This window comes from Solea solea, chromosome 6 (assembly GCF_958295425.1).
Source record: "Solea solea chromosome 6, fSolSol10.1, whole genome shotgun sequence".
Taxonomy (NCBI): Eukaryota; Metazoa; Chordata; class Actinopteri; order Pleuronectiformes; family Soleidae; genus Solea; species Solea solea.
In genome coordinates, this window is record NC_081139.1 from 19,062,320 (window position 1) to 19,165,450 (window position 103,131).

At 40.1% G+C, this 103,131-nt stretch overlaps 4 protein-coding genes and 1 non-coding gene across 14 annotated transcripts; 4 read left to right on the forward strand and 1 right to left on the reverse strand.

Moving 5' to 3' along the window:
• The first annotated feature begins 3,620 nt into the window (after positions 1-3,620).
• Positions 3,621-7,187, forward strand: LOC131460782 (keratin, type I cytoskeletal 18-like). Of its 2 annotated transcripts, none has more exons than XR_009240412.1 (7): positions 3,621-4,137; positions 5,381-5,463; positions 5,761-5,917; positions 6,019-6,183; positions 6,265-6,390; positions 6,522-6,808; positions 6,959-7,187. XR_009240412.1 is itself a non-coding variant. In XM_058631564.1 (7 exons), the coding sequence occupies exons 1-7, from the start codon at positions 3,706-3,708 to the stop codon at positions 6,996-6,998; spliced, it is 1,224 nt and encodes a 407-aa protein (XP_058487547.1). In that variant the 5' UTR covers positions 3,621-3,705; the 3' UTR covers positions 6,999-7,187. The 2 variants fall into 2 exon arrangements, 1 of the variants encoding a protein (XP_058487547.1); XM_058631564.1 differs by having other exon boundaries at positions 6,522-6,742.
• A 3,658-nt stretch (positions 7,188-10,845) lies between these two features.
• eif4ba (eukaryotic translation initiation factor 4Ba) lies at positions 10,846-25,819 on the forward strand. 4 transcript variants are annotated; one of them, XM_058631703.1, is made up of 16 exons: positions 10,846-10,918; positions 15,170-15,313; positions 16,235-16,440; positions 17,053-17,169; positions 18,309-18,363; positions 18,493-18,636; positions 18,745-18,888; positions 19,748-19,945; positions 20,105-20,191; positions 20,246-20,453; positions 20,571-20,659; positions 20,908-21,169; positions 21,458-21,495; positions 23,133-23,262; positions 23,710-23,782; positions 24,736-25,819. In XM_058631703.1, exons 1-16 carry the CDS (start codon positions 10,861-10,863, stop codon positions 24,811-24,813), a joined length of 2,031 nt encoding a protein of 676 aa, XP_058487686.1. In that variant the 5' UTR covers positions 10,846-10,860; the 3' UTR covers positions 24,814-25,819. The 4 variants fall into 4 exon arrangements, with proteins under 4 accessions (XP_058487686.1, XP_058487687.1, XP_058487689.1 ...); XM_058631704.1 differs by having other exon boundaries at positions 20,249-20,453; XM_058631705.1 differs by lacking the exon at positions 10,846-10,918 and adding an exon at positions 12,455-12,549.
• A 3,781-nt stretch (positions 25,820-29,600) lies between these two features.
• Positions 29,601-65,410, forward strand: LOC131460960 (tensin-2-like). 4 transcript variants are annotated; one of them, XM_058631898.1, is made up of 27 exons: positions 29,601-30,224; positions 37,368-37,473; positions 37,547-37,584; positions 49,061-49,093; positions 49,615-49,664; positions 49,774-49,957; positions 50,665-50,715; positions 50,854-50,976; positions 51,342-51,406; positions 51,801-51,884; positions 51,978-52,090; positions 52,541-52,601; positions 52,846-52,921; positions 53,164-53,293; positions 54,059-54,124; positions 54,823-54,939; positions 55,475-56,848; positions 57,389-57,539; positions 57,739-58,604; positions 58,705-58,836; positions 59,816-59,908; positions 60,593-60,670; positions 60,892-60,969; positions 61,165-61,333; positions 62,175-62,243; positions 62,581-62,610; positions 63,781-65,410. In XM_058631898.1, the coding sequence occupies exons 1-27, from the start codon at positions 30,102-30,104 to the stop codon at positions 63,923-63,925; spliced, it is 4,605 nt and encodes a 1,534-aa protein (XP_058487881.1). In that variant the 5' UTR covers positions 29,601-30,101; the 3' UTR covers positions 63,926-65,410. The 4 variants fall into 4 exon arrangements, with proteins under 4 accessions (XP_058487881.1, XP_058487882.1, XP_058487883.1 ...); XM_058631899.1 differs by having other exon boundaries at positions 59,819-59,908; XM_058631900.1 differs by lacking the exon at positions 62,581-62,610.
• A 932-nt stretch (positions 65,411-66,342) lies between these two features.
• trnaq-uug (transfer RNA glutamine (anticodon UUG)) lies at positions 66,343-66,414 on the reverse strand. The gene has a single exon. It is a non-coding gene; the product is annotated as a tRNA-Gln (tRNA).
• Positions 66,415-73,551: 7,137 nt separating this feature from the next.
• Positions 73,552-100,558, forward strand: LOC131460682 (vitamin D3 receptor B). 3 transcript variants are annotated; one of them, XM_058631367.1, is made up of 10 exons: positions 73,552-73,626; positions 74,366-74,444; positions 85,886-86,033; positions 87,002-87,132; positions 88,415-88,611; positions 89,337-89,436; positions 90,209-90,389; positions 92,348-92,499; positions 93,596-93,712; positions 94,863-100,558. In XM_058631367.1, exons 3-10 carry the CDS (start codon positions 85,888-85,890, stop codon positions 95,114-95,116), a joined length of 1,278 nt encoding a protein of 425 aa, XP_058487350.1. In that variant the 5' UTR covers positions 73,552-73,626; positions 74,366-74,444; positions 85,886-85,887; the 3' UTR covers positions 95,117-100,558. The 3 variants fall into 3 exon arrangements, with proteins under 3 accessions (XP_058487350.1, XP_058487351.1, XP_058487349.1); XM_058631368.1 differs by having other exon boundaries at positions 73,564-73,630; XM_058631366.1 differs by lacking the exon at positions 73,552-73,626 and adding an exon at positions 73,638-74,080.
• The last annotated feature ends 2,573 nt before the right edge of the window (positions 100,559-103,131 follow it).

Consider the following 103,131-nt stretch of genomic DNA (forward strand, 5'->3'; position numbering starts at 1 on the left):
CATGGAAAAACATGAGCAGCATGGCTGCAGGTAAGATCATCTCTACCACATTAGTCAAGAGTGAAATATCTCTGTTGGGTGGATTATCAAGAAATCATGGTCATGGTCGTAACATCTTCAGCAATGTCTGACTCTTGAGCCCCTGAATAAAAATGTTTTACCCTCTGCTAACATACTTATAGAGCCAAAACCATTCTTGGGCAATAAAAAAAAAAAGGAATTTAAATTGTTTGTCATACCACAGACTAATGCATTGTTGCCAAAGTTGATAGCTGTGGCTACCACTACGGCTGACTCAGCAAGATTTTTTATTTTTTTTTTCAATCTGTTGAGAGATATTTCCAGAACAGGAAGACTGCATTTGTTTCTGGCTATGGGTGGAAAAAAGTGGTTTAAGTCAAACAAAACTGTGATGCAGTCAAAGACAGGGCCATAAAAATGACAAAGTGACTGTGCTTAAGAGAACTCTGATGGAAATTATACCCCTCCTATAGTGAGTTTATAATTTATAAAGTGTCAAGCTAACAGTACACAGGATAGTTGGCTTATATAGTAGATTATGGTTCCTGCTTTTACTGTAAATAAATGATTGACCTCGGACTTAACCATCTTTGTTTTGAATGAAAAACTTTGGCACCTATTGGATTTGTTTGAAATTTACCACACAAGTTCAAGGTCTCCAGAGGATAAATCCTCAAGAATGTGTTGTTCAGTGAAACAGACATGTTTAAAAAGAGAGGAATTTCACGTTTAAAAATGTCAGAGTTTCTATTTTGAGGAGGGATTTTACCTCCTGATATGAAATTAATCTTGTCTCCCCCATGAGAAACCACAGCACAGGTGACTGTCCACTGTCACAGTTCTAACTCAGTTGTGCTCTGTCCTGTGAAATGTCTTCACGCTAAAATTGGACATGACATCCCACAGAGAAAATGTCTCAGTCGACACATTTCGCTGTGTGACTCTTACTCCTTTCCAACTGTCCCCGCCATAAAACTGGAATGTGGATCCACACAAAAAGTTTGTGTGTCTACATTTTAAACAACATGCCTAAAATGTTTTGATTAAATTATTTAATGTATATATTTATTGGAAAGAAAAAATTGGCAGAAAAAACAGTCAAAGGCGTAATATTTGCTCTTGTCATGGTTTATATTGTGAATTGGAGAGTGGTCCAGAGTGGGTCCATTTATAAAGTTAAAGAAAAGTTTGGGGAAACCGCTTTAAAAGATCTTCAGTGGTTTGATGATTCAGAGCGGAAGGGAGGATGTAGGGGAATTAGTGTGTCTGTTGAGGAGTGTGTCACACTCACATACACATCCACATTCCTTCCTGTATTTCTCAAGGTCATAAAGAAACATGAATATGCATTTATGCAAATACATGCATTTAGCTTTGTGCTTAAGAGTGGGAAAGTGAAAAGGAACCTGGAGAAAGAGAGGAGGGGAGTGAAATTCATTCAAGGCCACAGCAGGCTGTGAGCAGTGATAATCAGTAATCCAAGATTTGTGAGGCACTTAGACTCTTGTTGTAGTTTCCAAATTCCTGCTGTGTGTTACCATGACTCACAGACTCCAGCTTCGCCTTCTGCTTTTTTTTATTCCTTGTCTTATCATGAAAAGAGATATCAGAGAGTTGTCATTCTGAAAAGATAAATCTTCAAATGCTCACATGAGGTGAAATAAAGGTTATTTTTGATAAAAACCAGATGTGTCTACTGTAAATATTAATGTTAATTCAATGTTCCTGTAAATTGTTTCTTTTTGTGGAGGTCACCGGAGAGGCCCGCACGTTGCCAACACAACATTCAAACAAACAACACCGTCATGAGGCCTGACTTGTGCTGACTTAATTCACTGTTCCTCTTTTTATCTGTCTGTGTAAACCACGGGTCAGACTGGTGTGTTTTTTTTGCTTTTTCTTTGCCTTTTTTTCTCTCGCTTTGAGAATAAAAAACTGGAGATCAGGAAAGCAAATGCACAACGAGGGGTTGAAACCTGATCAACCGTGAAGGTGACGTGAACACAGCACTGACAAAACCAGACTGTATCTGAGCTCAGGAGGGTGTTGGAGCCTTTGCCATTTTATCTCCGGGGGCTTGTTTTTGTTATCCACTTCTCTGGCAGCCAGTGGGAAAACCCTGAGCTTCATGTCTAGGGTCAGAACACTGCTGCTACTGCAGACAATCACTTTCTCTCTCACACATAGTTTTAAAGCAATAGTGCAAGTTTTTTTGTTATTGTTGTTGTTATTATTCTGGCTCTGTTTGTGAACAGAAGCGATGTAACATTGTTCGTGTGCTGCGTCCTTCGTCTGAAAACAGGCTCCGTCAAGCAAAACTATCAGACCTGACCGAGGGAGCGTTTGTGTGTGTACAGCAGCAGCACAGGGGCGGGTGGGCACAATTAGCATTTATCCCATCAACTACCAGGGTTTTGAGCATAGAATTCACTTCTGAAGCCTGCTTATTGTCTCGCTTTACTAGAGCAATGTTGCTGCTGCCTCCGTCTGTTCTAAAGATCTGACAAGAGAGTTGTGTGGAGCTGCTGGACCAAATAGTGGTTTAAATGTTACAGTTGTTTATATTTGAAAGTTACACACTTCAGTTTTTAGGGGATTAAAAAGTAGTTCATCCACGATTGTATTAGTGGTAAATATTTTTCTAGGGGTTCACTCAGGGTCACAGGGCAAATTTTCCATACCGAGATATCATACCTATTTCTCATGGCTATCATGGCTTAAAAGGTAATTGTTAAAAGTCTCAATACTACTGATGTTCTGATAGTTGTCTTTAGTATGACCAGTGAATGAGGGCATCTTTTCTTGCCTTGTGATTGTATTCCGAGCTCAGTATCCGCTAACAATGTAGCCCTTGGGTATATTTTTGTAGCTGGGGTGTAGTTAAGTTTCTTTTGAAGCCCGGCAGGTTTCATTGTACACTTTGTTCACCCGGTGACCTTGTTGAAATGGGATCACAGTCACTCTGATAAACAATTTTTCAGAATATAAACGAGTGACATTTTTTTTATTTGAACAATACAATTAAAAGAGTCTTTGTTGTGGTTGTTGTATCTGGCTCTCAGTTCAGTCTAGATATGAGGGAAGAAAAAATCTGTTTTTTTGGAGCATGGCTGACCACAAACTTAGAAAGTATGCAGTAAATATAGACAGGATGCCTTTTATGGGCAAACCTAGGAATTTTATTGCTTCCACATGAACTAAGCCTGACTTTGCAAACAATATTCTACCCTTTAATGTCCCAGCGTCCTTCTCTGTTAAAGTATGCACTGTTTTGCTGAACAACGTCCCTGCTAGTGATTTCTTTCAGTGGTTTTGTAGTTTGCGTGATCTCTAAAGTTCAGGCAATAAAACTGATTTGCTCTGGTTGTTCCGTTGTGAAAGATTCAATACAAATGCCTCAAACATTTCCTTGGAGATGGAAAATACACAGAGTGATATAAAGAAAGGGAACATGTGAGTGAATGGGAGCAGAAGAAGAAAGCAGGGAGGGGGAGCAGGAAAAAAAAAGGCAGACAGGGACTATGCTGCAGTGGGCAGGGTCTGAGAGGCCAGCTGTGATTGAGGGAGAAGCAGGAGTATAAGTTCCCCTCTTCCTGTTGCCAGCGTCACTTTCTAGTCAGCCTGCGTCGAGCTTGAACATCCTACTTTTCACTTCATTTTCTGTCGTGTCTGAACTTCGTCAACATGAACTCACACTATCAACGCATCTCATCAGCCCGCTCTACACCCCAGTACAGTTCCAGCATTTATGGGGGTGCTGGTGGATATGGAAGCCGCATCTCTTCTGCCTCCAGATCTTCCCTGCACTCAGCTGGCCCAATGTCATCTTCTTCCTCTGCCTTCAAGCTGAGCAGTGGAATGGGTGGTGGTATGAGTGCAGGTTATGGTGGAGCTGGTGCATCCATGGCATCCAGCGGTGGTGGGATCATGGGCAATGAGAGGGGAGCCATGCAAAACCTCAACGATCGCCTGGCCAACTACCTGGAGACAGTGAGGAACCTGGAACAGGCCAACAAGGAGCTGGAGATCAAGATCAGGGATGCACTGGAGAAGGGAGGTCCCGACATGAGAGACTACACCAAGTATGAACCCATTATTGGTGACCTGCGTCAACAGGTGAGCAGGAAAATGATTAAAAAAGATTAAATTGGTCTTTGATACAAGAGCGAGGGAGAGCTAAAATCAATGATCATCACAGACAATGTCTCAAAAATGGACCTGCTTGTTGCAGTAAAGTGTATGAGTGTGTATGTGTTGAAATGTCGAAAAACCAAGATTGAGTTCACACAAAGAATGGCAGTATTTCTTTGGTTAGTTATCAAATTTCTCTGTGAGAGAATGAAGGGTGTGGTTGCTAAACTGGTGCCACCCCCACCCCCATAAAAACTCATCTGTGCCACAAACTGGTCAGAACTTCCTCTGATGAATCACAACCACGAGGTACCATCATGAGGGACAGACTGAGACGCCCTCAAATTGGCCTCACCAGGCAAAAGCATTTCCAAATGCTCCAACTTGTAAATAGTGATTTTGCATGCATGCTCTGGTGTCGGAGGGCCTCAATGTGAAACAGATGTGTGGTAATGATACACACACTCACACAAAGGATCTTGGACTGCCAGTGGGAGTGTGTGTGTGTGTGTGTGTGTGTGTGCGCACACATGCATGTGTGCGAGTCCACTGGTTGTACAACAATCAGCCCCAGTCAATGGAGTCAAATGTCACATTCCTCTACACACCCCACTTTTTCAGTGTCACATAAAGTAACACATTGATGGTGGCACAAAGTCTCTGACACATAAAGGGACTTTTTTGTCTTCCCTCTGAGACAGGATACCATGAAAAATGTTAAAAAGTACAAACACCCTCATGCACGAAGAATTCTGCAGCCGCTGTACATGCAAACACGCGGAATGATCTGTGTACAGAGACAATGAAAGACGGGGCAGCTGGGTGAAATTGGAGAGATGAAGAGTTCTCTGTATGAATTTCTCAGGCAGGAAACACTTTTTTCAACAAAGCTAACACAAACCAGATTTAGTTTTGGCTCGGGAACTCCCTCACTTCCTGTTCTTCCATTTGTAGATCCTCTTTTTTGATTTATGTTACGACGGATTCAGCCACGTTGTGGCCCTGAATCTGCAGCTGCTATTGTTACGTAACGGAAATACTGAGTGAAATCATGTGTTCAACAACACATAATGATTTGAGCAGACCTTTCAGTGATGTATTGAGTTAGAGGGTGTTCCTCTCAACCAATAATACTAGGAATAAACAACGCAGTTTTATTTTTGCACAAATGGCTAAAGATTGTCAACTAATGAGGGTTATTTTGTCATAACTTTTCTTTCTTCCCCAGATCTTTGATAAAATAGTGGAAAATGCTCGCTACGTGCTCCAGATTGACAATGCCCGACTTGCTGCCGACGACTTCAAAGTGAAGTAGGTTGTTTGGTATTTAATTTTAATGTGATTTACGTTCATTTACACAGCATACACGAGCAATATGCATGAGGCAAATCTAACCTCACTATCCTCTTACTAGACAAACACAGCAGCTGTCTTTGTAAAAAGAGGTCCATACAGAAATTGACCAGTTCTTGTATATCAGTATTATGTATTATGTGATTTCTGCAGCAGAAGGACTGTGTCTGTAGAGTTTCTTTGGAAGTCAAGCTGTGCCTTCTTGTGACGTTCCAATACATAACAGTAATAGTTTTTGTCTGCTCACTTTAACAGGTTCGACAATGAGATGGCAATCCGCCAGTCTGTGGAGGCTGACATCGCTGGCCTGAAGAAAGTCATTGATGACACCAACATGAGCAGGATGAACATCGAGAGTGAGATTGAAGCTGTGAGGGAGGAGCTCGCCTTCCTAAAGAAGAACCATGAGAATGTGAGCAAACACCACATTCTCACGCTTAATTATTATATCATATCTAGCGGAATCAAACGTCTTTAAACAAGCTCTTACTGTTTACATGCTCTGTCCTATAGGAGGTGATGGAGCTGAGGAGTCAGATCTCTCATTCGGGCGTACAAGTAGACGTAGACGCCCCTAAAGGTCAGGACATAGCCCAGATCATGGAGGACATGAGGTCAAATTATGAAAAGATTGCTGTGAAGAATGCAGAGGACCTCAAACGGTGGCATGAAAATCAGGTAATGAAGTGCTCAAACAGTGTGATCATAAAGAAATGCACTGGTGAATTCTTAAGTCTAATTTTTCCATCTGTTTGTCAGATTGCAGATGTGCAGGTGGAGGTATCACAGAACACAGAAGCTCTGCAGGGGGCCCACGCGGAGAAGAGCGACTTAGCCAGACAGATACAGACCCTGGAAATTGAACTTGCCTCCCAACAGAGCTTAGTAAGCATGTATTTCACAAAAAAATGTTGACTCTTTTATTTAATCCACAAATGGGAAATAGTTGAATCACATTTATGAGTGTAAATACCATAACTAAATGACTAGATAACACCTTTTTAATCCTTTATCAGAAAGCGTCATTAGAAGAAACACTACGCAACACAGAGCACCGAAACAACATGGAAATGGAGAAGTACAACTCCATCATTGTTCGCCTGGAGGAGGAGCTGACCAACTTGCGTGCAAACATCCAGCAACAGACGCAAGAGTATGAGGTGCTCCTAAACATGAAGATGAAGCTGGAAGCAGAGATCGCCACTTACAAGAGTCTGCTGGATGGTGGAGACTTCAAGTAAGAGTTATAAAGAGGTGGAGCAGAAAAAAAACTGGTCGAGGCAAGGTGGTGATGGTGGTGGAGGTGAATACCAGAGTAACTTGTTATTGTAGTTTGCATGGTCAAGAATAACATCATTTTCGCAGCATAATGACAAGCAGCGCTTTCAGCTGACGGACGTCACGTGACCAGTTCACCGTTGGTAAATCAAAGTTTCCTCTGTGTTTTGTACAGGCTCCAGGATGCACTCGATGAGCTGGTGGCCTCAAGTTAATTTGAAACAGTCGACGACAAAATAAGCCACCTTAACTATCAGTTGTGGAGAAAATGTGTCACTGGCCCAAACAACTGCAGCCATGTTTTTGAACCAACACCACGCACTGTTCAAGGCTGTTTCACGAGCAACCACCACCTGCCACTGAGCAGCAACATAAAAGTGAATAAAACAACTTGTTGAACCACAGCCATGACTCTTGTGCTTTGTTACATAAGAAATATGCATTTTTTTTGTGATTAGTTGTTGTAGATGAATTATCATGATTTGTTTTGTCAGTTTACGTAAGACTTCTGTGGACAGAACCTCTCCTAAAAAAGTAAATGACAAATTACATAATGTCAGCACCTTCAGGATGTTTGAATGTGCTGTAATTTATGCTTAGTGCCAAGAGGCAGAAACACTTAAAAACAACCCACAATCCTGAAATAATAAACCTTTTACAATTCCACATGTGTTATGTGGTAGAATTTTAGCAAATCAAGTCAATGTGGTCAAAGGTGCAATATTACACATGCAGGATTTTGTTAGATCTGTTAACTGGTATTAACATCTGCCTCAGGTGAGCTGATCCTACTGCTAACCAACTCTCCCAACTAGTTTCTTTTTGACTGACTTCAGAGTTCAGAACAGCCACCAGGGGTCACTGGAGTATTATTTTCTGATGCTGTGGACAAGTCATAGGTCAAATGTGAAGTTTGGCTGTTGAATCCTGTGATAATATCTCGTCAATGAGCAATATTGTTGTTATTGTTATTATTCAGGGTGTTTCTTTGAGTGAAACTCTGAACTTGCGGTGTTTTAAAATACATATTTATGTTTAAATATGAGCAGATCACCTGAGGCACATGTCAGTCTCATTTTTATTCTAAATTATTGTTTTGATTAATAATTCAATTGCATGTCCTTAACCACTGTGCTTTGTAAATATAACAATATACACACACCAGCCACTATATTAGGTACATATAACTCACAATAAAGCAGCAGACTGGCACCTGGGGTGTTCTTCTGCCTTGGGTTTCTTCATCCACCATCCTTTTATAATTTATTGTTTTAATTGTTATTATTATTATTATTATTATTATTATTATTATTAGCATTATTATTAGCATTATTAGTAGTATTGTCATTATTATTGTTAGGATGAGGAATCACATCAGCATGATTCTACATTTAAAATGTTAGAAAAGTCTGTCAATCACATGACTCAAAAATGGCAGAAATCAACATACAGAGAGATATGTAATTCATTCATTTTAATATATTATCATGTCATTACTTACATGTTCAGGTGGTTATGGGGTAGGAGGGGGATGAAGGGTATAAGTTCATAGGAGAGCATGTTCTGTTTCTCTCCCCCTTCAACAATTGAAGCTCTTTTTGGAGATCAATAATCAGTTTGTCTGCAGTTCTCCAGTCTTTCACCCAACTCTGCCACCTCTCATTGTCTCTGTTTCCCCTGCTCCAACTGTTCTCACCCCTTCTCCATGCTGGCATTCAATGTTCTCCTCCACCTGGCCTCTACAGTCTCAAGCGCTGTGGTCTTCTTCGCAAGGATGGACTGTGATTTTCCTTCCTTTTTGTCTCCCTTTTATAAGCCAGGAGCTGATTGTGGAGTTGGCAAGCCTTGTTGTTTGCCCGTGTTTCTGCCAGGCGCAACTCTTTCTCACACTCTTGCCACCTCTCTTTGTTTGCGTGCATCTCTGTCTTGAGCTTTTCCACCTTTCTCCTCCAGATGTTCACCCTTGATGCCATGCTTTTCTTCATGTTCATGCCCATCTCTCTGGCCCTGGCACGAGCCCGTCTCTTTTTCACCTTTCTTTTGAGGTTCATCTGGAGCTGTCTCTTAGATTCCTGCAGCCGAGCAAGTTGCTCCTTCAGAGCAGCGTTCTCCTCTCTCACTCTCTGACTGTCATCCAGTCCGTTGAGGAGGGTAGAGGTTTCATGATCTCTGTGCTCCATTTCTGCTCAAGAGACTTGTTGAAGGCGTCTTTACAGTGAGGCTGTTTTCTGCTTTGTTGATGTGGTTGTCAGGTGCCTGGATGGATGCAGATTTGAGCCAAGTGCCAGCACTGGTGTTATATAGTCCCAGTCACTTACGTATAAAAGGACATGATGACGTATCAAAGGACACCTCCTATTGTCACCTCATCACTGCCATATTTAGCCATATGTTTCTATTTAAACATGTAGCTGATCGCTAATAATTTGTTTATCATTTATAATTAAAGGTTGATGTACTAGTTATAAGGTTTCTTAAATAGTACACATTTTATTCAAACTTTTCTACATTTTTGATAATGCACATGTTAACAATGAAATACAGTATTTCCTCCAAGCAGCCTGCATATAGTGTATTGCTGTTGCTTGGCAACACAGTCAGCCTGTTACTGCTGCTGGTCTGCCTAGCATTTACCCCAATCAATCAGTTTAGTTTCAAAGCTCACTCTCACTGCATACATGGCTGCCAAAGAGGACAACTGGACAAACTGATTTAGCCACTAAACAAAAGGCTTACTTTATAAAAACTTTGGCTGCTCAAGTCATTGCTTTATCCTGTTGTCAGGTAATCTTTACAGGCTGGATAATGAAGTTTGTTTCACCCTTTAAACTGTTCACTCTTCCACACCAAGGTGTATAGAGAAAATCAGCTCTGTTTTTATTTTGTGAGTTTGCAGTTTGAAATCCCTTTGGATTGACATAAATTTACAAAACAAGGCAGCAGTAGACCCACCTGCTAACGATGCAGGTATAGACTGGTGCAGTAGCATGAGCAATGAGCTCTCTTTTAATTCAAGGAGTAATCTCTGTCTGTCTGTCCTTCTACCCGTTTGTTGGTTAATTGCATAACTCTCAACTCAACAGGCTTCAAACTTGGCAGCTGGCTTCATAAGAGCGCTAAAGTGTGCAGTGCCAACCTTGGTGGTTGTTGGACGACAAATGTGAGCGATATTGGTAGAAATGCAACAGATCCCTGTCTCACGTGGATAACTGAATGGAGACAAATTGCTGTCATAGATAAATTTTTTTTTTAGATTTTATAGTAGTGATACCATTCCACCCATCCAACCAGTGTTTACTGCTTTATCCTATCAAAATGAAATTACAGTTGTGTGAACAGTTTGTGTCATGGACATGAGACAGTGCATAAAAGCTGAGATTTGGATCCAAAGCCATCAAAGGAAAGAGTTTGACTTTGAACACAGAAAAGGTAGTAGTGAATAATTACTGATTCTGAAGGGATAGAAAGCAAGAGATTTAACTAAACTAGCTTCTTCCACATGCCAAAAGTGTTTAAAAGCTTCTGAGATTTGGATCTAAAGTCATTGACGGCAGAAATCCTTTCCCCGGCAGGTGTGTGCAGTGCCGACTGTGAAGTTGTGTGGATAAGAATTGCAAGACATATAGGTAGAAATGTGACAGATATATCACTAAACGAACATGCCTAAAGACCATTTGTGCCAAATAGAGAGAATATGTGTGGGTTCACATTTGATCAAAGCCTTATAAATTTGCAAAAAAATATTTTTTTCCTTGTTGGCAACTATGTTTACAGTTAAAGCAAGCCTCTGTGTCTCAGGTTCTTCTTGCAGTCGTTTGTTAGGCACAATGTGAATGTGAAATTGAATTTGCAAAAAAGTAACACAAACACTGTCATAAAATCCTCCTCAGCATTTTTGTTCTCGTTTCCTCAGATGTCCCTCCAGAGACTCCATCCATCAGTAGGGCAGCTCAAGTGCAGTACGAGGCGCCACAGACAGGAAGAGTTTAGAACAGTGTCCTCCCATTCTTGAGTAAATCTTTTAATAACCATCAACTTGGATTCAAAGAAGACCTGATTGGATTTTGGATTGCCACTATGTCAGTGATTTTACATCGCAGCACCCAGGAGTCGTTGATCCACTGCTGCTTCGTCAGTAAGTTCAAATGTGCATTTTGGGATTTGGTGTTTGAAATAACATCATTCTGATTTACTGAAGTGACACAAACTTACTAAACTAATTGGAAGTAACCCTAACCCATGTATCCATGTAATCTAAAAATGCTGATTTTCTCTAAAGACTTTGGTGCATGGAGTAGTTTACAAAGTCACACACATTTCAGCTTTTAGGAGTTATAGGCTGTTCAACACTGATATTAAATGGCAAACATATTCTGAAAATATTGTGAACTTATGCCACCATATTTTAAGAGCATTTTGTGTCTCAGGCTGGTTCTTGACATAGAGAACGTTATTCATATAATTTAATGAAATGAATTTACTTTACATTTACTTTTGTAAATGTATAAAACAATCTTAATCAATCCAAGTCAAAATTCAGTTCTGAGGTCATTGCTGCCTCCTTATGAAATAAAAATGTCTGTAAAATCAGCTCTCAGGTTCATAGTTAGACTCAGAGAAGCTTTCAATTCTTTTTGAATGACTTTAAGAGTCAGAGTTTATGACAGCCACAAGGGGGCACTGGAGTTGTTATTGTCAGTGTCACTTTACAGCAGTTAGTACATATATATATATATATATATATGCATATATACATAGAGCCTAGAGTGAGTCGCACTAGGACATGTAGTTAATGTCACTGATCATGCGTGCATTTCCACATAAGACAATAATGAATGTGTGTCCTTGTAACTTGAACTACATCTAAAATGTGATTTTGTAAAATGTGGTTGCCTTTTGTGTGTTTGTGATATTGACATGTCACCAGCTCACTACAAAAGATCTTTTATTTAACTATATTCAGTTATTTTCTTTTTCTTTTACACTAAACTTAATTTGATATGTGTATTTATTTCAATAAACGTAAATGATACTGTATCTGTATGTTCAGCCAACATGAAAATGGTAACTATTTTTAATGATTTGATTGATCAGTAGATATGGCCCGCCGTTTTAACATTCATTTAACATTCATTTAACTGATATCTGTAATTTTTTCTTCTCACACTATCCACAGCTGTCATTTTAGATGTCAACAGATATCTCATCATTCAATTTGAATGAATTCCTTCTTAGCAATTGTGATTATTTATGTTTCCATTTTGAAATGTATATAGTTAAATTCTTACCAGTCATAAATCCAGGGGAATTGTAGATACCTCAAAATGGAATTATGGATAGTCAAAATGTATTTTGTAAAATTAATGAAATATTTGTAATGACCAACCTAATACATATGAACCTAATACATATGATTTGAAAAGGTGTTTCCATTTGCCCTGGTCGAAAAAAAATAAGGTTTTGGAATGTGGGGAATGACAGTTGGTCGAGTGAAAATCTTAATGTCTGAAATTCATCGTTTTCACCAGGAAGAACAGAATTTTGCATAGCTTTTATATAGATATTACATATCTAGACCCGCTATTTAATGTTATAATTGCCTGCCATACTGTAGGTGTCGTCACTGTAGCAGAGCAGATGTGGGTCAGTAAACAAGGGAGGGGATCAGACAGTCACGTCGTTCACGATGCGCGCTCCCGATGATAAACCTCTGACGCTTACATCCGGGCACTACTAGGAACTCGCTCTTCAACATGGCGGCGTCAGGTGAGGTTTATGTGGGTGAGGGAGCTGGGTCGGTTGGGTGGTATTTTCAGTCATTTCTACGTCGATGTAGTGCAATACAGTCCGTTTAGGGATTAATAAGTTCTCCACGTATCGATTGGCGTCGCTGTCCTGCGCAAAGAAATGTGTTTGCTTGTTGTTTTGGCTCCGTAAATGTGGCTGCTGGAGAAAGGCGAATGAACGAGACGGTTAGCACACACGGGGCACATTTCAACCCACATGATACTTTGCTATTTAGTTCTTGTGAACATGCTACTGTCGTCATAATGTTGTCTGACTTTGGTTTCATGCGATAATAGTTTGATTTGGCTGTGTGCGACATGCTGTGGAACATTTGTAACTGCGTGCAGAGCTGGCACATTGTATGTCCATAGCGGAACTCGCCGTGGCGCTCAGAGCAGATCGGTAGCGCCGGGCGCAAGCGCGTTTCGTGGAGGAGGGGTTGAGCCGAGGAGTCCGGGCTGCCCGAGCAGGCTCCCCCACGTGTGCAGCTTGGCTCTCCGGTGGTGGCGTAAGATGAAATGTAGCAGCTGGGTCTTTTGGGTCGCATCCGAAACACTTTGTTTGCCAGATTCACAACTTCTAGTCTTCCCCTTCCACCGCCCCTGTCTCACTCTGGTTATGGCGCACTTGGATTCCGGCGCTGCGACTCGCACTAGGCCCTTAAACCTAGCCAGCTAAGCAGGGACACTTCCCTCCGTCAGCAGTCCTTTACGGACTGCAGCAAGACAAAAGCGACTTGCTTACACAACAAGCGAACTGTGTGATTTAGTCGAACAGTTGGCCATTCAGTTATTATTCAGAGTGGTCCAGATGGTTAAAACCAACTATACAAATGTCGTCAACGTCGCAATGTCATATTAGTCATGTTATGATTCCAGGGTCTGCTCAAGCTTTTATGGGGCCCTTAGCCGAATTTGATTTGGGGACCCTCCCCCCACCACCTCAGAATAGCTGGTGTTTGACTATTATTGATCCCAGTTTAACATTTTAATTGTAGTAATTATAGTTTTGTAATTTATGCCAAACCAGTGTCACTCCTATTTTTTTAACCAGTAGAATCTCTAAAGTGTCTTTGTATTCATTTGCACTTATGTATTCCAAGTGAAGCACTGAGTGTGGTGATACTGAACTTGGATCAAACAAGTAAACGGTTCAATGCCTTTGTTTTTTAAAACATGGAACAGATGTGCACTTAATATGCAAGCAGCAACTCCAAAATAAAACCAAATAACTATTTAGATGTCTAAAGATATCTAGATTTCTTTTTAAATATCCTCTACACTGTTGCAGCTGCTTGGTTCACTTATGCCTTGGGTTAACTCTGCATGTTTCAATGCAATACATACTTAAATGTGCAGCAACAACTGTCTGTAAACAGTTGTCTAAATGGAGTGATATTGTGTTTTTGTCATATTTAATACATTATTTTCCCCTGTCAAGTAAAAAAATAAACCTAACCATTTAATGTAAAGCGTTATGTACATTGGGAATTATATTAAGAAATTGTTTACATTTATTTCCCTTCCCATTACAGTTAAAAATATAAATTTGCAGATGGCATTGTATTGCACTGTTCCGATGAATTGCGCAAAATATAAAAAATTACAATGGAAAATGCATCAACACTGGCTGTAGCGGAACTACAGATAGTGTAAAATGTTAATCGAGTAGGGCACAAAACAGTTAAGTGGTTGGATAGACATTTTATTCAATGTACTGGACATGAGACAGATCTGCCTCTACCCTCTGTTCTCCCTTGAGCTTATGCAGAAGTTGGAAGCAATGACTTTGCATATGCTCATGAAGGGAGAGAAGGGAGGTGTTTGGTCTGTTTTCTGTGTGTGTACTTTTGTGAGAATGTGTGTTTATAAAAAAAAAAGAAGAAAAAGCCCTGACAGCTGGATTTTTCACAATAAAGCTTACAGCCTGCTTTGTCACTCCTGTTTTCTACCTCAGACCAAAACAAACTAGAGCCTCTATGAGCTGTGTTTGGAGCCCACAAACAACTGTTCAGTTCAGACAGGACCCGTTGAGGAATGTTCTGCACTCATTCTTCAGTGATTTTGAACTCCAGGGTACCGTCCTTGAAACATGGAGCTTTAAAGTCTGACTATATTAAAACTGACTCTTGAAGAGCCATTTCTAAGCACTCAGTGACAGTTGAGACAGACAGACAGACCACTCCTTGTGTTTACTTTCCAACAGAAAAATCCAAGTGTGTAATCACTCAAACAGTGTTGTCTTATCTGGCTTGGCTGGACATGTCACTCTGTGTACCCTTACACATTGTGGTGTATGGTCCTTGATGCAAAGTGGCCACATGTCTTTATTTTAAACTCAAACTGTCTTTGTGTTGGTATCTGAAATAATTAATCCTAGATTTATGCAGAGTTCCTGTCTTTAAGTCTAATATGTTGATGGGATTTTACTACAAACTGTTGTAAATGCTGTCTAATGCAGTATTTACATGCCTACAGTAACACCTGCATCTTTTGTTAAGCTTATGTGTCCTTTTATGTCTAGATAAATAAAATAAGTCATTGACACATAATGTAATGTTTCTTCCATGACTCACTATGTATTATATGTACACCTCCAGCTAAGAAGAAGAATAAGAAGGGGAAGACCCTCACCCTAACTGACTTTTTGGCAGAGGACAAAGGAAGCAGTGGTCCAGCTCCCCCCAGCTACCCAGCAAAGTCTACTAGCTGGGCTGATGAGACTGACGACCTGGATGGAGATGGTGAGTTTGCAATGAAATAAACTAATTATTTGTTTTCTGAACCATGTAGCAGCGACAGCTGAACACCCCTATTACATTTTAGATTTGTCAATCCTGGTGTTTATTTGTGTCCAGAGTCACTTTAGTTTGCTGTGAAGAGTCATACTTAAATTGGGAAGTTCATTAACTAATAATGTTGCTCTGCTTTATAATAATTTTGTGTACATCCTTTTCTGTCAGATTTACTTGTGACTTTGGGCCCACACTGGAGCTTCCTAGGTTTACATATAAACTGCTAACTCTGTGTGTTGAGAGGAATTGCCTAACCCTCTGGACAGGTTTGGGATGTAAATGACAGTTGGAGTTTTTAGATTGTCGCCCTAAGATATCCGTCATATTTATCAACCGTAGAATTGTGTTGTTTTTTTTTATTCATCAGATGTCCATAATGTTTTTGTCCTCTTGGACTGTGTGGATATATATATTATGTGTGTGTGTTTTCAGTCTATTACATAAAATGTAATAGAATGTCTTTGTTTTTCCCAAACCTCAAAGTGATGACACGCTCAAATATTTCCCAAATAAACTTAGATTACTGTTATAGAAAGAAAATGGTTAAAACCTGCAATTAAAAAGCTTTTAATACTTAAAAGCAAAAAAAAAGTTTATTTTGGTTCATTTGATTTGGTAATGGCCTAATAATTTATTCATTAATAGTTGTAGCTCTAAAATGTTAAGTTGTTTTTGCAATTTTTGATACACATTTTTGCAAACCTGACAAGACTTCAGTTTTGACTCTAGACCCTCTCGGCTGTGCTTGCTTTCACATTTCAGAAATTTTTGACATCTGTTCAGTGTGAAACTGTTGTCTGACTAACCAGTAATGAAAATAATTTAGTCATGCCTTATGTGTCATTTGTGTATCCATGTTTATCTCTCCAGTCTCAACTTCGTGGCACACGGAGGAGGACTCGTTCCGGGCGTCGGCCATTGACCGCTCCATCCTGCCCACAGCACCTCGCTCGGCCCGTGAGCCCAATGTTGACCGGTCTCGACTGCCCCGCAGTCCACCGTACACAGCCTTCCTTGGCAACCTGCCCTATGAAGTCTCTGAAGAATCTATCAAAGACTTCTTCCGCGGCTTGGCAGTAGGTTTACCAAGCACATTCAGTGTGGGGTGGTGGCAGAGCATCCAGTAAATTATGAGAGACTGTTTCATTTGTACTTCACAGGACGTGTCAACTCTTGAGTTTTTATCTAATTACAATTATAATTTAAATCATACTTTTCAACAATAAAGAACAGAACAACACAAGTCAAACTTCCTTCTGCTGTATCAATAGAACCGTCTTCAAGTAACGCCCTACTGTTGCTCAGCCTGTTTGTTGTATTTTACCTGTTTCCTCATATAGTCAGGAATGCTGGTGAACAGAAAAAAGCTTGTCAGTGTCCAGTTACAGCAGAGGTTTCATAGAATGTCAACATTGATGTTTACCATTTTTTTTTTTTAAATATCACTTTGTCATTTAAAATCCATTTTTGTTCCTACCTGTAGATCATCGGGCATAGCTGAGTAGTGTTCATTGCCTAAAGTGGTTGCAAGCACTCAAGACATGTTTAAACTGAATACTAGTGTCCTCATCATAATACCTTTTATTTAGGGTTAGATAAGAAATAGAACATTTAAATGTTTAAAAACCTCTTTGTCCAGGTTCTTTGTATCTCATGTGATTTTAATGTGGCATTGTCTTCATTTCCAGATCAGTGCAGTGCGTCTGCCTCGTGAGCCCAGTAACCCAGAGAGGCTGAAGGGCTTTGGCTATGCTGAATTTGACGATGTGGATTCTCTCTTAAGGGCCCTTAGTCTCAACGAGGAGGTGAGATGATGAAGAAAGAATTGGGTGTCATGTCTTTACTTCTCCCTTCGAGGAAGATTCGATGTGTATCTAGATATAAGGGCTATGATACGATTCAGGCCAGATGCTTTTTATTTTGTAACGATTTGATTCTATACAATTTTTTGTGTAAGAGATATTTATTTTGAATTGTCTTTCTATTAATGCATGGACGTCTGTCAGTAGTCTGTAGTTCTGTCTGTGTGCAACACTTGCCTGTCTAAGGCAGGAGTCCATTGTTGTCTGTCTATTTGTCCTGTTGTCTGTTCTGTCTTTCTGTTAACTGCATAAGCAAGGGCACTAGTATGTGCAGTGCAATAGAAATGATACAGATTTCTAAACGAACCACTTGCGCATATCAGAAGAAAGTCGTGCATATAGAGAAAGGATACGCAATGTTCCATGCATATAATGCTCAATCCATATAGCCTGATATGTGGGGAGTGCACTAGTTTCATTAGACTAGGTTATTGCAGGTTCACAGTTAAAGTGGAACTTTGCAAGTCTGGCTGTTTTTTGGACTACCGCTTTATCCTCGCTGATGTTAAAACTCACTGCTGACCCTCTCCTGGCCATGTGCAGTTGTTTTCAATAGAGCTGGCGAATGCAAGAGCGAATACACATAAATGCATAGAGAACAGAGAATTTATCCCAAAGATACTTAAAAGTGCGACAGCAAAAACGGCAGGTCGGCATCCATTTTGTATGCTTCTGTGTTTTTCAATCCTTGACGATCCGCTGTTGTGTGGCACCCTCACTCGGTCACACAGTTTTTACCTCTTCCTCCGACAACGGCTTTCTCTGCTTCTTTTTCGCCGGCACTGCTATGATTACCCGGCTGGGTGACGTGTGTGTAGTGCCGTAAAGCAATCCGTGTTTCTGGCAAGACCCTCTGAAAATACAACATTTGTTTGACACACCCATGCCAAGAATATTAAGTTAAAGCTGCTTTTCAGACATATTTGTTTTATTTCATAATGTCTTTAAGTGCTGAATAATTTCATTTAGAAAAAAAAGGGTAACATGACATAGGTTAAGCAAGGTTGAAGCAATGCAGCAAGGAAGTTGCCCATCAGGAGAGTCACTGACTAATTGTCCCCTTTCTCTTTTCATTCAAACAGAATCTTGGAAACCGAAGGATCCGAGTGGATATTGCAGACCAGTCTAATGATAAAGGTACACTGCTAACCTCTGTTTCGTGTGTCACTGCAAGGCTTCTCTTTGCTTTGAGTGTAATTAAGCAAAAGGAAAAGCACCCTCATTTTCTATACTTGAAAAAATGGTCTTTTATTCTTTATGCTTTAGAGAGAGACGGTGGAATGATGGGAGGCCGAGACAGGGGTGGACGGATGGCAGACATGGGTCCTGATAAGACAGACAGTGACTGGAGAGCTCGGCCAAGTGCAGACGATGATGGACCTCCCAAGAGAGATGATGGCTTTGGAGAGAGTGAGTCAGAACAGTTTTTTTTTGTACTGTAACCCTTAATTTTGCGTTAGCAGTTTTTGATTGTGTGCGTGGAACAACTTCTTTATGTTTTTTGTTGAATTCTTGCAGGATCACGGGATCGCTACGAGTCAGATCGTGGGCCACGGAGGGACGGAGATCGCTATGACGGAGGCAGAGACCGTTACCGGGATCGCTACGATGACCGCGACCGCAGAGACTTTGACCGCGACCGCAGAGATTATGACAAAGGGGGTGAGTGTTATGGCCATATTGTTGGTATGGCCTGAGGAAGCACTAGGTACCAAATAGTGCATATTTTACTATTAAAAATACTTAATGGTTAACAATTTATATCAGCCTCTTAAGTCAAAGACATTGACACAAAGGTTTATGGGACACACGGATATTACCCGGACAACCAAGCTAAAAGTGACGCCTTTGCTTTCCACCAGTACACGCAATTTACATCCAGTGTTTGATGCAGAGGTTTTTTTTTTATTATTATTTTCTATTGCTATTGGATTTATTTGAAAAGTAATGGTCCACAAGGAATAGCATCATGGCTGTCTCCACACTGTTCTCCACCCCAGTCACAGTGCTATGCCCTAGTGAAGGTGCAGCTCAAAGGCTGCTTCATCTCACCTCACAATTGGTTCTATGCACTTTTACTATGTCTTGTTATAGTTTTGTTTTTGGATGATGGGTTCCCTCTGCTGGTTGAGCATGCAGGGTGGAGAGAAATTGCGCACAAATGAAAGAAAACATTCACTAATAAATGAATAATTTTTGATCTGTTCAATTTCAACAAGTCGCCTGACCATCAGTAAAGTTCTACCGTTTGTTTGCCTTTGCCGCCTTGCTCAGTCTGTTTTGCTTTGTTTGTTGTCGAAGCACTTTGTAAACTTTGTTTTCAAAGTGCTATATAACTAAAAGTTCTACTTTTCCCTGAAGAAAAGAAAGATGTGCTTGTTTTTAACATTGCCATGCAAATCAGATCATTGTTCTCATGACCTTTAGCTACAGTTTTATTATCCATTTACAGCACATTTTTGTTTTTGGTTCTTTTTTTGTTGCTCACTAGTTTTCTTCCCTCTCCTCGTTTTCCTGCTAGGTTTTGATTCTCGTGGTGGTGGAGGTAGTCGTCGTGCCTTTGGCACTGGCTTCCGCCGCGATTATGATGACAGTCGGGGTAGTGGTGACCGCTATGGCGACAGGGATCGTTACGGCGACCGTGAGGACCGGTACGAGAGACGGGAGGAGAAGCGCGACGACGGAGGCGGAGGAGGCGGAGGAGGAGGCAGTGGTGGTGGTGAGTGTTCAGGATATAATTACTATTTTTTTGTTTGTATTACTTAATAATAAATGTCTTGTGTTTTTATTTGCATGTACAATTGTTAGTGCTTTATATTATATTTATAGATGAAAATGAAACATCCAATTTTAATATGATCCTTTCTTCACCTTTTAGCTCCTCAGCAGAGACCCAGGTTGAACCTAAAGCCTCGTAGTGTACCTAAGGAGGAGGAATCTGGTGGTGGTGGTGGCGGCGGTGGTGGTGGCGGCGGCAGCGGCGGAAGTAGTAGTGGTGGTGGCAGTGGTGGTGGAGGAGGAGGAGGAGGAGGAGGAGGAGGAACTTCTCCCGCTGCACCTCCAAGTTCCAGTGGCAGGGCCTCATCCATATTTGGTGGAGCCAAGCCTGTTGATACAGCAGCCAGGGAGAGGGAGGTAGAGGAAAGGCTGAAGAAGGAGGAGGAAAAACTGCAGAAGCAGCTGGAAGAGGACAAAGGCCGAGCACCTGACCGAAAGATGCGAGACAGGTCAGGGGGTTGACATAGATGGACATTTATTTTGTGTTATTTATTAAGTCAAAGAGCATTTTTTTTAAATGTATATCAGTTATGATTAAATATACATATTAATTTCTTTGTTTTCAGGGACCCAAGCTGGCGTAATGAGGAAACTTATACTGAGCGATCTCGCACAGGAAGCGAGTCCTCACAGCAAGGAAGCTCTTCTGGAAGAAGTGAGATATTTCAATATATATTTACATAGTTTTCTGTTGGAAATATGGCATCTACTACTACTAAAGCAAACACTGACTGCAGTATTTTGTGATAATTCTCTGGGTTCATCACCATCACTTTCACCAATAATTGAAGAAAAAATTGACAATGTCCTCATTGGAAATGTTTTTTTAATCCTGATGACCCGACCGCCGGTCCCTAAATACTCCACTTACTTTAACTTCATGTTCCATTTTTCTTCCTCCAGCGTCTCGGTGTCGAGATGGAGAGCGCTCTGGGGAGAATGAGGTTTTCAGTGGTAAAGAAGGTGAACCCGTCTCTCCTGTGTCATCCTCACGCCCCACCTCCACCAGCTCCTCCAAGGAGCCTCTGAAGGTGATGCCTGCCCCTCCTCCCAAGGAGAATGCCTGGGCCAAGAGAAGTGCGGTCAGCACAGGCTCTAGTGATGGTGATGGACGACTTCCAGTCTCTCCTGTCTCCCCTGGTGGTTCAGGTCCTCCCAAGCTTAGGTGAGAATATTGTCCATCTTATGAAGCGTTTTAGTAAATTTTGTACAGAAACAGTTTAAGAAAAAAAGCACTGTATGCACAGATCATTAAGCAAACCCACCTTTCAGAGCTAAAATGAGTTGTCACAGGCTCAAAGAGAAGTTCAACTCATGAGAATAGAATAGCCTTTATTTGTCATTATGCAGGGTAAAAAACAACTAAATTGGGGAGGCTTCTCTGCAGGTGTGTAACATGACATAAATATGTTTGCTGTGTACTTCTTTCTGAACATGTTTGCTTTCTCTTCAGCTCTTCAAGTTCTGCAGATGAGAGAGGATCTGGAAAGGGTAAGACAACTGATGATGAGTACTAGGCACAATGGAATTTCACCCTCACCAAATCCCACTGTAGACCACGAATACATTTGAACAACCAAGAGGCAGTAGTCATTAAAGGAGTCAACAAAAACAAAGGAAACTGACGAAGGAAGACATTCTATACATAAAACATACTTCCATTTATCTGCAAAAATATGGAGTCATGCAGACTTTGAAACTTGTGAAAAGGCCAAATTATGTTCATCAGAACAGCATATTCTCTGTACGGTGGCCATTCTTGGACATTTCAGGCTTGGCTCTCATTGGCCCTGCTTGTTTTTGGGGCCTGGCTGCATTTTGAGCTAAAAGCTAATATAAGCATATTAGCATGCATGTCCACAGCTAACAATGTTTGGTATGGTGACATTGTAAAAGAAAATAAATAAAAGCTTTTTAAAAATCAGGTTTGATCCCAAATTACAGCTGATGGTAATTCATTATTTGTAGCGATATATCCTATCATGATGATGTTTTGAATGGGTGGGAATATTCGACCAGTTATTTGGCATGGTGACAAATTACGGGATCAAAGTTTTGCGGATAAACAAGTCATTTGTTTATTGGCACCCAATCCAATATTTTTAAAGATATATGAATTTGGATCAAAGTGTTTTGACGCACGGAACTGGTACTGCTATATCTACATTTTACAATGCAAGCCTAAAAAGGTCTCTACTCAACCTGTGTAGATTGTATCTGAAAGTGTCTTTTTTTTTAAACATCTGACTGCCCATATATAAAATTGCTTTTGGGACTGTTGTCCACAATCTACACAGTGTCCTTGTTTCTTTTTTTTCTTGATTGTGGACTTGCTTCAGTGAAGTGTGGCTGCACGTGGTTGAATTTGCATCGTAGTATTACACTCGTATTAACACTTTTCATGGTCAATGACCAAGAAATGTTGGCATGAAAGATGGTCTCAAACACTTGCGGTCTCGAGCAGGTGACAGGAGAAATCTGGGGTTTTCAATCCATAAAAATGGGGAGAACTCCACACTGTAGACGGAAAGTTAAATAGGGAAGTTATTCCCTATTTAAAAAAAATTATTATTATTAAAATAATTGGCATTATTTCATCATAGAAATAGTGTTTTTCCATCAAGACTTTCACTCACATGATGAGAAGAGCTGTTATTTGCCAGTTGAGAAACAATATTTAAAACAAATGAACAGAACATGTCTAACTAGAGCAGGTCATGGGATCATCTTGCAGCTGAGTGTAAAAGGGGGAGAAAAATATCGTGCATTTGTCTTTTGAAGTTATAATCAAAGGAACATATGTGGTACTAAATAGGCACCATATGCAAATTCACAGTGATTCTGACTTAATCTGTATTGCTGTCTGAACTGGTCTTGCTTTTGATTGTTTTGGAAACATTTGGCAGAACTTGAAAAGCCAATATCAAATATGAGAGGTGTGTGTTTTTGTTTTGGCTTTAATTTATGCAGTTGTGCACCTTTTAGATTTGGCCCAACATCAGTGACTAACACGTTTTGAATCCAGCTCCGTGGCTTTTGATGCTGCAGTGTGTTGTGAGTGTAGTCTACTGTTTAAAAAAAGAGTCCATCACCCTCCCTTCACTCAACTGTCTGGCTTCTCCTTTAAGATGAGAACAAGGCTGACGGTGTCCGTCGGGACCGGGGGCCCCCACGGGCACGAGGGGGGCCTGCAGGGCCTGGAGCGGGGCGGGGCCGAGGAGAAGGGCCAAACAGAGACCGAAGAAAGGAGGCAGACAGGTCAGCCATCCAAAGCTAGCAGCTCCAGATTACTCAAGACAGACAGGAGGACAATCACTGGGCATCTGGACAGACATGGTCTATGCTCATTATTAAAGAGATGCCTGAATTTCCTGGTGTCCTGTTATTGAAAAAGACAATACGAGGACACGAGGAATTCTGGTGTGTTCATTATTTACCTTTTTATATCAAATGGTTCTATAACCCATTATGTAGTGTAGGAAAAAATCAGCAGTGCGACATTAACATCAGTAATGTTTTTTTGAATGTTTGGGAAAAAGTTGCGTGAGCACAATGTCAATTTTCAGAACATGGAAATTAGCATAATGTGCACTCCTTTGTTTGTCTCTTTTCTTGGTGCAGGTTTGAGGATTCACAGCAAGGGATACCTTTCCAGTGTTTAATCCTTTCAATAAATTTTGACCCTAGTGTTTATTCTGATTGTAGAAAGGACAGCAGAAGAGAGCGAGAGTCCAGACCACCTCCAGAGCCAAAGAAATACGAAGAATCCCCAACTCCTGTAAGTTTATAACTGGTTTTCTTCAGTTACAGAGATTGGAGAAAACATAACTACTTATTCAAATCCCTTATGATGTCTTGCTAAATTATCTTTTGGCCTGATGTGGTCACACCTTTGCCTTCTTCAACACTTCTTCATTTTGCAGTGGTGTAGTGACACACCACGTGTGTCAATGTAGCACTTTGATTTGAAAATTTTGTTAAATTTAAGTCCTTCATTGTTGACGGTAACAGTTAAGTGTATAGAGTTGAATTGTCCCTTTCAGTTACTTAAACTCTGCCAGGCTGCTGTACTGTGTTTATAAATCACATTAGAACAATGTGATGCAACAGCATTTAGATTTTCCTAATTAATGTAAGGAATTCAATTCGGTTAACTGTTTTAACTGTTCATTTAGCACAGATTCACTGTGTATTGTAGGGTGGGATGGCCTGAGCTAACGCACACAAGTCAGGGTTCCCACAGCCAAATTGCCTTTTACCAATTCCCCTCCCATCTTAAGCTCTGCTGGCACATTCTTGAATTTGAGGGAATCAGTCCAGGAAAGTCCTTGAAAAGTCCTTGAATTTCAAGTCACCCAAGGTGTGGGAACCCAAATAGTATATTTAGCCACTTTATTGACCATGTCGCTACAGACGATAAAGCTGTGAACAATTCCTCCAGGAGTAAGGTGAATAAGATACATTTTAAACCACACTGTCATGCAAAATGTCTATAGACCAGCTGAAGTAAAAGGTGTAGAACGATTCACTGTAGCTGCTACAATTTAATCAAATAATTGCAAATATTAATATGTGGATAGATGTGTATTCATAAATTCTGTTTGGTCATTCACTTTATTTGTGATGATATTTTGTGTTTATATTTGCTTTTACTTCATGCTCAAACTCTATGTATTTAATGACATATTTACTGAACGGGGCCCTGTTTTTGTTTTTTGTATTTTTTCCCAGAAGTTCAGCTCAGCCAGTAAGTACGCCGCTTTGCTAATGGACGGAGACCAAGGAGATGATGCTGAAGACCTTGAATAGAGAGAAAATAGCAAGATGTGGCCCCAGAAATGCAACAAGAGAAGAAAACAGCAAATGCAGACAAACAAAATTATTTCACCTAGATTATGTAAAATCTTCTCACATGGCAGAAGCTCCTGGGAGGAAATCACTCCCTCCCTCTTTTCCTCCAACAAACCTATCCTCTGCTTTCAAATATCCCGCCCACCCACACTCCCTCTCCCCTCCTGCGCCACCTTCAGGACCTTTCAGGTTCTAAAGAATGTCACATACTGGACTTGTTTTAAATGGGGGGAAAAAGGAATAGCTGACACATGGAAAAAATATGGATAACATTGAACTAATTGTAATAAATAAATGGAAAAAGTGGGGAAAGTGAATGCAGTTTGTATATTTGTGGATCACAGATGTGGTTGGAGATGATTGACGCACCATAACCACCATAACTAATCATCCTAAAGCCTTTTTATTCATTGCTTAGTTTGCTTTAATACAATTAATATCTTACTCCTGAAAATTAGTCAAGATAATCTCGTCTTCCAGAATTATCAGGCATGAATTTTGAGATGTTGCAAATAATTAAGAACACTTTTTTTTTTTCTTTTTTTTTAAAATCTACATCTTGTACGTTTTTGTGGTGAGGTCCGTATTGGGAGAGAAGACTTGTGTAACTAGTACATGCCTGTTCCACAGGACTTATTTTTATGTTTAAGATGGCAAAAAAAGCAGCTGCTTCATAATCCTCTCTCTGAGAATTGAGTGCCATTACTATAATCCCCAATTGTAGTACATATGTCTGTGTTTCAACACCTTCTGATGAAATAATCACATCCATTAAAAGCGCAGTACGGTCTCATTTCCAGCCGTCTTTACAGAATCCCTGCAGCTGTCTGAATCATCTTCCCACTGAAGTGACGAGTACAAATAATTGGGGTTAAGTCTGGCCTTGCTTGTGGCGGAATGTGAGTTTCAGTACAATTTTCATGAGAAGCCTTTCTTCCAAGCAACAATAAATTGGGAGTCTTAATGTGTGTTAAAATGGTATGTGGTCTTTACAGTGTCTTTTAAGTGTTCCAGGACTGTCGCAAACCAATAGATGAAATATTTGTAGGTATTCACATGACGGGACACCATTTTAGATGAACCATGTCTGTCACAACCAAATCCATCACTTTTACACCTGTTCAATTTGTGCTTGTTTCATAGGCAATCTCTTGCATTTCATATCCATTCAATGTCAAAGTTGACACTACACTTACTGGTGCTTTTAGTAAGTCACTAAAGTGAGCAGTTGGTCAGTCAACAGACAGACAATACGTTCATTTAGAGATATATATACAGTATTTGCAGCAACACAGTATGTTTTTCAGGCCAGTTCTCCTGGTGTGGTCTGAGAAGCACAACATTTCCAGTGTTTTTTACAGTCTTGGCTCCCTGCTGGGATCTGGGTGGCAGCTGGTCAGGATCCTGCTGACCCCCAGGTCACACACACACACACAGAGTAGGACACAATATGTCTGTAGACAGCAGGACACACTGACTTTAAAAGAACGTTGACCTGCAGCAGGTGTGTGTTCTCTGTCACCTAAATAACTCATTTTCCGTGTAATTTCATGATATCTACACTCACTGGCCATATTATTAGGCACAGAAGCAGGAGTGGGATGTGTCATGGTCTTATGCTGCTGTGGTTCATCTGCTTCAAAGCTGGAGGTGTTATGCTCTTCCACATACCTTCATAATTTACATACAGTCCAATGCTGTGGCTTTTCCATCAATTTAAACAGTCTGACCTGAAAAAGATTTTCTCTTTTTCAGGTCATTCTCCGTAAACCATGTAAATGGTAGACCTGCAGTTTCCCGACATGCACCAACAGCCATCACGTGTTCATCACCTTTCTTCCTTATTCTGATGTTGCGTTTGAACCTCAGCAGCATGCCTTGACCATGTCTTTATGCCTTAATGCATTGAGTTCGAATTGTGTTAATGAGCAGTTGAAAGGTTGTAACTAATGCAGTGGCTGGGAAGTGTATGTCATGCTTAGTCAATACATTAACTAAGTTCTGAAGAAGTTATTAATAAGAATGACAAAAGTGGAAAGATAATACACAGAGAAAACAAGTGGTTGGAGGTCTAGGTTTGATGTCAGTGCAATCTTCCATAAAAATAAATTAGAATAGAATTGTGCTGGCAGGATTTACGTAAGGTGCCCATTAAGATATTTTACCGTCATGTCTGACATGGAAGCACCTTTGAGAAGTTCCATCATCTCAATTAACTCAGCCCTGCTAGTTTAAATTAGTTGTTATTGTTTTTTTATTAGTGTATCGTGCACAGAAAATATACCCAGCCCAGACAGGCTTGCAATACACCATTATTTAGAGATTCAGACAAGCAAGCCAGAGTACAACATACAAATAATATTGAACAAATAACTGACTTGTTCCAGGTTTTAGACACAGGTAGCAAACCAATACACATCACTCTTAAACAATCAGTCTACCAGAAGATTTACGGATTTTGAAAAGACATTTCTTTCAGTATGTATGTTGTTAATTCATCATAATGAGTACAATACAGAAGAATGTTAGGGTGATTCTCACTTTTGCTGAAAAGTTCACACAATCTATTTTTGGATTCCTGTTCTTAGCTGAGCAACCCAAGAATTCTGACTTCTTGATTCGTTTGGTGTAACATAAGTTTCAGCACAGTAATTGTGCTCGGTTTGAATATAAGCAAAGTAATATAAAAGCTTAGTAATGATTACAGGGATTACACTCTGCTGTGAGGAGGATGTGACCTCTGACTATTGAAGTAGGAAGGACACAGTCCGTGTCTTGAGAACCGTGAATGTCTTCAGGGAACAAGTGGCCATGATATCTGAACCAAAGGCTGTAGAAACATACAGCATTGCCACCCCCATTCCTTCAGAGTCAGAGCATTCATATCATACATATAGTCTCTAGTTCTACATGACAGCTCATATTTAGAAGTTTCCTTCTCCATCACTTCAAAGCTGTAAACTCTCAGTAAAAAAAAAAAACAAAAAGGGGGAGAATCCTGGAGTTTTATTGTGTCATCCATCTTACCCCGGCCCTTCCCCACCCCTCTTAATGTGAATCAGCAGCTGAAGCACACAGGAGGGTCCATCTTCTTCAAGTCCCAGCCTGACAGTGAGTGTCTCCCACAGTGCATTCCGTGAAATAAACCATGATCATGCACTGATTATGGTCTGTTTTTGATAGCTACACTTGTCTGCTGATGTCTTTCCCCGGAGCTGTGCTAAAGAGGCATCTTTGAAAGCTGCAGAGAATCTTCACTTGCCAAATGCCTGATGGTTTGTCACCTAATTTAGCTCACAACTCACACAGTTTTCTGCCTCGTGTTTTTGACCAAAGACTGCTTTGTATAGCCCAACTGTGGGCTAAAAACATGCTTTCAGAAAGGGCTAATTGTTGGGAGATTTTTTTTTTCCCCTCACGGCCCTAAAACCCTCCAGCTTGAAGCAGTATTTTGTCCAGAAAAACCAGTGAGACGAAACAGTACAGTAGCCTTACTCAGAGAGAAATTCAACAGTGGCTGTAAGATTTAAACACAGAGCCGATCATTGTCTTCATTTGGGGGGGAGCACACAACTAAGAGGGTAAAGATGGGACATTAATGTTTGGTGTTATATGTCCTATCACGTATGACTGTGGAGTTCATTTCATATAAAAACCCCATTTCCAGAAAGGTTGCTCTACTGCATGTGACGCTTGCTTTAAATGCAACAAAAACAACGAAAATGTGTAATTGGTTGAATGACTTGAATAATTTAACAGATAGAATTTCAGTGTTTCCACTGACAAAACTGATTTTGCAAACGCATTAAACGGTTTCATAATCCGCAGGTTAACCAGGAACAGATGAGGGCACGGAAATTGGGAATAAGAGGAGAATCCATGGGTCGTGGTTCACCATTTTGTGCCAAACTTCATGGGAGAATAGAATGTTTCTCAATGCGAGTTTGCACAGAATTGAAGTCTTTCGCCATCTGCAGTTCATTATGTCATGAAAAGATTGAGGGAGTCGGGAGGAATCTCAGGACATAAAAGGCATAAATAAAGGGTTCAAATCGCTGCTGAATGTGCAGGAGAATGTTGGAGGGACGTCTCGGTTATTTCAACACGACAGCAGCAGGCCTCGTTCTGCACACAGCGTGCGTGTCCTTGACTGGTCCTGCCTGCAGTCCAGATCAGTCTCCTTTTGAAAATGAGGAAGATCGGGCAATGACGACCTCACACTGTTGAGCATCTGCAATTCCCATAGAATTAAAAAGTGAAATTAAAGGAAAAGGAGATGTGACCCGGTGTCCCAACACCTTTTGAGTCGGTGAAAACATTTGTTCTGTCCGTTCAATAAAGTTTCAAGTCAGTGTCCAAACTTTTCTGGGAATTGGGTTTGTATGACAAATGCAAGATCTCATCTGAAAGCCTGTTTGCTCCTTTCACCCCCTTCTGTCCCCCAATAAATACCCAAGCATGTGGTCAAATGTCGTCACTTTTACGCAACAAGCTGAGGAAACGGGGAGAAGTGGGATCAATGCATTCAAGCCTCTCCAGGATGTTCTTGTGTACAGAGTTACAGTCTGTGGGGATTCCTTGTGTGAAAGAAGCTCTATCTGATCACTCCCTTGTGTGGAAGAAGAGAGTGAGAGGGGCTGAAATGAAGCCAAAGGAAAAGGGGAAGGGCCTGACATCAGCAAGCCAAAACAGCTGCCCCCTTCTCCCCCATGGAGGGAGACAGCAAGAGGGGGACTGATGGAGTAAGAGAGAGAGAGAGTAGGGGAGACTGTAGGGTCTGTGAGTGAGGAGAAGTGAGTGGTGTATGTACAGTGGTGGTCTGTAGGGGCTGAAGTGAAGGGAAGAAGATATTGGCAAGTGGAAAAGGGGAGGAGGTGGTGAGTGTGTGTGTTTGCATGCTTTCACAGTGAGGAAAGCTAGAGACTAAGGGACACGGGAGAGTGTGAGTGGAGGGGGCAAGGAAAGAGGTGAAGGTCTCTGCTTGGTTTTTGGAGAGGAAGAAGAGAAGAAGGAGGGGGGGGGGGGGGTCATCTGGAGTGGATTTCAAGACAGGACAAGCTGTCAGCGAGAAGGGCCGGGGTGTGAGGAGTCACTTGGGAAGAAGGAACATGCTGGAGAAGGAGATGTTGAAAAAATAAGGAGGCCCTTCATCACATGAAGGGAAGAGGACTTCCCCAACTGAAGCACTTGTCTGAGAGGAGCGGTTGAGGAAGAGTTCGGGAAGAGAGAAGGTGTCTGCTGGAATTATGGGGTGCATTCACAGCACGGGCACTGGCAAGGTGAAGAAACATGGACCGGACACTGACACAGGGGAAATCCTTATAAAGACGGAACCGGAGGTGCATCCTGAAATCCTGCACCTTGCTGAGGTAAGCACTCTTATGGGATATGGTACGCATGCCTGCTGCACACTGAGCCAAATGTGCTGCTCATAATATCCTCAGTCCGTTGGTAGCACAGAAAAAATCCTGGACATTCCAAAAAGCATTCTGGATATTTGGACGTGTATGGTCACGTGGCAGCTCTTCCAAAAGGCTGAGGGTGTTTGTTTGTCTAATTTGACTTTAAAATAAAGACTGCAGTCCAAAGCAGTTCTGGCTCTTCTGTGAGTGTGTGTGTGTGTGTGTGTGTGTGTGTGTGTGTTTCTGTGGGCTAAATAGAACAGAAGTATCTCATGCCGCACATGCTCGCATACCCAAGGATAAATGTCTTGCTCCTATTTACACCTGCACCACACGCATGTTCAATATTTAACTGTTATTTTTCAAGAAACATGTCAAACGATGGAATCAACAGACATGCAAGACAGGGAGTTGTGGAGTTGGGAGTGTGTTGGTATCTTTGTGTGGATCAGAGGACTTATAAACCATATTGAGTGAGGACATTTTGGCTGGTCTTCACATTCGGTCTCCCCTTAAAAGCCCTTTTTTGATGGTTAAGATTTGATTTTAGGTTTTTAGGATTAGGTTAAGGGTAAGGTTAAGGGGCCACGGAATGCATTATGAGTGTCCTCACTACGAATGCTGCACAAGCATGTGTGTGTGTGTGTGTGTACTTGATAGCTGTTAATCATGTCCCTCGGGAGTCAAGGTTCAAAAGGAAGTGGTATAAGTTACTGTCCGGTTTTGACCTGCCGTCCGTCTGTCTGCTGCCTCTATTTAGGAACACGTATGGATTTAGGGGCAAGCCACACTGTCACACATGTAAAGCCTCTGGAGCTCTTGCATACAGTAGAGTTGAAAATAAAAGAAGAGAATGTGTACACTCTCACATGACCGACTGACTGAAGTGAATTGATAACAGGAGCAGTTGTTTCAAATTGGGTTAATTCACTTAGTCTACTGATGTCTTTATTTGAACATGGGCTTGTTTTGCTCAGAAATGCACAGTAACTACTGTGTATAATCACTGACCTTGTCAGGACCAGTAGTCCTCATGGAGACCAAAACATGGTCCTAATGAGGCAGAGCTGGTTAAGGTGGTTATGGTTAAGGTTAGAAATAATGCTTTGTTTTATGAATGGAAATCAATGATGTGTGTGCGTTAGAGAGAGAGAGTAAGTGTGTGTGTGTGTGCGTGTGTGTGTGTGCCAAATTATGATAATATAGTCCCAGCTGAAAGGGTGGACTCTGCAGTGGAGAGGAACAAAATGTGTCATACATGTGAGCTGTCCAGGAGTAATTCTTTAGGTTGTTTTTATTCTATTAACCCCCCCCCCCCCCATACACACACACTCTTGTTCCCGCACCTATTTTCAGTATTTCATGGCTGTTAGAGGTGACTGTCTCTACTCAAGCAGGTTAAAAATACCCTGCCAGAACTTGAGCATACCACTGGCTCGCCACCTGCTCCCGTCCCTTGATCATGTGTGTGTGTGTGTGTGTGTGTGCGCGTGTGTGTGCGTGTGCATGCCACCAAAACTCGAGGTTGCTCCTCCTGCTCTCCAGCATGTAATCAGTTGTGGGGTGTCACTGAAAAAAGCACTCACTCACACAGACTGTGTCACTGTCCATTTACATTTCATGATTAAGAAAATGGTTGTGAACGTGATGAATCACCGCTGTAATCGCACTCTTATTGTAATATTGGTGTAATTTTTTTTTGTTACACACTTTCAAATATAGGGCCACACGGTGGTGTAGTGGTTAGCACTCTCGCCTTGCAGCGAGAAGACCCAGGTTCGAGCCCCGGTTGGAACAAGGGCCTTTCTGTATGGAGTTTGCATGTTCTCCCCGTGTGTGCGTGGGTTCTCTCCGGGTTCTCCGGCTTCCTCCCACAGTCCAAAAACATGCAATGTGGGGATAGGTAAATTGGACACTCTAAATTGACCATAGGAGTGAGTGTGAGAGTGAATGGTTGTTTGTCTGTCTCTGTATGTGGCCCTGCGATGGACTGGCGAACTGTCCAGGGTGTACCCCGCCTATCGCCCGATGTAGCTGATATTGGCACAGCACCCCCCGCGACCCTCTGGTGGAGGATAAAGCGGTAGATGATGACTGACTGACTGACTTTCAAATATATAAATCAGTTAAACCTGGCTCACAGGATGTGATGAGGGAGGAAGGTCCCACGTTGCAGGACAAAACTTTTTTAGTGTGTTTAGTATCACTCACCGTTACTTAATATCAAGTTATAATGAGTTATGAGTTATAATGAGTTTTATTGTGGGCTATTTATCGTTCCATATGTCATCATAAATATTGTTATCTTATCTAGTCTAGTACTTTTTCTCAAAAGGTTGTTCATACTCGGTGGCCCCCAGGTCAATTTATAGAAGAGAAAATACGGAAACAAGTAATCCAGGAGCCGGCCATGTGGTAGCGTGTTGCTCAGTCAACACAGACAGCGGCCATTTCATAACCAAGTCAAGCAGTCAACTGGACAGAAACACACATGTTATAAGAAAATACCTCCAAAAAAAATCTAAATCGCAACACAACCAGGTGCAATATCCAAATCAGAAGAATCAGAAGAAATCTTGCTCATCAGATCAGATCTGTTCAAAATCTGTCAAAATAAACGCAATACGATTTTCTTTGCATCTGCAAATGCTTATATCACCCACTGTTGCGAGTTACTGTTGCCTGTTTATTCTTTCAAACCAGTGTGGTCATTCTCCTCTGACCCCTGGCATCAACGAGACATTTTCACCCAGAGAAGTGAAGAGCTTGAGGCTCTCTGCTGTGGTCATACATGCTTGGAGAATGACACAGACTTTGGCTGCAAAGATCTGAGAGGGGTGGGGTTCCTCAATACTGCAATTCAATACTGGAACTCTGCTGATAGTCACGAGTGCCTCTGGAGACTGAGCGTCCACATTTCCTCTCTGCTGGTACTGAACATCCAGGAAAGTTAGTGAGCACAATATCATGAGCAGCTGCCTTCTGATCCAAATTCAACTTTTTTTTCCGCCTTAACAATCAAATTAATCTTCAACTTTCACTATTTCCTTTTGCTCTTCCAGTATTCATTGATCTGTGACAAATGGCGGGGAAATAACTGGGTGTGTATCACAATTGGGTGATGTTCCCACATTGAGAGACACATGAGTCATTTCATCTGTGTCCACTCACAGGCCGTTTTATTAGGTACACAGGACACGACAACTAATAAAGTGACAGACACAGGATGTGGGCTGGTCATGAGATGATGTTCTGCATACCGGTCCGGTCACTCTCCTCTGACCGCTTGCATCAGCTTATTTTCTTCTAAAACAGCTGAACAGGTGTACCTAATAAAGTGGCCATTAAGTATAATGCCTTTATCTGACAGATGACTGCAACAAAATCTGCTAACTAAATGTAAGACACATATTTATACACATGCAAACTCTTCATAAGAAGCATTAAAGTAACAAATCATTTGAATCTTTTGCTGCCAGCCAGTGGTTTTAATCTGCTGAGCTGCACTGACACAATTTGACCACTACGAGGCGCCCTTGACTCATCCTGCTTTTCAGAGAAATTTAAGTGACACAATTTAAAAAAGTGATTTTCACTGAGGTTTCTGAAAGGAAACTGATGAAATATTTAGATATGGCATTTTATTTTTAGGATATTTTCTCGTAGTGTATTTTTAAGTTAAGAGAAGCCACTGCACTTTCCAAATGACCATGTATCTAATGTTGAATGTTTAGTATTGTTGTAGTATTGTCTCATATACTGTATGTACTATGTATGTATTCTGTGCCAATAAAAACAAAATTTTTATTTTAAAGCAGTTTAACACTTATTTTGGGTCGTATGCTAAATTTCTTAAATGTCACACACAAGATTAAAGTTAAAGTTAAGGTTGCAGATAAAGGGCATCCTGAGCAGAAAATAAATAACTATAATAGTCACACTGTTTTAGCTGCTGGTCTAGAACCACGTTCATTTCACTTATTTCCCTTTTTTATATATATTGTTCTGATTAACTACAGAAAGAATAATTGTTTTCTCTAGCTTAATTCACTAATAACTGTTTTTTTTTTGTTTTGTTTTTTTAATCCTGCCGGTGAATTCAAGTCAGGTTAATAAAGGGTCACCACCATTGTAGGTCATTACATAAGTCCATCAATTCCACACCCACGAGTTTCATGAGTTATGTAATAACATTTAAAATTTAAATGGAGAAATGTTGTGACGAATAACCTCTTTCCTTATGTGCCCCTTTTTTGTCTGATTCTGTCTGCTCAGAGTGGATGGCAGAGTTTACGGCAGTAGCCATTCATCATAACGCCAGACACCATGTCAATACTTAGCTGACGTGTTCTCTGCTGCTTTGATTTTAAGATCAATACCTACAACATAATGATAATGTGTTCAATCTGTTTCACTCAGTGACCAAAAATAAACAAAGCTTTTCAACCTGATTTTATTTGATGTTTTTAATTTGATGCAGCAATGATTACAACTATTTTAACACAACGTGTGACTTCTGGACACTTGTACTCTGCGTGGAGAAAAGTGATGCAGTGCAAAGATGCCCCTGCAACTTTGTTTCCTATCGGTGCCCTTCAAATCAAAAAGGGTGCCGTTAAAATGCCCCAAACTGTGTAAATTATAGTCAGTACTGTATAGAAAATGCCCATCTTGATAATAGAAAGTGATGCTGTGTTGTAAAGGATGTCCCTGTATAGTTTACACAGTTGTGTGAGAATGTGGGAAATTACGTACTAGTGGTGCCTGCTCATTAGGTGCCCATTTATTTTTCGCCCCTGCCCTTATAAATCTGTGCACACCACTGATGGCACATTGAAAGTTACAGATGAGCTTTTGGCAGCCAAATATTCAGATATTTCCAACTTTAGTTGAATTAGTACAGACTGGGAAAATAATTCCCAAAAGACATCGTACAGTGGACTTTTTTGCCAAAAACTCTGGTGAATTGAGTCAGTGTGGTTGTAGCTGAGTAAACATGCTATTATTTCTATTATTTATTGTGAAAACATTGAAAAACCTTTGACAAAAGCATTCTGTCAAAAGTTCCGGGTTACCTGTACCCGGAACCCTACCGGTGATTAATTAGCGACGCACACAACAGAGTGACGTAGGTGAAAAACTTGTAGTGATGCTTTTTATTCAGATTAAACCAGCATGTTCAAAGTGTTTTTCCTGCCGTAAAATCTAAGGATAATGACTCCCAGCATTTCTGTAAGTATTACTGAGGGTTTTTCAGTGTCATTTGTATATATCTAATGTACTTTTATTGATTCATGAGAGTAGTGGTTAGCACTGTTGCTGCAAGAAGACCCGGGTTCGAGACCCGGTCGGAGCAAGGGTCTTTCTGCACGAGGTTTGCATATTCTCCCCGTGTGTGCGTGCGGTTTCTCCGTGTTCTCAGAATTATGACTACTCAGAATGACGTTGTAGATATCTGCAACTGGAATAAGAGATACCTTCATTTATATCCATAACTGAGTTGTCGCTATCTATAATGACAAACACATGAATGGCAAACGTGACGTCATAGACTTTGTTGCTTAATGGCGTGCTATGCTAGTCTTTGTGGTATGTGTAGCTTCATTTTAACTGCACGAGTATTGCTGATTTATCTTTACGCAAAAAAATGTATTTCAAAAAATCTGTTAAATAATAAAAGATACGATAATCCCATTAGTCAACGTGCGTAAAAAAACACAAGGAAGTTAAGTGAGGTATACAAAGTGAATATTTACAACATGGACGTATGAGTGTTATGAGTTGTGATTGATTTGATTTATTTATTTATTTTAATGTAATTGTTTCTTTTCAAATGCATTAAAACATGAATAGAGATATTAGTGTAATGGAAAGATTATTTTGGTGAGTTTTGGGGAGTGAATCCAGGGATCTGCACAATATGTAACTGAACAAAGCTCAAGGTAAAGTCACATAAAACATGAGTTATACATTTCTATTCATGAAGAATGTAAGCTGCACACACGCCACAGAGGCACTGCTGTTTTATAATACATGTGCGTGTTTGCCTCTGCACTCACGATTCGAGATGATGGGCAAAGCGTTTGTGAAGGTATATCAGAGCTGGTGTACATGTGCGGTCACCTTCCAGAGTAAAATTCAATGCTGCTTCTGTTTAGGGAAAATCCAGGGAATGGAAAAAGAAAAAAAAGAAAAAGTGCCAGTGCTGAAGAATGTTTTTTTAAGGCCAGAAAATGCATCAAGACAGGAAAAGAAAACAGGAAAAGGTGGGCAGGTATGTTGTTAGTGGCCCTCCATCTTTCCCACTGACACACATAGCTCTCCTTTTAAGGCTCTCGTTGATTGTACAGCCTAAACTGTTATTCCTACCCTTAACCATAACAAGTTATTACTTAACGCTAACCGTAACCCCAGCCACAATTCAAATCTTAGCCCTAAACTTAACCATTTCCTCAGAAATCAGATTTTGCCTCATTGTCTCCATGACAACTACTGGTCCTGACAAGGTCAGTGTGTAGGCCAGAAAAAGGTCCTAAAGAGGGAAGAACTACACACACCCTCTCTGTCTAAGGAAAGATTGAATGGTTGAAGGTGCCTCTCAGAAGCTGTTACTCTGGGTGGGTACTACCACAACTGTTGAGCATTTGTTTATAAAAAGAAAAATCCATGGATTATGACTCATAGTATTACATTTATTTGCCTTTAGGAAGTAAACTCTCACTGGGAAAGTATGACTGTGTGCACACATAGACTGTAAGCACAGTTTATACATTATACTGAGGAGTTTAGGTGAAACAGTTATTCACTTCTTTACACACCTGCCAGTCTGGTATTACCTTACAGTGGTGAAAGAAAATATATGCTATACTATAATATACTGTATGTAGTATGAGTATCCTGGAGCAACCCCACCTTCTTCATCCAAAAATCCTGCCAAAATTGTAACTAATGTCTGGTTTGAAAATGCCAAGAAGTGGGCAGGGAGCAGTGAGTGAGTGAATGGGGTGGGAAAGGAGATGTGAGGGAGCACCGCAGGGGGTGTGATCATCTGCACAATGTAGAGGAGACACACAGCATGTGATCAGATTTTACTCTTGTGTGTGTCTGCAGCTCGCCAAAGCTGGGAGCCACACCTTCATGGAGAAGAGCTTCAAGAAGAGACGGATATGTGAAGTGTGCAAGCACAACATCATCAACCCCGGGGCTTTTTGCAAGGGTGAGTTCACGGGACAGAGCCTGAGACACAACTGGAGAGCGCTGATACAATAAACTCTCCCTTCTGTTTGCAGAATGCAAGGCTGCAGTTCACAAGTCCTGTGAAGCCAAGGTAAGACGACATGACTTATCCCTCTGTACTGAGCAAACTGTGCACCTGTGACACAGGTCATTGGGTAGTGTGAGGTTAATGTGATGTGGAGTAAGCCATGTGCACTGACCTAGATGTCTGCGTAAAGAAGGCCTCCCTCCTGAACAGCTACCAGGTTACAATGAGTAATTCAGTCATGTGGTAACATGACATAGCAGGAATTGTTGACAGTCGTCGCGCACACAGGTAGATTCTGCGTGTGTCATTTATTTTACATTAACCCCATTATTTGCAAACAAGGAAAGGAGATTTCATGAATTGTGTTCATCTTGCTGAAGACATTTTCATAGATTTAGGTCTTTTGAGGAATTTTTTTCAGAAATTGTTTTTTAGGAGACATATCAGGGGGTTCTTATGCACTACCTGCTTGTGAAATGAACAGCCATTCCAAATCTTTTGTCTGGGTGTCAGACTTTTCATTTCACTGTAGGTGTGTTTAATTATTTATATTTGTATTTAATTATACTGTTTTATAATGATTTTTATCAACTACTGGTACTTTCCAGTTTGATTTGAATGAAACTGAATATGGAAGTGAAAGTTCATTTGGACTCACAGGCCACTTTAATAGGTACACAGACAACTAATAAAGTGGCAGGAGTGGCACCCACCCAGTTTTCTGCTTCATGGTTAAATGAGTTGAGGGTTCAGTGAGTGGTTTCTGAGGTACTGTTGTATCATTTCAATCTAGTCTGACAGGCATGGTGTGATATGGGACTCTGGCATTGTTAAAACCTAAAATATATAAAATATCACAGTATCGCAATACTGCTATTACAGTTCTGAAATGAAATGAAATCCACCTCCTTTGACCACCATACACCGACCTGAAAGGGGAGGGGTCATGTTACTCAATGCCACACAACCTCAGATTTCTGCACTCTATTTTGACGAGTCATTAAAAAGAGGCGCTGTATGACAGATACATTTTTAATACCTTGACTTTTTAATACTGTGGTATACTTGAAAACTGGTTATCAGGTCATGCATAATCCTCTGCAAAGCTATTTTGTCCACATCAAGTTGCCCAGGAGAATATAGACTACAATGCCAAGTGACTGTGTTTTGTAATATCTGTGATATTTTGTACCAGAAGTGTTTTCTCGAACACTATCTGTCCCCAGCTTATGTCAAACAACTGGCAGTTGCTGCCTCTGCTCTCATGTGACCCAGCTCACTGTAGCTCCACATCACACAGCACTGACTGAGCTCATGACCTTGCTGTAACACTCTCTCATTTGCTCTCTGTCTGGCAGAGGACTCTATTACCTTTATTACTCAGCTCTCAGCTCAGCTCAAGTCCACATAATCTTGATTTAACCAGGGAAAACCAGCAGGTGCACGGCAAACACAATATATGTGAGTTTAAGCTATATGATAAAATATGAAAATATAAAAGTGGTGCAAATGAATTTAAAGAAGTGCAAAGTTTACATTTTTACATAAAAATACCATATATTATAAATCTATAACTAAATTAATTGTCAGCTATTTCAATAATCAATTATTTGGTTTTAATAATTATAACAAGTGTTCTGATTTGTCAGCTTCCTAAATGTGAATATTTTATGTTCCATTGCTCCATTTGACAAAGAAATCATTAAAACAGGAACATTTTGGTTTGTGGACAAAACAAGACATCTAAGGACATCATTATCTCGACATTCGGGAAACTCCAATCAACATTTTCAACATTTTCTGACACTTAACGGATCAAACGAATACGATTGTAAATTAACAGATTAATCGATTATGAAAATAATTGTTAGTTGCAAGAGGGTCCATGCTAATACAGGAGATATAAGATATCGCAATATAAAATATTCACAAAATATTAATGAGAGTGCTAAAACATCAACATATCTGCCATAAAATTTACGCATTCTATGATAAAAGAGGGCAAAATGTTCTTGAGAGTGAGTCGTGTCCATTGTTGCTGAGATTGATGAGTGATGTTCAAGCAAACCGGCAGTTTATTTTGAATAGAAGGCAGTGTTGTTGTAAGTGACAGCCATCCTACCTTCTAATAGAGGATACAAGGATGGGTCCTAAATTTATTGTGTGTGCACAATCATACTCACATACTCTAATGGTGTGTGATTGAACCGCCAGCTGTTACGCCCGAGCAGCACACATTAAACAGTGGATTATTATTTTTGTCATACTCGTCCCCCTGGTTGCCACAGCGATAACCCAAAACAACTCTTGATGGCTGCAGCAGAATCAGGCGCCTTACATGGGGGAGGGGGTTAATCATCATTATCATCATCACACAGGACTATGATCGTTCTGGACAGGAAGAAGTCTGAGCGGGTAAATATAGAAAATAACAAGAGTGCCGTAGATGCCTTCCAGAGAGAGATCGGTGAGAGGACACAAATAAGTGAGGAGCAGCAGCTGTGAAGGCAGACTGTGTGTTTGTGTGTGTGTGTAATCTGTCCATTAGGGGTATTCATAAATAAAGGGGCCAAGGCTGCGAGGTTTCATGTCATGCTATCTCTGTCCTGTCTCTCCTGTGTCATTCTCAAATGTCAACATATTGCTTGCTTTTGGATTTATTTCCTCTATCTTTGCATCTTTTGTGACACACCATCATGGGTGATTGGTGTGTCACTACAGGGAGTACGTAGCAATAAATGACTGCTGCTGCACTACGAGTGTAATGAGAATGGTGTGGGGTTTAACTTTCAGCATGTTTAATAAAAGAGTGAACACAGAGTGTGGCTCTACCACATGTGTTCATATGTGCGTCATCACTAAACTCCCGTGTTTAGCCTACAGCGGCTTGTTCCTTGAAATTATTTAATATCAATCGGCCGCTATACTCGGATTACCTTCACATCTGTTAGATTTCTTTTTTTTTGTTTTGATGCTTTGTAGAAACAGTTAAAGAGAAAAAAGTTGTACAACAGCCACATTTAGTGCTTGAAATGGTAACTGCAAGTCTAACACAAACATTAGAGAACCTTGTTTGCCTATGTTTCAGAAAACTTATACCCGGTATTATACTGTATTCACACTCATACACAACTACCCCACAATCTGATTTTATTTTATAAACATTGAACCTATTTGGTTCATTTGTATGTGTCAACAACAGGTGGAGAATTATCACATGATAAGAGGACAACAATAACAGACTGTAAAAACATGTTATATGTTAAATGTTCACCAACATCGCATATGTCTTCAACAGGGGTATTGTTGTTTTTGATGTTTTCGTAGTGATATGTGCTGCTTATTAGTTATTGGGTGGGAGTTGAAATAGGCCAAAACACTAACAAACAAAACATAAATAGAGTTTGCAGCCCACACATGAAAACTGTTTTCAAAACACTGTTATCAGTGAAGCCAGTATTTCAATTTTACCCCTGTTATTTTGTGACTATATCTTAGATATTATTACACATAGCCTCTTAAAAGCTTTCCTACTTCTCTGTGTGTGTGTAATATACCATCATCATACATCGACACCACTAACGCATCATCTCTCATGTTAACACCATCACCATCTAACTCTGCCTCTTTGTCCTGTTGCCACTTTTGCTCTGCCTGCTGTTACCTCTCTCTGAGCCCCGGGCCACTGAAAAGGTCACAGGACATCAGCAGCAGCGCTGCTCGGTGTCTGCTGCCTGCATGCAGTATTGATGTTTGTGTTATTAGTGCACATGCAAGGCAAAGCACATGCACAGTTGACATGGTCTAAAGCGTCCCTGTGTGTATGACACAGGCAGAGGGAGAGAGGGGCGAAAGTTATGTTGCATGTGCTGCTGCCTGGCACTGAGCATGTGAGTGTGTGTCATTTTGCAAGAAGGAGGGAGGTGAAGTGAGTTGGTGACGAGAGCAAGGATAGAGTTGGTAAAAGGGAGGGAGAGAGAGAGAGAGAGAGAACTGGTGTATCACACTCTTAGACAGGACTGCTAAAAGCAGAGGGAAGGACTGAAGCTGCTTGTTGAGAGGTAAATACACACTCTGCTCTGTTTTTTACTCATGAAATATTGCTTCACTTCATACTCAGCACTTGAGTTCTGACTCGTCATGTTTATTTGTATTCATTTTCTACCAACTTGCAATCTGATGTCCATAAGCGATGTCCACAGTGTTTGCTCTGTTAATGCAGCATGTGATTGTGCACGTTAGCTCATTAAAGCTGCAGCTGGGGAGCTCTTGATTTGCCAAGACTCAGGATTTAATTTAGTGTGATTGAGGCAAGTGCAGAGACTCTACTTGTGACCTACAAAACAAACCTCAGAGATTTAAATTTTTAAAATTGGAGAGTGAATTCATAAGATTTACTTATTTATGAGCTAGGTCTTACTATATTTGCAGGTTAGCAGTCAATCTAGCTCTATTTAATTACATTTTTGTATATTTATAGAGACCAGAGTAGGGATGGAGCTAATTTGCATCTTTTGTCCCTGGGTAGGTAAAGCAGAAAACTTCTTGGGCACAATAAATATTGCAAATCAATATATAACATTTAGTTTAAAATATAATGTATAATCATTCTGTATGACTAATGTTATATATTTTGTTAAGTAGTTAAGTATTTTTCTTACATGAGCCAAAACATTTTCATCACCCTTTAAATATAGTTTTTCTGTTCAAAATATGGATGGACTGCTTCATTCTAGTTGCCTTTTAATTCAGCTTTACAGTCTCTGCTATGACCTTTGGGTCAAACCCTGCATGAAATATAAGAATAATTGAAGGACATATTCTCTGCTGCTATTAAGCCAATTAGTTTTTTTTGGATCACAATTACTTATTGCCGTTTTGATGTGTGTTCCCAAAAAGCCGAACCAAACAAGACAACAATTCCCACGATCCCATGCTGCTTCCCAACATCATCAAACATCTGTTATTGTTTTGACTGAGAGACCCCTTGCAGCACAAATTACATACTGTGCATTTGAATTTGCATTTGAATGCAATGCTGTCATTGGTGGTGGCATTTCTATCTAGATTTTTAACCTGATCTTCAGATTTGTTTTGAACACTTGAGCTTCCTGAATCAGGTACATAATTTCACTTCATCCACTACTTTCACTAAATATGCAGGTTGCCCAAAGCTGTATATGCATAAATAAGTGAGATTAGAGATTAGAATATTGTATTAATCTCTGTCAGCGCTGTGTAAAGATGCCTTTGTGTATACATGTATGTTGTCATCTCTGAACAAAGGGGCACCTGACAGAGACTCTTTCCTATGGCGTCATGTGATGGATGCTAATGTTGTATAGTGAAAAACAGATGGTCACTGGTGTCTGCTCATACACGCCAGCTGTTCTGCTAATGTTTGGTGCTGACTTATGAATTGATATAGTGACTGGAACCCTATAAGGAGTAGTATAGTAGTAACAGTCATGTTGCTATCAGTGCCAGTGGGGCTGGAATGGATAAACATTCATGCAAGCCTCTTCTCTTTGTACAAATCCAGCAATGTCACATGTTGACCAGATGTGGTGTAGATCTGTGGCTTCGCTTCCATCAGGTGTTTTTAAGCAAGTCATGTTTTCGACCTTTTGTTTCTCTCCATGGGGAACTGAGTGGACATGTTGTCCTGTGTGGCTCACCATTACAGATCAATAGGATGGTAGAAACAACAAATTCGATGGAGAATGGGATCTTTAAAAAAAAATTACTCCGGGTTGTGTTTGAAGTAGATAAGGATGGAAAATCCTGCCAGATGAGTATCTGTGTAACATGATTAAGGTACATAGAGAGTTATTGCTGTCACGTTGTTGTTGCCATTTATAACCATCACTGGTATGATACTGTGTGCAGATAACTATCATAGTTAATTGAATTTTATTGCTTTATTGTACTTCATAATTATGAAATATTCCAAGAACGGTGCGCACACGCACAAACACAGCTTGTTTGTTCAATTAAGAATGACTATAAATGCATGCTACTTCTCTGTCGTCATGCTGCAGTGATGCTGATAATGTTGAATGGTGTTGCTGCGGGGAAGCCAAGTGGATTTGTGAGATGACTGACGGATGACAAATATACAGAAAGAGCTCTTGAGTGTTCTAAGAGTCATTTAGTCTAAAATAAGGAGCTTTATCAAAATAGCTCAGTGAAATCTCTCTGCTCTATGTCAGTGGTCAGGAGGCATGTTCAGCTGTTGACATCTCTCTCTTTCTCCCTCTCCCATCCAGCAACTCTCACTTTCCCTCTCTTTGCCTCTCCTCCTTCCTCTTCCTGGCTTTTTTTCAGAGCTCTGTCTATAGTTCTACTCCCTAGACAATTGATCTGTTGCTTTGAGGCCTTGTCCATGCTTCCCCTCATTCCCCCGCTTCTCCAGACCAGTTACACAGTGACTCGTCCTGGTTACAAGCTCTGCTTATACAAGGTGTTGTTTGTCATTTGATGTTGTTTATTCAGGGGGGAAGCAAATTCTTGTTTCTCATGGTAGGGATGATTATGGTTATCCTGTCTCCCCAGGCACTGACAGTAGAGAGGGGGAGGGTGTGAGGTGGCAGGAGAGGAGGAAGAAAGGGGGAGTGACAGGCAGTAGGGGGTAGGAAATAGTGAAATGAGGGATCAAAGATGAGGGGGAAAGGAAGAGAGTTTGAGCGATAATGAGCGAAAATGATAGAGCGATAATGAGACAGTAAGAGGAGAGGGGACTTCACCCTTTCATGTATGTCCTCCTCAGTAATAACCCCACCTACATTTGCCCTCTGTTGATTTGGGTAAAACTTTAAGCACATGCCAAAAAATGATGTCTATCTAAATGGTCCAGTGTGTAAAAGTTGGTTGAAATGATTTTCATTTGGCAGAAATGGAAGATAAAATGATTATAATTAATATTTAGTGTGCAATGACCCAGTGATATGAATTGTTGTTTTTTCTCTCTCCCAGAATGAACCTTTTATATTTATATTGGAAGCATATGTTTTGCCCACAATGAACAAACTAAAAATCTTTTGAGTTTTGATGCTAACTGAAGGCAAGATAGGTCTCCAACATGCTTGGAATGGTAGGGTGATGCGAGGGATGTTCAGCTGCAACATTTAATAAAACAGGTTTCACACACTGTACCTTTAATTATAGTGTGTAACTTTAAAATGTAAACAAAATATCCTCTACATTTAAACCATTGTCATATAAGTTCACACAGTGCTTATTAAGTCTATCAGCTCCACACGTATCTCTCTGTGTCTCTCTGTATAGCTGTGTTTAGATCTCATGACACCCAGTGACATTCCAGTGCTACACACAGAAAGTGATATACTATGACAAGACTGACAGATGCAAAAGCAACACTGCACCTTGAAGGCAAGACCGCTTCAAACAGGTTGAAGTACAACTGAAAACACAAAGAAGTGGAAAGAATGTGTCATTTAATTTTAATTTAAAAGTTTGATGGGATGGTGCTGCATACACACAAACACTACTTCAGCCAGGTCTGAAAGTATTGCTTGACAGAGCCTGTATTCAGATAAAGGACTTTCCATACAAATTATGTTACATCATTTCTGTTTATGTCGACCAAACAGTGACAAAATAATAACATCAACAACTAAAAGGTTACTCACTGTAGCTTTAAGTCTTACTTAGCTTTAAGTGGATTTTGGGCATTAGTGTCTTTTTGTGACCGTATGGAACTTGGAATAAGACATGTTTAATTTGCTTTTCCAGTTTGGAATGGGAAAGCTTACTCACGTATCCCTGTGCACAGTGTGATGTCAGCTTGGAACTGTCAGAGTGAAAGTCACTCCTCCTCAATGTGGCACAGCAAGGCCTGTGTCTTAGACTCTCACATTTATATTCTGCCTTCTTGGAACTGCGTCAGCTGCTCCATGCAGCACAACTCTGTGTTGGATTTCCTCTGCCTGGAAAAAGCAGTGACAATTCAAGGCAGTGAAATTATTTTCTGTGCCTGAGCTCATGTAGAAAACTAATGGAAGATGCACCCTAAAAATGCCTTTTCTACCAGTTTGAACTTGTGTGGCCATTCTCCTTTTTCCTCTTGCATCAATAAGGCATTTTTGTCTGCAACATACCAGATATGTTCTCGTTTTCTGACCATTCTCTATAATCCATAGAGATGGTTATTGGTAAAAATCCCAGTATCTCAGCAGTTTCTTAAAATGCTCAGACCAGCCTGACACCAACAACCATGCCACATTCAAAGTCTCTTAAATTGTCTTTCCTCTTCCATTCTGATGCTCGATTTGAACTTTAGCAGATTGTCTACTCTAGAACATGTGTTCATGGCAAAACACAGTGAGTGGCTTTCATGTCATTGGCTGTTATATTTGATATTTGCAATAAAATGCAGCTGACCAGGTGTACCTAATGAAGTGGCTGGTGCACGTAGTTGAACCCTTGAATACAGAGGCCACCATCTTGCACTGCCATGTTTCTACGAGAAAGAATGACATCCTTTTTGTTATATGAAGGCAACTGTATTTTCTGATGTGCTTGGGACAGGTTAGTCTTCTGTGTGTTACAATCTGCAGAATGAAAAGTGCACTCGATCAACAAGAAAAAGAATTGAGCCACTGTAGACACTGGGCCTCAGTAATAGTCAGTATACTCCCTGAGGGTGGGATTGAGTGTTGTCACTGGCACCTCAGTAAACGCTGCCTGATGAACAAGACAAACTGAACCAGATGGCTTTAGTTCACAGTGGCTCCAGCACTCACTTCACTTCACACACATTAATGAAGACCCTGAGGCTGGCAGAACTACCAAAAAGCACATGTATACACCCTGCATGTGTGTGTTTGTGTTAAGTTTGAACCAGTGTTGACCAGTGCTGACATCCTGTTGAAAATTGCATCCTGTTGACTCTGCTGTTTCCCCACCTCTGTCTTTATGTTGCGTATTGTTGCGCTCTGCTTCTAGCTTCAAATATGATGTTGTTTTGCGTGCACATTTGTGATTGTACATGGGTACATTGCACAAGTATGTTTGTGTCCTATGTAGGGATGGGACGATACCACTTTTTTGTGTCCGATACCAATATCACAAATTTGAGTATGTACAGATACCAATATTAGTCCGATACAGTCATTTTAGACCGTTTATGAACTATGAAGCTGTTAACAACACAGTTGTGCTAAGTTATTTCAAATACATAATTCTCCAACTGTGTAACAAATATTAGACCAGTACCCTGTGTGCGAAAGACATCACGGTCGCAAGTTCGACTCCACCCCTGGCTGATTGTACTCAATTCCATTGTAAGTCGCTATGGATAAAAGCGTCTGCTAAATGACATGTAATGTAATGTAAAAAATATTATTCTCCCAAAAAGAAGAAATAAAAAGACCAAACATGACCCTGTTAAAATGTTTTAACTGATTTTTATTTACATTTTTACAGTCTGTGCATAGTGAAACATGCGACATATAGGCTTCTCAGATTTTACTTTTTTATCTGTCCGATATCTGATCCAGTGATTTGACCAGTATGGGACCAATACCGATTCCCATCCCTAGTCCTATGGCTGCATTTTTTTGTGACATTAATAACACATTTGTCCTTTTGTAAAAAAATTGGTAAGGTAAGTAGCCTAATGTTTTTGTAATGCTGGTTACATGTTTTTAGAACATCACATAATTTTGGTAATTTAAGTGATGTTTTTCAAAGAATAGTTTTTGTAACATTTCAACATTTTGTAACCTATTTTTGTAAAATTAGTTTTTTGTAATATCACTATTACTCTATATAAAGTAGATTGTTAAAATGAAAAAATACATAAATAAACCATATAAGTGCAGCTGCACAATATAAAAAAAGACCCAGATCTGTTCAGCAGTAGCATATTTTGTGGTGCTGTTACCAATTACAGCATGTCCCTTCTCCTTCACTCCTCCTTGTACTCATTACTCTGTAGATCACATGGCTGTCAAAGTATTTTCTCTGTGACCCCTCTGTTATCTCCACTGTGTTTATATGCAATAGAGTTTTTAATTTAGCTTGTGAATTAAGAAAGCATCTTCTACACACATGATAAATCTTTGTCCAAGAAGATTAAAACTTGTGTCATAACCTGGTTCAAGGCCATAACAAAAAAGGAGGGAAATACAGCTTTAGTGCAAGTAAAAAAGTCATTTATTTTATGTCTTTTATATTAGTTTATTTTACGTTTTAAACAAAAAATAATGTAAAATCATAACCTTAAGTGAATACATGTGATACATCATCTGTAAGATGAGTGTGGATGAGTGGCATGTGTGAGAGGTGTTAATGGAAAAACCAAAAACCAAACCTGGGGTTGTTTCTGTTGTAATTCTCAGCCATTTGACTTGTTAACCTGCAGTTTGACACCTGTCAGCACTGGCCAGAGGGCGTCTCAGCTGTCAGTCATGGGGGTTCAAAGGTCAAAAGTTGATAGGGTGTCACCTGTCGATGTTTACACTGAGAGCCTCGACATGTAGCTATGCTCTGATACTGAATCTTTGATACCATTCCCTGGTTATTTCCTCAGTTTTCACCTATGTTTTCCAATTTCCATTACACATTTTATTATTGTTATTATTCAACGGCCACCATGTGGACTGTGAAGGTATTGCAGGTGGGCTGGGAGTGGTCATGAAGGGATTACAATTTTTCTGCTTCATAATCATATCACTTACCACCTATCTCCTCACCACCACAGGGCCAATTTACAGTATGTCCTCATGATAAACTGTCCAGAACAAAATAACCTGTTCAGGCTGTATAGTCTGTTTGCATGACCTCAACTTCCCACTCTCTCTTTTGTGTATACGTGTGTTTGTGGTTTTGGCAAATTACACTTGGCCCAAGAGCAGAGTAGAAGAGCTGCACGCCACATGTAGACTTTATCCATCTCTTCCAACTCGTGCTTCTTTACGAGGCACGAAGACAGACCAAATCACACGCAAACATTTTTCATTGAGTATCTTTCTCTACTCTCAGCTCTTTTGCTTATTTAACTGCATCAGTCCGTTGTTCCAGGAAGAAGTATTTGAAAAGTCACACACGCCAGCTTCACGTTCTTTACATTTGGTAGACATGCAGGCAGGAGTCTGCCAAATTTTGTTTCAGTTTGTGTATGTGTGCGTGTTCTTTGTGAGGACCAAAATTACGTAGAAATATGGAGTGAGGACATTTTGGCTGGTCCTCACATCTTTAAAGGTATTTTAGGATTAGGCATCTAGTTGTGATGATTAAGGTTAGGGATAATTCTTTGTTTAGGCTGTCCAAATAAATGGTAGTCAATGAGAGACCTTAATAGGATAGCTGTGTGTGCGTTTGTCTCTTCAGTAATATGTATTATTAGTCCATCATTTTGAAAGGCAGAATCTGTACTGACAGCCTTTTCTTCAAACCAGCTGCAGCTGATTGTTTTGTTTATTCCCAGTGTATTTGTATGTGTGCAAACACATTCTTGTGTAAATTTATGTGACTGCTGCAAAAATATAACCATGTGGTCCTTCTTTCCTGTCAGGTGACTTCCACCTGCACCTCAGCATCAGATCTGGTACGTTTGCATCTACAGTATGGTGATTTGCTAAAGTCTTAGGCCACCACTAGACCACCACTACATTATGTGATGTTTTACATATTGACTGGAAAGACGTGGCTGAAAGGTCGTATATGTTAGCAAGGTTCAAATCATAAAATAGCTCAATAAACACATCTTACCAAGGACATTAACTCAGGTTCCACTCTAGGTTTTACTGAACCATCTTTCTGGTAGGGCTGGCCAGAAAGTTATCATGATAAAAATAAGTTTCAAATCAGTCAATATTAAAATTAATATTTAATAGTAGCTAATTAAAGGTCAGCGAACCTCATTTATTTGGGCAGAAAACTTTATAGAACTTAGACCTGACCAACTGATGCAACCCCTCGATGGAAACACTGCCCCCACACACTCAACCAGCAGACAATAAGCAAAATATTAGAGTATGTGACTTTTTTTTGGCCAGGCAGTGTATTATATAATGCTGATCAATATCTTTTATTAATATAGAGTATATATATATATTTGTTTTTCAGAGAGGTTCCACAAAATCTTTATCACAAAGGAAGAGAGGCTCCTTACCAAGGTAAGACAAATAAGACATCAAGACAAAAGAAAATATTAAGTATGTAAAGGTTAGTTATCTTCATCACTTAATGGCACTGATATGATATTGGGTTCTCACATATGTCCAGGAGTAAAAGTGTGGAACAAGTAATGGAGCATGTGATGGAGAACCACTACGACTTTGACCTCACCTACATCACTGAGCGGATCATCTCTGTCTTCTTCCTGCCTGACCTGGAGGAGCAGCGGTACCGCCGAAATCTACAAGAAGTCGCCTCCATGCTGAAATCCAAGCACCAGGACAAGTTTCTGGTTTGTAATAAAACTTAAGTCGCACACTTATAAACTCCATGTTGTATGGGTTGCCTAAAAGGCCTTTTTGCACAGCAGCCATTAGCATAACAAACTCCCATTTTTAAGCCTCGAGATTAGCAATTTGGACACTGACATCACCTATTGAATGGTACAGGCTGTCAATCAGGGTATCCACTCATATGTGCGGCACTTATTGTCTATTTTACTCAGAACAGAAACATTATTAACAAAATCAACATCATGTTATATTGAAGAAAACCTGTAACTCAAAACTTGTGATGCAAAGTGGCTCATTCTACCTTTGTCTCCTATTCAAACTGACTTATTTTGCAAGTAGCAGTAATGGCTGTATCAATGTCTTTCCTTCCTTCTGGACACACTTTTTCAAAAATCAAGACTTTGTTCACTCATTGGTCAGAACAGTCTGAAAGTGCCCTGAAAGTGAGGAGGTTAAGGAACTCAGACGTCATTGTTTTGATTATTTAAATCTGATTTTCTCTACTGTGACAAAATAGCTGCTGTAAAAAGGGCCCATTAATGTAATAGCTGCTGTTTAAGGTTTCATTTTAGATAAATAAAAAAGCTTTGTTTATTTGTTGTGTCGCTGTTCATAATTGGTACTGGTTTTGGTCACTGATGAATAGGTCATTTTTAATGATCAGCGATTTTAGTGATGATATCTTACACTTTTGTACCATTTCCAGCTACTCAATCTGTCAGAGAAGAGACATGACATCACCAGGCTTAACCAAAAGGTAGGTGGATTGACATCTGTCTGACAACACAATAGAACACACATCGCTGTAGGAGAATGCAATACATTATCTGTACATGTGATCACTTTGGTATTGTCATGAAGTGATTTATTCAAAGTATTTTCCCATGTGATCTAGGTGGAGGACTATGGCTGGCCTGATCTTCATGCCCCGCCTTTGGACAGGATCTGTGCGATTTGTAAAGCCATGGAGACCTGGCTGAGTGCTGACCCCAGCAATGTTGTGGTTCTCCACTGCAAGGTTTATGCAGCATGAATTTGCATCTATTTACTTTACTGTTAAAAGTACAGTGTGTAACTGTAGGATTTATTGGCAGAAACTGAATATAATACTCATATTTTTATTGTTTGTTTATTGTAGCCTTAGAAAAGGCTTTGATATTTGCTTTATAGATGCCACCATCTTGCACCACCATGTTTCTATAATAGCCCACAACAGACAAACCAACCTTTCACATTTATTTACCATGCAAATAAAAAACAACTACAGTCTCACCATTAGATGTCACTCATTCTTACACACTGGACCTTTAAAAAAAATGAAACACAATGGCACAAAAAACCCAAAACAAAACGTCATAGTCACCTTGATTTGTGTCCTTACAGGGAAACAAAGGAAAGACGGGCGTCATCGTGGCAGCATACATGCACTACAGCAAGATTTCTGCTGGGTAATTTGACGTATTAATGTAACAAGCTACTCACTATATCAACATGTGTAAAGATTAATTCAGAATTTTCTCCTGCCATCAGAAATGCATTTCAACTCTTGCACCATTTAAAAAGGACTTTAAACATGTTTTTGTCACATTATGTCTTACCAAGTATATCTTAGTTTATTATGAGATCTTATTTCGCTGTGATATTGCCAGTGTTTAATATTTCTGCTTTTGATAATTTTTTCCTTTATTTAGACTTTTATCAATGCGTTTTAATATTTGAAAGTTAAAAAAATACATATCTCTGCAGAATGTATTAATAAACATAATCATTTTTAATTAATAAAGCACTGTATGAGATTTAGCACAAGGTTTCCAGATATTACACTGCTGGTTGTGTCCACAGTGCAGACCAGGCTCTCACCACACTCGCCATGAGGAAGTTCTGTGAAGACAAAGTCTCTTCTTCCCTACAGCCCTCTCACAACAGGTCAGATAATTATACCAGCTAGATTTCCGTTATCATGTATTTCCTCTTGCTCTCTGCTGTCGTCACATCTGTGCACCACTTCATTTTTTTCAGGTACATCTATTACTTTAGTGGCCTGCTGTCAGGTGCCATCAAAATGAACAGCAGTCCTATGTTCCTCCACCAGATCCTCATTCCCTCATTACCAAACTTCCAGGCTGGAGGAGGTAAGTTGTTGATTTTTGTTATTTTTTAACAAATTAATGTATACCGCTTATACAGGTAGACTAATTATATATATATATACAATATACAATCTAATTGTTTTATTATTGGTATAGTCATTCACAAATTCACAAAACAAAACTTCATTCAAAACAATATTGGACGTTTTTACCATAATATAAAGTTAATGTATTATTTTTATTTTAAATAGGTTATAGTTTTATAAAAAAAAAAAAAATAGACACATAATCAAATCATGGAGACAAATCATTAATTTTGTTCATTAAAAGTTTAAGTAAAGCGAACCTGTGTATTGTTCGTTTTTATTTAGCTCTTATATTTTATCAGATGAAGGTTTTTCCCCCGGATCTAAAGTTCAGCATTTGCCATAGAACAAACAATGTCACTTGATGTCTTATGACTAATATCCAAACATCTTTGTGTATTTACAGGTTTCTATCCCTTCCTGAAAATCTATCAGTCTCTACAGCTGGTTTACACGTCAGGCGTATAGTAAGTACACACTCATTTGTCCAGTTCAACCACTGAGCTTTTTTTTTCTTCACCTCCTGCGGGCAGACGTCTTTCCCGCCCCCTGTTACTTTGACAGATGTTGTCTATATAGGCCACTGACTGTGTTTAGGTATAGGCTGGTCTGTGTTTACATTGAAGTTACTGTTGTTTGCCAGTATTTTACTCAACTGAGACATGTTTTTTACTGGTTTTATGACCATTTTTATTCTGTGTGTGTGTCCAGTGATCCCCAGAGCTCCAGGTCGAGGAAGCTGTGTGTGACTATGGAGCCTGCATTGTTGCTAAAGGGGGACATTATGGTGAGGAACAAAAATGAACTGTTCCTCACTGGTTAGAAATGGCTGGAATCTTATTCATCGCCACACACTCTTTTGTGTCCCACTCACATTTTTAGTCACAAGCTATTACTTAGTGATTCCTATAGAAAGAACATTGTATTAGCACATCATTTACAAAGTAAATCTGCTTTTTTATCATCTGAGCAAATCAATTCAAACTCAACTACAATGACAAGATTTTCAGCTTGACTTTTTGTGCACAGGTGAAGTGCTATCACCGGCGGAGTCGAGCATCAGAGAGGGAGGTGGTCTTCAGAGTCCAGTTCCACACTTGCACTGTTCACGGAGCCCAGCTGTGGTTTGGAAAGACTGAACTGGACGTGGCCTGCACAGGTTAACAAACACAGGCTCATCAGTTGTTGAGCAGAGCAGAGCATATGATGACAGTGATTTTTAAGTTTTGGACAGTCATGAAGGAATCACATAGAATGTTCTGAGGGATTCAAAACGACTGTGTCACTGTCTCCCACACTCTTTGAAATGGGGCTTAATTTTTAAAGAGGTATGCACAATATTGTGCATTCCGCAACATTTTTGACAATTTTTTACTGCCATTTCTGTAATATCTTTCTTTCAAAAAAGGCAAATTTATTTGGTGACAGCAATATAATTCATCCTGACCCAGTCTCTGGGAATTAGACTATACTACACTGAACAAATGAGTGAACAAATGGTAGCGTGTATATAGAGTATATCTACTGTTTACAAGACTGCATAATTCAAGAGCTACTTATTCCTAAGTCAGTTTCTGTGTATTGTGAGACAAATAGCAAATGACAGTGTCACGTGTGATAAAACAGAGTTTCTTGTGCATGGCTCAGTAAGCAGTGAGTTCATGGCAGTTGCACAAAGTGCTGTATTTTATACACACACACACACAGGAAAATAAAAATAGATTTCTTTGAAGTCTTATGCTCTGTTTACTTGAGTCAGTTTGTTTAAATTTCCTAATTATTTCTATTATGAAAAGAGAGAGCAAATCTTTTTTGTTGTTTGTTGGTTTTTCTTCTTTACACTTTGTTTGCATGTGTTTTTCATCACTGTTTCTAGTTACAGTCAGGATATTTTAGTTTGCCTTTATGTTCATCTCTTCTGCAGATGACAGATTCCCCCCTGATGCTACTGTCGAGTTTATCTTCTCGAATGGGCCAGAAAAAATGAAAGGTGAATATTATCATTTGGTCTGTTTTGTCGCTCTGCTGCATCATGTGGTACATTTTACGCTCCAAATCCCTTTCACTATCACATCCAGATCTGGTAATAACATCCGTCTTGAGTTATCTGATCAGTGGCAGATCACACTATCAGTTTGACCGCTCCCTATTATCCTGAACACATCCTCAGATCTGATCACTGAAACCATATTTGGAGGTGGTCTAAAGAAAAATGTGGCCACATTCCTGAGCTACATGCATTTAATCTGTCCCTAGAGCACATTAGAGACCTCCTCCTCAGCCGACATAAGCACTAATATATAAATTTATTTTTAGTCACTACCAGGAGAGCAACACTTATTTTTGATTAATTTTTTCTAATGGTGAGAACATCCGCATGAATAGAGAGCTTTAATTCACTAAAGCTCCTCAAATCTCTTTTTCTCTCTCTTCTGTCAGTTGCACTCACACATACAGATGCACACGCACACTCAAACATGCTGACAGCAGACACGTCTGTAGTCAGACTTGTTAGAAACATAATTTTAAATGCCTTTTATTCATATCCAGATCTGATCACATGTGTTCAGAGGATGCATCCTGACTCATTTTAATTCCAGGTGTGAACAATCGTATTTAGTGCTAATACCAGATCTGAACAAGGCCTACTTTTCCAATTGCTTGACATTGTAATATCTGTTTTCCAAGGTCGGGAATATTGCAAGAATGATGCCTCTGTCAGAGTGGATTATAACACCTCAGACGCTGTGGTCAGATGGGATTCTTATGAGAACTTCAACCTACACCACCAAGACAGCATGGAGAGTAAGAACTATTTACAGACATAATATTAAAAAAAGTAAGCATTGCATTCATGTTGGATTCACACGTCACCACAATGCTTGACAGTGGGCAGGTCTGCTGTTCACTGCTAACAGGTAGCTAACAGACGTTAACAGAGCAGTTTGTCATTGCTGACTATGTAGCTAGAGTTGCTAATTTTGCGAAAGCAGTGGTTATGTGATGTCCGCCATTGTTGGGTGCACTTAAACCGACACAAACATCTGTAATGGGGAAAACAATCTTGTCCAAGAGCTCAGTTTGGGCTGTGTAGTGTTTGAGCTTGATGCTTAATGGGATTTGTTTGGCTGACACTTGTAAAGCTAAACATTTCTGCATGCAACTCGAGCAAAGAGTAGCAACGGACACACACTGCAGTTTGGCGACTCTTGATCCTGCTCCAGTTAAAGTGAAGGAGAAGTGTTTCAGTTGATGCCTCAAATGCATATGTGTAAATCGAGTGCAAGAGGGTACAATTAAACATAACATACATAACACACTTCCTTCTTATTTTTACCAGACATCTCTCATACGAAGGGCCCTCTGGATGGAAGTCTGTACGCACAGGTGAGGAAGCGACGTGGGCCAGGCTCCACCGCTTTGGCAGCATCTCCAAATGGATGCCTTACTCGCAGCCCAACAGTGAAACCCCAAACTCTGAGCCACCCGCAGCCTCCCACCTACACCAGTAATCCCAATCGCTCTTCACTCCCCCCTGATCCACTGCAAGATGCTATTTCACCAACAATCTGCCCCGAAAGAGGAAACACCGACTGTCAAGAAGCCAGAGCACGAGACAAGACTAGAGGGAAAGAAAAGGATAGGGAGACAGCAATTTTAGATGATGGAGACCGTCTAAGTTCAGGTGGCTTGAGGCGGGAGCACTCATGTTGTAGTCGAACAAGTGCAAAGTGCAGTGATGTGGGACTGGAGAGGGAGAGAGGGCCCTGCATTTCTAACAGTCACTGTCTCGGACGTTGCAACAGCACCAAAGTGCACCCAAAAAGTCAAACCCTTCCTGCTTTGCCTTCCAAACCTGTGTCCCCTCCTCTGAATCCAGCTCACATAGAACTCTGCCATCGTCATAGTGCCCACCCTTTATCTGAGGTACCATGGGAACGTCCACCCCCTCCCCCACCCCTGCCCTGTCTCCACAGACCATACTACCCTTACTCTGCCCCCGAACATGCACACCCACACAGTCTTTCCCTCCCGATGTCAAACAGACTCTGCAGTGGTGAGGAGATTCACTTTTTCCATTATCCCAACCACAGCCCATCCACTCATCTCTCCCATCAGTCACTGCCCTCCAGTCATTACAGGGAAATGTTCTTCAGCTCTCCAACACAGTCCTCTGGTTGCCCCTGTCGGGACTGCTCCAACAGGCGAGACTCAGTCAGAACATTCCAACCATTACACCCAGACCAAACAGAGAGCCTACACTGGTCCCAGGGAGCAGGGGTACAGCAAACAAGAGAGGTGCCCCCACTGTGGGAAAGTGAAAATCCATGGGAGGTGGTGAGAGACACAGAGGTCTGGCAGTGCAAATCAGCCACACCTTCGTTCCAGGTCTGTCACTCCTCTTTGGGTCAGGGCTCAAACCAGGAACAGCCCAGGTTTGCACCTGCATCTCACCAGAGCTACCATAGTCCCCAGTCTTTGGTGGATGTGCGGGATGGAGCCAGCAGTGGGTACCACACACCTCCACAGCCCCGCCACTCCTGCCCCTGCTCTCCTTATCAGTCGTCCCCAGCCGAGAGCCACGAGAGCCGGGGTTATGTCTCAGGATACCAGTCTGGGTCGGCCTCACCTCTGCCTGCTAATAGCCCGTCTCCTGGGAGAGTCCAGCTGCCTGAGACTCCCTCTAGATCCAAAGAACAGCAACATAGTGAAGGTGAATGATGTACACTGTCTTAAACTGAAATAGAGTATTTCCTTCCTCACTCTGACATTTCATAGGTTTTTCCTGGAACTCGAAACGGTCAATTTGAATAGAAAATGTATTTCTATGAGAGTTGAAAATGTTTTGGCTAATTTATATACACTACTCAACAAAATATATAACATTAGTCACATCGTTTTTAGATATTTTCATGCAGAAATGTTTCATATTGTATCTTTAAATGTTTGCCTCAGATTTGTGAAATGGTTCTCAGTCTAACTGTTAAATAGATGCAAACACTTGTTAAACTTTAAGTGTTTTTTTTTTCAACTTTTACTCATGATCAAAACTTTAATTATCTGATATTCTATCACAATAATGATACATTTTGACAGTTTTGAAAGTGTTTTATCGTAATAATGTTTTTGTCCAACGCTTCACTGAAATAACATGCTTCTTTTATTTATCATTCTTATACCTAATTATATAACTTATTTTTCTGACTGTTTAAAGGTGAATAAGTGGTGTCTTGTTTTATTTCTCCTGTCAAAGTGGAAAAAGCCAAAGCTGTTGTGGAGGATGACGTATCCCACGGTTCAGATGGTAAATCAGACTCTAACGGCCCATCAAGTACTCCTGGACTGGACTCTGATCATGACTACACACTCATCGGTAGCAACAGCCCCACACACACTGAAGATAGGTGAGTGAAAGCCATTGATATGCATTCATTTTGGTTTCATTCATGAGCCACAAAGTGTTACAATTTGTGTGAAAATGCAACTGACAGACAGAAAAACACGTCAGTTCATCACATTCATCAGTCAGATCATTCCATACTTTCCAATACTTACTTACTTTATGTGTAAATAATTATCTTTTTTTGTTTGTCATGTCTCCAGTGTGACTGCTGACAGCCCTCCTCAAAGCCAGGAAAACCACACACAGCTAGAATCCTGCACAAATAGCATCACAAGTACTGCAACAGCATTAACAGTCATACAAACCCATACTGTCAGCATATCTGGAAACACCCCACAGTCATCAAGTGAGCAGAATTTGAGTATGGACAGTAAGACTGGTGCAGCTAAGAATGCAGGAAATGCTGAAGGATCTAACCAGTCACATGCTTCCCGTTATGCTGCAGTTGTCATCCCCCCCGTCCAAATGCAGCTCAATGGTTCTGCTCTGCCCAGTGATACCCCATCCATCTGTAGCAGGAATGTTACTGTTAATTCTTCAACCAGTCTCAATTCTAGCCCCTCCACCACATCCCCAAATTCTCCTGTTAGCTCCCCAGAGCCTCAGTCGTCTCCACAGCGCTCCCCGATGGCTACAGACGCAGCAGGGCACAGACTAACTCCGGACAGAGACAGCTCAGCCGACAACAAACCTCCGTCACCTGTGCCAGATGGATACAACACACCCACATTTCCATTAGCATCCTATTACTACCATTTACTGAACGTCCCTCATGTCCCGTACACGGGTTACACTGCAGTCACCATCCCCGCTTTCCAGCCACCACTCCCAGAGAAGAAGCGCCTTTCCTCCACTGCAGGATCTCAAAATGGACACAACTCTCTTCAGAGAGTCTCCTCAGCTCCTGTCCCAGCACACCACGTTACTTTCTCTCCTCCAGCGGGGCAACAGAGACGAGGCTCTGCACAGTCAAACTCCAAAGACGAGGCAGATATTCGGGTTAATGCCAAGTTTGTCCAGGATAGCTCCAAGTACTGGTACAAAGCAGGCATCTCCAGAGACCAAGGTGAGGATTGTATACAAAAGCAGTGTTTGTATTACCAAGCAAGTCAGTCTTCAGTGAGCACTGAAGAGTAAGAGATGTTGCTGTTTTCCTCTCTCCACAGCTATAGCTGTGTTAAAGGACAAGGAACCTGGAACTTTCCTCATCAGGGACAGTAACTCCTTTCAGGGGGCATACGGACTGGCCCTGAAAGTGGCCACCCCTCCTCCCAATGCCAATTCCAGTGGCAGCAAAGGTATTCATTATGAATGTTGATATTATGACCTGGCTGCCAATGGACACATTAAAAGCACAAAGAGGAGAAAACACTCAGGAAGCACAAACCTCCACCTCTGCTTTACCGCCAACATTCCCAGAAAATGTAATCCTAATCTGTTAGTTTACTATTACACTTATGCTGCTCAGAAACAGACAGATTTTGTTAAAACACACACATCCTCTTTGGCAGAGGAAATAAAACTTAAAATAGCAAAATACTCTTCTTCTAAGACAGTCGACTATTTTTCGGGGGACGCGATGTCGTATTTAGCAGTCATTAAAAGCAATAAAAACAAATACTGACCGGAGAAACCTTTACTTTTTGAGTTATGCTGCTCAAAACAGACAAAAACCTAACCTCGATAAATTGAGTAGATGACTGAGTTTAATTTTGCTCTCTCACAGTCAGGGTCCTTTATATGCTAGTTCACTTTGACTTTTGCATAGAACAGAGTCTCCATCAATATTCTATTCAATTTTCAATTCTGTTCAGACCTCATTTTGAACTCACAGTCCAATAAACAAAAAATAAAATAAAAACAAAACATTGAAAATACAGCACATAACACAAAAAACTCACCAAAGTACCTTAACAACTGTACTATTAAAATAGTTTCTGTTAAACCTGGGCTTTTTCTGCCACTTCATAATTTGAGACAGAGCCTTATCCATTATTATTATGATGATGCGTGCTTGTGTATGTAAATTTACTATAGCCTCCAGAACAGCAGATGCTACTAATGGATCATAGGTTTACTGTGTCTGTTTTTGTTTATGTTTGTGTATTAAATCTAAAATTTAAAGAGCCACAGCAGGGAATGATGATGTGGTTTTGATGAAGTCAGTAAGGTCACTCGTGTTCTCTGTATGATTTATCATACGTTCTCATGACTAATGCTCTGCAGCAAACCAGTAAGCTTGACTTTTCATCACCCTCTTTCTATCCTCTCACCCAGTAGATCCTCTGGAACAGCTGGTGAGACACTTCCTCATCGAGACCGGCCCACGAGGAGTGAAGATAAAGGGCTGTCAGAATGAGTCCTACTTTGGTCAGTTATGTGGTAGACATAAAGTGCTTTCTTTCTTCCTAGTTCCTTATTTTCTTCCATATGATAAGCATTAATTATTATTAATGAATAATTTCTGCACAAACACCAATTACTGATACTAAATTTGACCTCTGCATTTAACCAGTAGTGAACACACACAAAGCGAGCACTTATTTGATCCCGGGGAGCACTGGGGGGTTGGGTGCCTTGCTTGGGTTGCTTCAGTTGGTCAGGTCTAGGTTCAACAAAGTTATGTGCTTAAAAATGAGCTCCACTTAATAAACCTATTTTTACTGAATGAGATGGGTTTTCAGACATATTCCAAGTGATTGAATTGTGAAAGAATGGTTCAGGGCAGATGTTTCAAACATGTGGCCCGTGTCCCGCCCCACCACTTAATATCAAGTTATAATGAGTTATGAGTTATTTCTCTGTGTTTTAAAATGTACAGATTCATTTTGCATCATAAATAAAAAAAAATGTATTGTGAACTCTATAACGTTCCGTATCAAAGCAACCACTTATATATATATCAATATATCAATTCCAATTTTAAACAGGTGGACTTTTTCACTTGACTGACCCCCTACTGACCAGACTGATGACGTTTTTCCACTATATAGTACCGCCTCGGCTCAACACAGTGTTTGTAGCTTTATTTTGTCCTTCTGTCTTCTGTTTCAGGGAGTTTATCAGCTCTGGTGTATCAGCATTCAATCACTCCCATCTCTTTACCTTGTGCCCTTCGTATCCCAGAAAAAGGTAATATTTATCTTTATCTGTATATTTTTAAAGGTCCAATGTGTTGCTTCATTGAACACACTGTACCTTTGAGATTAAATATCTGTCTTTTCAAATGATTCTACTATTTAAGGAGGAATTAATTACTACTCTTCAAAGACTAGTTGTCGTTAGAATAGTTATAGACAGGGTTCTTAGTAAGTGACACAGCAGTTGTGAAACTGAAGATTTTGATGTTGCAGATCTGGTTGGGGAACTTCAAGAGACGCAGAGTACAACAAGCACCAGCACAGCAGCTGATCTCCTCAAACAAGGAGCAGGTATCACATGAGTCTCAATTGTTTATGGTGATTTTGTTGTCATATGAACTTTCATAGGACTCACATGTAGTGCAGTTGTGTCTTGTGACCAGCAGAGACCGCTGAAGAGTCATATTTACTTTCCCCTGACTTACCCACACTGTAGATATTTTTACTGTTTACTAATCCATGTTTTCCTGTCACTTTGTGAAACAGCCTGTAACGTGCTTTACTTGAACTCCGTGGAAACTGAGTCTCTGACGGGACCGGAGGCTGTTTCCAAGGCAACTAAGTGCACTTTGGCTCTGAGTCCACGTCCAGTGGCAACGGTGGTTCACTTCAAAGTGTCGTCTCAGGGAATCACTCTAACGGACAGCAAAAGAAGGTGCATCCTGGTCACTGCAGCCTGACTACTTATCAACAACACTGTTAATGACAGGCCACAGGTCACAGGTTTCAGTAATCCTGGCTGGGCTGAGTTCCATTTAGCTTCCTCAGTTAGAGAGTCCATGCTGGTTCAATGTTACTCTGTGCTGACTTAGAGGAACTGAACAGATCCTCTGTTAAAGCGATCAATCGGTCATTGACTGAAACAGGAACACACTGAAAGCAGAAGATTAATAGTGGGATGTCTAAACTGTTGGTTAGTACAAATATAAAATGGTCATGTCACATATCTGGAAATAAAATTAATTAAAATGATAAGAAATTATATTTGGCAGCTAGATATTTAAGAAGTATCTCAAAATAATCTCAAAAATCGGCTGTTTAACACCATGTGTTTATGTGAACATCTGATATATATATTTACCAAATTATAATTATTTGCCAACTCAAAATATGTTACAGATCTGGGGTTAAATCTGATAAGTGTTGGGGGAGTGCATTTAACATGAATCTTTTGAAGAGAAAAAATAATTTGGTACTGTACGGTAGCAGTAGTAGGGAGACTTTATTTAGTCACAAAGATGCAAATATCGACAAAACAAACACACATGTATAGATAGACATTCATTCAGATAAAATAAAATGTGTCAGTTGATTTAATTTTTTATTGATTCATTATTTTGTTTTTTTTCTAAAAAGAAAGAAACATTTGAGAAGATAAGAGCGAATGCATCTGTTCATTTTATGTATAAGGCGGCATTTGTTATTGCAGTATGTGCATCAGTGTGATTGAAAAATGTCATCATTTTGTTTACAGATGATTGTTTGTGTTCACACAGGCTGTTTTTCAGGAGACACTATCCAATTACCAGTGTCACTTTCAGCAGCCTTGACCCGCAAGACAAAAGGTTTGTCATTGAAAAACTGATAATGTGATTTTTAATAAAAAAACATACTGTACCATATGTACCATACCACATGTGCTTGAACATGTTAGTGCTGCTCAAAAAAGTCAGTAACAAATGTGTGCTTGCTGCTGCTCCACAAATACGTCTCGTATTGGCTTATATTTCACAGATATAAGTTGTCTCTCTGTGATGTGCTGGTCTGCTGTTTTCACTCTGAGACCCGAATGAACAGTGCTGGTCGTTGCCTGTATTATTTACAAGAACATGTCTCCATGTGGTCGTTATTCACGTCTTCCTCTGTGTTGTCTCTGTGTCTCTGTGTGTGCTCATGCTTCAGGTGGACTAATTCTGGTAGCACATCCAGCAAGTAAGTGCTTGTGTCTCTGTCTGTTTTTCCTGCCTAGATGTGATCACGACGTATGCATCGTGCTACAGTGCATGGCACTTACAATGATTGTGTATATAATGATTAGGCAGTCATGAGGGTTCCCATGGGTCCTTGAAATCCTTGAAAGGTTTTGAAAATCCGCATAAATAGACTTTATGGAAAGTGCTTGAATTTTGTGCAAAAAAGATACTGTGGACACTGTGTCTCTGCTGTTGACGCGAGATTCCTCGCAGAACAATGAGCGAGTAACATTAAGCAAGAGAGCAGGGCTGTAATGTTGTTAAATACTAAATTCACGTATCTGTACTTTACTTTATTTGTATTTCTAGCAACTTTTACTTTTACTCTACTACATTTCCTCTAACTATCTTTGTTTCTCATCGCTACCAAATAAAATCAAAAGAAGAAGAGTTGGTAATGGTCTTGATGAGTCTTTACACTTTAGTTTTGCCATTCACACGCTGCAACATGGGGTTAAGTGTCTTGCTCAAGGACACATATAGACGAGCAGAGCCTGGAACTAAACCCACAACCTTCTAGTTGAAAGACAACTCACCCAACCACTGACCTACCATGGCTAAATCCTAACTCCTCACTTTTTTAATACTTTTACCTCTAAAACTTGAGTACATTTTATATCAGAAAATGTATTTTGATACTTAAGTACAGTAAATGTCATATACTTTAAGACTTTTACTTAAGTAATATTAAAAAAACCTTCTACCAAAGTCATTTTCTGGTAAGATACTTATGCTTTTACGCAAGTATCCCTTTTGGGTACTTTATACAAGACTGCAAGAGAGAGCAAATGATGTGATGCGTGGGAAATGCAAATTCCAAGATCTCTGGCTCACCAAAGAAAATGAGAAAGACTGGTTTGTCCAAGATCCCAAGGACAATTGTCCAGATGCAGAGTGTGCTGTGAATCAATAAAAGTGGACATCACGGGCGAATCAGCTCTTACAAGTTGCCCTCCCATCTTAAACTCTGTCAACACATTCAGTCCTTGAATTTGAAGGACATCAAAACAACATTTGCAGCAATACATTAAAATAGCAGTTTCTTTCAGATATATACTGTAGATGTATTTAATTGATCTTAAAAAAATGAGACATTGTTGTCACTTACAGTATCTGCTTTTCTCCACAGGATGTTTGGTTTTGTGGCCCGGCGGGCGGGCAGTGCTACAGAAAACGTGTGTCACCTGTTTGCAGAGATGGACCCAGACCAGCCGGCGGTGGCCATCGTCAATTTCATCAACAAAGTCATGCTGGGACCACAGCTACGTAGATGAGAGTGCGGACACTTTTGAAAACTTGACATTCTGGGATGTGGGAGAGATCATCCATCCATCCATCTATCTTCTACTGCTTTATCCTCCACGTGAGGGTGGGGGGGTTGCTGGTGCCAGTCCCAGCTGACATAGGGCAAAAGGCGGGGCACACAGGTCTCCAGTCCATCACAGGGACATATATAGACAAATAAAAACATTCACCCCCACACTCACACCTACAGTCAATTTAGAGTTTCCAAATAGTCTAATCCCTAAATCTGCATGTTTTTGGACTGTGGGAGGAAACCGGAGAACCCGGTGAAAAGACAGAGATAATGATGAGTGTATTTTAGGTGTGTGTGTGTTTGTCTGTGCATGTGCATTGTCTGTGCATGTGTTTGTGTGCTTCTGACACATCACTGCTCCATATTGTGTACAGTGTATGTCATTTTACTGAGCAAACAGTGACAGAGATTTAATTTGAAAAACCAAAGTCTGACCTTATTTTGGTGGTATGTGCCAAATGAAATTCAAAGAGGTTGTAAACGTTTACATGACGCACAACAAACTTTAGAAAATGCACGACAATCAATTAACCACAGTCTCGTTTATATGAAGCTGAGGCGACGATGGTTCAGAGGGTCTTTCAACAGTGTTTTCAGAATGTGCCATTTTTGAAAGGTCCAGTGTAGTGACATCTAATGGTGAGATTGCAATGAATGGAGGTGTCGTCTGCTGACTCCTCCTTTTCCCATGCATACCAGGGAACTATGGTGGCCTTCACATACCAAAAAGGATGTGTTTCTTCTTAGTTTGGCTGTTAAGCAAGGCCCCTGCCTTAATCACATGCACAATTACACTCCAGACAATTTCTATTTTAAAGCAATTATACACATATACATACATTCTTATGAGTAGTATATTCAATTACTGGCCCCCTTAATGTTACGCACTGGACCTTTAAGATGAAGGTTGGGGTCATTTTGGGTGCGAAAGGGTCAAGTAAGTGATTTAATGGAGAGAGGTTGGGTATTTGGAATATATATAAGAAGAAAGTGTGAACTGAAGCTGTACTTTCACAAGTATTTTTGTATTTTTTGTGAAGCTATAACCACAGATGCAGTATTATGCAAAAAGCTACCTACGACTTAAAACTGAGCGATCAAGGAGTATTACTAATTAGAAAGGAAAATGAAGGAAGGTTGGCCTTAAATCGGAAATTTAAAAGATATGGACACAACTTTATTTACACTTTTGTTTAATATTAAAAAGCCATGGTATCGGAGGGCATTTTTATCACTATGTTTTTGTTGATTGATATTTGTGTTTTCTATAAACAAAGACAGTATTTAGATAATTGTGGCACGATTGTTTTTTGTTTGTTTTTTAATACTGGATTTTTATGTATAAGAAGTAATATATTTTAGACCTGTGATGTGTTTGAAAGAAAACAATCCAGGTCATGTCACATTTGACCAGACGATTGAGGCAATAAAATCAAATGGGACACAACAAGTGTACATTTCATCATTAGAATGCCATTTACGCTTACCCAAAACAGCTAGTTTTACGTTTAGCACATTCATATTAATGAAACCAGTTCTCATTCAGAGTTCTATTTGTTATTTGTTCACAGCTCCAAAAGATTCATTGTAGTGGCAAACGTCACCCAAAGTCGTTAGCTGTAGGCATGGTTCCTATCCACAGCAACTGTTTCAATTTCTTCAATCAACAAGGCAAGGAAGAGTCATGTAAAGGGGTTTGCACATTTATTTCCACTTGCTGTATATCCAAGTTACATTTCCATCCACAAATATACAAGCCTCTCTCAGATCAACAACACGTAGAAATATTCCCTTGATGTTCAAGGTTGTGAATGATGTTTTATAGATTTAACAGTAACATAAAGGTAGCCTAGCACAGCTTCTAACTGACACATTCCTAGAGGCAAATGACTAGATATGTTCTGGTATATCTACCTATCCCTCTATCTATCATAGCTATCAAATGTATCAAGGGTCCACAGGAGCCCTTATCTACAATACCGGGTTCCTTTCCTTATAAGAGGGCACCACACCACTTCAATGTCTAACTGAGCAAGCAGGCTTTTTATTTTGAAGGAATAAATGAACATGAATGTAGGAGCCAGTATTGTGTTAATTTAGTTTAAAATGATTACTGAAGGATTACTTGTTACATTGTATATGAACCAGTTTGAATTACTTTGTTGTCAATGGACATTTGAAATAAGATGAACTGGTGACAAGCATAGAAACCAGAACGAAGCCATGACATGACCATCGTTCATGTCGCCGCCTGATGACGCTGCGATTCACTGTCATGTCGTAAAGGTACGTTTCCCAATTTCGACTGCTACAACGTAAACATATGTCCTTTAAAGTTACAGTCGTTCGAGGAATCCGCAAACAAAAAGGATGAGGTCCCGCCGAGATTTGAACTCGGATCGCTGGATTCAAAGTCCAGAGTGCTAACCATTACACCACGGGACCATGTGCTTTACCGCTGTCGTTGTTGTGATATTATACCGCTTAGCACGGACACAATTCCCTGTAAATTTCGTGTTATTTTTGGTGTTTATTGTTACACCAACCGACGTAACTGTGTCGAATCACATTAAATCAATAACAGCTACAAACCTATTGGGTTAAATCAACCAGTTTTTATGTAGTTATCGAACTACAGCTAGCCTAGCTTAGCCGAGCTAACTCTAACGGGAGATCGCTCGCTCGTTGCTGTACGTTTTCGAAAAATGAGCTGTTTTCTCTGTCATCACAGACCTGCAAAACAAAGATAAACAGTCAGAAAAACGGAATGAAGAATGGTATAGATAATAATTATAATAGAAAAATAATATATTTATTTTAGGTGCCTTTCAGAGCACACTGCAGGCTGAGTTAATAAAAAAATTGTGTTTTTATAACATTTATAAATTATAATAGATGAAAAGATGTATACAGAGCACATTTCGTAGGTAAATGTGATATTTAAGTTCCTTTATTGATTAAATAAGTATCTCAGATTAAATTCATATTCCTGTCCTTACGGTGACACACAGAGAAGGTGTTTCCCAAAAGATTTATGCTGCTTTTGAAAGATGACTCAGATGTAGCTCAATTCAAAAAGATATTACGTGAAAATGTTGTGAACACCTAATGTTGTTTTAAATAGGTGAACCAGATATATACGACATATTACGAGCAGCTACTGTGTGTGTTTAATAAATTAATCACAACTGCAGGAAAAGGACGTGTAATTTGTGCCATATTTAATCGATTGCATTTCTTTAGGTTTGAATTCAAAATGCTTTCTAAATCTCAAAAGATCTGGAAGGTATGAGCATAAGATTAGAACACTAATTTAATTAATATATTAGATATAATATCACAATAACAATTAAATATTCATGATGCTATTTTTACAGACATTTAAAGTAAACTTGTTTATTGACGAAAATTATTTGCAAAAAAACCAATACATTTTATCAGTTTCAACATACAATATCTTGTATTTGAAGTGTATTCAATTGAATATAGGTCGAAAAGGATTTGCATATCATTGTATTCTGTCTTTATTCACACTTTACACAAAGTTCTGAACTTCAATGGAATTGGGGTGTGGTATGAAATTGATTGGGGGGGCTGCATGTGGCCCTCAGGCTACAGGTTTGACACTTGGCTAAATCAATACATTTCTCTTGGTATCATTCGTACCTTGTGTACGGCACATGTCTGTACGTACTGTATAGTGTTCACTGGAAGACAGATTCAGGGCTCTGTGCAGCAATATTACAAAAGTAGCACATGTGTTGTACCTCATCCTACCAGAAGAGGGAAGTAGGGAAAGTTTAATTGGGCCATGCTGGTGTTTTTCTCATGTGGACCTGCAAATCTTCACAGTGCAGCTCCCATGAAGAAGCACCCAGGGGAAGAATTGAGAAACATGGTGTGAGACGTTCAGGATTTCTGATCACTGTCAGTCTCACTTGATCGTTCTGTGTGAGAGCTGTTCATGTGTCAAATAATAATAATATGTTATTTTTGTGCTTTACTACATCTTAAGAACAGCAGCAGCAGGAGTGCTGGAACAGTGTCCGCCCCCGTCTTTGACTTTCTGCTGAGCGATTATACAAAGAAACATAACCCTTGGTCTCTTTAGAAAACATTTGAAAAAAGACAGAGGAATTCCAACAATGCTCAATATTTGCAGCCACATCAAACTCTGAAGTCAAGTTACTGTTTGTTATTTGAGTAAAAGCCCACATACTAGTCAAGCCATAGGTCGGATATAGGATATTTGGACTTTTTGTTTTTGTTTGTTTATATGCATCATTTCATTCAGTAAAATAGATTTCAATTCATCTGTCTATGTAAATAAAACACACATCTTTATTTGTGCAAAATATCATATACATGTATTATTTGATGCACTTACAATAATAACTTTAATATTACTTAGATTATATACAAATTATGTTTTGCATAGCAGGAGAAAGCAGTTTTACTGAATTCTGAGTTCTTTCTGGGAACAAATGAAGGTCGTGAGTGAGTGACATTTGGATGCTGGCTTTGAATATAAAACTCCAGTAATGTTTTCTGGAGAGTTAGTTTAGGGTTGGGGGTCGCGTGTGGTCCGGCAGGACTTTTGTGGGCCTCCTTTTCCAGCGCCCCCCCTGTGGTAAAATGTCCTTTAATTGCCTGTGAGAAAGTCTGCTGTTTAGATCACCTGCTGCACAGCTTTACAGTCCAGGGTGGTGCAGCTTGGACACCACACGGTGATGCAGCTGCTACACATACTCTGGATGCAGCACATGTGAATGGAGCTGAGGATCTGTGGACTCGTGCTGATGTTCTGTGTTAACATTACCCCCGACTGCTGACCCAAAGGAACTCCAAACTGCTCAACACTCCAGTTAAGGCGTATTGATGGGTTTCAGAGTGTTTCCACCTCATCACCTGCTTCCTTAAGTCCACCAGCAGTCACAGAGTTGTCCTCAGAACAGTGTATTGATTGTTTTTTCTTTTCTTTTCTTTTTTTAATAATTAGAGTCACCTTATCTCTCGCCTCATCTTAATCTAATGTCACTATACCAGTGTGTGTGAAGTAGAAGAGGAGGATGATGAAAGAGCAAATTATCTTATTGGAATAAATCTGCCTCCCCCATTTTTTGTTCTGTAATGTTTTTGTGTTTACTTTAGAGTATTAGATAGATAGCTAGCTAGCTAGATAGATAGATAGATGTTTAAAAGTTATACACTACAGTTTTAAGAAACATGACATTTTATGCATGTGTTTGAATTAAATAACTACAAATATATCTATCATCATTGCTTCAGGAATCAGGCCGCTGCCAAAAGCAAGAATTTTTCCTTTGTCTTGCATGAAAATTGAGCGAGCGAGTGTGGTGACAGTTGACGTGTCATTCTCAAACTGATGAAAGCGCCTCCACGCTGTGCCACAGTTATGTGTGTGTGTGTGTGTGTGATCCAGCTACTGGCATCGGTTTGTGCCTGCATTACTGAGAATAACTGTGACATTAAGGCATGGTGGTCTGCCTGTCAGTAAAGTACAGGGTTCGCAGGTTTGTACGTGGTTGTGCTCAGACTAAGGATGATGGATTAAGAATGAATATCAACCGTATCATGGGGATTAAGGTGAAGTTATCCCCACTTGATCTATTTACTCTATGCAATATGCAGAGAATCAACACGGCCCAGAGGAGGCTAAGTCTGTGTAGGTCTTTGACCAGCAGCCAATGAAGGCATCTCCCGATGAGAGATGTGTGAGGAAGAGGGTCGAAGTGCCTCCAGCAGATATCCTTGGATTCTTAAGAACAACAGGAATGTGTGTTGTATAAGAGTGAAACATTACAAAGTGGAGCAGGCCGAGTTAGTGTGCGTGCATTAGGACGTCTGCCAGAGTCTGGTTAGTGTTTGGCTCTGTGCTTGTTCTCAGACTGACAGAAATGCCCCTCAGTTAATGTGTGTTATTTACTAGTAATGATTGCCTTCTATTTAGCAGCACTCATTACACAATTTATCACAATACTAACGTTCTAGTCTCTTCTGTGAGCCAAACTAACACTATCCATCATGTGTGCCATCACAAAACACAGTCATCCATGTGCAATGTATAATCTGCTGTTATTGTGAATAATTGTGCTCTTATAACAACAAACTGCCTCTTGATTCACTTTCATTCTATTATTATTATTATTATTGTTATACAGTATTTCTGCATTGTGGATCAAATTTCTTGTACTTAAATGTTTATCCATTTTATGTGTTGCTAATAATATGTTTTTGACAATTTCATTCCATATGTTTTGTTTTATTTATGTTTCATTTCTACAAGAGGATTCCATTCGGGGGGGCGCTAAACCAGCTGCCACGAACAATAGAGAGAGAGTCACATAAAATAAAGATATGGTTTTTAATCCCTGAATATAGAAAAAACTAAATTTATTATACTCTCAAGCCACCAAGTTAAAAACCAAGTCGTAATAATGCTTAACAATTTTCAAATAGAAAGAGTAAATAATATTCAAACCAAAATAGCTAAAGCAATTGCTATATTACATAAATTCAGATATACGTTAAATAAAAAGAGCCTATTTGTTATATATTGTTCTCTCGAAATGCCTTATATAACTTACTGTATGGAAGCTAGGGGAAAACACCTGTAAAACTAACACAAAGCCATTTTTTATTTTGCAAAAAAGGCTGATAAGAATCATCACCAACTCGACTTATAGTGAACCAAGTAATTCATTATTCCTAAACCTACAGACATTCAAAATTTAGTTAGTTAGGAGTGTGGATTATTATCTGTGGATCAGCTGCACAGAGGAACTCAAATTATGTATATCACTATTTGAGCTAAAAACAACAACAACATTTAAGAGTCTGACTATTAATGCATATATGGAGATTTTGTTTTCTGACAGGTAACATTAGCTCAGGTAAGCGAAATAAATTTGAGCTTCAGCCAACATGTCTTCAGTCTATTTCTTTTGTGCAGAATGCTACTATTTAATTTATAAGAAAGTGAGTCAACACAAATGTACCTGCTTTTATTAGTGAATTATACCTGTGACCAAAAACTAAACATGTCTTATGTGTGGTATAATGCAGCATCCTGGACCTGTGTTCAACTTTACAATCATGTTATTGCTTGGATGTGTTTTGTTGTCGCCGTGTGCTGTAAAAAACACAGTATAAAATCAAGTTTGGTTGTCCCCGAGGCAATTGTCGGTACAAGAGCCGTTATTCAAGTTATTTATATTTGTTCACCAATGCTGTGAATACTAATTCACGTCATTCTTGTGGGTCAACTATTTCCACTCTCCTTGTTTCCAAACAGCGAGCCAGCTCACTGTGAAGGGCCGGAGCATCTGAGGACACAAAATGGCTGGACCGGCATACATGGCTGACATGGGTGTTGTGGAGCCAAATAAATCCCTGTTAGCAGAACAGCTTGATCCAGTGCAAGTGCCAGACTTGGAGAGCGCCCAAGCCACAGGACAAGGATCAACTCTCCGTGAGCACACACCTCACACCCACACACTTTACTACCCGTTACTGTACATGAATCAACAGTTAATAAGATTACGACACACGTCTGAGCTGCTTAAGGGCTCGGGATATGCTAATTCAGAAGTCAAGACAGAAAATAAACACCTGGACATAAACAGGTCTGTGGCAGACAAACAACAGTTTTCACACGTGTGCCTATTTGTTGAGTGGTGTGTGTAATCTTTACAGACATTATGTACGGCTGTCTAATGTGGAAAAGACCTGGAATATTTCGGGAATGTTTGTTGTTTTAGAGGCAAGGCGGCGCTGGGAGGGGATTCTGAAAGCAGAGCAGCAGCAGCAGAGTGGAGGCCACACAGTAGCTCCCACACTGAGCTGAGGATGAATAAGATGTGAGAAAGCAAATTTTTCCCACATTTAAACCGACCATCCCGCTCGACCATATGTGCCGTGACAGCCACAGGCAGAGTCAACTGTGTTTTCAGCCTGTGTCTCTTTACCTCTGCCTTGTCTGTTTCTGAGCAGCATAACTCAAAAGTAAAGTTGGATGTAGGTCATGGCCCGAGGAAGACATCATTTGATTTTGGTGGTTACACCAAAATATATATGGATATTCTATATATGTGGAGAATTAACTCTAAATCTAAAACTGTCTGTAGTGCAATCATGTAATAGTACACCATAAAGGTCTATTTCACTGTAGTTTGATCATAACCAGATCTCGAACTTCAGTAACACTGTCGGAAAATGTGCAGCCTTGGCAGAGGTTTAGGCGCTCCCTCGTTTGTTTGTGATATTGCTCATAATTTGTTTTTAAAACTGTGTTGCACTGTTGATTTTCAGTTTGATGTATTCATGCTGAAGTAGAAAAAGTACGGATTTTTTTCCTGAAAAAAACTTTTGTGGTTGCATTCTAACGTAGAGGTCAAGAAAAAAATAATTTATCATTTGCAAAAACAACAAATCCAACTGTGGCTTAAGACACATTTATATCAATGTTTGACATAGATAGATAGATAGATAGATAGATAGATAGATAGATAGATAGTGTTTTCTTAAAAGTAGCTTTTGGCACTCCAGAGCCACCCTACCTTTTGTAATGTGCACATTTTTACCTTCAGTTTTCAGCTTGCAGCAAGGTTAAAGGACTGTTAAGTAGGAAGAGGATACATGGGACCGGATGGGGCCCTCCTCTCTTTCCCCTCTCCCCTTCATATCTGTTGCCTTTACAGTGTTTACATTATAGACACACCCCTGACCTTCACCCACTCCTCTCACAGGGGCCCCCTCACACCACCATCCCCACTGCAAACACGTGCACGTACGTGTGAAATGGCCCGTAAATATAAACTAGAGGTTACAGGCGAGAATGGTTTAATCCAGGAAAAAGAGGGAGGGCGAGATACCAGCAGCATTGTGGACATGTTCAGTTCAATCGTCTATTTTTATCTCTCATCGTGCATTGCAAATGTATGGCAACACGACCATGCGGCGGCATCGCCTCCCAGCCTACCATTGTACTGCAGAGCAGACACACCCCTCCACACACACACTCACTCCCGCCTCTCTGCACACGTTTGCACCGTGTCAAAGAAACGCTGAAGCAAAATGCACCAAATTCACCGTTTAGCGCAGGACGTGGCTCCTGCTGTTACTAAACCCGCGCTGTATCGATGGTGTTGCTGCAATGTGTTTGTATTTCAAACGCAAGTCTCGGTGCACGTGGCTGTGAAACAAAGAGAAAAAAAATAACGTGAGAACATGGCGCGGTCGTTTCAACGCGCCGCGTCGTAGCCGCTGTTTACATGTTTTAAACCTCCACGCCGACGGATAAAAAAGGGGTTAAACTGTACTGCTTTAAAAACCTCACGCGGTCAAAGTTGTTTACCTCTTCGTTACCTCTGACGTCACGACACACCCCTGTTTTAGTGGGGCGGAGGCACATGTGACGAGCACCGGCGTTGGCCAATCAGAGGTGGGCCGTAGGTAAATGTCACCAACCACAACACGGGGGACACGTCAAGCTCGCGTGTGATTGGTCAGCGCAGGGGCGGGGGGAAACCCCTTTTTCCCGTAGAGGTCCTCAGAAAGGGGGCGGTGCATAACAAAGAAAGTAATGGCCATCTATGTGGGTCCTGAGGAAGGAGGAATAATTCTCGTCGTACAAACGTAGGTGTGTTTGACTTAGTTTTATCGTCAATGCGTTTGTCCGCCACCACTGACAGACGACTGCGGCTCGACCGTGTTTCTCCGCTGCGCTTCCGTCGCCCGCAGTCCGTAGGACGGTTAATATGCTGACTGAACTTGGGGCCGCGTTTTAGGGTTAAAGCTGCCAGTCAGCCACGCTAACGTTAGCTATTACAACTACTACTACCAACGCTGCTGCTGCTGCTGTGTGTGTGAGAGCGTCTGCGTTTAAAACGGGTGTTTTTCGTTCTCTCCACGAAAGTCTCGTCACATTTCTGAGTTTTTTTTGTACAACGCCGTCCTCTCTCCTCAAAGCCAAGCCCCTTACTGCTGGCCCAGTCAACATGGAGGGGACGCACTTTGCGAGAGAATAAAGACGACGACTAAAGAGGATTATAAACGCAGCACGGCGTCGATGGCGAAAAGTTGAGCTGAGGTACGAAACTCGCATACTTAAGTAAAACAAAAATACTAGAGTGACTGTGATTAACCGCTTCACAGGAATCGGTTTTCAGCAAATTAACGCACTACAAGTGTCACAACATTAAGTGTCTTCAGACTTGTCTGACTTGAACCTCTGTGTGTGTGTGTGTGTGCGCGCGTGTATGTTGCTGCTGGAAATAGTTCAGAGTTACATAAACACAGCTACAACAGGTCAGGATCTAGGGTAAAGGCCCACTCACTGACTTGCGACATGCCATTTTGCTTTTGTATTGAACAGGATAAACAACTTGGAAGTAAACTAAGGGAAAGGATTTTAAAGTCTTACCTGATTGTACACGGGGATGCTACAACACCAGGTGAGATGTTTGTTTTCATTTTTTCTTTTGATTCAGAAACCTGTCAATATGACACTGACTGCCTTTGGAAACGTACCCTGTCAAATTTAACTTACCTATTTACATGTAATGGATTGAAATCAGGCAATGGGCTCATAAGAAAAGAAAGCTCTGAGGAATAAGTTGGTACACAATCAATAAGTGACGGTTAACATGACCTAACACTTAATATTAGTGTTGACGTAATGCATGTACTGAATTGCAAATATGTGTTTTGATTAATACACTGTGACATCTCAAGATGTAATATGAAATTGTGCCAAGGACCAAGTTTGACTCTAACGGTTGTGCAATCAAATCACCAGAACTTAATGTTATTTTTAGATATTAATTTTTCTTTATCACCAGATGAATTTGCAACTGTATGAATGTGGTTATGATACAATCATCCACCCCATCATACTAAATTTGAGAGAGAATCTCTGTGGAATATGTTAGTTCAGTCTATGAGCAATTGTATGTAAGATGTTAAACGCTCTTATATCAGTGTAGACGTTTGCATTGACTGAACTGTTTTGTTTGTATGAATTCAATGTGGCTTTTCTAGATGTGATGTGAATCTGTGACACTCAAGTTCTAAGGACCAAGGTCTTATTCAAATGGCTGTGTAATGAAATCTGCAGAGCTGTAAATCATTTTAGATATTAAATACCATGGATTTACAACATTATTGGCATGATGTCGGTATCATCAGCAGATATTGGCTTTAAAATGTATTATTGGATTCGATATGATAACTAAAATAGTTGCTACCTCCTTGAATTCTATGCTGGCGCACCCTACAGCTATTTTCTTATGCTTATTTATTTTGCACAATGAAAATATTTTATATCCACATCTGCTGTGACATGAGTATGAAATATATTATGTTAATTTCACTACAGAAGAGACCAAATGGCCTCTGCAGTTGTTGCTAGTCGCTTTTTAAGAAAAGAAAAAAAGGTTCCATGGGTCTGTAAAGTTGCTAAATATTCAAATGGAAATGGCCCGAAATGTAAACAAACAGAGATTATTTCCCTTTCTTTCCCCTGGCACATTGTGTCTCTGTTTCTGTTATTATATATGTGTACAACGTCTTCTTCTCTGTTTTTGGTGTAGTGTTACAGCACAACTTACAGTCCTGGCATATGTACTACAACGTTTTGAGTTGTTTCAGGAGGTTCAGTGTGGACGGAGATGTTTCCTGAAACTATGCTGTCTTTATGGGGAACTTTTTAAAAATGGCAAAGAAAAAGATAATTTACGCTTAGTGCTGTTTCCGTCTGGACGTGTGAGTGTCTGTTAACATTACTCTCCAAAATAGTGGAAATTATACTTTTACATTTTCTTTTACATTGCAGATGTCAGGTTTTTTTTAACTGTAATGAATTTAATCTGGCTTGTCAAAACATTGTGTGAATGTGTGAGACTCATTGAGCTTAAAGACTGAGGCCTTGAAGACTTGAAGGGCTGTGTAATGAAATCTGCAGAACTGATGATTAATTTAAACAGTAAATATTGTTAAATTCAACTCGAGGTCAATCGAGAGATTTGACCAGTTTTTCATTATTTAATAATCACCAACTGGCTGATCTTGGCATCAGCTAATTTTGCTCTCAAAAGCCTGAGACATGCTGCTAAAGACAATAAAACTTTTTTTTGAATGCCCATTAAAAGTAAATGATACTTAATACACACCCATTTTTTTAAATAAAAATATATAAGTTCACCTTGGTGTGGACACAAAATGACGATACGATTAGAGAGAGGGTTCAGCAAATGTTTATTTCAGTTGAGCAAGTTTGAGATTGATTTGTTACTACTGAACCTAGACGGGGGAAACAAGAAAAGTGATCAATGATATTGGCCAAAGGAAATACCTGAATCATTTATAGGTGATCTGTTGACCGGATTCTAACATAGGCCATAGATAACTTTATCTGTTAATCCTCTCATGAGAACAGTAACATTGAGCTTACAAAAGAGATGAAAGATCTCTATGAATTATTACGACTACCTGCTGAACTTTTTATGACTCTGTGTAGTGTAGGATCAAGTAACACATAATCACAGTTTGCATGCATGAGGCCATGTCCTACAGTTACCTGAGAGTGAAAGAAGCCACTTTCACAAACCAGCACAATTTTGCACTCACTAACAAATACAAATATTTTTTACACATTGAACACTCACTTCATCATCATGGAGAACTGAACCACTGGGCTAATAATGACATCATTAATTACTGCAAGGTTCCTGTCTTTCTTCCATCGCTTTTCTTTTTGTTGCTTATCAGGTAAAAAAACACATGCACAATTGTAGGACTTGACACAGTTGAAAGCATGTGGATGTATATTTCTAAAACATTTTTTATTTAGGACAAGGCTGGGGCCTTTGAATCAGTTCTTAGTTAATTTGTTCAAAGAACTGATCACAGACGTGCAGTGAGGGGGCCTCTGTTTGTATATATTCACTGTAATAGTAGCAGGTTGTTTATGGAGCTGTGCGCTGTGATGATGGTACAGTCCATTATGTCTCCTATACAGTGAAGAACCCAGCCCCCTACCCCCTTACATGACTGCTATAATTGGTTGCTTCCTCTCACATGTAACCCTATAGAAAGAAAGAGGCTGCTATACTTAACTGTAAAGACTCACTTGTATGTGCATATGTGCGTGCCGTTTGTCACATATGCAGAGCTGCCTTTGAGACTAATGAAGTGTAAAGCTCCTGCTAATGTTTTTGGGTCCTCAATTACCTTCATGTGGTTGATGTTGAGGCCAAACACATCACACAGGTTATGGTTGTTGTATCTAGAGCACAAGAAATGCAAGGGGAAAATAATCATGGAAAGCAAAATGTTGGATATGTAGGTCACTGGATGTATGTCCTTGTTTTTCTCAGCACATGCATCCAGTTATTGTATTATGGATGTACAATTTCCTGCCTTTGAATATCTTACCTTTTTACAAATTCACCAGCAATTTCTCATATTCCACGATTTTTTATGAGAAGTATATTCTAATGGTTAAAGTATTTTATGTAACTTTGGTCCAAGTCGTCTGTGTGGCACGGACTACTGGGCTGTCTGGTCGACTTGGTGTGCTTGAGAATCTACTGTCTCTGTCAAAAGATAGAAACAGGACTTTAGGTGTGTGTGTGTGTGTGTGTGTGTGTGTGTGTGTTTGAGTGGGCCTCTCCCTGCCTTGTCTCTTTCCCCTCTCCTGAGTCCAGCAAGGGGCCCAGCACAAGGGTGCAGGTTGCCTTCACGGCCTCTCTCCCCTTGCAGGCCAGCTCTGGGGCCTGGACAGGGGGGTAGAGGGGCAGAGACCATAGGGTTGGACACGGGACATGGGACCCCCCTCTCCCACCCATCCACCCACCCCAGTTTAGCCCATCCTGTGTGGGGCACAGGTCATCTTGTCATGTGCTCTTACTGCTGCTGTAATATGCTCCCTGTGATCATTGGAAAAGAGCATGCGATAGACTTGTGGAGGCTACAGGAGGGTGAATAAGCGAGAGAGGGAAGCGAAGGGACAGGACTGGACTAGTCTGCTTAGCCAGTTGTTTAGCTGCATTACAGACTGCGTACTTTGTTGTTGTTAGGTCCACATTGTCTCTCTTTGTTCATTGTTCTCTTTCCTCTATCTATTCTCCTCACATAATGTGTTTTTTTTAATTACACCAAGCAGAATTGAATCATAACACTCAACAGATATGAATTTAAGCTGTCTTGTTTCTGATCTCAGATCATGTTTGCTTTAGTAGTACCTTTCCCATCCTTTAAATTTTTCCTCCTCGGCCTCATTATTGTAGGCTCAGATGTCCTGTGTGTTTTTCTTGTAGCTCAGTTCTCTCTGTATCTAGGGGTCATTCCATATCTGATTTGTTTTACGTCTCTTCTGTACTCGTGGTGACTCAGTCCATGGTTTACAGTAAAACACATCTTATGTTTTCTCCCTTTTCCTCCACCTCTGTCTTTTCTCTCACTCTTTCCTCCTTTATATCCTTCTACCACTGTCTCTCTCTCTATTTTTTTCCCCTTTAAGAGGAACGTTTGGCAGCATGGAACAATTTCAGAACCATTTGTGGGATTGCGTCATGTGATATCGATGGAAGATGCTCATTGGACTGTCAGAGAGGGCCTCCTTCTCTCACTCAGGCGTTCCACAGCTATCCCTCTCTTTCTTCCAGTGCTGTTATAGGTCTGGATATGATTCTGACTCTGACTCTTATGTGTTGGGATGTGGTCTGTAAGCCCATTGCTGACATTCTTGGGACGTGATGCCAGAGGTTTTTTATTTCCCGCTTTCCCCTCTTTCCTCTGCACGTCTGTATGCAGTTAAAATGATCCCTCCTTGAAGCACTGTCTGGATCCTCCTCTTTACCCACTTTGTTATATCTCGCCCCGTCCTGAATCACATTTCATTTCAACACCCTAACACTAATGGCACCACTTAATCACTTTTGTTAGATGGTGGGGTAGGGTTTTATTATCTCTTGATATTGACTTTGATCAAAGTTAATCTGACAAATGGGCTGCTCTCCAAATCTTTTTCACGGTAGAGTTCCTTTATTAGCAACGGGGCATCTGACAGAAAATCCAATGGCCACGTTCCTGTTTGATAATAACATACTCAAGTGCAGCTGGAAATGTAAAGTTAAGTAGAATGGAGGACAATAAGCTGCACTGTGAGTGATATTGGACGCCTGCCAAGGTCCGCCTTACCGTACATGCTCATGTGTTTATCTGCCAAGGCTTAAAGGAGCTATGTGTAACGTGTAAAACTGCGCCTATTAGCGCTTAAATAGGTACTGCAGTCCCAACTGAAAACATTGGAGAGAACTGGTTGCCACCTTAACATGGAGCTACATTTATACCCTGTGTTGCACTATGATCATTCACATTCACATACACATGTATAGCCTCCTACCTTCTGTTTATCCTTCTATTTTTACCTGAATGTTTATTAACATTGAACCTGTAGGTCAGCAATGATTCACTGAAAAGATGTATTGTGATTAGGGTTGCATGATATGAGCAAAATCTGCACTCGTCATTTTGTATCTGCATTTATCGGCTTTACAATTTATTATTGTATTGACTGTTGACTAAAACAGTGCACTAAATAGACACAGTGAAGAAAATGTATATCTACATCTGCTGTGACACGAGAATGAAAAAAATGTGTATCGGTAACATGAGGCATTTCTGACCCATAACTGAAGCACGCACCCGTGTTGTAAGAAAATTTCCAACACGGGCGTGGAACTGCTTTGAGCTATATTATTGGGTAGGTTAGCCTGCAAGCTGTAGATGAAAATTTTGTGGGTTTAAATGTATAAAATGTTTACCTTTTTAAATTACTTGTAAGTGCAGCACCAGTATACAGGGTCATGAATGACTATATAGTACTACTGAGCACTGAGAGCAATATCCTCAGAATTAACACAACATGTACCAATTATTGTTTCTCATTTTAACAATTTACAAACTGTCAATATATAACAAACTTAAGTGGGATATTCCTTCAACCTGGGTGTATAGAAGACCTGCCATGTGTGCATTAGTAAATATTACATCACTGGACCATTTGTCAAAGTTAAACTCATGCTATTGAAGATTGAGTAGTTAATTCAGTCCACACCACTAACAGCACTGGACCATTATCTTTGGAAATGATCAAACGTTTAATATCTCTTCTATGGATTCAAACGTGGACTGGCTCTAACATCTGTCCCAGGGATTATGAGACACATGCAAATCATTTCAGCCATAACGTGAATAAATCAAAGAGGAAAAGATGAGTCACGGCTCCGCTCCATGTTAAATAGCACTTGTTCTCTCAGCTAGTTTGTTGAGGTAAAAGAAGGGGAAACTCCCTTGCCACTTGTCTGGCTACGCCACCAAAATTGGGTTAATGTCTTTATTTTGCTGCTTTCACCACCCAGTTAAAATGACAAACTACAGTCAGTTTGTGGTACTACACATAATTACAGCAGGCCTCATCTCTTGCTCATCGGCCACCACTGCTGTGTCATCTCTCATTCCCAAGCTCAAGTCTTCAGTTTTCACAGATAAAAGGAGGTAAAGTTGATTGGTTATTGCATACAATGTTTTTCTCACTTTTAATCAATAGGACTTACAACTGATTAAAAGGTGACTGGAAATCATTCTGTAGTTAGCTCCTCTCTTTTTGAAGGTTTTCTGGACTTCACTGTTTTGTGTTACTCTAACTGAATGCCTTTTTGTTTTGGACAGTGCTTTTAGGTATATCCCCCACTATCGGTATATTAATGCTGGAAAAAAAAAAAACTATAGTATTCTTCGTTTAAACAATATGCAATATCAATAACAGTCATCGTCTTCACTACTCAATGTGTGAGCAGGACGGTGTTGTCACATGCACCTGACTCATGGACACCCCCGCTTTATAGTATTTGCCAGCCAGACTTGTAGTTAAAGTTATTCTTAATCTGTCAATGAGTGAGCTGCACCCTAACATTGAAAGGCTACCTAAGCTGAGTTTCCACTGAGTGGAACGGTTCACTTTGGTGTGTATTTTTTTTGCATTTCCGTAAGGAATCGTACCAAAATAACTGTCACCAACCATTCCATCCCTTGATGCCCTTCCCTGGGGTACCAGAGTAAATGCAAGCCTGACCTGGGGCTTTACCATTCCAAACCAAACTTTACCACTATGGAAACACCGAATTAATGGCACGGCATCGCACTAGTGATCACTGATATCAATAGGATTGACATGGAACTTGGGATCCCAGAACCTGCTTGCATCTTAATACAGTACAATACAATTGCCTTGAGCCACTGTCAAGTTTCAATTTTGGACATCCATGATCTAAACATACAAATGCCAAAAGGTTTCCTCATTTATCATTTAAGTATTTTCATTGTGACAATAATAAGTGGTCACACTCACAATAGGAACTAAATGCCAAAAACTGGCCCTTTTGATTTAATTTAAAAGTGGGAGTGAAGCAGCATCGTCAGAAATAAATCCTACTATAAATGTGATTCCGACATGAATAGCTAATAGTTTTTTCCCCTGACACTTTTAAAGATGAGGGGCTGTCAGAGATGAGACATGAATTTATATTTAGCCAGTAATAGAGGTGGTTTATGACTGTTATTTTTAGCCAGCTTTTAAAAATAACAGAAACAGACTGTGTGGTCGGCCTGTTTTCTCCTGTTTGCTGTCATTTCATCTCTGACTGTAAACGGCAAATGACCATTTACAGTTCATATTAGGGCTGCAACTAACAAATATCTTCATAACCGAATAATTTAAATGAGTTGTTTGGTCCATTAAATGTAAGCAAATGTTGAAAACTGTTGATCTGTGATTCCAAAACCTAAAAATGATCATGTTCTCAAATTGGTTTGGTCCACAAAAGTATTCAGTTTTAATGGTTTCTTTATTATATATTTATATGAATCAAAGAAGACACGTTTTAATATCTAGACTGACTCAAGCCAATTAATCGATAATCGAAATAGTTGACATTTAATGTAGTAATCAATTAATCATTTAATCAGGAGTCCTGGTTCATGTGATGTCTTGATGCACGTCAATCATAAGTTTTGTTTTCTCATGTACCATCTCTCTTTTATTCATTCCCTTATACTGTGTCATATACAGTGTATATATGTGTGTGTGTGTGTGTGTGTGTATATATATATATGTGTGTGTGTATATATCAACTAAACATGTGCTCTATAAAACTCTATATTGCTCTATAAAACGTTCAGATGCAAAGGACCCCGTAGACACCTTTTTCACTTTTTTGCTCTTGACTGAGACTGAGCAGATTATATATTTAACAATAAGGATTACCACCATATAACACACATATTAATACATAGAACATTTAGATGGAAATTACACCTGGTGTAGTTTGCACCTTGGCAATAAAAAAAATATAATGTCTTAATTGACTTTATACATTGTCCTTACAATGAAATTGTAATTGTGAGATGCTTGCCTCTCCAGTTTAAGATGAATATATAAACATGTAGAAAAATCAATTTCAAGCTAAAACACATGTCAAACATTTAGTTTGTTATGAAGTCTCATATTTTTTTTTTAGCTGAGGATAACAAAGTGTTAAGTACTATAAACTCCCCTCCAGCTTTGCACCTTTGGAAAGAATCACCTCAGGAGCAGTGAGCTCTATAACAGGTTCCAAAAAGGGACAAAGAAAAGTCTAAATCAGCTTATTAAATGTCATTGTTAAAACAATTATTTACATTTAATACTGAAGATTTTGCATTTTAATCACGCCATTTCTCACTGTATCTTTTCAAGCTCACTCTGGTCTTATTATCATATTTATACCAGAAATATGCTGCTTCTCTTTGCTGTGTGTTAACCACTTGAGAAGGCTGTTCCAACTTGTTGGGAGTTTGACAGTTGGCTGCTGGAATCCAAGTAACTAAATGATTACAGTATGAGGAAATGCATAATTTCCTTTCTGCAGCAACAGCCCAGTCAAAACATATGGCAGAGATTCAGTAATTGCAATAATAGTCCAGCACACTAGTTGTTGATGCTTCTCATTAAAGGTTAAAATAATACATTGCTGCTTCTATTACCCAGCTGTCAGTTAAAAAAAAAATATCTTCTGCCGTGGAGCTGGATTTAATCCTGTAAGCTTATCAGAAATCACATTCTTGCTGTTTTATCCTCAGGCATTTGTAATTTGTGAAACACACTGACATGAGTAATATTTTGCATTATTACAGCATTGGCCAATTTGATTTATGCTTGCACACATAAATGTATATTTCAAGTGAGAGGCATTCAATGGAAGCCGTAAGCTGAAAACCAGTTCCCTTGCTCTGTGAGCCCAAGTCTGGAATGACTCCACATCTGGTCTAATAACCTGATGCATTATTTAGAACTCTCTCGATACTACTGTGCATTTAGTGTAATGGCCTGTCGGCTGAATGCAATCACAGAGGACTGACTTCACTCATCATTTGATGGTATAGTAAGATGAGTGGGTGTTTTCCCTCTTGGATCTCTGCGAGTGTTGAGTGTGATTGGCCACTGGGATAAGTCTGCCTGCATGTTGGAGAACAGTTTACACTTCATAAAGAAACGACCATAATATATTATTGGTCATTATTGCATACGAGTTCATTACATGATGTAACTAATGTGTGGAACCTGCTGAAGGGATTTATTGTTTTAACACACTACACTGCTTTTTAGAGAACTTGGAAGGAAACATGAGAAAGTCACCCACTCAACTTTTCTATCCATATCCATGTTTGTGGGGCAGATGGTATAAATGGTTTCACCACAATCCACCAAAATAACAGTTTCTCTGGAAGGACATGACCGACAAAGTTTGGAGTGTACATTAAAAACACTGAAGGGAGTTCTGTCCCCATGAAAGCAGTTTTATTTAAAACATTTTCAGGAGTCCCATGAAGAGATCTGAAGATCCCTCACACTGTTACCTCGCATTGATACATTTATTGTTGTTTTTTAAATAAGAAGCAAACTTAAATAGGAGCGGCTGTGAGATTTGACCATTTACACAGTCACGGGTGCTTGGAGTGGCTGTGGTCACAGGTCACAGCCACTCCTACAGTATTTAAAATGGCTTCCCACTTCTAAAAAACATTTGGCCGATGAATGTCCAGTACCAATTGCAATAAATGTATCAATGCAAGTTAGACAGAGTTAGAGTGTGGGGTTGTCTGTTTGCTGTTTTTAAGTCTTTGAAATACAAAAATTATACCCATTCATATTACATCACAAGTGTTATCACATAGTAAACAGCCTTTGAGGCCTTATCTTGATGTGTCTTTGGATAAACTCTATTGTAGCAGTGTCATGAAGATGTGAAGTTTGTTTAAAGCGTTTATGGACTGGTCATTTTAAGGGACCTTTGACTCAACATGTGTACTTAACCTCTGCTTTTAGAATGAAGAGGGTTGTGTCGAAGGGTAGGCAGGAGAAAGGAATGTGCACTGAGGCACTAAAAACACCTTTTGCCTATTCTTTCACCATAGTTGGCCTTCTGACGTATAGAAACAGAAAGTATGTTCTAATGCAGAGTGACAGCAGCTATAAATGTTGTGTCAAGTTTAATTAAAATTATGTGGCCTTCGTCACAGTACAGTCCGTGTTCAGTCGGCTTCCTTTATTAAGATAAACGATTTTGTTATAAGTGCATCTCTCTGATTTGTTGTGGGTCATGCATGACTTTTTACTCTTTCTTTTTCATTAATTTATCGTCCGTAGATGTTGTGGTTTTCAGTTGTGTGTACATGTTTTATCGGTGCATTACAGTGGTCTTTGTATCAGAGGATCCCTGTTGAAGCATGTGGTGCTGTAGATGCTTGAGCCACTCTTGTCCCTGCTGCCTGCAGCAGTGAGGCAATGACTAGACCCCCTTGTTTTCTTGGTTCTTTTGACCTTTTGTTTTAATAAGGACTACACATGCCATTAATGGGATTGGCCAGGGACACAATTTGGTTTAGAGACACACTGGTCATCATGTTCTCAACTGTACTGAGTAAAACAGAGACAAACATTGAATTAATTTAATTTAAAAGATTGTGTACACATCTGTAGGTGTTTTATTAATTAGACATGAATTATAGAAAGCTCTGTCCAGTCACTTAAATTATTCAGCTGGGCCCTCACCTCACTGGCTGTTGATTTGCGAGATTGTTGAGGTTTTTATTGGTTTAGTTGTCCTCACCTCCCCTCCCTCAACCTTCCATCATTTGCTTTGCTTTGACTCTACAGTGGAAGCAACGAAAAGAATAAGAAAGGAGCTTTGTGAAAAGGACAGTGATTGTTTGTTTATGAGGATGCTAGCCTTGCGGTGACATGCTTTTTTTTTTTTTCCCTCTCACAAGGCTGTTAAGTGAAATAGATACTCGGAGCACGATGTAATCAAATGTAACCCAGATCCAGCATTCTGGAGTGGAACTAGGGTTTTTCCACTTGATTCATAACGCTCCGGTTGCTTGCTCCAGTACAAAAACATTAGAGTATACTTCACCCCCGAAGGATAGACTGGAGCCCAATGTGTCCTGCAGGAAAGAACGAAGTTTGGTTGGCATGGTAACAAGCGTAAAGACATGCATCTCACTTCTGTGTAGGTTTTTTTTTCTTTTACAACAACCACTGTAAGATAATGAGAGTTCTTTGATATTTTGTGAAGTGCAGCGGTGAACAGATTAGAACTTTAGAAAATATTCTTAAATTGACTTCAGATGTTAGAAGCTGGCAGATTGATTCAGATTTTTCTCTTTTTTTGCGCTGGCTGGTGGCAAAGTAAGTGAACAGTTTAGATAACCAGGAGCTGATTTAATGTGTTTTTCTTCTCTCCTACTCTCTCCCCTGTTTTTCTTTCTTCATTCCTTTGTGTCTGTTCAGTGATGGAGCCCACAGTTGTGAGTACATCCTCTCTGCCCCCAGATGAGTTTGACAGGAACGTGCCGCGGATCTGCGGCGTGTGTGGCGACAAAGCCACAGGCTTCCACTTCAACGCCATGACCTGTGAAGGCTGCAAGGGGTTTTTCAGGTAAATTAATGCACATGTGAGGTCATGGATGCACTGCAAATCAGACACACATTACCATAGCTAATGCACATAGATATTGAGACTGTTTGTATGACGCACAACAGCTCACACACCCTGATGAATACACGACGGAACGCTGTTTACCTAGTTATCGACACATGTATTTATTTGCATACAAATACTGGTATTAACTTGAATGCATGATGACCTCCCACACACTCACATACATTAAGGTAATTGCCACCCACATTTACATAAGAACATGCACAACCTGGGATATAGCTGTTTACACTAATGCTCAGCAACAGGTAGAGAATACAAATGAGCACTGCTTTTTAGCTTTTACCTTGGCTTTTACCTGCTCTTTGAAAAACACACATTTGCAGTCTCATCAAAGATGGAACTAGAGGAAGTTGGGATATTGCTCGTTCATGTTTGGCCGATGCATCCGTTCGTTTGTGTTGGTTCCTCTCGACAGTGTTGATATTTAGAGTGAGAAGATAAAGAAGACGGATGTTTAATAACCTCCATCCTCATCGCTCCGCTGGCCCTTATTCGAACCCTCACTGTGTGTGTGTGTTTGCCCGCTCACATCTGAGAACTAATGTTGGTCTAAATTATTGTGCTTTTTGTCACTGATTCATCTTGTACCCCTGGATTCCTTGGCACTCATCCTCCCTCGCTGCGTCACATAATACTTGACTACGACTTGAAAATAGCAGTTGTCAGTCACACTGGTGTCCTATGTACCATCATTTATTGTCGCTTTTCCTTTTTACTTTTTGGAAAGATGTTTACCAACAATTTAAAACAAGTGAGAATAAGGCTGTTTTTGCCACTCGTGTAGTGTTACACATGTTTATGCTTACAAGCGTTAGTTACAGATATAATTTCCCTTTGGTTAGCTTGTACACTGTTATATCTGGGTGCTTTTTTAACAAACTCTGAAATGTTTGCAATTTATTTAGGCGCAGCATGAAGCGCAAGGCCGCCTTTACGTGTCCCTTTAACGGCAGTTGCACCATCACCAAGGACAACAGGCGCCACTGCCAGGCGTGCCGACTGAAACGCTGTGTGGACATTGGCATGATGAAAGAGTGTAAGTATGACAGGTGATCGAAACGTCTTCAGGGCAATACTGAAACCTCACAGCCAGCCACTTAAGTGGAGATGCATTACTTAGGTTTTGCAAGTGAGTCTCAGTTTGGTCCACGTTCAGCATAAGTTAACATACATTTATTTGTATAAATTACATGAATTTGATAAGGGGGACTAGAGTTTGGCTGATATGAGTTTTCCTATGGCTAATGTGATTTTTAGAAATCAGGGCAGCCAATGGCTGATAATTGATGCTGATTTGTTATGGCCCATAAATGTGTCAATTTTCTTTCCTTCCATCTAATAAAATATAACTATTTATTGACAACAAATAACACAAAAAAAGTACACATTTGTAATTTAAATTTGAGTATGTGTTTATTGTTGAAAAAACACCATCTTAAATTAAAAGTGAAATTCAAACAGCTTTTTTGCCATTTTTTGGAGGGCCTATTGTCCCTCTTGTAAATATTATGTAATCTGTGGACTGGGGTCAGTGTCTCTGGGTCTTTGCCCCATTAGAGTGTTTACACATTCTGTTTGAACTACTGGACCCTCCCCACATTGTATACAGTAAGTATACTTCATCTGAAGTTTAAACACCTGCTGTTAAGTACAATCTAGTGAGGCCTCCTCTTTCCACACAGACTTGTTTATATTCATGGTCTGTAAATAGCAGGTGCCTTTTTTTTCTTGTTTTCTCCCAATATCCGCATATTGTCCAGAGGGCACTTTTAAGCGAAGGCCTCTCACTTCCAGCTGAATGTTTTTCTGCTCTGGGTGTTTCTGGGAATACCAGAAGAGCAGTGGCACCGACACGATTTACTGTTGGAGAACAGTGTTGCTGTTGCAAAAACAGTAGCATGTTGTTGAGCCCCAGTTCTTTCTCTCTCCCTCTCTGAATGTGTGAGCTAATTCAGTGGCTAGAACAACAAGGCGCGAACAGAACAGAGACAATGCGTTCATTTGTTCTGTACAGCAGGGGTCTCCATATAGACCTGTTCCCTCCCATTCTCTTCCTTCAGAGAATAACAACCCCCTCCCAGCCATACTCTACATTGATATAGCTGTCATCACAGTGTACAAGTACATACTGAATAGCTTTCGAATTCAACCAGTTTTTATCTTCCTGTACTCCTGCTTCTTATCTTTTATTAATGTAATTCTCATACGTACTCCACAAGTATTTTTCCTGACATTGTTTTTCCTGTGTGCGCAATTTTCCTTTCTCCAACACCCTCTCCCTCTCTGTCTCTCTTTGACTCTCTATTTTCCACCCCCAGTCATTCTGACAGATGAGGAAGTGCAGAGGAAGAAGGACCTCATTCAGCGGCGGAAGGAGGAGGAGGCACAGCGCGAAGCGGAGAAAGAGGCACGGCGGCCTCGGCTCACCGACGAGCAAAGTCAGGTCATCGCCACGCTGGTGGAGGCACACCACAAAACCTACGACGACTCTTACTCGGACTTCTGCCGCTTCAGGGTGTGTGTCCCAAGAATGTCTCAAATACAATACGCTACCATGTTTAATTAATTAAATCTAATTTTTGCAGATATTCACCAACACTATACTGTGTATAGGAATGGGACAGAATACAATATTGTGGAACATTTTAAAGCGCTCACAATAAGTTGATCAAGGTGAATTTCCATTATTGAAGTGAGTGACTTTGGTTTGCCAGCATACAGTTTTAGGGATTTATTTTGAAGAGCCTCAAGGGGGAGGCTTTCCAAACATTTCAGGACTGAAAATATATAATGAGCTTGTTGTTTTTGTAACATTTTTTAAAGGTTTTTGCTATAATAGTAAAAGGTTTTTAGTAATAGTATGGGTTTCAGTGAATCTCTCCAGGCTCTCTGGTTCCCTCCCACAGTCCAGAAACATGCAGTTTTGGGGATTAGGCAAATTGTACACTCTAAGTTGACAGTAGGTGTGACAGGTGATTGTTGTTGTACCCTGTACCATGTCAGCTGGGATTGGCACCATCGCCCCCCACGATCCTCATGTGGAGGATAAAGCGGTAGAAGATGAATGAATGAATGAATTAATTAATATATCAGTGAACATCAGCTGTATGTTAATTAATAGTTTTGCAGTACAATGCTTTTTCTGCATACATGTTCTAAGATTAGCCTCATCATACTAAGCTTCCATTTGATGGTTCCACATTTTTAAATGTAGTGATTGGATTTTTTCTCTCCGTCCAGCCTCCTGTGCGTGAGGGTCCAGTGACACGCAGTGCGAGCAGAGCTGCCTCTCTTCACTCTCTGTCTGATGCCTCCTCTGACTCATTCAGTCACTCTCCAGGTAAGAAACACACTTCAACCCAAGTGAAAACATTGACTTCTTTTCTTTTTTTCTGTCCAATTAAATGAGTTAATATTTGACTTATCAGGGTTATGTTCTCACTTCACCTGTTTGCACATTGTCTTAAATAAACATTTTAGTTGCTTCACTCCTTATCCTGTGAAAATCCTATGAATAGCCTGTAGGCTGCAGACACCTGACTCCTACTAGTAAACACCAGGTCATTAATGCATCCTTCACTGATAGAGTGAGCACAGAGAGGGACACGGTCACATGGTCTCCCACTAACACTCAGCAGACCACACTCGAATGATTCAAAACAACCCCAGCTCACGCTACATGATTCACATGATGCCAGAGCTGTCATCTAAACTTCCATCTCTCTTCTACTGACCTTACTCTTGTTTATTTTCAGATCATCCTTTCTGCCAACAAGTCCTTCATCTGTTCTGTCAGCATTATGTTTCCCTGGAGGAATAGTTCAAATGTATTGTACTGTGTGTGTAAGAGGCGGTGCACATGTACATCCATATGAAAAACATTTGGAAGAAGACGTTTGTGGGGTTGTGTTTCAATTGCATTTGCCATTACCTTAGCAACCAAAACCTGGGAGCTGCTGAAATTGCTGCAGCTTCACTGAATTATTTAGCAAATGAAACTAAGAAAAAATATATTTCCTTCAGCAACTGGGTCAGGAGCTTTGCCTGGATGATGGGAAAAAGACACCCACTCTTTCTTTTTCCTCTTCTACTCTCCTTTCTGCTCAATTCAGAGTCGGTAGAAACCAAAGTGAACTTCAACAACCTGCTGACGATGTACCAGGAACAGGGCAGCAGCCCTGACTCCAGTGAGGAGGACGGCACCGGCCTCTCCATGCTGCCTCACCTGGCTGACTTGGTTTCCTACAGCATCCAGAAGGTCATTGGATTTGCCAAGATGATCCCTGGGTTCAGGTGAGCTGTCATGTTTCGGTTCATCTGTCAGTTTCAAATCTATCACTCTGCATTAGTTGTTAAGAGCTGATATTAGCCAGAAACAACATGCCTTTTCTGGATATTTTACTTGTGGGCATATAGGCAAAATAGAAATTCAGCACTATCAATGTAAGTGTGTTGAGCCTATTTGTTCAGTTATTTTTGTGTGCATTCAGAATAGACCTGTGTATGGGTGATAAAATATGGTTGTTGTTTTTTCCAAACACTGCTGTGCTGACAGGACATTGAGTCCACCTGTATTTTTTATTTGCGTGTCTTAGAGTTACTCTTTACCTAAATGTCTGATGAAGACTTTGTACACCCACTTGTTTTTCTGTCTGATTAGTCGATACTGTGTGGCAGTGATGGCTTGGGTCTAAAGGCCAGAGATTACTGATACACTTGATATTACAGATAGCTGACACATTGTGGAAAATGTTTTTATGTCGTGTTGTTCCTTCTCTGGACGAGGTTATACATTTGCCATGGTAAAGTTCACACTTTTAAGTATGTTACCAGTCTGCCTTGTGGGAGCATGTGATGTATCTATAACAGAAAAGACTTCAGACAGATGGATAGATAAACTACAAAAACTACAGTGGCAAAAACATGATAAAATTAATTCTGATTAGATATTTAGGAGAATGCAATATTTAAACCCTGAAGATACATTTATGTGAATATACTAGTGCAATATATAGACCAGCAGTTTTATAAAGCACCTTCTTTCCTCACACATCACAACTGATGCCTTCCAGTGTGTTTGTCTCTTGGTGTGTTGACAAAAGCATGACTTTGGGGGTCACCCCAAAGTCATGAATAAAACGAGTTGGGGCCTGTATTTCCTGAAAGTTGTCATTCCCACTCGCAGCGAGTGATGGACGTGGTCGGATTACCATTGGAATGTTTGTCCACTTATGATCTGCTCCCTAAGCCCTGAAAAACACCCTGGACCTCCCCTGGAGATCTGCAGTCTTCACCTCATGTCCCCTACTAATGCAGTAGTTTGACTTCATAAACATTTGAAGAGAATTTATAAAGCATTACAAGATTTTGGATTTTATCTGTTGATAATGCTTAAACCCCCAGTGTATTTTTGGAAGGTTTACAAGCAGAAACTGAGCATAATAGTGTGTTTGTACAAGGCTACAACTGCTTTTAAAATCTAAATTATTTGATGTTAGTAGCCATAGAAGAAGCCTTTTAATTACTTACGTCAATGGCTTTGCTTTATGGAGTCTATCATATTGCGCCATCTTGTTTCTACAGCAGCCCAAACGAATAAACCAGCTTAAGCGAGCTTTTCTCATTTTGAAGCAGAAGCTTACTACGCAAACCAAGAAGAGCAACATTTTCTGGCATGGAAAGGCCACCATAGTTCCCTGACATGCTTTGGAAAGGGAAGGGTGAGTCTATAGGGTAAATTGTCTGTATTTATATGGTGCTTTTTGCTGAGCAATGTGGGGTTAATTATCTTCCCTGGGCACACATCAGCATGTAGACTAGTGGAGCTGGGAATCAAACCCCCAACCTTCAAGTTGAACGACAACTCACTCTACCGCTTATCCTCCATAGACTTTAACACGGCATCCTTTTACTAATGTTTATCAAATCAGATTCAATTCACAGTTGATCCATCACTGTTTGTTTCTTTCCCACACATACATATTAATCTGAGATGGACTTTGAAGAACACTTTGAACCTTTACTCATAAAACTTGATCAACAAAATTCCTTCAGGTGAATACTACAACTCATAAACTGACGTTGACACAGAAAGGACTGGTACTTCATTTGAACTCTTTATATTTTACCTGCTGAAGTTTTATTTTCTGGTGACGTTTGACAAAATGCAAACTAAATAATCAAGGTTATTTAAGAGTTGTTTGTTTGTTCAGTCATCAACTATTTATGGTTCACTGATTCTCTCCCCATAGGGAGTTGACTGCAGAGGACCAGATTGCACTGCTCAAGTCCAGCGCCATTGAGGTGATCATGCTGCGCTCAAATCAGAGCTTCAACCTGGAAGACATGTCGTGGAGCTGTGGTGGACCTGACTTTAAATACCAGATCAGTGATGTCACCAAAGGTCGGTCTGAACACTGCCACATGTACATTTTGTGTTTTGTGGAGACACTCTAGTGTTAAGAACTGTGTAAATGCATGTTTGGTATCTCATATTGCTCAGCTGATAATTGATGAAAAGAAGATTGTGTTCCATGTTAACATGGCATATCAGGGCTTGAGCATTATACTGGGATCAGTCGTGTGAGAGAACAGATAAAGTTACTGCCAGTGGCCTGGGTACACGGCCGTAAGGCAAGTTTTTCCTGCAAAAATTCATGCTACACATATCTGCTGAAACCTCTGTGGGAGTGGCTTTCATTTGCCTTTAAACAAGACCCCCTCTTTCTGGGATCAACCTAAGAATGTCACTCCTGACCTGCTCGCCATACAAAACAACCACTGTCTGGTTAGGACAAGCAGCTCTGTTGCTTAAAATGTGAGCCTGAATGGAGCACAGATTTTTCAAGTGCAGTAATAAAAGCTTTTCCTCTGTGTGACATTTTGTCCCTGAATGTTTAGTTTTTGGCAACAAAAAAAATCCACATTCAGAGTCATTTTAATTAAATTTCTTCCCCATTTTGGTGCATGGTTTGAACTTCAGCAGGTCATCTTGACCGTGTCTGCATGTGTAATTACATTGAGATTTTACCATGTTAACAAGCGGTTTAATAGGTGTACCTAATAAAGTGACCTACTGGTGTAGAATACTTCATGTATATTCATTTAGAATTACGGCAGCAATTGATACATCTTAATAATTTAACTGTCAACGATTTTCATAATCGATTTGATTGATTGTTTTTTTCATTATTTGAAACAACCAACATTTTCCATCTACTAAGAATATTTTCAAGTTCCCTTGCTCCATATGAAAAAGAAATCATTAAAACAGATTGATTTTGTCTTGTGGATAAAACAGCATGTCATGTTAAGCACATTTCGCAACAAACCTGAGTATGTACAGCATGCAGGAGAAAATCAGGCCTGGGGCCTAAATAAAATATTAATGACTCGCGGTAAAATTCCCCAGAGGGCTTCTATTCTTCTGTGATATGGTTTGATGCTGGTTGTTTTGTGCTGCACTGACTGACTGTAATGGTGTGCTCTTTCCTCTACAGCGGGCCATACTCTCGAGCTGCTGGAGCCGCTAGTGAAGTTCCAGGTCGGTCTGAAGAAGCTCAACCTGCAAGAGGAGGAACATGTGCTGCTCATGGCCATCTGTTTGCTTTCTCCAGGTACAGTACATCATCTGACTGTGTGGAGGAGGGAACATGTAGAGGGGTCATGAGTGATCATGTTGGCCTGTGAGTTTTTTTCAGTGAGAGTGTATTCACAGCTGTTCTAATTGTGGCAGAAGAGCATAAACCTTTTTGGTGAGATAATAAAGAAATAACAGTAATCATTTCCCCATTGTGGGACTAATAAAAGAATTAGATAAGAATAATCTTATCTAATATTTCCACCATCCATTTCTTTTGAGTATTAGCTTTTATTTAAGCACACTTTTGTGTGCATGATTTCCAAACATATAATCAGGTATTTTTATGCAAACAAGCATGTGTACCTAAGTGGATATTTGCATCCCTGTGCATATGAGGCAGCTCATTAACAATAGATAGATCAGCTCTCTGTTATCTAAAATTAGCCTTCCATCTCAACAGAATGTTCAAATGCAAACTCAGGGATAATGTGTTTTTTTTTATGTCATTTACTGTCTGTTTCTTGGGTAAATAATAATAGATGAGATGACATGATATCATTTGGTATTGGTCTAATACTGGTCAAAATCACTGGATCAGATATTAAAAAAGAAAAGCATGAATATGACCCAAAATACCCCTCTAAATAAAGCATAGGCTCTTAAGAGAGATGTGCATTACCAACATCATGTGACCAGGATGTCCGTGAGGAATGCACGTCCTGCTTGCTGCAGTGATCATGTGAGCCATATGGACTCATGTTAAAGGTCCAGTGTGTAGGAGTTGAGACTGTAGACTCAAACAGAGGACTCCTCCACTCACCCCTCCCTTTTCTAAGTATGTCATGAAACTACAGTGGCCTTCTCTGTACCAGAAAAGATGTAGTTCTTCCTTGTTTGTGTAAAGGGCTTCCATTTGAATACACTAAATGCAGACAAAAATGGCTACCACTATAAAGCAAGACCCTCTCTTTAAGTACTTATGAAAGGCTTATTCTAAGGCTATGAAAACCAAGCTTTTTTTATTGTAGAAGTTTGCAGTTGCACACTTTTACAAACTTTTAGGTAGTATATTCAATTTCTGTCAAAGTTTAAGATAAAGAAGGCCAAAAACACAAAACAGACAGGTGTAGTTTTGTAGTTTAGCTGCCTCAAATGCATAAAGGCTCTCCCCTCCGCTGTTGTAGACCGCCCAGGTGTGCAGGACCATGCGCGGATCGAAGTCCTCCAAGACCACCTTTCAGAGATCCTGCAGGCCTACATCCGGCTTCACCACCCAGGCGGACGGCTGCTCTACGCCAAGATGATCCAGAAACTGGCAGACCTGCGCAGCCTCAACGAGGAGCACTCCAAACAGTACCGTTCACTCTCCTTCCGGCCGGAGCACAGCATGCAGCTCACCCCGCTGGTGTTGGAGGTGTTCGGTAGCGAAGTCTCCTAGAGGTCACCTGTAAACCTCAAAGAGGAAGCTAGAGATGAGCCTCTGGGGTTAAAAGGGAGGGAGGGAGGGAGCTGAGAATGTGCTGAATGGTCTAAATGGAAGTGCGGAGGAGATAAAATGGTGCGTGTCTGTGTCTGGGCAGGTGTGTGTCGGATGTGTGGTTTTATGTGTCATGTCTTCAGAAGTCTAGCTTGGCGTTAAGTCCAAGGTTTATAGAGAGCAAGCAGGTGTTAACAATAATCGAGGGACCTTCATGAAATACAAATGAACCTATACTTGCATCCTCTGCCTGTATACAGTATTTTTGTCTGTATTTAAATCAACAAACAGCTGCTTCAAATGCCAGGACATTGTGTGTGTGTGTGTGCACGTCACACACACACCAACTCAACAAACATACTCAGTTATTCATCTAGCCATTCAGTTGAGCTACCTCTTTGTTTTACTGGGTTGTTTTATATTTACATCACCTATGTGAAACAGTAACTTTTACACAGAGCAATTTAGATACAGTACGGATGACATTTCACTTTATCAGTGCAAAAGCAGTGCCTGCACATGACTCTGACGTTTTTGGATGTTTTAAATAGTCGGTCTTTCTTTATTCTTTTCTTTTCTTCTTTTTTTTGTTGTTGCTTTTCTCAATGGCAGCATATGTGTAAACAATTCAAACTCATGCCGTTCACCTTTCACCAAAGGTATAGTCAACTACTTTCTCATAAAGCTTCCACTACCTTAAAGAAACAAAGACATGAACATGCGTGCTGCTCTTTGGTTACTTCATGCGCGCAGCCTCATGACATGCTAGCGATTTGTCTGACTAGCCTCACAGCCAGTGAAGGAAAAAGTCACTATACGGTTTTATATACTGCAGAATTGAGAGCATTTAGTCAGGTTTGATAGGGATTAGAGTTGGAGGTGAGAGAATTAGCCACTAAATGTGTTAGCTAACACTGCTAGCTGTCAATCAGACTAAGCCTGCAGTAGGGCTTGTGTCTCTCTTTTTAAAATGGATTTTCGTTAATCTTTTGTTTAATTCTTCATTTTCCTGTACATAGTTAATTGCTACCACATGCATCCTAAGCACTGTTATGCCGTCTTTTACACGGACCTACTTATTAATATACATTCTCTATAATCACAGATTTTAAAGGGCTAAAATGCCAAATCTAACTGGAATAGTAAATTCAGGCCAAAGCAAAGTGGTCTGTCTAGGTAATACAGTATAGTAGCTGCATACTTTGCTTGGAATCTGGCACAGATGCAGATGTAATTTCAGTGGTTGCTCTTTATTTTTATTTTTTATATATACTTTACTTCACCGTTACAAAACCAATTCCATGAATTGTTCCTCCTCAGTACACACGGAGCTTGGTGTGTGCAGAGCTTGGGAAGCTGCTTTAGACCTCCACAGATATCACACCCCTTTCGTTTCTGACTGGGAAGTGGATTTTTCAAGAATGTCTGGGGACCCGGCTGTGGCGGTTCGCACCTCTACACCCAGGCCCTCCTGTTTGATGATGTATGCTGCGCAGCCCTCTAGTGGCTGCATTGTGTAAATACCAAGTATAAATATATATATACTGTACGTTGTATGTCCCGTCGCTGTACATAGGGCTACATAGATTTTTTCCAAGGCTAATTTTTTCTGAAAAAAAATATATGCAAATACAATATTGACCTATTGACATGTTTTGTTTTGTTATGGACACTATGCTCTCAGTTTTGACTTTGATAACGTCTTTTGGTATGAATGAGTCAGGAGTGGCGTGTGTATTTGACTCAATCAGATTATTTTTGTGTTGTGGTGGGGTTGATGTTTTTGACCTAATTTCCAAGGTTTCATTTTTAGAAAGAGGACAAACATACCATGCTGCTCTCTAATATAAGCCATATAGATCACCAAGCTAGTTAAACACCTGATGCATTACAGTACATCAAGAGGATGTCTCCAGGGCTTTGAATAGTGTCATTATATAATCTACTAAACTTGTATGCTATTAATCTATGGCCTTTTGGAAAATAAGCTTTGTGTGTGATTATGATAGGAACTCATATGCCTCTCTCTTTGCTGTCAGTCATCTTTGGCTTCTGCTTCATCAGGCGGCGTCTAATGGCTTAAACCAAACTGCCAGGAAAAGTTTTAAAAATCTTTACATTTAGAGGCCAGTAATGTTGAAAGGCTTCCATGAGACTATGCCTTTTTTTAATATGAAGACAATTTCCCCCAAAGAAGCGTTCAATCAATTCCCTGTCAAGTGCTGATGCCTTCACAAGGAGGTTTAATTGAAATGATTTTCAGAAAGGACACAAAAAAAGTCTTACACTTCTTTTGTCTCCTATTAGCCGAGTGACAGACGACGTCTGTTTTAAAGACAAAGAGAAAAAGAAACGTCCCTGTGATTAGCCATGCGGGCTTCCTTTGACAGAACTAGAGCTTCCTTCATCTCAGCAGACCAGGTTGACTCTGTGATCTTTGAGAAAGATGGCGTGAGAGAGAGTGAGTGCAGCTCGACGTGTTCTCACATTCACTTTATGAGAAGCTGTCGCTGTAGTTTGTTCAGCCCATGTGGTTTTTTTTTAAAGTCCATTCTCCGTCACTGTGACTTATTGCCACCTTTTCTCCATCACTCACTGTGACACTCAACAAGCTGACAGTCTGGGTTGGACATGTGACGCAGTAGATTGTTGTTGTTTTTTGTTTTTTCTTCATTGATGAATTCAAAATAAGTTTGGTTTTCTTCCTGAAAATTGTTGAGGTTATTGACGATTAAGGAGTCGAGGCTCGAGTGTCTCTAGACAGTACCACTCATATGTTTGCATGTTAGTTTGATGAGGGGTATGATGTGCTTGGTTACTGAACACTGACTTTTGAAGATGTGAAAAGTCTCCATGGTGATTTTTCTCTGAATACATACATTGAGTATGTAAATGTTGGTTTGAGAACGTTTTTGTTTTTTTTCCTTTTTGTGGTGGAGACGCAGTGTTGATTTGTCTATGGTTAATACAGTGGGAGGATTGAAGAGTGGGGGGATAGAGGAGCTTCTGTTTGTGGGGTTGAAAACCAAACAGGAAGCGTCTTTGAACGCATCATGTAGCCACTAATAGAAAATATACATTTTGACGCCTGGGGAATTCTGACTTAAAGTTTTGTCACAAGAAGGGAATCCCCACTTTTCCCCGTTGTGACTATTTTAATAAACGGTTAATTATTTGGCACATGTACCTACATGTTTTCCCCTAAATCTAAATATGGTACATTCCTAGAGTTTGCTGTTTGGTTTTGCCCTGGTCGGCTGCTCAGAATCCATACGTTTAAACTCTGCATCGCGATTGTGAGAATACTAGAAGTTGACAAACATGTCGGTGGAAATATATACGCTACAAAATGGATCTATCTTTGTTGAGGTTTCCTCAAATTTGGCAACTTAACACAGTAACAATGCCTGTAAAATACAACTCATGGTACACTATCACCAGCAAGCTTTACACTTTATCATGTTCGTAGACATCTTTTGAAGTTTTGTGTGTAACTGTTGCCATTACAAATCCTGTCTGTAAAACCTCTATGGTATCATTCGTAGGAAACAGTTTTCCATCTCCAATGCAAAGGCTTTCCAATCTTTATTTTTTTCATCATTATTAATATTTTTTTTGTTCCGCCCATTAGGACAGGGATTGTAATGGAATCAACTTAATGTAGTTCTTATAAAAAAAAGGAGTGTCCACAATGGATGTACACCATAATCTACCTAAAAAACCTACCTCTTTTAGCTCAAATTTTTTTTCTGCATTAAGCATTTGCCTCTGTTTTTACTTTTGTAATATTTGTATTCATGTTGGTATTTATTGCTGTCTAATGAGTCATACTTCAATGATTACCTCAGAGATATCTCACAGATTTGGGAGAGTCCAGCTAATGAAGTCATTCTTCTTTCTTTTCTTTTTTCTTTTCTTTCTTTTTTTCTTTTTTTCTTTTTGTATAGTATTTCCTTCTCAGACTTAACATTGCCTTTCTTAACGCACAAAATACCAGGAGTGTTTTTAATACAGTGCCTGCACTCTGACCAACAGGGCTCAGACGGGCAAGAATGAGGCTGTGTTTACTCCAGAAGTGACGTCCTTCTCTACATTTGTGTCCTTTTGCTCCGTCTTAAGGGTATCTGTGTAGTTTTTTTGGCAACAGATGCTATTAATCTCGTTGCCACGTGCTTTTATGCAGCTGCATTATATCCACAAGCTTCTCCTGTTCTGTTTGTCCTTTTTAAATTTTAGAAGTTGTAGAGGGCAAACACACCAGAGGAACTTCTATGTGGAGAATGCAGCTGCATAGAAGGAACAGCCTGAAAGACGTTGTGGCAGTAGCAGAAAAGAGAGGTGTGTTTTTGCGCTTCACTTGGTACTGTCAACACCGTCTTTGTGCTGCTGAACGCCGTCCTTACCATGTCGCTGCGTCATTTCCTCCATCCTCTCTCTGTGTCTTCACATCTCCTTCTGTCCCTAAAGTCTGCTTCCACACCTTTGTCATTCCCTGCCAAACATTTTGGCCCAAACCAGGGGAATAAGGAAGGGTGAAATCCTCAGTATCCATGCAATGCTGCTTTTATCTCAAGCGTCACCAAGTCGCGTTTTTTTCGACACCACACAATGAGGGGAATCATCCGAAGTGTCGCCACCGCTGCTGCACGACGAGCCTCATATTAAGATTTTGTCTCTTGAAACGTACGGAACTTAGTGATGCTTATTTCGGGGGGGGAGGGGAAACTTAATTCCATTAAAGATCCAAGTATCATATTAACGGAGCAACTACTCACTTTGGTGAATTTAAACCAAGTTTGTTTTTTTTGTTGTTTTTTTTTCTTTTTTGTATTCATGTCAAACTGCTTCAGGTAAACACTGAATATAAATCAGAGTTTTTATTGATCAGTGAATACATTGGTCACATCTACCCTGAGCTGTGTGCCATTATACAACCCTTTGAGTCCAGGGGGGGTGTTAATGACACCGGTTTCAGATGTTCCCCAGCTCAATTTGAATAGGAAGGTTGTCCAAGCGTGAGATTGGCACTGTCAGCCATGTGTATTGATATTTTTTTTTTTGAAATAAGTAGTAAAATTTGAATTTGGCATTGAATTCTAACCCTGCTTTGTGAATCCAAATCATGCCACATTCGATTTTAATGCCTGAACCAACAAAAGCACTTAATGTAATGTTTGTTAACACATGCATACTGACAAATCTAGCCATGAACTGCCTGCAAAGGTCAGCATGATATGGCTGCAATTATTAAAAATTAAAAAAAAAGTGAGGCACCTAAATTCTAATGTAATTGCAATTTATCCTCTTTTTTTTTCAAAGATCTTTTTTCTATATAAATTGGTGTTTATGTAATGTTATTTTTGTCAGATGTTTTGCAAATCAAAAATAAACCGTTGTACATAGCAGCTGGCTTCTGAGTTATTTGTTTTGTTAGCTATTCACTTTTTAATTTGGGGTTATTGTTCATCAAATGCTGCATCTTCTACTCCTGAATGTGTACTTGTATGTATGAATTGAGCACCATCAGCAGAAATCTGTTTCTACATGCATCCACAATAACAGTTGCAAGTGATGCGAGGTCAAATTTGCTGTAACACGTGTCAACATAAAAATGGAGATAGTAGAGCCGACGACCACAGTCTCTTTGTCGATGAGATAAGATTGTCTTTAATTTCTCCCACAATGGAGAAATGTATGTTTCCGATGGTCAAAAATAAAAGGTAACACATTAAATACAATGTAAGAATGAATGAATATTAAAATAATAAAATAGTATATGCAATACCGTTCACATTCCCAGTGTGCCGTAGAACTTGTGTAACATTAACGTCATACCTTGAAATATGTTTAGTTTGTCCTTTTTGTGGACTATTGTAAAAACACTGTCCTAATGGAAAATATAAAAGGCTCATTCTGGGGTAATAAAAAACAAAAATAAATCCTACAATCAGGTGATTGTCTGCGTTTAACATTTAAAAATGTAGTATAATTATTCTATTATTCATTTCTGCCAAATGGAAACAATTTACACCAAATTTTACACACTGGACCTTTAAGTTGTGAGTTTCTGGAGCTGAAAAAACAACTTTTGTTCTCTTGTGTTAACATATTCATATCATGACAATTAGAAAACAGATTTAGTGCTATTTTCTTGTCTTCTGATATTCCTATTTGCACCATTTTGTCTGAAAATGAGAGGTGTGAGTGTTATCTTTCAGCCACTAGAGGGCAGTGTCTCTCCTTCCATGTGTACAGACACCCTCAGTGACCTGGCTGGTGACCTCTGATTCAACAGGGAGGTCAAGCCATGAACAGTTGATGCAGATAACATGGAACAGCCTCTCACCACCACCACAGTGTGATACGTGTGTGGGAGGGGGAAACACCAGAGCGGTGGTTAACGCTCGTATCATGACGTATATCTGACATGGCTGCAATATGGCGGAAGAGATTTGAGCTCACCTCGGCTCCCCTCTCACTGCCTGGCCCGTGTATGAGGCGAGATTGCACGAGTCGTGATGAGCAGGAGGAACCAAATAAAAGGTTATCACAGAAATCCAGTCATCGCGCGTCAGTTAATTGTCAGCTCTGCTATGAAGCAGGGGCACTTCTTTTGCCTGCTGATAAGGTTGCGCTCTGCTGAACCGTTGCGTCTGTGCAAGGGCTTAGGCGAGGGAAAGAGAGGCTCTGGTTGCAGCAACACCCCCTAGGTGAGGGCTCTCAGGGCCCGCGTTATCTCACAACAGAGCGAGAGGAAAGCGAAAGCCCTGCAGTTTTGTGCGCGGTCGTATTTGTGGACGCACAATCCTCACTGGAGATAACGAGCATCAGGGACAAACAGACAGTTTCAGGCATCACTCAGGTGTGAAACTGTCAACCGACAATGGTCTTCACGGCCTGTGCTTCCCTTAAGAAACAGGGCAAATTGTATTTATACTATTTCCACCTTTATTTGACTCAAATGGCGCTGATTTGTGATGAGCTCAAGTCGTTTTTCTTTAAAGCTGCAGTGCGTAACCTCAGGTGATATCTGGCGTCGTTATTATTCTGCCTCGGTTTGGTCTTCACAAACCGAAATGACACAACTTTATTCTTATGTTGTGTCCTTCACTGGAAAATTAGCTCCGTCATACAAAACTACAAGACCTGAATGAGGGAGTGTTTGTGTGTATACAGCAGCACCACAGGGGCGGGCGGGTGGCCAGGCACGAGATGCATTAATTACATCAATTACTTTCTTTTTTTGTTTTTTTGAGCAGTAGAATTCACTTTTTGTGGCCATTTTTTGTGTTTTCAGTCATATTCCAAGCTGTCTGCAGTCACCTCACTGTACTACACTGCAAGACTGTTGCCGGGTGACACAAGATCTAAACACAGGTATACTGAGAAACACAGAGTTGTGTGGAGCTATTGGACGTAATAATCATCATTGTGGTTTAAATGTTAAACCCGTTAAAGCCGCACTAATCAGTATTTTTTATAATAAGACTTGTTTGCAGGTGGAGTCTTAAAGATCCAGTGTATGAGAAAGAGTGACATCTAATGGTGAGACTGCAGACTGCAACAGGCGGACAAACCCTCAACTCATCCCTTTTCCCAAGCACATCGGGGAACTACAGTGACCTTTGCTTACCAGAAAAGGTAAGATGATGACCTTCGAAAAGCAAGGCCCTTAAGTCTTAAAGTGCGTATAAGGACGATTATTCTAAGACAACCAAAAAAAAAATTATTTTAATGTTGTACATTTACTCTACGGAAGAGTATTAGGGCCATGTGTAAAAAAAACACTAACATATTGAAGAAAGAAAAAAAAAAACCCAGCATAAATAAAGAAATTTATTTGTACTTTCATTTTTTTATATGTGACATATTTACAGGTAGTATATTCAATTTGTTCCTGTTAAACCATCTAAATGTTGCACACTTGATGTTGAATGAAAGTCATGGTTATGGTCATGGTTTTGTTTAGTTTTTTA

Bases quoted from the DNA above. Each gene is read 5' to 3' on its own strand.
- LOC131460782 (XM_058631564.1), top strand. From the start codon at position 3,706: ATGAACTCACACTATCAACGCATCTCATCAGCCCGCTCTACACCCCAG. The intron at 4,138-5,380 runs GTGAGCAGGAAA...TTTCTTCCCCAG, and splicing joins TTGGTGACCTGCGTCAACAG to ATCTTTGATAAAATAGTGGA. The intron at 5,464-5,760 runs GTAGGTTGTTTG...TCACTTTAACAG, and splicing joins GCCGACGACTTCAAAGTGAA to GTTCGACAATGAGATGGCAA.
- eif4ba (XM_058631703.1), top strand. From the start codon at position 10,861: ATGTCAGTGATTTTACATCGCAGCACCCAGGAGTCGTTGATCCACTGC. The intron at 19,946-20,104 runs GTGAGTGTTCAG...TTCACCTTTTAG, and splicing joins AGGAGGAGGCAGTGGTGGTG to CTCCTCAGCAGAGACCCAGG. The intron at 21,170-21,457 runs GTGAGAATATTG...CTTTCTCTTCAG, and splicing joins TCAGGTCCTCCCAAGCTTAG to CTCTTCAAGTTCTGCAGATG.
- LOC131460960 (XM_058631898.1), top strand. From the start codon at position 30,102: ATGGGGTGCATTCACAGCACGGGCACTGGCAAGGTGAAGAAACATGGA. The intron at 49,665-49,773 runs GTAAGACAAATA...ACATATGTCCAG, and splicing joins AAGAGAGGCTCCTTACCAAG to GAGTAAAAGTGTGGAACAAG. The intron at 62,244-62,580 runs GTTTGTCATTGA...CTCATGCTTCAG, and splicing joins CTTGACCCGCAAGACAAAAG to GTGGACTAATTCTGGTAGCA.
- LOC131460682 (XM_058631367.1), top strand. From the start codon at position 85,888: ATGGAGCCCACAGTTGTGAGTACATCCTCTCTGCCCCCAGATGAGTTT. The intron at 90,390-92,347 runs GTGAGCTGTCAT...CTCTCCCCATAG, and splicing joins AAGATGATCCCTGGGTTCAG to GGAGTTGACTGCAGAGGACC. The intron at 93,713-94,862 runs GTACAGTACATC...CCGCTGTTGTAG, and splicing joins CATCTGTTTGCTTTCTCCAG to ACCGCCCAGGTGTGCAGGAC.